This window comes from Pezoporus wallicus, unplaced genomic scaffold (genome assembly GCF_028554395.1).
Source record: "Pezoporus wallicus isolate ANWC-B61680 ecotype Strahan unplaced genomic scaffold, APGP_CSIRO_Pwel_v1 contig_6999, whole genome shotgun sequence".
Lineage (NCBI taxonomy): Eukaryota > Metazoa > Chordata > Aves > Psittaciformes > Psittacidae > Pezoporus > Pezoporus wallicus.
This window is the reverse complement of record NW_026640180.1, coordinates 1-115233: the sequence shown is the minus strand read 5'-3', so window position 1 is coordinate 115233 and position 115233 is coordinate 1. Positions and strand designations below refer to the sequence as shown.

Here is a 115233-nt window from a genome sequence, read left to right as displayed (position 1 = left end):
TTGGTTTTATTAAGAAATATCACTAATACTAATAATAGTTTACCCTCTGCTCTTCTTCATCTTGCCTTCTACATGGCCTCTGGGCACCTGGCTGCCTTGTTTGCATAGGAACTGGTACATCTTATATGAAGTTTCAACCTTAGGAAAATATTTGTGGTTAAGGTACAAATCTCTGTTGGGAGAAAGGGGGGGGGGGGGTGGGAAGGGAAGAAGCCAATGAGCTCCCAAGTACTTGTTTTCTGATTTTAATGCCATCCACAGAAAAAGACACTGCAAGAGCGATGTGCAAGCGAAACGCCAGCCAGCACTGGAACCAACCCAGCCAGTATTTGAGCAAACCACACAGAGATGTTTGCAAGGGCTCAGGGGAAGAGAAGAGGTCCCTAAAGCAAGTCCTGCACCCAGAGTTCTCATCTCCCTTACACTGTGCCTCTGGCAGTTGGCAGGGTTTGTGTACTCAGCGTGCAATGTGTCACGTATCAAGTAATTCACCTGCATTTGCATGGATTGTGCTTGTTTAGCATAAAAAGAACTACTCTGTAGTATAAAATTACAGTAATAATAGCTGTGGCGTAATAGCATTTACCTAACCAGTGTTACAAACAGCTTTGAGAACAACTTAAAGTGTAGAGGAAAAAATACTTCCTTTGTTTGTTTTTTGGTTTTGTTTATTTCATCATCTGGAGACATTTATAAAATAGTCAACAAACAGAGGCTGGTTTCCTCTGTTTGTTTCTAATTGAGTAATCAAGGATGGGAAGGTACACACAAAAAAAAAGCATGGAGGGGAAAGTAGATGAGGGAGCAAGGATTCTCTTGCTTAAACCAATTTTTAAACTGCTTACATTTCGGCTTCAAGGAGAACTTTCAAGGCTGCTCCTTCATAAATGGATAGATTTTTAAATGAAGACACCAAAATGAAGCTATTCTGTGTCCCTGCATGCTGCTGTGCACAGCTCCCTTTGGAGGCTTCTATCACTGAGGAATTTCTTCATTTTGGAGGCCTCTATCACTGAAGATTTCTTCGTTTCATCACACCACGAGTCTTCCTCACCTAGAGCCAGTCAGGTGGCATCAGGCTGGAGTCCACATCTCCCCACTGGCTAAGGGTTGCCCTAGGCAGGCCCATGGTGAGGCTGGACTGTCTCCAGAAGGACGTGTATCTCACAATTTCCTTGGTGGGTTAGGTCATCCAGAGGCCAGGTCTCAATATATCCCAAGACACCAAAATCTGCAGGTCATCCTGATTTCCAAAGCACCTCTCTTCACCCCTCAACCAGTTGAACAGCAGTCCAGTGTCAAGAACCACATGAGCAAGCATGTGGTGAGCTCTTCTGAATGTTGTGATAATTCAAGTTACTACTCACCAGAGTTATCTCCACAAAGGAAGAGAGGGTGGCAGCTTCCACCTGCCCTGTGACTCTTCTTCTGGTAGGTGTTTTCCTCCAGAGTCCTTCACCAGGTGCCATTGGTAGCCCTCTGCTCCCATGGGCCATAGCACAGACCTTCTAACAGGGCTGTGCAGAGGTAGCAATGCTTTATGCCTTGTCAGTCCTGCTTGCTGTCAGAGCTTTTCACCACGGTCACCCCAGCTCCATCCTGGTCACATCAGCTGCTCTGTCAGGCTCTTGCACTTCTCTACAGGTGATGATCAGATCAGATAAGCGGTCTAAAAAAACATTCCTGCAGCATGTTCAATATACTTTGAAATAAAAGCAGGGCCTATTTGAGGGCAAATTAAAAATAGCCTTGAAAGTCACACTGGGCTTTAATCTCCCATGTGATGTTGCATCATACCTGATGAGAAGGAAATTCCTCCACGCTCTAAATAAACCTATTATCACTTAATCTCTAGTGGATTGAAATACAAACAGAATACATCTTCTGTGAACTTGCACAGCACAGAAGATCACTCTGGATTTCTAAGCCCCCAGAGAGGCTTAGAAGAACATAAAAAAGGAAACCAGGAGCAGGCTGGTGAAGCTAAGCTGCCATTACAGAACGCTGTGATGTTATGGCATCAGCCAAGTGTTGGATGGAGATCCAGCAGCTCAATGGGGACAACAAGCTGGGCCTCTGCCAGTTCCTTCTTCCCACAGAAATACTCCTGCAGCAGGTTGGTGCCTTTCCTAGAGGATGCAAACATCCCTGTGGTGTCTTGTCTACCACAGGCTGGCAAGGGGGACAAGGGGTAGCTCTGCATGGGCCACAACCCCTCACTTGCCTTGGCTGGCAGCTGGCATCTTTCAAAGCACTAGCTCTCTTCTCTATCATCACCACCGCCATGCCACCTGCTTTCCCAGTGCTTGACGTGAGTGCTTCACTACACTGTAACCTAAAAGGAAGCTTTCTTTTTCTTAATATGTAACAATGCCCTTTTAATTGAGCTGGAAACACTATCCTAACAGTCACTTCCAAAAAAGGTTTATATCGTCTACTGGCATTTCAAAGAGGCAGCCTCCGTGGTCCAAGAGCATCTGCATGTGATACCCAACACAAAGTCACGACAGAAGAGGAGATAGAAAACAGATACACTGTCATGCATAAGCAGCTGATAACTAAAGAACACAACTACAGGTGTGGAAATTCAGACAATCATCATTTAATTCACACAGTAAAAGTCTTCATATATATATGTCCACCAAAATATTTAACACACCAAAGGCAAGAGAAGACTACTGAAAAATTATTGCCACCGTTCTCTGAATATATATTTACACAAATAAAAATACACAGAAAAATACACCTCCCCTCCTCCCTTTGCATCCTGCCTGACATTGTCAGTCACCGAATCTTAGAATGGCTAGGGTTGGAAAGGACCTTAAGACCATCTAGTTCCAACCCCCTGCCAGTGCTATGCATTGTTTTAACAAGGAGCTTTCAGCAGCCCTACAAGCCTTATGTCCACAGGGTTCTGTAGACAAAGCTGTTCTGCAAGCCTAAAATTTTAATTAACAAACATCTCCTTAGAAGATACAAAGAAACATGACAAATATCACAGTGCTATCACACTAAATAACAAGTCCATTAATGCTTTACAAATACAGCTTTTGAAAAAGTCTAGGAACGATAAATCCTCATCCTAAGAACTTCTTCCAAACAAGCCAAAGGCCATATCCAGGTGCTGCTCCTTCAATTCAGAGTTTACAGGAACACCTCTCCCAGCATTATTTGCTCCCCAAGAGAATCCTTCACTAATACAGATTAAAACTTTAGCCTAGCTTCCTCTTGCAATGACAACTGTTTAGCAGGTACTGGCTGTATGTTTGGTAGTGTATAAACCACAGAATCCCTGCTGCTCTAAATTTACCAATGAAAGAAAACCTGCACAGTGCAAACAGGATGCATGTATATGTAAATATATGTGGTTATCAGCTTGGTTCCTGGAAGCATGTTAACTAGGATTCTTCTTTCCTAACTCTATAATCTAATAATCAAGTATCTGGTCTAAGCTCATTTTTATAATCAATACAAAATCACAGTGAACACATGCACTCAAGTGCAGTAAAAATAAGACAGGGTAGAAACCACTAAATTGGGATTATTAAGAGAAAAATATGACAAGTGATACTGTCCTGGGTTCAGCAGTAGCAGTCATTTTTTTCTCCTTCTTAGTAGCTGGTGCAGTGCTGTGTTTTGGACTTTCGGCCTGGGAACAGCGCGGATAACACCATTGGTTTTAGTGACAGAAGGGGGGGAGTGAGCGAGCGGGCTGCATGGGTCTGAGTTACTGACTGCACTTAAACCATGACAGTAACAAAGATTTGTTTTCTTATTTTTGCTTTAAAGCACTCCTGACCAAGAGTTAGGACACACCAAAACTTTCATTATGTTCTATGGCATAGAGCAACTTCTTCTTGAGTATTCTTTTATTGCTGTATCTGGGGAGGAACAAAATGTGCTGGCAGGTATTGGCACCAAGATGGAGCTCATCTGGATTTTCTACTTGAGGATCTACAATACCAAAGTTAAAATGTTCCAGTCCATATGCAGGGATTCGATCAGATCCTGACAAAAATACTGAAGGGGAAAAACAAAAACAAGTTAGCAAATTAAAAACAGAACAGAACAACCCCCAGCAAGATAATGTTATCATAGGATGAAAATCATAAGGCAAAATTAGTGTTTAAATATGGCTATTTCCATAAGCTAATTATCTGCTTTGCTGAATTTGTACCTCTTGCTAACAATAATTACAAACCCTCTTCTACTTACATAGATTTTGTGCATGAGAAACGCCATGCTAGGCTTGACCTTCTACATTTAAAAAGGATGAGCTAGCTTCTGCAATCCTTTGAGAAAGCTAAACTGCTTACGTCAACACAGGCTGCTCACACAAGCTGAGGCCTCTGACCAACAGCTGATAACCATGAAAGTAAGGGATAAAGGAATTGCAAGGTTCAAAGTGGTCAGACGCACTCAGGCAAGCCTCAGGGGTTGTGAGGAGGGTCAGAGCTGCACCTGTGCAATTCTTTTCGTCACTTCTTTGTGGCTTTCGCTAGGAAATGTGGCAGGGGGTGGGGAAAATGTCAAAAAGCCATAGTCTTCATGTGTGAGCATCTAAAATGTGTATCGTGGGGGGGAGAAAAAGGCTAGGAAAAAAAGTTTAAAATGCCTGATATATTACCAAGAAACATTTTCTTTTTTTCTTCTGGGAGTTTGTGAAACACATTCCAAAAATTCCTGATGGTTTTATCTAAACTTTTATACCATCCGTACATCACGCTCTGTCAAAGAGATAAAAATAAAACAAGCCCATTAATCCTGACTATTTCATTTTTATTTAAAGCAACAACAGTTTAACCAATAAATTTTATAACTCTGTTTGCACATGAGCTCAAGTCCTCTTAAGCTCTGGAATCTCCTTGTTCATTTGTTTTTCAAAGATTCATATGACAATCCTTGAGCTTCAGCTTGATTTTTAGTCTCCTTTATTCTTGTACCTGATTTAGATTAAAACCAGACTCAAAATGACGACAAAAATCAAATACAGAGAAAGTCCCTTGCGCTTCTGTTTTTGTGTTCATGGCCTATGCGCTCAATGAAAGAGCAGGTCAGAAGGAGTTTATGCCCAGCAGATATAGCACAAGTATACCGTGCTTGTATCCAGTACCTTTTCCAGCAGATGCCAGTCACATTTTTTTACGTCCCTGAAGAACAGTCTGGAGCTCCGCAGGGAGAAACACCTTCCACTTTCTACCTGGGCAGCCTCTTAAAAACCCTCGCATGAAGTCCTCAAATGGTTTCCGTATTGATTCATTTAACATATAATTCACATACAAGTCAACAAATACTTTCCTGCAAAGATATTTTGAATCAAACAAGCAATGCAATAGGTGAGGCTTTAAAAGGAGAGTTACAGAGAACTTTATTCCTTATTCCTTTATTCTGTATGACCTGCTCTACTGAAAAGACAGTCTTTACTGACAGCAGCCATCACTGCCAATTACTTATTCACTGAATAAGCTGGGAGGATCATCACAAATAAAAGAGATTGCTGGCCACCATGGATTCATTTTGATCATACTCTTTGTACTTCATGTGAACACTCCAGTGAAATCCTATCAGACACTTCACTATTGCGATGCAATCTAGCAGATCTAATTGGTGTAAATTCAGCAAAACTCCCAGTAAATGGCCAAGAATTACCCTGAAATCAAAATAGATATTTGCACATATGCTAATCAGTACAGTTTCACTCTTCTCTCTGTGATTGGGATTTGTTTAGTGACTCTGCATATGTAAAATCAACTCAGTGTAAACACTATACTTCAAGCTTCATAACAGACCTTTCATGCATCCCTCAGACAGGTCCTCAGATCATGTGCACAACCCAGGCCACAGAATTTTTCTCTGTCCCCTGTGCTGAGGCTCATACTGACACAATACCTTATTGATAAATTGCTCCTTTTCTGTTATACAAGACACTTTCCATATACATAACTAAGCAAGAAACATTTTGCTCATTAAAAAAAAAAACAGAGGTGTATTTAGCTGGATTTCCCAGACAAGCTATCTGTATTTCCCTGAAAAAAATGCAGTTCAGTAGTATTTTATACATTTGATAGGAATTTCCCTGATAAGGACAGGCACCTTTATCAATACAGATGCCAGGATGTCCAAGGATCCCCTTCTTATCCAGTCTGCTTGCACAAACTACCAATGTCTTGCACATATGCAGTCTGTATAGTAAGAACCAAAAGCATACAACCTACTGGACCAAGATCAACGGCACAATGCTGACATTCAGTATTTTCTAAGAGTACATGGGGGTGGGTATAGATATGGTATTTTACACACTCATAACAAGACAACAGGATAAAGAAAAGAAAAATAAAACCAACCTGTTATCCCTAGTGACAGGGATGTTGGCACCATTTTTTTTAAGTTCAACAACACCCATGGAACCTCCTTCTTCCATTATCTACACAAATAAATGAAAACGTTAGATGCTATATCTATATATGACAGACACATATGTGCTATATCTATCATTCTTTCTTTCTGCAGGGCCTGACAGAGCACCCTTGCTAGTTGGAGTTTACAGACAAGCTGTGTCATTTGCAGAGGATGCTGTCATGCCCAAGTACCTGCATGGTATGTCTGAATGGCACAATAATGTCTTACCGTGAAGTTCATGTCCAGGCTTTCAAGGACATGATCACATTCTTCATGCAAAATTCCTTGAAGACTCCTTTCAAAAAACAAAGGGGAAAAAAGAGAAGAAACGTGACCATTCAATGCACTTTAAAATTCCATTTGAAACCATCCTTTGACAAGTAGTATTTAAATGTAGACACATACAGAACACCTATACTCACATAGAACCTTCATATATGGCCCTAAACTGATCTGTACTCATGTCCCGCTACTGCCGGGAGGCTAAGGGCAAATGCCTTCACTGCAAAGGATGCCAGGCAAGTCTGTCCTCATGCCCTGTGAAGATAACTTTACACAAAGTTCAGTGGGAAGCGGGCTTGGAGCACAGCCTTGCTATTCCAGATATCACCTGAGGAACTGAGTACCAGCGGGATGATCTGGGAGAACTGTTCTGGGCTGCATCACCTTTCAAAGTACTACAGGCCACTCAATGTTTCAGTTCACTGATGTCATTTTTTCACCTCAACACAGTCACTGGCTCATGGGATGGGGTCCTCATCTTGTCAGCTGCTGACAGCACTTCTTTGGGAAGCTAGACTTCAAGGGCTAGAAGCTTTGTGCTTATGGCAGCAGCACCTCTCCCTGCTGTATCTGGCTGAGATCTCCTTTTTCAGCACATGGCAACCCTGCATGCAGGTCCTCAGATTTGGCACAACTGCAGCATACAGTAATACTGTTCTTGTGCAGAGTGACATTGTGGGAAATTATAACTAGCACACCAGAGAAAAATCCAACATTAGCAATGGGGTGCTTAGTTCTTCCAAGTTGAAACTACAGCTCCAAGCGGTTTGAACTATATATTCACGTGGAGCAGAAATCAGACCCCCCCCCCAAGCATGGCTTTTTATTTTGGCAACGACAGCCTCTGTCTGAGAGCAACATCCATGCCCAGGACAGGGACCACCTTGGAAACCTGTGGCTACGTCAAATGTAGATGCCACGGGCATCCTGACTACGGCCCTGGGCATCTCCGTGCACACATCCAACCCAGGAGACCCGCCTGGGCTGCAGCTCCCAGCAAGCGCTGGGACCGTCCCGGCCCGTACCGGACCACATCTGGCAGCAGCTCCTCCAGGTCCTCCAGGGTGGGCGTCAGGCCCAGCAGCTTTTTGTAGAGAGCCCGGGGGAAGGCGAAGGGCGCTATGCACCCGTTATGCAGGGCCATCCCGCACAGCGTCCCGATCCGGAAGAACACGTCCTCACAGCCCGACGCCTGCTTAAACACAAGCACACAACGAAAGCCGTGACTGTACCCTCCCGGGAACAGGCTCCCCGCACCCCCCAGGCCGGCCCCTCACCTGGCTGGGGAACCACATGAGCCCAGAGGCGACGCGGCGGAAAGCCGCAGGGACGGGCTGGCAGAGAGTCCTGACGGCCACGCTGAAGAGCTCCTGGGGCGGCCCGCCTTCGTCCACACCCTCCTCGTCGAGGAACGACACCTGCGAGCGCCGAGACACCCATCGCGCTGGGGACAGCTGCACGCCGGTACGCGGAACCCCTGTGCGCGCACCCAGCGCAGCCGGGCCGGCTGCCGGCGCACCGGAAGCGGCGCGGCGCGGGGAGCGGCCATGCTGCGCTGCCGAGGGCGCGGCGCCGCTGTGGTGCTGCGGTGGGTGGCAGCGGGTGGCCGCGCTGCGAGCGGCGGGCACGGGCAGCAACAGGATCCGGGGAAGGGCCAGGGCTCAGGGCGGCCTCAGCCGCAGCCGCTGGAGCCGTCGCTGTTGAGCTTCCTGGTGTGCCCGCTCTCCAAGCGGCCGCTGAGGTGAGGGGAAGGGAAGGGAAAAGGAATGGGAAAGGGAAAAGGAAAGAAAATGGGAAAGGGTAAAGGGAAGAGAAAGCCCCGTCGCGCTCTCGGTGCCCGCCCCTGGCCTACTGCTGCCCCAAGTCGAGTGAGAGGGGCTGCCAAAGGGTAAACCCAGGTTACTCACTCCAGTTGTTCTCTTGTTTCCCCCTGACTTGCCCGGCCAGGTACGAAGAAGCTACCAACGAGCTCATTAACGAGGAACTAGGCATTGCATACCCCATCATCGATGGCATCCCCAACATGATCCCAGAGGCTGCCAGGATGATTCAGAAGAAGCCCCCAGCTGAGGGCTTGAAGCAGGCCTGAGGACCCTCCAGCCACCGACCGCAGTGAAGTAGTGCTGATGGCCGGAGGAGGCATGCTCCCCTCCCTACCCACGCTGACCGTGCTTGTGCCCCTGCTGTCCCTAGCAGGCTTGTTTTACTCAGCCAGCGTAGATGAGACCTTCCCACAGGGCTGCACCAGCACAAACAGCCTATGTTTCTACAGTCTTCTCCTTCCTATTACGATACCAGTTTATGTGTTCTTCCACCTGTGGACCTGGATGGGGATTAAGCTTTTTAGGCACAACTAGTGAAATGCATTTGCTAACTCCTGGGCTTCTGTAAAGTGACATTGTTTAGTTAATCTCATCTGGTATTGCAGTTGGTTTGAGAGAGTCTCCTTTTGGGACTAGTGACTGTCATAATTTTCCTGGTACTCTCTGGAACTATTAAGACCTCTGCAGCAGCGTAGTATTTAATTACTGCTAAGGCAGATAAAGAGTAACAAGAAGCACTAATTACTTCTAGTGTGTCCCGTGAAGTGTTGTGCATTTGTGGTGGCACTGATGAAAATCTTCTATGTAGTGATGTTTTTTGCAAGGAAGAAGTGTATCCTGACTGAAATAACTTAAATAATAAACAGTGATAACGAGCAGAAGTATGAATATTCTCTCTCTAAATTAAAAGCGTTGGTTTGGTTTTGAACTGATGCATGTATTGAAATGCGTATGTCATTCTCAGAAGAGCATAAAATAAATTGCGCTGATGTTTAATAACAAGACTATCAAGATTAACAAGTTATCTCTTGGTAGGATACTAATAATGCAGTCAAATTGGTAAGGACACTTCTGGCCAAATAATGCTGTGATGCACAGCATGAAAGGCAGTGCCCACAAGAGGTCTATTCAAAGGCTGACTCCAGCTAAGTGCAGCACTTTGTTGGGGCACCTTGTGCTATTGGTGGAGAGAAACTCTGGGTCTAGAGGGCAGCACAGGCCACAAGCCTTATTGCCTCTGTAAATAAATGCCTCCTACAGCTGATACAATGATGAAGGGGGAAGGAAAAGTAGCTGTAGGAGCCATTGTGAATCTTAAGCGTACAGGAAGGAAAAGCTATAATAGTTCTGGTTGGCAAGAAGGCTCACCTGGAAAGAGCCAGAAGTGGGTAACAGGGCAGTGAGGTTAGCAGTTTCTGCTGCAGAGGTGTGCCAGACTGATTGCCCTTGTGCTAGTGACTGACATACGGCCTCTGGGCTGAGCTTTCCCCTGGGGCAGGTGCTCTCTTCCCACCCCAGGGCTAGCATCGCGATGCCTGCAGAAAATACAGCTGCCAGAACCTTTGGGTTTGCATGGAAATCACAAACTAAAGCTACACGGAGAACAGCAGCTTTTCATCTCTCTTGGCTGGCACTCTCCTTCCTTTCTCTTGGGATAGCATCTCCATGAGAGAAATGGTTTCTGTGGTTGTCTCGTTTGCTGGCCTCTAAGGTTGACTCCCAAGCTGCCAGGCTTTTCACATACAGCAATCTGGCCTTTAAAGTAATAGTAACAGTCTTTACCAGTTGCCAGTTTCATGAGCAATCCTATTACCTCAAAGCAACCTCATGGTAAATAGCACTGCCACTTGCATTTAACCTACACCAACAACACTTGATGGCTACGTGGAATAAGTATGTATGATACTGTCCTCCAGCCTTACTCTATGTCCCCCGTGGAACATGTTTCTATAATAATGTGATGAGTAGTTTTGTTGTATGCTCAGCAAATACTGAAATCCTTCTACCAATACTTCAGTAACACTGAAAACCAAAGAACACTGCAGCAATATATTTAGAGCTATCAAACCATACAATTTGGTCTCTTACCCCTAAGATCTTCCTGAATTGCTCGGTTGGTGCATTATTTAAATGGGTCCATATGTCTTGCAGAAGGTATTGTCTTCTGACTGGAAAACCCCACTTTTCATTGCCATTTTCTATTATGTGTTTCTGAAGATTGAAGTAACAGTCTGTTAGCAGTGTGTCAATGTGTGTATTTCTTCTAAATTATAAAAAAAAATGCCAATACTTACCTCTCTAAAGATGCTGGACAGAGCGTTGCGTTCTGTAAAATGAATATCAATCTTGTCTTGCATGTCAAAAACGCACGGATATTCAGTCAGCTTCCATAGGGCCATCTAAAATGAAAAGGAAGAAAGGATATGTTGATCTTCTCTTGCAAAATCAGAGTTTGGGGTACATGTGCAGATTGAACTGCCAGCCTGTAATCTGGCTAACTCCTGTATCTGAAACATGCCCTTGTTGTGTACGCAAAAACTACACCAACAGAGGCACACTTTCTGAAAGCAGCTGCTAAGTGCTTCTGTGAGTGGGAAACCCTGACAGGGGAACAACTAAACTGTCTGTGCAGGCAGACGTTTGTGTTACAGTGTCCCAAGAATGAAACAGAGTGATTCAAATAGCATCTTCCATAATTCAGCTAAACCAAAATAGGCAGGAAAAGGTGTCCTGGCTACGCATGTTATGGTGCATTGTTAAAAACAGTTGGGTTTATTATCTGTAATACCAAAGGTAGAAAGTGGTATATACAAAATAATCTAATTCAAAGTGTTACACCTCCAGTGTGATAAGGCAGTGACTTCAAGTAATGTCCTGGGGCTTTTTATTTTATACTGTTTCTCAAAACTCCTCCTCTCTTCTGGTTAATTGGTATAAAGCTGGTAATTAGCATATGAAAGCTTATGAAAGAATGAGGCACTGTGCCCTGCAAATTTCAGCCAAGTTGCCAGAAAAGTGCATTTTTTGCCTACGGAAGTCCCTTCTATCCATGTTTCCATTTCTTGCTGCTTCCTGTGATATAGCAACTAATTTAAATAAAACGGAAAATAGTGGTTTGTGCTGCTGGCAAGATTTTATACTTACTTTTTTCGTATTAAAGGACCAATACACTGTGATAATGGGTTTCACCTGAGGCACATAGAAGTTGTTTTCTTGTACTCTGAAGCCAGTTCTGGAGTTCACCTGCATTGACACACACAATAGGAAAAGGGGCGTCAGCAGATTGAGTGATGTGTCTGTGTGGCAGGACAGGGCTGAGGAGTTACAGGGCTTTTTCTGCGAACAGAGCTCTGAGACCCTGCACAGAAGTGGAAGGACAGAAGTGCTACAAGAAGCATAGTGCTCAACGGTGAGTCGTCTCAGAAACCCATGTATAAACTAGCAGAAAAGCAATTTTCATTTACAATTAAGATCCTTTAACAGGGCTTTATCAGAAAGGTATGTTTCACTCTGTGCATCTTTCATGTTGCAGGACAATCTGAAGTACCCTATTCATGTTCAGACTTGTTGCCTGGCAAAGACACAATTTGGTGGTGGACAGTGAACATGTAAAGTTCCAAATGATGCAACCATTTACAGAAAAGTAGGCCTGCAGCACTTTGGTGGTCATCATCTGTATAAATACAGATTCAAGAGTCTAAATTTTGAGGCCCAAATCTGCATTCCCAGCCAAAAGGATATTCAATTCTGAACAAAATCTAATCACTCTCTCTGATTCACACTAATCACCATGTGCCAGTATTTAAAGCATGGCTACAAAGAAGATGGAGACTCCCTTTTTACAGGGAGTCTTATGGAGAAAACAAGGGGTAACGGGCACAAGTTACTGCTGGGGAGATTACGATTGGACACGAGGAAAATTTTCACAATGAGAACAATCAACCACTGGAATAATCTCCCCAGTGAAGTGGTGGATTCCCCAACACTGGGCACTTTTAAGATTAAGCTGGACAGGATGCTGGGACAGCTGGTCCAACCTTTCTTGGAAAAGCATGACCTAGACTAGGTGATCCTTGAGGTCCCTTCCAACCTGGTACTCTATGATTCTATGAAGCGCATGCCTGAGCTCTTGACTTTCCTAAACTTTGAACACCGCAGCAGGAGAAAGGTTGTTTGTCAATAAGAATACAGTTGCTGCCCCCTTTCTTCCCATTGTTCAAATGCAGCTAAAAATTATCTAATTCTGCTGTCCCAGAAAATCTCTTAAGTAACAGGCTTTTAAAGCATCACACAGTGTTGATGTGGCAGCCACGATGTGCCAAGCAGGTGGGTTGCCATTTAAATGCTGTGAGCAGTTACTGGGGTGAGGGATCTCAGCAGCAGAGAGGAGAATGGGCATGCTACGTAATGGATACCGCATCCATAGCTCTGTACACACCAATGCATGCACTTCTCACACCATAGAAAGCACACACACACACACACACACCACTTGAGCATACTTCAAGCTCTTAATTTCTGCAGAGGGTCAGCCAGGCACAACTCAAGAGCACAATTCCTTCAAAGCTATGCTGCTGTAGAGCCAGAGATTCCAGAAGCAATGTCAAATGACAAGGCCCCATCTTCCCTTGTAAGAAGGAAACCCAGAAAAAGCAACAAGTAAAAAGGATTAAAATATTCTGACTTGCTCTGATACCCATCTAATCAGGATCCAAAGACTTTCTTACCTGGTAAAGAATCTGCAGTATTTGCAGAGTCACTGTTTCATGTGGGTGCAGAGTGAAGGGGTCTCTTTGGACATGCATGAGTTCTATCATAAACCAACATAGATTTTTCTGGGAAACCCTCTGATATAGAATGACCAGCTCCTTTAAGAACGATGTTTCTAGATTTGACCACAGGCATTCTGTAAAGAAAACAGCTAGTGAAGTATCTGTAACAGGTAAACACAAATAATTGCAATTTCTGGATGAAGCTGCATTTTCTCTGTTTATCAAATGACGTAAACCAAAAAAAAGTGCTGAATTTTGCACTACAAAAATTAGCAAACCTCAGACTGAGGGCTTTGGGTTTTTTTCATGTGTCTTGTTGCATGTTTCTGTTTCTACCAAGAGCACTTCTTTCAGACTGAACTCTGGAACAAATTAGCGATACTAACTCTTGCTGCTCACCCAGAGATGACCAGACATTCAAGTCGTTCAGCCCTATCATCATAAAATCCTACCAAGAGTTTGCAGGTCCTTTGACTGGAGCTTTGTGATGGCTTGTGCTAGAAGATTGAGAGAACGGTAAGAGCTGTCATCCTCTCCCTGCAGAAGGAAAAGCAAGATCAAGTAGACTCTGAAATTCTCAGGTGGGATGGGAGAGGAAGACAATGATGGCAGTAACTTCTCAATCTCCTTTTTCACCTTCAGAGGAAAAAACCAACAACAAAAGAGAGAAAGGTTAAAAATGCGATTATGTTTTGCCAAATCATTTATGAATTAGTTTGGCATGGAATTCCCAAGTTTCATGCACAAATCCAGAGCTCTGCATAGTGAGAATCCTTATCCCAAATCCTTACCTCCTGGAAGATGTTTGGCTTCTGGCTGATCTTCTCATAAAAACGTTGCACTTGTGACATGTCTACACCCGAGACTTCTTTGGAAGTTTTGAAATGTTTGTCTCTATCACAAAGGAAAAAAGAGAACACCAAATGATGTGAGAAGCTGTTTTTTGTTGCTGACTGAATAGTGAAGCATCCTACCATCAGAAAATACTTGGACACTTCAGTCCCAAATCCAGTGGGTGTGGTTTAATCTGTTCTAAGAAGATATTCTTGCTCTGGTGTGACCTGATTAATAACCTGTCTTGTGTGGCTGCGGACTATTAATGGTAGGCTTCCTGTATTTCACCCCCAAATGACTTGCACTTGAATGACAGAAAGAGCTATTATGGATCCTTTGGGAGCTGTAAAATTGCCTAAAGGTATTATCATCATCTTGAAAACTGTCAGTATAGGGTAATCTGCTGGAATGTTAGCTTCTGTAGCAAATTTCAATAGGATTGGGGGAATTAACCCCTTAATTTTAGCTTTGGCATTGAAAAAATAAAAACTTGCTTCTTGCAAATTCAGATACAACTGATCTTCTCTACATACAAGCCCTAAAATAACACTTTCTGGTTAGTTTACATGCAGACAATATGTTCTGTTACATCTAAGTAAGTGCACACTACCTTTTCTCCAGGAAGCTTCCATTAATGCAAGCCTCAGATGAAAAGATCACGCTGATATTCCTGAGAGTGGAAAAGAAACCAAAGTTAGTCCTTTCAACTTCAGGCTTTTGATTACGAAAGAACAAGAAACGTGTGTACGAGTGTCTGCACCTGAGCACACAGAACTTTTCCTAGCTCAGCTTTTCTTAGACAGCATTGCAGAAGACATTAGTTAGTGATCTTCGGCAAGCCACCTCTGCTGTTCTGGGCCTTGTAAGGGAACCTGCTCAAGGCCTCCCCGCCAGCCTGTGTTGCATGCTGGCAGGTGTTATGATGGAGGTTTCTTTTCCTGACATTGGGACATTACCTGGTTTTGTTTGTTATACACAATAAAAGGCACTGCAGCATGGGAGGAACCCCTCCATAAAGGGGATCTTTGTAGCAGACTGGGGGAAAATCTGTCAGGGTATGCATTTGCTGGGTTTCCAGCATCTGAAGAGATGTTAGACTTACTCACTACCTGTATTCCTAGTTCTGTTCTTATTAAAGCAGCTGTTTTATCAAGTGATCGCTGTCAGGCCCTTCCACTGAGATCTGGAATGAACCCTCTCTCTCGCCTTCTCAACAACCACTTTCTGTATGATCCAAACCACACTAAGAGTGGTCAGAGAAACAGTTTAGATCCAAAGAGCCAAGATTTTTAAATGCTCAACATCAGCAGCTGTAGCCAGACTTGTCCAAACAAAATAACCTCCCATGTGAGATCTGAAAGAAAGATTACGTAATTACGATTCTCAGCCATAAGTGTAAGGCTTCCCACAAGCGTACATACTTAGTGCTTTTGAAAATGGGTAACTAAAGAAGGGATCGCTAATTTTAAAAGCTGTCACACACAAAACATTCCATTTAGGGTACTCTGGGTTACAATTTTTGCACAAGGCCTTGGTCTGGAGACGCAGTCTTTCACTGATTTAACTTGTCAGTTCTTCATGAACTTCACCATTCCCTGCAAGAGGAGGACAGGCTTCTGAAGCCAGGCAGTAAGCCCTCTCTGTTCCAGCAGAGGGGGTATTGAAGGGCTGTTGCTTATCAACATCTGTTTTTCCTGTGTAAAACCTAGATAAGAAGTGCTGGTACAAGATCTTGTCTCAGGTAAATTCTTGAACAACAGTTCCTACAACAGTTTCCAAAGAATAGTAATTTTTAGAGAAAAACACATCTTACGGAAAAAAAAAACAAAACAAAACCAAACCAACACCAGGCTTCTGACTTACTGTTTTATACTCTCCCAGTGTTGCGAACTGGAATTAGAAATCCATTCATCCACTTCTTTATCCTTCAGAGTGGCAATTCCATCCAAATGGGCATTCTGTGGGAAATGCATGGAAATATTGACAAGATTACAGGTCTAGCAGATGGGATTCTTTTTTTAAAGCCCATCATTACAAGAAGATTTCAGCCTAAGTTTGAACAAATGAATGGTCATCCAGCATGATCAAGATACATTCAACACAGAATATAATATATAACATATAGCATATAATAACAGACAATGTACAATAAATATATAACAGATATTATATAATATAGAATGTCTATAACAGATATATAATTGCAATACAAGTTAGTTTCTGGGTAAGCATGGAAAGACTGCATGAGATGTATATATGAACTTGGAGTGCTAAAAGCAGGATGGAAAATCCAAATGTTTCCAGCAGTAATGTGAACAATGGTAAAGTTAGAAACCATGATCAAATATGCCTATACCTGGTCCTCCTTGTAAAGGACAATAATTCGGTTTCCTCCTGCAGTAACTTCAATCATCTTTTGTGATGTGCTGTTTTCTGTGAAAGAATAAAATAGATTTTCAAAGGAACTTTTGAAGAGAGAGTCATTATCATCAGAGAGTTTGGTGCACTGAAACTAGATTGTACACATCTGTAATCATCATTACCCTGGCAGGATTTTCCAGTATTCACTGGTATCTTGATGGGAAGTGGTATCAATTGGTTACGCTCTATCTCATCTTCCAGCTGCCCTTCACCAGAACCAAACGAATAGACTTTGTCCAAGGAGGGGACATAGACCAGGGTGTGTTCTCTGTTCAGAAAAAGAAAAACGGTCATCATGATCAAATACCACTGGGCTAGTCAGAACAAAGTGTTCTGCTACTCGGAGTGGATAGCTGAGGCTTGTCTTTCAAAGTCCTAACATCCAGGTATAGGATCCCTTTAACTAAAGTCTTAGGACACTTCCATACATAAACACTCAGCAATACAGAAACATATGGACTCAAATTTCCTATGCTATCTGCTAATGTTTGTGATTTACCCTGGTTTCAGATACAAAAATAAAGTGCTATGCATTGCTAGCTTCATACCCTCCTGTTTTTAATAGTGCAGCTTCTATGAAGCTGAGCCTGATACAAAGCCCAGGGAAGTTCTCAGAAAACTTTTTCTGGCCTAATTCCAGAAAGCCAGAATGGAATCAGATAATTATCACCACTCTTCGGTTCTTTCTAAGGACCCCCAGTTTGTCAAAGTGGATGGGAATTCAATGACTTTCCCAATGTCGGCTTTTGACAGTCTTTTGCCTTTTGGAGCCCAGTACACCCTTTGTTTCTTAAAAAAGAAAAAGACCAAGAGCTTCTAGTGGCTTTTGCAGCTCTCTCCCTTTGCTTGGCATGGGCTGAGGGTTCTGCTTTCCCTGGGGTGATGGCAGGAGGGTGGCTTACTCTTGAAAAATGGACAGAATTCTGACAGTGCTGACCTACCGGGACACAGGGATTTGAATATCCTGGTGGCTCCCTCCCTACTTCCCTTCAGTGATTCCTCTAAGAGCTTGACCTTAGAAGTCACGTTATTGGTACTTTCCTACCTTCCACAGGCAACCTGCGAAACTCTTGCTCCCCACAGCTCGGCCACCACACGAGGCGTGAGTTCATTACGAGTGGAGTTATGACCAAGCTGGCCAGCCCCTCCTGCTCCAAATGTGCACACCAACCCCTCCTTGAAGATGACAAAACAACCAACACAAGATGAAGAAACAACAGGATCACTACATTATTAAAGGCATTCAAATGGTCACCACCAAGAGTATAAACAAGTGAGACGTAGTATGCTATATGGTAGAGTTCACTTTGCATCAAGCCTAATCATACACTGCAACGTCCAAATCATTTAGCTCCCGAGAAAGGCAATTTACCTTCCTCCTATTGCTGGAGAAATTTACACATATGAGTAAACCCTAGTGAATTAGCTACTTTACACATGTTCTGAAGTCCCTAGTATGCTATAAAAAAGAAAGTATTCTCAAAAAGTACTGAGGTTGAACTGCACCTCTTTGCCCCAGGGTTCCCATTCACCCTATTTGCATGCAGGTGAGGGAAATCTGAGAAAAGGCCAGTTTTCCCAATAGCTTAGTAAGCATCCCCTGGGGATTGTCTTCAGGCTCAGATGGAAGCAGGTCTGAGTGCCTGCTATCTAATTGCTAAATGCCATTGCTATCCTAATTCCTAAATGCCATCCTAATTTCCCCGTGCTGACTTTTAGCAGTCTATCTTTTCTTGCAGGGTGAGGTCTCAGATGCTGACTTTAGACTCACCTTGGAGAGGGCTGCAGTATGATCTGCCCCACATGAGATAAATATAGCCTTCCAGTGCTCTAATGCTCTGACATATGATGGGCAGTCTCTATCTGGAAAGAAGACAGCACTGATAAAGTGAAAGAGTACTGGGGGGATCTCAGGACAAAGAAAGATTTAGAAGATGTGTGTGTGTGTGTGTGTGTGCGTTAGTGCTCTTCAGTGGTCTCTTACAGCAATTCATGTATTTACCACTTGGTTTTGGGTTGTTTTCTGCCCTCCAGTGTAACACACTTGTTCTCATAATGTTCTGCCTTTTCCATAGTATCTTCATTTACACTTGATGTGAAACAAAATGCAGCATTTTCACATCTGCTTGCCAAAAGATTCTTGGCTTCGAAGTATCTGACCCTCAAGGGTGTGGACTCATTCAGCTCCCTCTGACTTCAAGTTCTGTCTGGGTAGGGCAACTCTGCTCTTGCCTTCTAGGTTTGCAGACAGCCGGTGATTTTTACTCTTCTCTCACCAGGTATTTACAGAGAATTAAAGAAGGAAAAGAGGGATAAAAGTAATTTATTTCATGCAGGACTACCTGGAGAGGGAATGTGAGTGGAAAGAGACCTGAGCATGGTTTTAAGAGCCCACGCTATCCAGCTGGCCACATAAAATGATTGAATTGGAAGTTTCCGTGTAGAAACATAGCTCCTAAATCCCTTGTCCCTGGTTGCCTTTCCTAGTCAGGAAATATAGAACTAATCCAGATATACTTTCTTCAAAAGACTTTGCTGTTCATGCTTCTCCAAAGAGGCCTGACAGCCCTGAGGAGCCCCTCACTAAACAGGAAAACACCTTCTGACTGCTGTCTTTCCTTACCTTGTGTGTCTCCGAGTCCAAGCTGCCCAAAATCATTCTTCCCCCAGGAGTACACAGCTCCTGAGAGTGACACGGCAGCGCTGTGAGCTCCTCCAGCAGCAATCTGAGCGAGCGGGATGCCCTTTAGTCTTTCCACCAGCTGTGGCTGAGGGGTGAGTGTGGCTTGGCTCCCCACTCCAAGCTGTCCATGGGTGTTCTGGCCCCACGTGAAGAGCTCTCCTCCTTCACACACACAACAAAAAGAAACCAGCTCAGCCTCACCTGCTTCCCTTTAGTCTTTGCACCTTGGGAGTGGGAGTGTGAAAATCTGTGCTGTTTCTAGGGACTTAGCTCTGAGGTGAGACCGTCATCTGTAGCCAAATCTCCGTGTTGCTTCTGCTGCCCCCCTTTGGGGCAGTCCATGTTGCCCATGTGACTCAGCACAGCAAGAATAAAGGCCAGATGTTACCACCTCTAAACCATACTTGCAAGAAGTTCCCAACCATAGAGGGGCTCCAACTTAAGAATGAACAGGTCTGGTGACAGCAGAGTGGGATGGCCACATCTGCTCTCCACAGCACACCTCTGCAGAGCGGTAGTGCTTGGGAACTGGAGAGAGACAGAACCGCATTTCCTCAGGTGCTGGCAGGAAAGAGCAGCACTGGCAGCCAGTGCATCTTGTGTCCCCTGTCCACTGCTCATTACCCTGTAGTGATGTCACCAACTACTGGAGTAGCTTAAACACTCCCTTTTGAGAGCAAGTCTGCCATAGTGTGACTCCCATTTGGAAGAAGTGTGCTTGAAAGATGCTACCTCTGGTTAGAGCCATGGCATACTGGTCCCCACATGCTATTTGAACAACATCATGGTTTCCTAGTTCTTTCACCAGCCTATAAAAAAAGGAAAAAACAAAACCACAAACAAAATAGATAGATGCTGTGCCATGAGATGAAAGAAGATTCTTTGCTCACCAAGCCCGAGTACATTTAGCATGAATTACATTGAAAAATAGAGATCACCTGTAAGCTGATTCACTCTGCTCTTATGCTATCCTCCTCCAGCAAGGCTAACTGATTTGATTGTGGTTTGTACCATGGGAAGCTGGAAGAGAACAGGCCTCAGCCCTGGGCAAGCTAGCAGAAAATCCCACAGCAAGCTGCCACGCCTGTTTTAGATGACGGTTACCCACACAGCTTAATCAGAAGGTGGTAAGGTTCGGGTGTGCTTGGGTCCTTCACCCACAGTTTTCCAAGCCATGTGTAGTCTGCAAGCCATCTGCATTAATCTGGTATGTGCTACTGATCCCTACTACATGAGATAAACATATCTCATAAGCATCTCAAGCAGCTCAAATCCTTGTATTATCCTCAGAATCAGCGCACTTCTTGCTGGGTTAAAAAGGAAGATAGAGTCTGGGGTAATAGGAATGTAATGTGTTCTTGTTCCCTCTCTACAACAGGTCTCAGCCTCTTGGATGTTACCTCTAAGAGTAGCAAAGCACATTTTCTGACTGTTACCATCCCTACCTCCACCCTCTGAAAGCTTCTTACCTTGTCTTAGAGCAGTCAGCTGAAGTTGCAGCCCAGTGTTCAGAGAGCTCCCCATCAGCGGAGAGAACAAGCCTATGTGTTGCATCATGGTTTGAGCATTGCACCCTCTCCTTCCTCTGCATCTGCATGTGCTCTGCACAACAAATACAGACAGGCATGATGGTCATGCTAAGACAGCAGGCACCTCAACCATCTTGCCCCCCTCCCCAGGGTCTCTGTGTGCTACTGCTCTCACCATGAGCTTCTGCTCCTCAGGAAAAAGTGAGACTTATTTTCTCAGACCTCCTGGGGCTTCAGTGTCCTACCCACTGCTTGGTTTCATGCCAGAGGGCTCTCCTGGCTATCACTAAAAGACATTTATCCCTCTCTTAGGCTGCAGTGCCACCAGCTCCCAGGATGATCAGCGGAATGCTAACAGAAGCACACACTGTTACTTTTTCACAGCTGATGAGCGTCCTGGGGAAATAAAGCACTTACTGAGGTATCTGACTGACCCAAGTTTGTCACAGCCTTGGGATGGGATGCCTTAAGGTCAAGAGGTTTTACAAGACACTGGAGAAGCAATGATGGAAAATTCACACATTGACCATTTACAGCAGAAAGAAGTCCCTTCTTGTCTACAGCTGGGGGGCTGCAGGTGCTTTCCTGAACTTGAGGCCCCAGATCTGTTTAGTCAGTCATATGTAGCCTTATGGCAGCACAAGTTTCTGAGACCCAGGATGCCCAAGCATGAAAGGTGGTCACATCAGAGCCTCCTCCCCTGAATATAGCTCACACCTCTGGAGAGAGTTCACCCTTCTCACACCTCCCCAGCTTAATCCCAACATGCAACCAGCCAGGGAAATCCACGCCCTTTCCCCAGCACGATCTCCTTCTCCCCAGCCTCCCGTCTGCAGCTCCCTGGGACAACTTCAGACACTTCCCGACGGGGGACATCCAACCGCTCCCACCGCCTCCCCACCGCTCCCGCCGCCCGGTACCTCCCGTGCTTGGCAGGGAGCAGCTCCCCTGGCCCCGCCGCCCGCCCTGCCGCCGCCGCCGCCGCCGTCCCGCCGCCATCCCCGCTCGCTCAGCAGCGCCGGGGCCGCGCCGGTACAAAGCCGGAACGCCCCGCCCCGGCGGGGAAACGGGAACCGAAACTTGTCGGGTGCGCGGCGGCGGGAGGAGGAGCGCGGTCCCGCATCTCCGGCATCTCGAAGTCTGGAGCTGGGAAACTCCGACCGCGCTCCGATGAGCTCCCGCCCCTCTGCTGACTGGAGATGGGGGGAAAGGGGGAACCCGAAAGCAGGCAGATGGGTGCCGGTGTGTTCCATGCGGAAAAGGCACCCGTTTGGCTTCACTATTCACCCGCCTGTGTCCCTCTTCATAGCTTTCTGTAAGCTCAGGAACCCACCACACTGCTCCCAGCACTGCTGCCTCGGCTGGGTGAAGGCAAGAGCAGATGAAATGCCTGGATTAGAAATATATCGCTGAGAACACTGGGGCTGTTCACCCTGGAGAAGAGAAGGGTGTGTGGAGACCTCATAGCAGCCTTCCAGTATCTGAAAGGCGTCGACAAGGATGCTGGAGAGGGACTCTTCATTAGGGACTGTAGTGACAGGACAAGGGGTAATGGGTTGAAACTTCAACAGGGGAAGTTTAGATAGGATATAATGAAGAAATTGTTTACTGTAAGGGTGGTGAGGCACTGGAATGGGTTGCCCAGGGAAGTTGTGAATGCTCCATCCCTGGCAGCGTTCAAGGCCAGGTTGGACAGAGCCTTGGGTGACATGGTTTAGTGTGAGGTGTCCCTGCCCATGGCAGGGGGGTTGGAACTTGATGATCTTAAGGTCCTTTCCAACCCTAACTATTCTATGATTCTGTGATTCTATAATATCAGCATCTAAAATCCATCTGCTTGCATTCTCACACAATCTCTCTTATTGTCTGCTAAATCCTCCCCTGCCTTCAAAGGCCCTGGAACCTCCCTCCTAACCCCAGGAGAGACCACCCAGCTCTGCCTCCCCCCGTCTTTTCTCACTGAAATGCTGCATGAAAAGATCATCTTGATGGTGAACTAAGGGATACCCATGTGAATGATGACATGGATCAAAATGTAAAAGCATGTTCATTGTATTCCTAATAGCTTCCACTGATGAATTAAATTCAGTCCACCTCAGAAAATTTTATGCTGCTGAATACTAAGCATTGATTTTGGTGGAGCACTCAAATCCCAAGAAGCACAACATGAATCTACAGATTTATACTGGCATAATAAAACCACACACACAGGCGCCCCTGGGGTGATGTGTAGGAGCCACAGAGGCAAAGCAAGATGAACCTGGAGCATACAGTAATTGATTAAATATCCCCAGGAAGGAGCAACCCAGCCTTGTCTTGCCCAGGCGCCTCTCAACACACGCTACAGGGACCTCCTCTGCTTCCACAGCTCATAGGAAGTTCTGGAGATGAAGAAACGCCGAGCTAGAGTTAGGAAGAGACACTAGGGGTCCTTCTGCACCAAAGTTAAGAACCAACACCTCCTTGGGAGGAAAAACTGCTCCAAGCAGAGGAAAGGGCACTCGCCTCCTTCTTTGGCACAGAAATTGAGATTCAAAGGGAAGAAAGGAAACGCGTTGGTGTCTTTTCCTTCAGAGCTACATTTTTCTTCCTGCCAAGCACACTGCTGACAGCAACTTTATGTCAGAAAGGCTTGCTCTGGTAAGCTACTAGAGGTTCCTTAAATACCCTGTGGTTCTTGACCCAGGAGGTACCAGGACTTCCAACAGCCCAACCAATAGGAATCTGGGGGCCCATGAAGGAGATACCTGGCAACCAGACAGAGGAAATAGGTGAACTGTGCAAAGTGTTGTTTGTAGCTAGAGCTGGGTTTGGCAGATGTGTCTGTCCCTGCTTCAGTCATTTCACCCCTTTTTATCACTTCTGTAGTGACTTAGCGAGACAAAAACCAAACCAACAACCCCCCATGTGTCAAATGTCTAGAGCATGGCATAGTACTTGCTCATGAGGGCAGCCCTTCTCCTAGGAGAAAAGCATGGAACACTTCCAGGGTGAGGGGAATGAAACCAAGGATTTATGCAGGTGCTGTGATGCCCCAGGAAGAATGTCCCATGGTGGGCAGAGGGAGATGAGAAAGCATGCAGCAGAAGCCCATTCCCAGTAGTGGCAGCTGAACAGGCATGAGTGGATCCATCCCTGCAGAGCAGATTTCGGTTCATGGAGAGCTCGCAGCCTCTCCCAGCCAGAGACATGGTGACTCAGGGGCCACTCAGTAGGACTTGGATGCTGGCAACCCATACCAGGCAGTGCTGCATCCCCGTTTCACGGTGAAGGACACTGACTACCTCCATCCTTCTCTGCCCCAGAGTGCCAAAGCAGTGCATGCTGAGCCTTGCCTTGGCCTGGACTGCCCCACTCGAGGCGAAGCTCGCACACACTCGAGGTGAAGCCCTGCAGGCACAGCCAGGCCAGAGAGGGGGAACGAGTGCAAGGGCAGAAAAGAGCACTCTGTGTCACCCCACCACGCAAGGGATCTGCCAGCCCCACGATGCTTTGGGTGTTGTTGCACTTTCAAGTCACCGTCCTGACAGGCTGAAGCATCATCGTCCAGCACTGCCTAAAGAATGTTCTCAGTTTCTGCCCGTGTCAACGTCTCCCTGTTCCTCGGGGAACCCTCGGGGCAGGTGCCACAAGCCAAGGCGAAGGCAGGCAGCGGGCAACAACGCTGTCCCGACTACCTACAAGGAAACCTGACAGACCGACGGCAGCGAGCTGAGCAGGGCCGGCGGCAAGCACAGGTGGAAGGACCGGCGTGATGCCGGGGCTGAGGGACAGCTGGGGCACCACACGAACGGGAGGGGGCAAGAAGTCTGCGGTGCGGGGAGGCCCCCCCGCCATGGCGGGGGCCGTCACCACGGCCGGGGCCGGGCCGGGGAGGGGTTTCCCCTCCGCGGTTTGCGCGCCTGCGGGGGCTGTCGGCGCCGTGCCGTGTCGCCATGTCGCCCTCCGCGCTGCTGCCGCTGCTGCCGCTGCTGCTGCTGGCGGTGCCGGCCCCCGCGGCTGCGGCGGCGGGGGGCTGCGGGCCGTGCGAGGCGGCGCAGTGCCCGGCGCTGCCGCCGCGGGGCTGCCCGCTGGGCCGGGTGCGGGACGCCTGCGGCTGCTGCTGGCAGTGCGGGCGCGGCGAGGGCGAGGCGTGCGGCGGCGGAGGCGCTGCGGGGGGACGCTGCGCCCTCGGCCTCGAGTGCGTGAAGAGCCGCCAGCGCCGCAAAGCCAAGGGCGGCCCGGCGCAGGGACCCCTCTTCTCCTCCGCCGGCGGCCCGCCCGGCGTGTGCCTCTGCAAGAGCCGCTACCCGGTGTGCGGCAGCGACGGGCTCACCTACAGCAGCGGGTGCCAGCTCCGCGCCGCCAGCCTGCGCGCCCAGAGCCGCGGCGAGCCTGCCATCAGCCAGCGCAGCAAGGGAGCCTGCGAACAAGGTGCGGGCGGCCGTGGGGAAGGGAGCGGGGAGGGAGGAACTCCGTGCTGACGGACTTGACGGTGGAAAAGCCGGTCCCGAGTTCTCCTCGCGCTGTTCTGTCCCGTCGGGGTGCTTATCTACAAAGTCACGGTGATTTCAGAACCACCTTAAATGGACTTGAGAGTCCCGAGTGCTGAAGCGCTGCTGGCTAAACTTGGAGTGAGGCTTTAGACCAGCCCCAGAGGTGCAGAGAAACTTTGCCACTCTCTCTTGGCTTCCAGATGTGCTGTAACTACACTGCCTTCTTTTGCGTACTTTGCCTGCAGCTTGCGATTTCGGATGCTGTGACCTGGGACAAAAGGGTTGAGCCATCCAGGAGACTGTTTGCAGTCTTCCTGAGAAAAGGGAATGATTAAATGGATGGGGAAGCCACTTAAATGCAAAGCCAACATTCGCTAGCTTGCTTTTGGTTCAAAATGAACGCAAGCAGTGACTTCCCTGTAAGCTGCACGTGGCCGTTTGCCCTTGCAGCATTTCCAACAGGAGCTCGATTCTTGCCAAGCTTTTGCTAAGGGATGGTGCTCGAGAATGAAATTGTTCTGCTACAGAGACTTTACTAGAAATCCTGCCTTCTGAGAGTGCCTTTTGCTGGGAGGGAAGAAGGGAAGGAGGATGGGACATAAAACACTAGCTACTTACCAGACGTCTCAAGGACATTATTATTGCAGCGCCAATGCTGTTTTGGTGGAGGAATGTTTCCATAAACATAGTATGTGTAGGGTCACAGCCTCCTCCTTCTCTGTCTTCCATAACTGAGGCTAAATATGTATTGAAAAAAATGTTTCTGAGACTCCCAAGGAAAGTATGAAAGGCTGGGGAAAGATTGGGCTGTGCGCTTTGATTGCAAGTCTGATGAGGAGGGGCTGAGGGTGTTTAGTCTGAAGAAGACAAGGCTCAGGGGGGACCTTATCGCTCTCTACAGCTATCTGAAAGGAGGTTGTAGTGAGGTGGGAGTCAGTCTCGTCTCCCAAGAAACAAGTGATAGGTAAGAGGTCAAGTTGTGCCAGGGAAATTTAGGAAAAATTTCTTCACAGAGAGGGTGCTCAGGCATTGGAACAGGCTGCACAGGGGAGTGGTGGAGTCACTGTCCCTGGAAGTGTTCACAGACTATGCAGATGAGACACTCAGTGACATGGTTTAGTGGTGGTCTTGGCAGTCCTGGGGTAATGGTTGGACCTGATGATCTTAAAGGTCTTTTCCAGCCCAGTTGATTTTGTGATTCTATTATTCTATGATGTTACCCATTAAATGCCTTGTGTGGGTTTTCACAAACCTTGTACAAAACATTAGTCTTATATATTAGTCAGGAACATTGTGGTACAGTGTTAACGCCTGGAGGCAAGGAGCTTCAGCTCTCAGGCTAGTGTGGGATGAAACCAGAGCAGCCTCTCTCCAGACCTCTGGCTAGCATTTGGAAGGAGTCTTTCCTGCTCAGTTGCCCCAGGAGCTGTTCACAGCAGCCCTAAATACGTGTGCTGCTTGGGTAGCAGGGTGGCATCTTGCTGGTTTTGATGTGGTGTCCCTGCCAGCCAGCCGAAGTAAGCAGGTATGTTTTGAGGGATGCCTGAGGTCACACTTCAGACATGTAGTTGAGAAGAGGGCTGTGTTCTCACTTGTCTCACCCAAAGCCACCTGAGAGTTTGTGGCAAAAGAGTTTTATTGATGCTCATATTGAAAGCTACTGCCCCAGCCCTTGGGTGCACTTGACTGTGTCCACTCCAGGCTATGTGCTGGCTTGGCCTGGTGGGGCCTTGCCCCAGGCTGTGGAGACAGAGTTTGATGTGGTCAATGCAAACACAAGCTGCCAGGCAGGATGATAGGAGACCACCAACCCACCAGCCTCAAACAGCTCCCCCGAGACTTTCTCCATCCTCTGGTCATCACAGCAGCAGCTGCTCTGAAGGGGGTCACAGTGCGGGACAGCCACTCCCTGCACAAACTGTGTCCCTTCCTTGGAGAAGGTCCTTTTGGGGTGCAGATGTGCAGCATACGCCTTTGCAGGCTGTTGCTTGTTGTTTAAGAACCTTGCTGAGCATGTGGTGCCAAGCCACTGGCGGAAAGTCCCCTTGTCTGTCAGTCAGCTCTTCTTTTGGGTCCTGTTGCTGGGACTGCTCTGACCCAGCATCTCCGGGAAGGGAGCTGCAGGGACGTCAGCAGCAGTGTCGGAACTGGCTCAGCTTCCCTTGGCTGAGTGAACCTTCCTGGTGCCATGGACCTTCTGGTGATACGCATCGCTCCATGGCTTGCAGTTGAGGCAGGGACTCAGCCCACACACATGTAGACATCTGGAAGTGTTTGTGTAGCCCTCAGGGCCTCCTGGCAGTGAGGACTGTTGGGTGGGGAGGGGAGGGACGTTGTAATCTCCACATGCATTTTGAAACAAGGGCTGGAGAGAACACCCATCGTCGCATCAGCCCCGCAGGGGAGAACCTCCTTCAGTATCTCTCCAGGTAGGAGACAGCACTCTTCTTGTTTTATAAAAGAACCTAGATGCTGTGGGAGTCAAAGAGTGGAAGTTCTGGCTTTTGCTATTTCCAACCACAATTGGATGTGGTCTTGAGGCACTGTTTAGAGTGGGATCCGGCACAGGAAGACCACAAACAGACACGATCATTTGTGTGACAGCTTTTATGCAGAAAGAAGTCCTTGGGGGACAGGGGACTGGGACTTCTTGCTCATGGCAGATGGGCTCTGGAGTGTCTGCACACACTTGCTGGACTATCCTTTTGGGTCCAAGGGCAAGCAGCCTCTCAAGTCTGAGAAGAGAATCAGAAAAACCATGTTTGCAGCAGTGGATCCTAACTGTGTTCTTGTGTTTTTCAAGTGGAGCTGGAGAGGGAAGGCTTGTTTTGCGCATCCTATTTGAAAGCTGGTCCTCAGGAAAGGAAATGCAGAGCTCTGTCTGTCTGTTGGCCTTTGCTGTCGTCAGCAGGAAGGGCGGCAGCTGGAGATGGGGTATCCAGCGGAAGAAGGGAACACATCTGGGAACAGCTTACTGATAGATGCTCCTCCTCACCCACCCTAGTGCAGTGGTAAGCTGGGGGTGGCAGGGCAGGAGGCAAGACACAGACAGATGCAAATGGGGCAGACACTTGCCAGTTTATCCCTTTCTTGATTCCTGTCACTGTCTGCTCAAACCTCACCTCCCAGGCAAGGTGGGCACGAGGCTTAACCGCAGGCACCTCTTCTTCTGCCCTGAAATACATGCTTGAGACAGGGGTTGGCCAGAAGCAATTAAAGGATTTGAGCTCCTATTACTTGGTTAATTGAGGATGCGTTTCATACCCTCTCTCTTGCCTTGTCGCCTTCTCTGTCCCTTATGTACCAGGTATTCAGAGGGTCTGAAGGAGGTATACCTGTTGGGAGGGACAGTCCTGCTGATCTGTCATGGGCAACACAGTATAGGCATCAGTAAAGACACCTGGAAACAAAGCACTCGGTGGCATAATGCTTCAGATGCAAGCTACTCCTTAAGACATGCATCTTTGCACTGTAGATGTACTTCAAATGGAATAAAAGTTTATTAAAATCGTATCTGACAAAGCTGACCAAATGCACGTCCAGTTGAGCTTTACATATTCATCACTGCCTATTGCAGGGTTTTCTGTGCGATGCTCAGCAGTTTTTGCTTGCTAAAAGATACTGCTCACTGTCTGGGAAAAACTTGGATGCTTCATTGTTGTTAAACAGCAGAAGGAAGGAGCCAGTTCTTGGCCCTACATAATTCGCCTTGACCTTGTCCTTGGGAGTCTTTTTCTGCTGCCTGTTTCCCAGACCTCTCAGATCTGATGCCTGTGTTCTTTGTACAAAAATAGTGAAGCCATGCAGAAAAGGTATTTCCTTTGCAGCCAAAACTTCCTGCTGGAGGGCCAAGAAAGACACAGTTGAGAAGAGCTTGAGAGGACTGAAATAACCCTTGCTATACCTGCACTTGCAGGTGCAGGGATCCAGGCAGTCCTTCCTGGAGTGGGGATCATTTGGAACAGCCGGAAAAAGGCTCCTTGATTCCTGACTCCTTGAGGCTGTCTGCCTGCTGTTGGTGCTGTGTGAGCAGTGTCAGCTACCTGTGTTTGCACGGGAAGCAGGCAGTGATGCTGTGGTGCTCCCTCCTGGCTGGGCTTGTGCTGTGCCCTCAAACTTCCATTCACAGCTGGCTCTGGATTGGATCCCTGCCAGGGAGCCACTGCCTGCATCCCATCTCTACCCCAGCAGCCTCTTTGTAGCTAATCTGAAGCCAGGCAGGAGATGGAGCTGTGAAGTTTTCCAGCTGCTTTCCAGCATTCTTTAAATGGATTGGCCCTTTGCTCTCTGCCTACAAATATGCATAGCTGTGCTTGGGTCTGCTGCCAGCTCTCGCAGGTGGGGCAGGCCAGTATGCATAGCAGAGGCTTGATGGTGGGGCAGGTACAGTCAGTGATGCCACCCATCTGTGCACAGATGTTCAGAAAAGCCTCTTAGTGAGTTAATGGCTTCACTGAGATTAATTTATCAGTGCACACACTGAGGCTGTTTATGGACAGCTAGGACCTGGGCCAGGAGGACCGTGGTACCCACTGGCATACAAAACCAGCTGGCATAAAGAATTACAGTTGCATGGCTTAGCTCAAGCCAGGCGGAAAAACAACCTCCAAGCACCAACCCTCATCAAAAACCTAGCAGGAATTTTGGCATGATGATCTCTCTGAGCTGAAAAATACCAAGCACGGACTTGTTGCCTAACCAGCACAAGAAAGGAGAAATAAATACCTTCAAGTCTCTCTTATCATTAGCTATCAGCAAATACCTGCTTCAAGGAACATGTAATGACTGCTGGAAATGCTGCTTTGTATTGTTGCCTCATTACAGCCTGAAGGCCTTATGGTTTGAAGGCCCTGATACTTGTTCTAGCAGAGTTGGGATGTCCAGGTTATCATGCTGTTGTCAGTCAAGCCTTTGTCTATATTTGTCCTGGGTTCAACAGCAGCAGTCCTTTTTCTCCTCCTTAGTACCTGGTGCAGTACTGTGTTTTTTGACTTTCAGCCTGGGAACAGCGCTGATAACACCAATAGTTTTATTTGTTGCTCAGTAATGTTTAGTCCGATCAAGGACTTTTTTCAGTCTCATGCTCTGCCAGCAAAGAGGGGCATGGGAAGCAGGGAGGAAGCAGAGACAGGACCCCTGACCCAAACTAGCCAAAGAGGTATTCCATACCACAGCACGTCATGCCCATTATATAAACTGTGGGCAGTTACCTGGAAGGGCTAGATCACTGCTCAGTCAGGCTGGGTATTGGTTGGCGGGTACTGAGCAGTTGTATTCTCTCCCCTTGTTATTTCCCTTATCATTATTATTATTGGTGGCAGCAGTAGTGGTTTGTGTTATACCTTAGTTACTGAACTGTTTTTATCTCAACCCGTGGGAGTTACATTCTTTCCATTCTCCTCCCCATTGTTGGGAGCAGAAGGAAGGAAGAAGAGGGGAAGTGAGCGAGCGGCTGCGTGGTTCTGAGTTACCAGCTGGGCTTAAACCACGACAGTTCTTTTTGGCACCCAACATGGGGCTCAAACTCACAATGCTGAGATTAAGAGTCTGAGCTAGCCTCCCGTGTTCTTGTGCTCTCAGTTCTCTCCTGGTGGGAGGTGCCCGGTTTCTTGGCTCTCCACAGGGCTTAAAAACGGGCTGATTGACTTAGGATGGTGGTTGCCAGCTTCTTGTGGAGACTGACAGCCCCAGGGGCAAGTACACCACCCAAGTTCCTGCCACTTTGCCCCACCAGTGATTTTGCTTTCCTGGTGCCTCAGTGTCCCATAAAGCTACGTCTGTGCTGCAAAGGAAGGGGTGTCAAGTTCCCACAGGACAATTTTAAGGCAAGAAGCATAAATCACATCTGTTGTCTCATTCCATCCAAATTCAACTGTTGAGGCTTTGTCAGAAATATCTTACTTTGAGGGTGGTTTGTTTGGGTTTTTTTAATCCACTGCCAGAATAAAGCAGAAACAGGGGTTTAGAGGAAAACCTTCTGGGGGATGGCAGACTGCTGTTATCACTGACATTGGTTCATCTTCTCCTGATACAACTGCCTTAAATGCGAATGCTCCCAACTCTTTTAGATACCGGAGAGCATAGTTCATATCTGATTGCATTTTGCAAGAAACTTTTCTGGACTGTGCTTTTTAGTTAGCAAGTGGCTAAGGTTGTGTCAGTTCTTTCATCCCATTCTTCCTTTCCTGGATTTTAAGGATATCCACATTTTATGAGTGCTTTCTTCTTTGTTGGGGAAAGAGAGATTTAGACAAGTTTTTGCTAAATCATCTGTGGCTGTAAGTGAACTGAATTCCCTAATTCTCCTGGGAAGCTGTTTTGGGTTTCTGGGTCATCTGGGAGTGGGGGTTTTGCAGCAGTGCCCTGCTATCCACTTCTTCCCACTGCAAAGCATTGCATTTGCAGGTGGATCTTGCCAGCATTTTTGTGCTGCATCAAGGGAGTTCATGGCAGAACGGAGCTGCACTGATACATGGTGGGGTTGCACCTTTTGCTGTGTACCACAGGGTCCTTTCAGATGGAGGGTGGAGTGGGGTTTCAGTGTGCTCCCTGCTTTCCCAGCACACAGTGCACTGGAATGTTGAGACAGAGGTTATAGGGCTGAAGCTCTAAGCTGGTATGTTTAAAAGTTCATCTGTAACTTTGGGATTTTCCACTGTTGTAGGAAAGCCACAAATTCTTCCTTTGAAGGCATTTAGTTATTTGAAACGGTTTTGGTTCATTGGAGCTTGAGTTTTTATGGTTACTGTGCTAAAATCTCATTAGAGAGGCTGTTTAATATATTACCCAGCAGCTCAGGGCCTCTGGGAGAGCACCAGTATGCCAGAGACTATGCAAGCCCCTCCACTGCCCAAGAAGATCCCATATTTCACCTGTGTCTTCATCCTCAATCATCATAGCATATCCAAAGTCACTAGGAAGGAATGATTACAGATCAGCAAATTCCTCCCCATGTTTGATCTTTCTGTGGCTGGAAAGGCATGTTGTATTCACAAAAATCCTTTGTTGGGCTGATTTTATTCAGGTTCATACTAAATAGGAGATTACCACATAACATGTCTAATCAGGTTGGAATTTTGAAAGCCCTCTTTGCTTTTCCATGCATAAACGCTGCCATACCTTGTTTCTGTGTCTCCCACCGCAAGCTTTTCACATTCTTTCTGGGCTTTAGCTCGTGGTCATCCTTGTGCCATAATGGCAGGGGGGGGTAGTGAAACTGAGCCAAGGGCACACAAAGAAAAGAGGGAAGATAGCGGCTCTGGATGTTGCAGAGCTTCCTTCAGTAGCTAACTCCATAGTGTTAAGATCCTACACCTGGGTTAGAGCAATCCCAGGCACAGCTACAGGTTGGGCAGAAAAGAGATTCACAATAGCCCTCAACATAAAAGGACATGGAACTGTTGGAACAAGTCCAGAGAAGGGCCACGAGGATGATCAGGGGACTGGAGCACCTCCTGTATGAAAACAGGGTGAGAAAGTTGGGGCTGTTCAGCCTGGAGAAGAGAAGGCTGTGTGGAGACCTCATAGCAGCCTTCCAGTATCTGAAGGGGGGCTATAGGGATGCTGGGGAGGGACTCTTCATTAGGGACTGTAGTGATAGGACAAGGGGTAACGGATTTAAACTTGAACAGGGGAAGTTTAGATTGGAAATAAGGAAGAAGTTCTTTACTGTGAGGGTGGTGAGGCACTGGAATGGGTTGCCCAGGGAAGCTGTGAATGCTCCATCCCTGGCAGTGTTCAAGACCAGGTTGGACAGAGCCTTGGGTGACATGGTTTAGTGTGAGGCATCCCTGCCCATGGCAGGGGGGTTGGAACTTGATGATCTTAAGGTCCTTTCCAGCCCTAACTGTTCTATGATTCTATGACTCTATGCTGCTTACAGAAGGTTTCCCTGTATCCATATAAAGTAATTTTGAAGGAAAAATACTTTCCCAGCAACTTCGGAGACTGGGGTGGGTCTATTTTCAGACTTGCAAGAGCTTGTGAGGGTGAACAGTGTCTGCCTTTGACTTCGATTTGCTGTTTTGCAGGGAGTGTTCCCAAGGGCTCAGCAATGCAGTACTTAGGAGGGCTGGCTGGGAACCAAACTGTTGCCCGTGCAAGCTTCAGCATGTGGTACACAGCTTTGTATGTTCATGGTCAGGACTTCCCATGCCAGAGCATACCCCACGGTGCTTAATATTTAGCTTATTTTTGCCTTTAATGACGTACCTGTAGCCCCCTTGATTTTATCACCAAAGTTACTGCTCTGCTTGCTGGGGTGTGATTAATCTGTGTGTGTGTGGACACCAAAGTAAGATCAGTGAGGACCAGCTAACCCTGAGCTGTGATAGAACATCCAGGTACCAGTGAGGGTGGGCTGGGAGATGCCATATCTCTGTCTGCTGTGGATGAGCAGAGAGGAGGTGCCCGGTGAAGGAGGGGTGTTGGGAACAGATGCCAAATGATAGCCTCATCCAGGAAGTCACAGGCTTTGCCATGTAACCACATAACAGCAATGGGAAGTCCTTTGCAGCTGCTGCTTTTGACATAATGCAGGATGTCAGCTCCCTGTGATCTGCAGAAGCAGCACAGCCTGTGCTTTTCAGGCTCATTTCACCTCTCCTGGGGTGAATAAGCTTGTTGGCTCTGTAAATAAAACCCCTTCCCAGGCCAGGGACAGCTATTTGTCTTACAAACAATGGGCAGAGCAGGGAGGAAATGCTTGAAGTGCCTGCAGACAGCAGCTGATCTCCATCCGCAGTCTGCAACTGTCCTCTTGGCCAAGGAGCTCCTGAGCGCTAGAGTAAGTGCTGGCAGGGACCATCCTGTACATCCACAGATCCTGTACATACACAGTGCTCCTGGCTCAGGAGGGGCCCAGAGACCACGCAGCTGCATTGGTGGTGGTGACCATTATCATTAGCAGGTGCAACCCATGAGTCCCCATCCTGAAGGAAGCACACAGAGAAAGATTCCCCTTTGTGGGCAGTGCAGCAAATAGAGCAGCAAGGCCTCTAAGATGCAGGATGTAGGATGAGGGCCAGTTGGCTCCTTGCTGGCAGGAATCACGTCATCTGCTCTGCACAGGGTGGGCTTGGTTCCAGTCCTGCTGAATGCATGGTGGCCTTGCTTCCTTCACAAAGACCCTGGGAGCAAGAGGGGTGACTTGCAGGAGGGAATGTCCTCACATCCTCTGAAGTCCCTGCAAGGCTCAGACATCCCCTGCTGCTCCTCCTGTGGCAGGTTGCCATATCCTTTGTCCATCTCTGGCTGCTTCAGGGGGCTGTGGGAGAGAGCGTGAGTGGGACCAACACAGACAGCACTCAGGTGCCATGTACCTGGGTGTCAGCTCACTGTGGTGGAGGTCCAGCTGCTGCTGTGGCCTGTCGTGATTTGACTTTATATCTGCTGACTTCTTGGCCTTTCTCATTTGTTTTTAGTGGAGGAAGAAGCCCAGCTCTAGAGTTTTGGCTGTCTGGATTCAAGTCAAATATCTCAAGAGACAACACTGACTCTTCCCATGACACTGCTGCATCTCCTGGGATGTGCATTCTTTCCTGACCTCAGGGCTGTGCCGGATAGAGGCAGAGGCATGTGAATGCTCCCAGTTCATTTTGCAGCCAAAGGCAGAGTCTCACATTCCTGCTGGTTAGATGAGGATGTACTTCCTGGGGGAATGGGTTTAAACTTGAACAGGGGAAGTTTAAATTGGATATAAGGAAGAAGTTCTTTACTATAAGGGTGGTGAGGCACTGGAATGGGTTGCCCAGGGAAGTTGTGAATGCTTCATCCCTGGCAGTGTTCAAGGCCAGGTTGGACAGAGCCTTGGATGACATGGTTTAGTGTGAGGTGTCCCTGCCCATGCAGAGGGGTTGGAACTTGATGATCTTAAGGTCCTTTCCAACCCTAACTATTCTATGATTCTATGATTCCTGAGATTGAGCTCTGGGCTGCCTCACCTATGTCCAGGCTCTGGCTGTGCTGTGGCTGCTGCGCAGAGCCAGCTATGAAGCTGTGCAGGCAATTCCCCATGCTAGCAGAGATACACAGCTTCTCCTCGACCAGGAGGTGGGCAGAAATTCCCTCTGTCTTTTTCTCTGCCAGCAGTTGCTGTAGGAAAATCCTGCTGTGATCTGCTCCTGGCAGTATGAGTGAATATCCATGGGCAGGGGGAGTCCGAGCCCTTGACACAGGGGGAAACTCAGTGGCAGTGAAGGCTGAGACGCAGCAGGTAGTAGATTTAGTGGTGTGTTGAATGCTGCCAGTTATCAACCAGGGAAGAATTGAGCCAGATCCCAGGAGAGCATAACGGTGCCTTAAAATCCATCTGGCTTTTTAAGTAAGAATCAGGATCTCTCAGTTTCTGTGGTGGAACATGGCGGTCATATGGGGTCTGCTGCATTTCTCCTGCCACATGGAGAACCCCAGCAACTGGTCATAAAGAGGACAGTGTCGTACGGGGCCAAATGTAGCCCTGTCTCTCAGGGACAGGCCTCAAGCTTTGCTCCAGGAAGAGCACCTTGCATGTGGAGGGTTCTGCATGGCTGGAGCAGAGGGCAGCAGCAACACCAGGCTATGCTGGGTGCACATCTGCTGGCAGCCCTTGCAGAGCACAGTGTGAGCTAAGCTGCCTGGGGACATTGGGTCTCAGGAGCTGCCCTGTTGTCCCTATTGCTCTTGAGACACCAGAGAAAGAACAGGAAACAGCTGTGCTGGGGAGCAGAGTGTGTGACCTCAGGTGGCCCCATCGTGTCCTGGGGATGGCACCACACAGCCCTGCTACTGCGCAGGGGCCAGGCACATGCTCAGGTCCCTGTGTTAGCCCCATGTTCACCCCATTGTGCTACGCTATGGTTGTACTCAGGGGAACAGCCCCCAGCAAGGTGTTTCTGAGAGTGCAGAGCTGGACATGGTCTGGAGGTACGGATCTGCTCTGGGCCACCTGGAGCCAGAATAATTTCAGTACCCTTCCACAGAGGAAAGGGTGCTGTGTCTCTAGCACATCCCTCTCTTGGCTAGTATGCAGAAATCAATGCCTGCAGCAGCACAGCCAGCAACAGGTTAGGCGATGGAATGAAACCCTTCCTAAAAACTGTTCTCAGCTGAGACACTTCTCTGGGATCACACCAGTTGCTCACGAGTGGGGAGCCACCTCGGCATCCCTTGGAATAAGACAGAGGGATGGCTGATACCCTCTGGCTGGTGATCTGGCTGTGTGGATCTGTGCCTAGATCCCAAGACAAAAAGCTGCCAGCTCTCTACTGGAAGGTGTTGGTGCAGTGGGATGCACCTGAAACCTGCTCCCTGCTGCCTGCAAGAAGGCTGCAGGGCAGAGTAAACACGTGGGGCTGAGATCAGTGCATGTTCAGGACCCCAGAAGGAGCATCAGGACCCCAGTCTGCTCCTTTTTTACAAGGCTGGGAATGAGCCATGATCTCTGAGCCAGCATATCCAGGGGCTTCAGTTGGGCTGGCTCTGGAGTACTTGTAGGAAATGCATTCTCCTCATGGAGCCTAAAGGGAGCTTCAGCTTCTGGTTACTCCCTGCATCTTCGGATCAAAACGGAAAAGCTGCTGTGTTCTTCAAGCTATCAATAAGTGGAAATAAACACTATGTGCTCCTTTGGTCTGCACTTCTTATTGTGGGGAATTAATAGCTGCATTTTGCAAAACAGCCCCACTGAAGAGGGGTTGAACAGAAAAGGCCATTCTTCCCTTCCTGGTATATGTCTCCAGCATTTCCCAGCCTGAGGGGTAAACATCTCCAAACAGATCTGCAAAACAGCTCTGTTCCCATCTGATTTTGGAAGCAACTCACTGTTTAACCAGGGGTTGGAGCTCTCTGGGGAGAAATGGAGCTTTGCATTCACCTGGTCCCTTCCCAGCTCCCTCCAGTCAGCCTCCTTCGGCTGAACACTGCACCCAGGTAGAACAGGAGCAGCACAATGCAGAATTCTGCTAGCCAGCTGCCATAGGCTTTGCTACTGATTGAAATCAGACTGGAAAAAAGGATGCTGCAAAGCTGGCCAGGTGACCCAAAAGAGTGAGTAGGACCCATCCAGCTTCCCCAAAACCCATCAGAAGTGATTGCCCCCACTTAAAAGGCTACCAAGGAGACATGCTTGTTGTCACATGGTGCTTAAAAGCATTTCTCCCTTTTTGCAGGACCCTCCATAGTGACCCCTCCTAAGGACATCTGGAATGTGACAGGAGCACAGATCTACCTGAGCTGTGAGGTTATTGGCATTCCAACCCCTGTCCTCATCTGGAACAAGGTAAGGGCCCTGCTTGGAGCAATTAGAGCATTGCAAACCTGAGGCAGCTGAAACTGCCTGGTAAGCATAAAGGCCGTAGCAGATTCCTCCTTGGAAACACTCATCTTTGATGAGTTCTCCCACATGTGCAGTTCTGTCCACCCCCAAACATCTGGCTTTGCTTAACCTTTAGTCACTGCTTTCTCTAAACTCTCTCTGATCCCGAGGCAGAGCAGGACTTCTGCTTGTCTTGGTAGCGCCTGTTATTCTGAGCATGCCAGGAATGTTCCTTGACCTGCCATCACCCTGCTGACGGCAGCGACTCCGGGGTGTCTGGACACAGGTCGCCCACATCAGGAGCAGGAACCACATGGGGCAGTCCTCTCCTTTAGCTGGCTGTATGCTGGTTTTGGCAGTGTTGGTAATGTCTGGCTTAGGGCAGGGCCAGCACTAGGCAAAGAGGGTCCCAAACATAAGGCTAAGAGACACTGCATAGCCCTGTAGCCTCTTCAAATGCCACAGGTTTGTCGACACGTGGGCTGGGTCTTTAAGATGAAGCAATACTACTTTGAGAATATGGCCCAAATATTACTCTGTTCTGAAACAGCAGGCTTTATTCATAGTGCTCCCAAAGCAGACTCTTGCACGAGCATACAGTGTAGGCATGTTGTCTCAAGCAGGATTTTCTGCTTATATACAAGCAGATGCCTTGTTTACACTGACTCTCAGTGCTGATCTGCTTTTTGTGCCTCTTCCTCATGGCTGAGACTGCTTGACCTGGTGATAACAAGGGCCGAGCACCACTTATCCCACGCTCTGCTCTGGGCTCAGATACAGAGCACTGGGGAATGACTGCACTGCTGCTCTCACGGATGCTGTGCCCACCACGAAGGACTGCCTGGTTTGCTGCAGCAGAAGCCTGCAGGGCTGTTGCTGGCCTGTTGGGAAGAGGATAGATGCTCTCCCTGCATCCCTATCATCTAACTCTCATGTGGGGAGAGCCCATTCTAGGAGCAACATGCAGACACTCAGTTCTCTGCTATTGCCACTCTAAAAAGCCTGATCATCAGGAGTCTCTCCAAACAAGGATCGCAGTCAGCTCCAGCTGTCCCTACAGTCCCAAGCCAGAAGGTAGCTGCTCCAGTCTGCTGCAGGAATCCAAATCCTCCTTGTTCAGCACAGATATCATTCGATGGGTTAAACACTGCCTTAGGAACATGCACCCAAGTTCCATGAGACCAAGTTTGTGCAGGGCATGTCTGCACACCCCAGAAGGCTGTGCTGCTTTACTTGTTCCTATTGAGGCAAAAGGAATGCGGACTCAGTGTAGACACTGAAGCATTGGGGTAGTGAGGCTGCAGTACACAGAAGGTGAAATGCTGGCACTAGAAAAAACTGGCACCTGCCACTTGTGTGTGGTACTGCACAAAACACATTCATTCATGAAAAAGTAGTGCTGATCTTTCCTGTATGCAGGTGTGGTCCTAACAGTTCTAATATAAATTAGCCCCAAAACTCTTCACCCTCTCTGCTCTTCTGTTTAGATAATTCGGGGTCAGTATGGTGTCCAGAGAATGGAGCTTCTGCCTGGAGACCGGGAGAACTTGGCTATCCAGACCCGAGGGGGCCCCGAGAAACATGAAGTGACTGGCTGGGTGCTTGTAAGTACTTTATGTGTGCACAGAGAAGCACAAACAGCACAAGTGCAGGTTGCAAACAGCCCATGCACAGAGAACAGCACAGAAGTCACATGGCAACAGGCAGGACATCTAAAGGAAGATAACGTGTGTCTCACCATTGCAGTTTTTCACCTCTGTCACACACAGCAGAAGCATGTATTCTATGATTGGAGAAGGCTAGGCTTAAGTAAAGGATCTCCTTTCCATATGTCATTCCTTTTCTGCTGCCATCATGGGAAGGAGACCCTCACCATGTCTAGGGAGGAACTGGTACAGATGCCTGAGAGTAGCACAGCTCAGAAGCTGTCAGCTCTCACTCAACAGACCTGGGCTACAGGAGTACCTGCAGGCTAATCGGCACTTGCCACACATCAGGGGGAGCTGCTGTGCATCCCAGTAAGGGAACTGCAAGTATGATGGCTCCCAGAGCAGGGCAGCACAGGTTAGGGTGGTGGTTCCCACACCATTTGCAAAAGCAGAGGTAGAAACAAGGGAAAGGAGGTGGGAGCCACCGAAATCTGAACCAGGTTGTTTAGAGCAGGCAGAAGCAAGCATGTTGTCAGTGTGGTCCCTCAGGGTTAACTCTGCTTCACACAGCAGATACCTTAAAACAGAAGCACCTTTACCTGTGCACAGGATGCTTACTGGGGAGATGTTTCTTTCTCTAGATATCTCCTCTGAGTAAAGAGGATGCTGGAGAATACGAGTGTCATGCATCAAATGCCAAAGGAGAGGCAACAGCTTCTGCAAAAATCCACGTTGTGGAAACTCTGCATGAAATAGCTCTGACCAAAGGTAGGTAATATGGTTGGACACTCTTCAGCTCTTTCCTCTCAGAGTTTACTCAGTTATTTGGTACAGAAGGACCACCTCTGTTCAGAACATTCCCCGCAAATGTCAGCTGCCAGAGCTCTCAAGGGATTTGTTCAGTAATCCCCAAGTGCTGCAAAGTACTGGATATTAAGATACCAAATTAAACCCACTTTTGTTTTTTGGGGGGGGGAGGAGGGGGGGTTTAGAAAGCAACTTTCAGTGGTTTTCCAGCCCTAAGTTTGTATTGTCCTGCCCATCTCTCCTGGGAGGAGTATTGTCACAACCAGTCCCAAGGGAGAGGGGAACTTAAAACACTTAAATTCCTGCCAAGTCCCTGCACCTTCTTATTCTTTATCATCCTGGAAACATTCCAGTCCCTGCCATTCTCTCTGCATGCTGGAGTGTCACACCAGGGAGGGGACAGATAGGCCACAGCAGGCCTTTAGGCAAGACCTGAAGCTTTTACATTCCAGCCCTCAGCCACATTTCAAACCCAGGTCCTCTTTGCCAGGTTGCATGCAAAGCTGATGGCAAGCCAACCACCCTTATTACAGCTGCACAGAGGATGGCTTAGTACCACAGCCACACGTGCTTCAGAATAAATCCTGAGCTGGCATAGTAACTGTAACCATGCCACAGGCACTGGGAACAAAGCATCCAGCTACGGAACACTGCTGCCTAAATCCACTTCTGGACATAGTCCTTAGTTTTAATCCCAGTAGCTTTGTCCAAACTATATAGTCTTGACTTTCTATATCCTTATATCCCTGAATAGATGAAAGACTTCCCTTAGGAGAACATTAACAGCACCTGGCATTGAAATAAAAACATAAAATGAATCACAAGATTACATAAGCACAGGAACTTGCTAAAAGGTTTTTAGCTAGTCTGCAATCCCTTTTCAAACATCTTATTTATAGATGTGAATGAAATTGGGTTTTACTGAGTTGCACCATGAGGAGCACACTTATACCCCAGAACAGATGATGTTCACTTCCCCTCTCACAGCAACAATACTGCGAGGTTGTACTACTGCATGTATTGCCTCATGGTTTATTTCTTACATGCACACTGTGTTACAGCTGTTTCTTTTCAGCTGTAGAAAAGCTCTCAAGCAAGCATGCCGTAGCTAAGCAATAAGCTGGCAGTAAGCAATTAAAGGAAACTGATAATGTTAATGGAACAAACTGTCAGACTCCAAAGCGACACACTGTGCAGTTAGGGAGTCTGTGTCCAATGTCCAGGTGATCTCAGCTCAGAAAAATGCCATCTCTTACCATCCCCCTGCTGCTGTGGTCCTGCAGTAGGGAGGGAGGAAGAGAGAAAAGGAGGGAGGGAGGCGGGCAGGAAGACACGCTGCTACTGCCCAAGTTGTGCTATCACCCTTGGAACAGTGCAGAGCATAACATGTTTTTGTTTTTCCACAGATGATGGTGCAGAGCTGTGATGTGAGGACTTTCACTTATGCACAGTTTTAAGTTAGTATGATGGAAAACTGTACCCTCTGGCTTTTTCTAGCTCACTAATCATCCCCTTGACCCCCTTGCTCTTTGATAACCAATTTGCTTGCACACTTCTTTCACAAATACACAAATAAAGGAGATTCACAACCCTGATTACAAATTTTAATTCTATTTACAGGAAATAAACATATGTTTGAAGAGCACATAGCAGACGAGTAAAGCTGTAGTTTAAATGCAACCTACACAAAGTGAAACAAAACCTGAGCACTTCAGTCTCATCATTAAAAAAAAAACAACAAAACCCAAACATTTTTAAAGGCTAAACACTCATCATACGAGGTGCAATACTCATAGACATCAGTTCTTGGAAGAGGAGTTTGCAGGCATAGGGCATCCGAACCAAAGATATCTGAAAGAGATTTTAAAAGGCTTGTGATAAGCACTCCTAAAACATCAACTTCCACCACCCTCTACACAAATAACTTCTTGGGGTTTTGCCTCTAAAGTGCCCCTGAAGTTATGCATTAAAGCATTTAACAGGAATTGCTCACAGACAGTAACAAAGCAAGAGGAAAGCTGAGACTACCTATAGAGGCTACACAGAAGCTATCCGGATCACACTTTTAATGTGAAAACCTGCAGCCGAGGGATATGATCCTAAACAACAGCTATTTAACAAGGGAAAATGTGCAAAGTGTGCCTGAAGTGCAGTAAATGTAGTGACGATTTCCAGCACACATCTCTTCAGTAACCTCAAGGCCATTTTAGAATTGCAACAGTCAGTCCCCAGCACAAGAACAAGCCTATTTAAGGCAACTATTTTTATCTCTGCTACTTTCCCTCGACATAGTTCTGTTACCAAGCACACACTACAGAGCTTTTTCTCTATTAACAACAAAAAAAGTGCAACACAAAAGGCCTCCCATAGGGACTGAGCTCTGCAAGCATAAATATCTTCATGGGGACTGTCAAGGGCGATGGCTCTGAATTCCTGATTCTGAGGTTCACTCCCAAAAATAAGCTCTCAAGTGTCTAATTTTAAAGTCTCAGAAAACTCCGCACTGCAAAACACTTGAACAGCATTTCCTGCCAAGTGGCACGCCAACATTGTAAAATTAATAACAAGACATTCAAATTAACTAGGATGCTATAAACACTTAAACCAGTTACGAAACTAAAATAGCAATTGTTCTGGTGCTTCTTTAAATATTTACTTCCCTATGCTCCTGTTCACCCGAGCAGTGTTTCCTCTCGCCCGCAAAGAGAAACAGTGGCTGATGAAAACCACGCCTACCTGAGTTTTATTGCGGCATCCCCGGCATTCGTAGGTGTGAGTCCTTGTGTTTGCAATCGCCATGATGCCGCAGAGATTGCAGACATGGACTTGGTATGGGTCTGAAGCTTCAAACAATCGCTCTCTCAAGAACTGGGCTGCTCCATGAGCTATCTGGCAATCTCGTTCCATTTCTCCAAAACGAAGGCCACCATCCCTGAAAAGAGGAGAAAAACAAAACAACTTCTGAGTTCACTGGCAAAATACACCACTTCTTGCTGGTGAACAAGTAACTTATCAGAAAAACCACAGCAGTATCACAAGGTAGAAGCTGTGCAGTAATTTAACACCTCAGAACAGCGTTAGAGAGAACGTGAACACAGTAATTCATAACTGCTGCAGAGCAGCAGAGCATTTCTAAAGCAGATGTCAGACAGCTGACAGCCACAGCACAACCACATAGCAAAATGAGGTAAACATCATTCCCTTCTTATCTGTGGTAGGTTTAACCTTGGCTAGCTGCCACATGCCCATCAAATAGCTCTCTCACTCCCCCATGTCAACAGGACAAAGAGCAAAAATAAGATGGGAAAAGCACATGTGTCGAGATAAAAAACAGGGAGATCGCTTACTAATTGCCATCACAGGCAAAACAGACTCAGCATGGAAATTTATTTATTGCCCATTAGAAATGGAGCAGGATAGTGAGAAACAAAAGACAAAACTAAAAACATCATCACTCCTACCTCCTTCCCAAGCTCAACTTTACCCTTCATTTCCAACTCTCTCCTCCCCTCAGTTATGGGGGAATTACAGTACGTAACAGTTCCTCTCCACCACTCCTAATTCCTCACATTCTTTCCCTGCTCTAGCACAGGGTCCCTTCCCAATGGGATGGTCCTTCTAGAACTATTCCAGCACAGGCTCTTCCCATGGGGCCCACAGTCCTTCAGGAAGAGATCACAGCTCCTGCCAGGAGCCTGCTCCAGCATGGGCTTTCCACAGGCTGCAGCATGGATAGCTGCCCCATGGGCTGCTGTCAGACAACATGCTTCACCAAGGTCAGCATGGCAATCACCTCCAGTGGCTGGAGCTCCTCCTCCTCTGACACGGGTGTCTGCAGGACTGTTCCTTTCACATTTTCTCACTCCCTCCTCACAGCTACTGCCCAGCGGGTTTTACCCTTTCTTAAAGGTTGCTGATGGGTTCAGCTTTGGCTAGAGTGGGTCTGTTTGATCCAGCTGTAAGCAGTTATGCCTAGCGCAGGGCAACAGCTGGTCCTTTCTCAGAGAGGCCACCTCAGCAGTACCCCTTGCTAACCAAAACCTTGATACTGCACTCAACACATCAGCTGAACACATAAAAATGGATGGCTAATTGGGGTGAGCTAATTCAGTTCTAGCTGCAAAGTTGAGGTAGTTAATTTTTTAGGGGTAAAAACTTTGAAGAAAAAGAAAACACTGTATAGAAACTAATAAACATCCTTACCGAGATCTACCCTCCATGGGCTGTCTGTTAAGTATCTGGATAGGCCCTCTGGCACGAGAATGGATTTTGTCATCTACCATGTGCTTCAACCGCTGATAGTACGTAGGACCAATGAAGATCTGTGATGTGATTTTTCGACCAGTGAAGCCATTGTAGAGAACCTGAAGTAATCAATGCAATTACTGAATCACAAGCCCTCCTATCCACCAAGTGTATATTAAAAACATCACAGTGAAATGATACTTTGATTATACCTCATTTCCTCTTAGATGATAGCCATAATCTGATAAAAGATTGGAAATCTTCTGCACGTTGACAGCATCATTAAAAGGTGTCGCATCACCAATCTCTCCTTTGTTTGCAGACACCTATGGAGGTTTGCAAAAGCCTGTCAGATTTCTGAATTTCTTTCAGACAACAGTAAGCTTTTTCAAACAGTTTTTAAAGAACTTGAGGTACCATGCCCATGATAGTGCCCTATCTTGCCTTGTTTATTAACTGCACAATTTATAGCAAGATTTTAACAAAAACAAAGTATCAGCAATTTTGCTACTCCTTTTCCTAGGTCACAGGAAATGTATGGAATAAAAGCAGCATTTTTATAATATATTATTTTTATAATATATTTTTCTAATAAAAGGATCTTCAAAGATGGGAGAGCACACTGTAATCTGACTTGCTGAACAAAATTTACCGGACTGTAGGACTTCTCCAAGAAACCTGCTTTTGCTATTGTAACTGGAAAGCAATCCTTATTTTCTAGTGGATTAACACCTACCTACCAGGGAGTAGTATCTTAAAAAAATACCCCTGAAGTTAAAAGAAAAATCATATTGCTCAGACATACAGCATAAAAGATTCTTCTTACCTTCCCCTGGAGACACTCAATCAAGTGACCAATGGTCATACGAGAAGGGATGGCATGGGGGTTGATAATTATATCAGGGGTGATGCCTTCACAGGTGAAGGGCATATCCTAGAACAGGGAAACAGACAGTCAGTACATCCCAGAATATCAGCTTTAAGAAAAGCAGTTGCATGGCTTCAAATAAAATCTTTTAAAGCATTTCAAAGGTACTAAGTACGACATAAGAAGCAGCTGTGTCTCCTTCTAAACATATTTTAGTTAACTTTAAGTCAATATACTGCACATGAGTAGATATTCTACAGGCAACTCGTTTAAGGCAGTTCCAATGCTAAGATCATCAGAAATAAAAAGTTAAAAAGTGGGGAAAAAAAAATCACTACCTCTTGCCTGTACTGGATACCACAGGTTCCTTTCTGACCATGTCTGCTGGCAAATTTATCTCCAATTTGTGGGATTCTCACAGAGCGTACCTGTAAGCCACAGGAAAACATTCAGTAGGTAACTTAAATATGGAACAAAACTGGTTAGAAGTAGTAAGCACACATGCCAGTGCTCACCCTGATCTTGCAGAACTTGTATCCTTCCTGGTTAAGGGTTACCATGACCTGATCTACAATGCCAGTCTCACTAGTTCGCAGGAAAGTGCTGCAGTCCCTCTTTGTGAAACGTCTGTTGGTGCTTTCCAGTTCATCTTCATTCTCTGGCAGTGTCACTGTTTTGCCAATGATGACATCGTCCCCAGACACACGTACCCCAGGTGCTATCAAACCATCATCATCAAGTTTGTCATAGATTGCATGTCTCATACCTTGAGGGAAAAAGGAAAAATAAAAGTAGGCTCCCAAACTGTTCAGCATACTGGACTTGACAATCAGCACAAATTGAACAAGCTTGCTTGCAACTTCAGACTACTGAGAAAATGTTGCATGGAAGTATGTTCAGACATCTCAACTGATGTATCTTGCTATTAATACAAATATTTCTCACACTTTATATGTCCTAAAATAAAGACTGAACCAGCTCAGTGACACTGCCCACAAAAATCTGATTTAAAAACTCAGTCTTCAAACACTCCTGTATCTCACCTTGGCAAGTTTCGCGTGTAGGCTTCTCAAAAACTTCCTCTTGGTCATACCCTTTTTTAGACTCCTGCTCTTTGTAGGAGCGATAGAACACAGATCTGAAACAAAGTCATAAAGCCTTTGCATCATTCTTTCTCATCTCAATTTCACTATAAACACAATTTTATCACATATTAGGCCTCCTGCTACTAATGAAAACCAAATTAAATCACACAACCTTTCCTCTAAAGCCTTGTTAATCAGTGACCATCACTGAGGAGGGAAAAACAAAACCAAAAACATCCCACCACACGAACAAAAACCAGTTTCAGATGGCATTTTGATGGCCACTTTTCAGATACTGCCAAAGTACCTATAAATAACATGCTAATTTTTGATGAACTACAGACTTTCGGATCTGCTTGATATCTCATAAGTAGATTATGCACATTTTCATCATGTCATTCTCATACTCTTTTCTCCTTATACCTCCCATTTTGCAAGCACTTTCAGGCTTCTACTACTACCCTGTAGTGCCACACTCAGTACAGCTGAGCTGCAGTGGAAAACTTTCAATTTATATAGGCTTCTTTCTGGGGCTTTTGTTTGCTGCCTCAGCTGCCAGCACACCAAAGCCATGGCCTTTCAGATAAACATTATCCACATTTCACTGCTCCTGTGCACACAGAAGGTTCTATAAGAGCTTCATGTAAGCTGTAATAAGTCTTAATAGTCCCATACTTATTCTGCACTAGAAGGCAGTAGATCCAGGACCCCAAGCATACACTTCTTAGTCTCAACTTGGACAAAAGAAAATGAACAAAACTAGAAACCCACTGATGAGCCATATAGCTAAGTACAGCCATCTAAAATCTGTAATGCACAAAGTCACATCAGTTGCCAGCTGACCCAACAGCAGTTTCTACTAAGGAGAGGAACATGCCAATCCTTACTGGTAGCAAATGTCATACTACTAAAGATTATTACAAAGCTGCAATATTACCATTAAGGAGAGTTTATAACTGACAAGAGTTAAATGAAAATGTATTTGGACTCTTTGCTATTACATTTTTTTTTTCATTTAACCATTATACAAAGAACAGTAATTGTAGTAAAGACCGAAATGGAAAAGTTGGCAAGCCAGAGTGGGAAGTCAGGTTACACATAGGATGAGCCATTGCTCATTGTTTTGCTGAGATACATACTCTAAGATACCATTTTCACTGTGCTGCTCCCTCCACCTCCATTGAAAATAAATTAAATTGCTAAAGAATTTACAAAGTTTTACCTGAAAAAGCCTCTGTCAACAGCAGAACGGTTCATAATGACAGAGTCTTCCTGGTTATAGCCTGTGTATGAGGCAATGGCTACAATCGAGTTGATACCTATAATATGCAGAACAAATACTTTGAAAGGTTGCCCACATACCAGACAGGCATTACTGAATTACAATTTTGAATCACAATTCAAAATAGGCTGTATTCTCTACAGTGAAGCTGTTCTCTTTCAAAGATAAAATCTCCACATCCCCCACACACAACACCATACCAGCAAATACAACTTTGGGTACAATAGAGTCAAGAGTGACCCCTTGTGAAAAACACAGCAAATACCAATGCAGAAAATGCATTTTTACAGTGAGATTTTAACAGACTTTACAGATAAAGTAGTTTCACCTGAAACACTAGCAATGTATTTAGGTGTCCAGCTACAAGTTAATGTTTAATCTATAATTAACTTTTAAATGACATATAGGTGCTAAATACTCAGGTATCCTACACGCAACATCTGTGACTTAGTTTAAACAAAGCAGTAGCATTTTTGGTTTATAACATTAACTGGCAACATACCTGCTGGTAACTCTCTAAATCGCAAGTACTCCATGGAGCGTGTTGTTACAAGGGGCTTCTGAGGATAGTACAACACATGTGCCAGTGTATCCATACGAACATGAAAGTTTGTAATGTAAACTCCCATAGCTTGTTTACCCATGGCAGACTGGTAGGTGTTCCTGGGAGACTAGACAGACAATGGAAGACCATTATTATGTACATAAAACTCTTCACACATACACATGTGGGTTTTCCATCAACTTCAAAAACGGGATGTCAAAAGTGACGCACTAACCTGGTTGTGATCAGGGAAAGGGATAATAGATGCACATACTCCCAGGATCATAGATGGGTGAATCTCACAGTGCGTGTACGTTGAACAATATGCCACACCTTTCTCTTGCAAATCATCTGGGGTCATTGCCAGCATCACAGTCTCTTCTTCCAGTGTGTCAATGTACTCTACTACACCGCTGGCCACGAGATCCTGCCAACTGAACAAACAATGCCCGAAATACTCAGCTAACACATCAAATGTGTCTCTTCAGCAGTAACAAGATGAAGGACTTTCCTGGCTTATTACTTCTACCACTGCCTGAATGCGATTTAAAACCAAAAAAAAAAAAAAATTAAAAAAAAAAATTAAAAAAAAAAAAAAATCAAGCTACCAGGCAGAGAAAGCATCTTTGTACTGTACAGACTTTTAAACATTTCCCTCTCCAATCTGAAGGGACCTGCAGCTTCCAAGATGAAAAAATCAGACATTCAACCAAGTTTCAGGAATATCTCACCTGTAGTTGTTATACTCGCGTTCCTTCAGTTGGTCAATATGCCTTTTCTTCAACAGCAGTTTTTGTTTTTCCACAATTAAAAGAGGTCGACAAATTCTGCCTGCATCAGTGTAGATGCGGATTTCTCGCTCACGAATATCTCTAATCATTGAGACCTGCACAAGACAGCAGCACCCCATGAGTACGAAATCTCAGCCCAGAATCAGAAATATGGAACACAAAACAGGATAACAAAGTTCCCTAAAGCAAAGAAGCATTTCAGAAGACTATTTTAAACTGGATCCTCTTGAAATAAAGCAAACCAAAACCAACCACAACCAAACAACAAACCACACACAACATCAAACAAACAAGAAAACTCCCAAAAGCACCAAACCCCAAACAAACCAAAACAACCAGAAAACCCGAACAACCAATGTGAAGTCTGTTCATAAAGAGACTTGCAAATAATGCTACTTGGAGCTTGCAAAGTAGTATCAAGGCATTATCCTCCCTCATGACAAAAGAAACCCAAGCTCGAGACATAAAATTTGTACCTCTGACACAATGATGTCCATCTGACGACGGAGCTTCCTTAGGGTATTCATGAGCTGCTCAGGATCTTTGTGTATTCCTACCCAGCAGCCATTAACAAAGATCTTGGTAGCACTATAAAGAGGAAAAAAAAAGTATTAAAAAACACAAATAATAAGGAGAAAAATGAAAAAAATAAATAAAAATACAAATAAGAGAAAGCAAAACAAATTAAAAATACCAATAATGCAGAAAAAATTAACTACAAAAAAAGCGCCCTCCCATTTCTCCCCCCAGAAAAACCCAAAGCCCTTGAAATGCTGTGCAGGATAAAAAGCTTAAGTCTGTTTAACAGTTTCATTTGCACATACTCAGCTATTGCTGCTGGAGATATTTCTTCCAGGTTTTCCATACTCCACTCTTCCAAGAATTCCAAAATTGGCGACGGCTGAGACCCCACAGAAATGTAAGCCATCAGGGCTAAGTTCTTCACAAGTCCTACTGCATGACCCTAATAGAAACACATAGTTGACTTGCATTTCCAAATCAAGAGATTGCCCTAAGAAGATGCAAGAACTTAAAATTCAAGTCCTTATGGACGTGGACACAACACATGCTATTTATTAATTACTACCATTCAAAGACAGAGTTAGCTATAAAGCTAAATACGCATGTAAGCACTTTAAAATACAAATGCTAGGGTGGCTATAAAATGACTAGCAAAGAGATAGGCTTGAGTACTGACATAAATACTAGCTTCATTACCTCTGGGGTCTCAGCAGGGCAAACCATTCCCCACAGTGTGTTGTGCAACTGCCTGGGCTTTGCTAGTTTGCCATCTCGACCAATTGGAGAATTCAGGCGTCTCAGGTGAGAAAGTGTAGATGCAAAAGTCAGGCGGTTTAACACCTGTGTGGAGTAAGGAATTAATTCAGTCAAAGTTGCTTAAAAGTGTTGTTGACAGGCATCATGATACAGTAGTGCAAAGGATCACTGCCCTCTAGAAATGATGCACCTGAACTAAAATAGTTCTGATTTTGGTTGACTACAGTTTTTAGCTCACCTCCGCTAACCTCAGACTAAGTTCAACCTTAAAATCTTAAGCAACCGGTGTTGTAATGGCAGAAGTTTTCAGAGCAGGCATATACCATGGCAAGGCCCAGCATAAACTGTTACCCAAGCAGAGAACTGGGTTTTGTAGTATAGCTTACTCAGACCAGGTAACTAGAATGAATGATACTAGCAATAAACATACTTTAAAAGCTGCATTTTCACCAGGAGGGCTTACCAATACAATGACACAAAGATCTTTACATACTTAGTTTGAAAAAACTAAGGCATCTTAGTTAACAGGAGCAAATCAGTATTTACGTTCTTTTCAGAGTCTGCTCAAGGCTCCTCAAAAAGGTTTATTTTTACAGCCTGAAACATGAGAGCTTATTTAAAAAGCCCCCCACACAAATACATCAACATCACACCACCTAGGGACAGCTACAATCTTTGCTCCTTTCCTAACTTTGCTTTCCATAAATTACGATCTCACAAGGGCTCCAGACCACAAAACATGCTGGCATTTAAAAACTGTCACCTCTTTCCCTTTTCTGCCTTTATGAGAAACAGGCTCAGTTAAACACTGTTCTGGACTAATACAGTCAATGCTCCTTATCACTGAACCGTGGAATACACAACTGTCGTATTACATAGTGCCACTCAAATTTCTTTAAGCACCTGTGAAGCACTAGAAGTAATTTAAAAAAAGAAATCCATCCTCCCTAAAGATTCCTTGGGACTAGGACTTGACCAGACACACAAGCATATGCTCTAACACGAAAAGTCGTTATAAGAGATACACCAACAGTTTAGCAGTCCATGCAAAAGCTAAAACAAAACCCAAATGATTAAAACCAAACCCCAACACCAGACTCAACTATTTGGATTTTTATATGTTTCAGCTATGAAAATTTCCTTTTAAAAATGGTTCTGTTTAACATACAACATGCATAGCTGCCAAGCAGTATTAAACTCTTCCATGATATGGTTAAAACCATGTGTAAACCTGACAAGTGCTACAATGCTTTATTCAGCTGTTGCACCTGAGATACTCCTGCTCTGGCCTGATGAGCTTTCTTCTGGTCACCCCAGTTTCCAGTTGCCAGTGAATACTTCAAACCATCTGAAATAATTCTTGTTTTAATTGCCAGCTCCAAGTTGAAATCTTTCCCTCTGTCAATGAACTTTTGGGCATATATTCTCACTTCCTTTAGCAAATTCTTGAACATTCTGTAGAAGATGCCAAGAAACATGATTAAACAATACTATAGCAATTCAGCCTACTCAGCAGTTATGTGAGAAAAAATGTCACTGGCCTCCTGAAAGAAGCAAGTAACTTGTAACTAGAGGAGGAGGGAAAAAAAAAAAGCCCAAAATACATTAACCTGTTTGTGAACATGCACAAAATATGCTTCAAAAGAAGTTGATGCTAGCCACCTACTATTAGAGTAAACCTATCCACTTCCTGGTAAAGTTACCAGATACAGGCTGTGCTGTCCAAGACTGGCTGTTAGACACAACAGAGTAGTCTGATCTTTTAGAAATATAGTGTTGGCAATGCCCCTACCGTTAATTATCCCCAAAGAAAACACAGATACTATAGTTACCCTCTGAACAGAAAAGCTAACAGTGGTCCAGCAAGATCCAGTCTTTTGTTGCCATAATGATCTCTGTCATCAAGCTCTCTTCTTCCCAGTGCTGCCAGCAACAATCTATGAACCATATACCTAAGCAAATAAAACAGTTTATGTTTTAAACTGACTGCAGACATTCACAACAGAGATTACATGCTTTCACAGACAAAACAGTAAACCATTTCCTAGAGGCTGTCCATTGTAGATCTTCAGGATACAGCTATCACAGAATCATAGACAGAATAGTTAGGGTTGGAAAGGACCTTAAGATTATCTAGTTCCAACCCCCCTGCCGTAGGCAGGGACACCTTACACTAAATCGTATCACCCAAGGCCTCGTCCAACCTGGCCTTGAACACTGCCAGGGATGGAGCATTCACAACATCCCTGGGCAACCCATTCCAGTGCCTCACCACCCTAACATGAAAGAATTTCCTTCTTATATCCAGTCTAAACTTCCCCTGTTTAAGTTTTAACCCACTACCCCTTGTCCTATCACTACAGTCTCTAATGAAGAGTCCCCTAACACAGTCCTCTTCAGCATGTATGCCCTTAGAGGTGAATGACCCACCGAAAGCTTGGGTAACAATGGAGAGAAGTTAATATTTACATCATGATGGTAATGTATCTTTTGCTACATGTCTGTCCTATAATACGGGCTACGTTTAAGCTGGTAGAATCAGGTGAGAAATGCTAAGTCTCCTGATGCTATAGTTCATCTGAATACTGGTAAGCAGTGATCAAGAGGACATGCTAATAGTTTTAAAGAGTGAGTTTACACTACAAACAGCTACCTACATATTAGTTAACAACCTCTACATGCTGTCCATACAACGTGATGTCAAAGAGAGTCATTCATCACTATCATCACATCTAACTTAATATCCAGAACGTGTTGGAGCCTTGTTTCCTTCTTTTATTTATTTGTTTTGCATTTTCTCAGTTTCAAAACTAAACCAGTGCCCTAAAGTTTATCACTGACTATCCAGAAGACTGAAGTTAAAACCAAACTTGCAGTACATTCTTCCAGCATATACATATTTGTGAATAAAATCTGTACTCAGGGTCTATTTGTAGATGTGAGATGGAAAATACTGACATACCCTAGAAAATAGGCCTTTTTGGTTTCACAGAAGTCACTGACACCAACATGCGGGAGCATTTCCTTCTGCAAAACTTCTTTAGCATACTTGATTCTCTTCTCTTTGGTGACACCTGGCTTTGCACCTCTTGATCCAATGAAGTTTAGAGCAACATTTTGCTCCTGAATGACAAAAGCTTCATCCAAAGAAGGTTTGACCTAAATGCACAAAATACAGCAAAATCCTGTAGCATCCAGTGCCTGTTGGGGTTGAAGTAAACTACACAGCAGCTTGCTGATTACTCTTTCCAGGAACTGCTAATTACTGATCCAGTTCTTTCTGGCCTTACTATAGTAGCTCTTTCAAGAGCAAGAGAAAACAGTAATGGAGGCACATTGGAAGCACATAAAAAATAGTTTAGACTTTGGAAAATAGTTCTCATTCAAGTACGTTCTAGGCCTGTTGCTGTTTCATGTATAATTCAATGGTAGCAGGTATAAATCAAAGTCAACTGCAGCCGGGTAAGACTCTACCATTCCAAGTACACATTAACACTTGAAATTTCCGTTGCACTCCATTCATGTAACATACTCATTTGGATAGGTTTAGGCAGAGAACTTTTGACCTTGCTATTAGACAACCTACTAAAACAATGAAGTGATAAATAACAGTTGCAAAATGAACAACACTTAGAACAATGATAAGCCACACCTCCACATCACCAAATATCAAGCTAGGAAATAACACATTACCATTTCCATCATTTCTGGATCTTCAAAATCATATATGATGTGCTCCAAGATGTCCCTGTCAGACACAAAGCCTAGTGCACGAAAGACAATTATGATGGGGACTTCTTGTTTGATATATGGCAAAGTTGCTACAATGCGCTGACCAATTGCACTCTTCTTTGCACCCTGAGAAGATGGGAAAAAATCCATACATTATTCTTAAAAGATCTTGCATTTAAATAGAAATGTGTCTCTGGCTTAAGCTCAGCTTTTCTAATCCACTGTGTAAGACTCTCCATTTTTGCAATTATTCAAGTAGCTGCTCCCCACTCCCACGAAGACACAAATACTATGGACTGCGGATGAACTAGAGTGCCCCAGCCACCAGGAGCAAGAGCATTGTAAGGCTTCTATTAAAGTTACTCTTGAAACATGCCTGGGAATTCCCAAACATCAGTGCAATGGTAAATGAGTACTGACACCTTCTGCTTTTGAAGTTATGAACAGCACTAATTTCCCTTCACAGATGGCACAGTTAGATGTTAAATATGAACATATGATCTGCTAAAAGATACCTAAACACTAGCTGGACCATAAGCAAAGCTAGGGCACCTGCTCTTATTTTTGTCCTTTGTCAAAAAACAGGATGTTTGTTTTCTTGCCCGTTTTCTAAAATCTCATTCACAGTAATTCTAAAATTATTTTTTAGCCTTGCCCTAAAACTTGACACAAACTGAATCTTCATTACAGTCCTCAAATTATTTGTCCCTGAGACAGGCATAATAACGTTCCATCCCTGGCAGTGTTCAAGGCCAGGCTGGACAAAGCCTTGGGTGGCATGGTTTAGTGTGAGGTGTCCCTGCCCATGGCAGGGGGTTGGAACTACATGATCTTAAGGTCCTTTCCAACCCTAACTATTCTATGATTCTAATCTAAGACAAACAGAATCCATTTTAATTTAACCTCCTTTACAACTTAGCATCAGAAGAAATTTCTTTTCAAAATCCCAAAAGTAAATGATATCATGAGACAGGACAGTAACAAAACTCCTAAAACAATCTTAAACCACGATAATTGTGCCCCAGAGCAAGGGTTATTACTGCTTTGGCATACCTGCCCACCTCTGGCCAGCATGCTAACCCAGATAGTACTTGTTGGTCGAGATGAATTTTCCAGACAAGATCTACACTCTCCTGTGTAGGCATATTTTGAATCTTTCTTTGCAAACACATACACTGTGTTTGTAGCCATTTTCTCTTGAGCAATCAGAACCTGTGTTAGAAACAAGAACACTAGTAAATAACTGACAAAAGGGGATGCTGAAAGTAACAAGTACAGTATGTTTCTACTATTCCTTCAGGTCTCTTAAATTTAAGAGCATTGTACATTTTTAAAATAAAGTATTAAGTAAAAAATACACCCAGTTAAGTTAAAATAACCAAAACAAAAGTCCCTTACCTTTTCTGATCCATTAATGATAAAGTATCCACCAGGATCAAGAGGGCATTCATTCAGTTCACAAAGATCACGGTCCGTTAAGCCATTCAACAAACAGTACGTTGAACGTAACATAATAGGAATTTTTCCTATGAAAGTTTTCTGATGCTGTGTCTGTAACTGATCCTCCCCTTCTTTAATAACTGTTTTAGTTATATCCACATACAAGGGGGCTGAATACCTACAGAATAAAAACACCATAATATTACCTGCCAGTTATTACTCGAGGTTGTACAGAAATATAATGAATGCAATTATTCAAGCACTCACTGGCTAAGAAATCATCAATCATTGCCTGGATTTAACAACTGGACATCAATATTTAAATAAAGCATAATTATTATGTTTTCAAGGCACCGGTAAATTGAAAAAGACAATTAATAATGTAGAACCAGTCCTTCCTTGTGTTTATCTACTACAAAATTCATTCTTACGTAAGGTTTCTCAGCCTGGCCTCATTAGGCATCATAGGTGAGGGTGCTCCATCTCTTTCCCAATGTGTAGGCTTAGAGAGGTAGATTTGTTCAAACTTCAGCAGATACCGGGGCTGGAAAACAAGAAGATATTTACCTGTAATGGAAGAAACATCCATTCCTGTTGTTCAAGAGTGGCCATGGCCCTAGAGCTTAATACCCAATGCTGCCCCATGCCCTCAGCATAAGGTATGGAAACAATCCCTCTTAAGATGACTAGATCAAAAAATGCACTCAAAAGTTTTCCATAATTTCTAAACACCTCATTAATTAATAAAAATAAAAGACAAAACCCACCACCACCACCACCAAAAAAAAACCCTACAGGAAACTGAGAAGTCAAAATCATTGGCAAGAGAAGAATAAACCCAAGTCTGTCTTCTTCCTATGAAATAGCTAAGAAATAAATCTTCCAAGTCAGTAAATACATTAACAGAATATGCCCTACATACACTTACTGAGATACTGTTTATGTAACTTTAGATAAAACTGCAAGTTTCATGATTCAAAAAGGTCAACCTGTTTCAACATATACAGTGAAAGAGATGACATATCAAACAAGGTGCGAATTGTTTTAAAGCTTTGTTCCCATGCATAAAATACCAAATTTAATAGCTTTGGTTTAATTCCACAGAAATCCTTTCACATGTTACAGTGAAACCACAGACATGAAAGGACAGACACCTTTGAGCAATAGAACAATTCTCCAGATCTTTATTTTGCTCAAAGAGCCACTTGCCTCTCACAATCCTACCTCAATGAGATTGAGAGCATTCAGTCACTTAAATCAAAAGCCTTGCATTTAAAATAAAGGGGTAAAAGTTTTAAAACAACACTCTTATCAAAGTGCATCTGTGTATCTGGTAGGAGCTAGAACTTAAAGCAAGCAGCCACAAAACAGTAGCTTTGTTCATGTGTGGTCTCAATCCTGGTGAACAAGGGTGTAAAGGCCTTGCATGCCTCCTTGCATGCAAAAGGACCTAGAGATGAGCCACTCCCAAAGCATTCCTTCACAGACCAAAATCCAGGGCAGTAGAGAAACATAAGCGAACCATCAGACCTGCATGTATACAAGTAAGGCTTTTTGCCTTACTTTTTCTTCAAGTTGCTATTTCCTACCATGTCCTTTTGCAGAACAGAAGTTAATACAAAGAACTACAGTGCTGCCACCCCAACTAAGTATCTGCCTAGAAGCCAACTGGGACACCTACTACTAAACCAAAACTTGAATTCTGTGCAGGCATTTTACCATATCTCAGCCATAAAGACTCTGCTGCAGCACACCACAAAAGCAACACTTGCTCTGGCAGTGCAAGTTCCAGTGCAGAGGAAAAAGAGTCGATGAGTTGTTTTAGCCTTTTTAAAAATATATTTTTAGAAAATATATTTTAAATAAATATAAATATATTATATTCATTTATATTATATATAATTATATAAAATATATTATATAAAAATATAAAACATATTTATATTTTAAATAATATAAAATATCTTTTCTAAAATATATTTTTAGAAAGGCTAGTACATTTTTCTGAAATATATTTTTGAAATCCCAATATATGACCAGAGATGTGTCAGGGGAGGTTGGATGTTAGGAAAAATTTCTTCACCGAAATGGAGGTCAGGTATTGGAGCAGGCTTCCCAGGGAAGCAGTGAATTGCCACCCCTGGAAGTGTTCAAAAAACTGTGTAGATGAGGCTCTGAGTGTCATGGCTTAGTGGCGGACTTGGCAGTGCTGGGGTAAACATTGGATTTGATGATCTTAAAGGTCTCTTCCAACCTAGTTGATTCTATGATTCTGAAACAGGTTCCACTTACCGGTTCTTCCACTTCTCCTGTGGCATGCTGGGCTTCAGCTTGTAAATCAATTGGTGGAGCATCTTCAACAATTCTCTGCACAGACATCTGAATAAACTCATCAAAAGAATCCAGCTGTTGCCTGACTAAACCCTTTTCATCAAAATAGGAGCTAAAGAAGAAAAAGTGCATGAATGGACAAGATAATTTAATTCACTTACTTCATACATCAACAAACAAAACCTCCAAAAGCCATGAAATACAGTGCATACATACACTCACTTGCAGTGAGCACATACATTCACTTTTCCCAAGCTATGAGTTTTAGACACAGATGCTGAAAAACGTTTAACAATTCTCTCACTGCTTGAGGACAGACACAACAAAGTGTCAGACTTGCTGCCACCTCTTGGCTAAGCCATGACAGTACACACACTCTACCTTGCATTTGAAGAGAAACATGACAAACCTCACTAAAAGTGGTTTCAGGTAAAGTTTTCAACAATGTATGTAAATTCTTTTGCCCTTACTAATTTTCCAAGTTGCTGTAAACTGAGTGCATGCCCCTAAGACAAGATAACAGATTTCTTATCTTGGAACCCCTCTCTTCCAGCCACATGAGATTCCCAGCTTCACTCCTCCAGATTTGCCTTAGCCTTTTTGTCATCTAGCTTCAACACAGCACAACCCAACTGCAAAAAATCAAAGCTTAACTTTGCAACCCCACATCTTAACTTTTGGTAGGATGATCTAAACATGTCTGCTGCATTAGCTCTGCCAGCAAGCTCCTCTACCTCACATTCCTGAAGCCAGCCAGGGAACCCACACTACCCCAGCTTCTGCCCATCACTGCCAGGATCTGTATTAAAAACTGCTAATAATTAGCTCCTACCAATAACTTCAGGCTTCCCCAAGAAGAGCAACACACTCTTGGCTATTATGCCATTACCACAGTGAATCCTGACAACAGCCTGGTATTGCGCACAGGAAAGGAGAAACAAAATAGACAACTTGTAACACAGAACAGCTGAGGCTGAAAGAGACCTCTGGAGATCATCTTGTCCTGTAACCGAATTCAAGAAATGTCAGCCAGAGCTGACTGTCCATGACCTTGTCCAGAAAACTTATGAATACCACCAAGGACGCAGACAGAGACCCCACGGCCCCTCTTGGCAACCCATGCCAGTGCTTGGTCACCTTCACAGTAAATAAAGTGATTCGTCATATGGAGTGAGGTGCAGCGTCAGCTGAAGAACTTGCCTTAGTTACCTCCCACCTGACTGAAAGCAAAGGTAGCATTCCACACTAGACTGCAAAAGAAAGGATCTCCTTCTGCCTCCAAAGTTTCTCACCTCTGCTCTCCATCCAGACTGCTTATGGGATCATCCCCACAGACCTACTGGTTTGCTTGCTACTGCTCTTCTAAGACACCCATCATATACATTTCATAAATGATACAATTAGCAAAAGAAACACTTTTCACTCTGTTCCACACAGCATGCCACTCCTTAACAGTCACAAGAAGCTGCACGTCCTGGATATTCATGTCTCGCTAGGAAAACATTGACATGGTGAAACAGCCAAGTACTGATTTCCTAACACCAGCATCAGCTCTGAGAATAGTGGGCAAAATAATACACTTCATATGGAATCGAGATCACTTCTTCATTCAAAAACAGTGCACCCCACTGCATGTCAGCAGGACCTCCGAATCCCTAAGGTCAACCCTGTTGTAAGCTGTTCTGCTCAAAGCCCTTCTCCCTGTGTGCTTTATCTCTGGGACAAACACATAAATGTATTGGCTTTCACAAATCATAGGTGTGGTTATGTGGATATAACTGTACCAGTTTACAAAAACAGAAACAAAGCTCGCTAAAGACACAAGATTAGACAATAAGTTAAAAAGGGCCAGAACTCTTGAGCAAAACAGAGTCACACAGCAAAAGAATTTGTAAAGGTAAAAGGGGGGGGGGGGGGAGCTTGATATAAGAAAAGCTAGTGCCTGAAAAACATAAGTACTTTTTAGCTTAACTTCGGTTGTAGAAAGAGAACAGTGTTTATGTTGTGAGTCTGTGGAATGTAGTGGTAGTGGCTGCACTAAACAGGAGTTAATCGTTTCACACTAGTCTTCTAAAGTATCTTTAGTTTTAAAGAACAATGTTTGTGTTGTAAGTCTGTGGTGAGATAACAGGATTTAGTGGCCCCACTAAACATGCATGAGTTATTTCACACCATCCTTCTACTTATCAGTTAGTTTAGAGACAGAGCCTCCCAAACATCTGCTAGACTGGGATACTCCTTGTCTGCCTATCCTGCAGTAAATTTTGTAGGAAAGTCACACTTTTAAATCTTTGCTAGTTATCAGAAGAATTACAGATATGGCTGGTTTCAGCTAGTTGCGTGATTAATGGGATGTCCAACTGTGCTAACGGTGAAGAGTACACTGTGAGGAAGACTGCTTACTTCATCTTGAAGACCCCTACTCACAAGAGGAAGACTGCTTACTTCATCCTCAAGACCCCTGCCCACAATCACCGCAGAGCGGTGCACAGACGCCAAGAGGAGGAGACTTATAAGTTCCGGGAGTTAATTATAATATTCTCTGCCATATGCAGGAATTATAAATATGTATGTAACTAATGTAAAAGCAAAAGTATATAAACCTATAACAAATGCTAATCACTCGCACCTCTGGCTATGGTCATGCGCCCAGCGCTGTTGCTTTTGCTTTACTGACTTTGTCCCTCAGTAAAACCTTGTTATCTTGTTTAGAGGAAAGAGTTTGTATTTCACATCTCTGAACGTTCTAAAACACAGTTTCACACAGCCAGTCCTGCAGCTTCCACAGTATGTTGCCAGTGAACTGGATGTCACCTGTAAGACCAAGAGCACCTGTACTGAAGCGCTAAGAACAGTGAGTTTCAGCAACTCACCTAATAACAATCCAGCAGGCTTCTTGCCACAAGTCGGGGGTGATTTCATCATCGTCTTCATCATATTGCATATCTGCGGGGAAGCACGACATTTAAAACAGACCCCACTCTCCCGGGCTCTCCCCATCTCTGCTCACACAAGGCTGGCACACGAGGACGCCCCGGCAGGGCCTCTGACCACCCGAGGGCCGCAGGAGCCTCCGGAAGACCCCACTGGGCCCGGAGCGACCCTACCCCACCGCCGCCTCCCGCGGGCCCTGCGGCCCCCGCACGCCCCTCGCCGGGCTGCAAAGGGGAGAAGGCCCGGCGGGGAACGGCCTGCACCTGCAGCACACTCACCCTCGTCCGCGTCGTACATGGTGACGGCGGGAAGGGCCGCGGGCGGCAGCTATGGGAAAGCGAGAGACGGAAGGCGCGGCGGGGCTCAGCACCGCAGGCCCAGCCAGCGACAGCGGCGGGAAGTCAGTGGCGCGGCGCTGACACGTCACGTCGCGTCACGTTGGCATCCCAGGAGGCAGCGAGGAAACCGGCCGCGCATGCGCAGCCGGTAAACGTGCTGCTTCCGTCGCTCCTGCTCCGAGGGGTGGTTTTCGCTATGCTCCGCTTGGCCCCGGTGCTCCTGGGTCGCCTGGCCCGCACCCAGCCCTGGGCGCCGGTGCTGCGCCGCGGGGGCACAGCGAGCGGCGAAGAGGAGCTGTTTGTGTTCCCCGAGTACGAGCCGGAGCCGAGTGAGGCAGCGCCCGCAACGGCAGTGGCAACAGCGGCTGCGGCAACGGCAGCAACAGAAGCGGCAGTTCCCCTTCCCCGTCGGGAGCGAAAGCTGGACAGGGAGCGGCGGAAGCGGGGCTCGGGGGTGGTGGAGGCGGGGCGGCCCGATTCGTCGGTGCCGCTGAGCGGCCTGAGCTGCTCAGGCTGCGGGGCAGAGCTGCACTGCCGCGACAGCGCGGCGCCGGGCTTCATGCCGGCGGAGAAGTTCCGGAGCCTGTCGGAGGGCCCGGACGGCGCGGCAGGGTTGCGCGGAGCCGTGTGCCAGCGGTGCTGGATGCTGGCCCACTACGGCCGGGCCTTGCGGCTGGAGCTGCCGGCCGAGCAGCACCGGCTGGTGGTAAGCGCTGCCCTGCGCCGCCCCCTTCGCCACGGCCGCGGCCCGCTCCTCCTCTATCTTCTCGACGTGCTGGAGCTGCCCGACCCGGTGCTGTCCCAGCTGCCGGCGCTGCTGGGCCCCGACGTCCCTGCCGCCGGGCTGCTGGTGGTGGGTAACAAGGTAGATCTGCTGCCCGCCGACTCCCCCGGGCACCTGGGGCGGCTGCGGCAGCGGGTGGCGGAGGCCTGCGCCCAGGCCGGCCTGCGGGGAGCCCCACTGGTGGACATCCGCCTGGTGAGCGCCAAGACGGGCTTTGGCATGGAGGGGCTGATCAGCCGGCTGCAGCGCTCCTGGAAGTGCGCCGGCGATGTGTACCTGCTGGGCGCCACCAACTCCGGCAAGTCGACGCTCTTCAACACCCTGTTGCGCTCCGACTACTGCAAGTCTCGTGCTCCCGATATCATCGACAGGGCCACCGTTTCCTCCTGGCCAGGTCAGGGCTGATGCTGTCCCTGTTGCAGTGGGGGTCTGGTGCTTACCTCGGGGCTGCCCTCCTTGTCACAGAACCTGTCACCCTGGAGCATTGCCACTGTGGGCAGTGAGCTGCAGTGCTGTAATGTGCTTTGGCTTGTTGTCTTCCTCAGGGTACCGAGGGTGCTCGGTATGCACGGAGGGTGCTCTGCATCATGTAGCTCTAAGGGGGCTGGCAAGCTACAGCCAGCCTGTGTGCTCCCTTGCCAGTGGGGACAGCACCCGATCTTTTTCTTGCCATCCCCCTATCAACCAGGGGTACACGCTGGTCTAGAGAGACGGGGAGGTGGACTGATGAGCACCTGTACACAAAACCAAGCTGCCTGGAGGTGGAACGTGCCTGGGGTATACTAAAACAGTATTGGCGCTATTTGGCTTTGAGACCCTTTTCATCAAAGTAATGAAAGCACATATCAAGCAGATGGATGGCTTGTTTCTGCTGCCTTGGCTGCAGAAGCTGATACTATGGGAGCAACTGGCATTCCACCTCCAACTTTGTGTTACTGGATTTCACCCAAAAGTTGGAGAACTAATTTTGATGGTTTTTTTTTTGTTGTTGCTCTTTTTCAGAGTTTAAATGTGCCTCATGGTCAAAGGCCCAAATGTGCCTTCCGTTTTTTTCCAGGAACAACGCTGAATCTGTTGAAATTTCCAATTATTAATCCTACGTGTGACAGGATATTCCGAAGGCAGGAGAGGCTGAAAGAGGAGGCAGCAAAAACAGAAGATCAGCTAAGCAGTGAAGAAAAGAAGCTCCTAAATAACCTTAAAAAGCAAGGTTACTTAGTGGGTGAGTATTGTCTGAATAAAGGTATTGCCCCTCTGTCTCAATGAAAATAGTTAATTACACAGAGGACTTGTTAACTCTTTAACCTCCTGTAGAATCCGGTTGGTTTTGTCAAGTACTTTCTCCCCACTCTGAACCCATTCCCATTTAATTACAGAATCACAGAATGGTTTGAGTTGGCAGGGGCCTCAAAGATCATCTAGTTCCAGCCCCGCTGCCATTGACAGGTACATCTTCCACTGGCCCAGGTTGCTCTAAGGTCATCCAGCTTAGCTTTGGACACTGCCACGGATGGGGCGTACACATTATTATGTATTTATTTTTCAGAAATAAGACCTATATTTGGTACAGGAGTTGCAGGAAGTACTGCTATGTAGTAGCAATTAAAAATTTTCCAAACTTGCATTCAAGTTATTTTTATCAGTTTTTGTTCTCTGAGTAATTGAGTGCTGGATCACCAGCTCCTCCGTAAGAGGAATCGTTAGTATTTCTTTTGAGTACTTATTTTTCAGCTATTGTTTCAGTAGCATTGCAGAGGTTTCCTCAGTTCAGCACACCTACCATCAGCATGTGCTAAGCTGCTGAGCTATTTTGGCTGTGGGTCACAGTGGTTGTACATCATTTTAGTATGTATCCAAAAGCGGGGGTTGCCAGAAGATAGCCCTGATTTTTCAAATAATGCTGTGTTTGACAGTCTGAGGCACACTAAAAAGAAGGCAGCCTGCTTTACTCTAAAATAATGGAGAGCTTGTGACCTGCTAAGGTCTGGGGCTTGAGAAATGCAAAGCAAGAATTATAGAAGGGATTTCCTTCGAGCACACAAGTTTATAGCCACACAAGTCTTTATTACCTTCATATTACTGATGTGCATCCCTTTTAAGCAAGGGAAGGGACAGATGTCCTGTTGAAAGAAAGGCAAGTTAATAAATTAATTACAAGGAACCTTTCATTTTAATCCAGGAAGAGTTGGAAGAACGTTTGAACGGCAGAAGTCTAGTGTGATTGACTTTGACCCTGACATGCTCTCCTACAGCATAGATGAAGATCCCAAACCTGCTTCTAAGAAGCGTGAGCAAAGGGAGGAGTTCACATACAATGAAGTGAAGGATGCTCGCTGGTGTTACGACACTCCAGGGATTGTAAAGGAAAATTGTGTATGTACTCTGCAGTGCCGTGTTTTGGAATGACAGGGTTTGGGAAGACTGTTCTGCCTTCATTGTGTGTGTGGGAGAGTTTTTCTGCTGCAGTCCTGGGGTTAGGATTCTTTTGGTTTGAACAATTGTATTAAAATATGGTTTGTATTTACTTGGGGAGGGTTCACTGTGTTAGTGCCATTGCATTTCTGAGTTGTGCATACTGTGATCTTTCCAAAGGGACTGTATGACTGTATCATCAAACTTTCTTAACTTCTGAATGACAGGAAGTAAGCAATAGTGCTGTAAGCAGGTTTATACCTGCATCACCTGATGAAGTCTGCACTTCTTTAGCTCTGCCAGCCTACTTGAAAAGGTGGAACTTAGGAGAAAAAACTGTTGTGTGACTGAACCAGATCGTTGAGAAAGCATTGTCCTGAAGCTACCAGGATCTGCAGTGTTCCTGTTAGTAGCTCCAATGCATCAGGCCTACCCCTGTGCTCTGAAGTCAGTGCTGATATAATGCACACATCCAAAAAAGCCTTGTTCTGATTTTTGTTTGCTGTGATATATATGCAGAGCTGCAGGTCATCTTTTTGAGAAGAAGTACAAGAAGACAGAAAAGCTCTTAAGAGAATGAAGTGCAGGAACTCTGCTGAGACTGCACAGCTCATACAGATGCTGCTTTCATGAACACTAGAAAACTGCTGGTTGTCTGGTAGATGTATTTGCCAGATCATAACCCACTTTACTATGGAAATTTGCTCTAGGTAGTGTAAAGGCAATCATCAGATTAGAGATCTGGTTTGGTAGCTGGAGATGGGATATGTTCTTCTCCTCTGGAGTTGAATAAATATGAGGAAAAAAAGGGGCTTTCTTGAATCCAGAAATACTTGCTGCCATTTCTGATTTTGATTATCCTTGCTGTGCTTTTTGAAGAGCTACATGCCATGTTTCAGATCAGTTTTTGTTCCTGCAGTCAGTGTTTGATCTAAGTAGAAGACAAGCAGATTGCCAGGATCTGCCACATAGACGGGCAGTTATGAGCAGGCTTGGGGTTTTAATACTATTTTGGAAGAAGAAGGAAGGAAAGTGGCTGTTGGCATATGGTGGAATTATAATTTGTCCATAATCCTTGGAGCTTTGAGGGTTTTTTAGCTGCTTCCTCATGACTCCTTCCAAAGCCAGATTTCTGGGAAACCTACAAAAGGATTACTGATGACTCAGATTTTGGTATAAGCATTGTCAAACACATGAGAAAGCCTGCACCAAGTAGGGCAAAGTGTCCTTGTCTCATAGAAGTTGGTGTTGAAGTCTGTTGGCTTTGAAGCTAAAGGTTATCTGCTTCTGAACTCAGGAAATGCATTAGGGGATCTGGCTGCACCTTGTGCAGTGTTTTAATGGTGAATTGGTTAATCCTCAATACTGGGTTGTTGCAAACTTGTATTTGCATGACTGTGGCATTGGAGGAGGGGCCCAGCTGAAAGCATTTCTGCTCTTAGTTCCTGTGTTCAGGAAAGAGACATCATCAATGTGGAGGCAAGTTATTTCCCTCAAGGCACTGCTTCCTGGGCTTGCACATTGTTTCATAGCTGTGTTTGAACAGTGCTTCTGTAGAAAGTGATCAGACCACTGTGGCTAGAGCACTGCTAGTTAAGTCACTGGCTTTTAAGCAGACTTTGGGATGGATCCTTTAACTGAAACAAGTTTGCACCTAAACAGATGAGCCAGTTAAGCCAGGAGAAGGAAAGGAAGGGGCAGGAGAGGACGACAGGGAGCATGAGCATTTGGGAGCCCTCATAGAGAGGAGAGCTTGCTTCACTGTGCTTAGAGTAGGGATCCATGCTGTGTGACAGGCTCTCATACTGCAGTTTTCATTGTTTCACAGTGTGATCCGGCACTTTTCTCTCAGTGCAATATTTGAGGCTAGCTTTGCTGCTAGTATTGATTCAGCACTTTGCATCACTACCTAAGTGAAGTAATTCAAATATCATAGCCAAAGGTGGTCTCCAGCTCTCCACGCGGCTCCACTCATGCCATAAAAGCATAGTAAATCCTGGGTGAGCTTGTTCCAGCGAGACCCAGGATTCCCAAACCTGTGATCAACAGGCTTCTGGCAGCTGTTATAATTCATTGTGGACCCTTGCATTGCCATGAAGATTGGTGACATGCCTGCCTCCTCCTCTTTCCTAGTTAATGTGTGAACCAGAACTGAACTGTTCTGTTAAATGTTCTTCACACTGCTCTACCTGATCTTTTTCCCTTCTCAATATAACATCAGTATTAATTTCCTTATGCCCATTGGAACATGTGGAATGAGTTACAGTGGTACGATTTATTTTGCAGGTTTTAAATCTCCTGACAGATAAAGAAGTAAAGCTGGTTTTGCCCACAAGCGCCATTGTTCCGCGGACCTTCATTCTCAAGCCAGGAATGGCCTTGTTTTTAGCAGCCTTGGGACGTATAGACTACTTAGAGGTAAGCGAAGAAAGGATTTTGTGAGCTGCTGCTTCATCACTTATTACAGTAACAGAGGATAAAAGGTTTTCTAGGTAGCCTTCCCAGACCCTTTTTTTGCTGCTTTTGAGATTAGAAATCAGTTAGAAAAGAAATCTGTTAGAAAAGCACCATGTAAATTCAGAAAATCAAAGAATAGTTTAGGTTGGAAGGGTCCTTCAAAGGTCATCTGTTCCAGCCCCCTTGCAATAAGCAGGGACATCTTCAACTAGATCAGGCTGCTGGGAACCACATCTAGCCTGTCTTTGAATATCTCCAGGGATGGAGCATCCACTGCCACACTAGGCAACCTGTGCCAGTGTTTTACCACCTTCACTGTAAAGAATTTCTTCCTCATGTCCAGCCTGAATCTCCCCTTTTAGTTTAAAATTATTACCCATCATCCTATCCCAACAGGCACTGCTGAAGTCTCTCCACATCTTTCTTATAGGCCCCTTTCAAATATTGAAAGGCTGCAATAAGGTCTCCCCAGAGTCTTTTCTTCTCCAGGCTGAACAAGCCCAACTCTTTCAGCCTTTCCTCATAGGAGGGGTGCTCCAGCCCTCTGGTCGTGTTTTGTGGCCTCCTCTGGACCATCTCAAGCAGGTCCATGTCTTTCCTGTGCTGAGGACTCCAGAGCTGGACGCATTACTGCAGGTGGGGTCTCACCAGAGCAGAGTAGAGGGGCACAGAATCAACAGTGTACCAGTATGGCAGAGGAGCTCCATCGTAGTTGAGAATCCAGAGCAGCATCTTGAGAAACAGCTTGGCAATACAGAGAAGTAATGCCTCAAGAAAAGTGTGAGGATGGCAACCCAGCAGAAAGGAACTCTCTTTATTCATACTGTCTTGGGCAGAGCTCTCAGAAAAGAACCTTCTAGGTATGTTGGTTGGGCTCTGTCAGGGATTCAAGAAACACCTGGGTTTGTGTACCTTGACAAAGTAGGACAGCAATGCAGGTGACATTTTGCTGGCAGTAAATACCGTCTGCAATATCAGGCAGCCCCAGGGCTGCCACAGGGCATTGTTTGTCATGATGGATGACTTTGGAGAACCTAGCTGGTGTTGTCATGGTAAAGAAGTGTCACACCATCTCCTGACGAGAGGATCAGGCTTGGAGACACGTCCAGTGCAGCAGGGCTGGCAGGTAGGCTTCATGCTATAAGCCTGTTTTCTATGTAACAGTGCTCCTAGCAAGCTGAGCTATGCACATTTAGGGCCCGAGAGGTCTTTCATATCTGTCTCAGTCCACTGTAGTATCAGTCTCGTGTGTCTACATCCTCCAGAGAAGGAAGATGCTTGTGCTCAGGTCATGACAGAGGAACCCCAGCATCAGATCAGATTAGATCTCAAGAATTTTTGCACTTGGGTTTCCTTATTTCAGGCTGCTAGCAGTGTTTGTAGAGGTTGGTCCCCTTTCTAACCTTGTTTTCTCTGCATGCAGAAGTTATGAGAGTGCCTGCAGAAATTGCCTCACGTTCAATTTTTGCATAGCTTGAGAGCAGCTTGGAACTTCAATGGGAGTTGCCTGTTAGAAATGTAAAGTGGTGGGAGAAGAGGCACTACACAGAATTTGTCCCTCAGCTCTCATGCTGAATAACCACACTGAACTTGTTCTTGGGAATTAAGAGCAAAGATCTCTTGGATGGTGAGCTAAGCAGATGTGTGGCAGGGGATCTGATACTGGGCGTGCTTTGAGGCAGGGTGATGAAGCTGTGGTTACTTCTCTCCTAGGAGCTCAGCTCCCCTCTTTATATAAACTTTCTTCTCTGCAGTGACAGAGGCAAAAACCCAGGCCAAGGAGGGGGCATCAGTCATACAGGTTGTCAACATGCAGGAGTGAGCAATTCAGGGCTGCTTTTCTGTTACCATAAGTAACATTCTCTTCTTGTTTCTTAGGGAGAAAAGTCTGCCTGGTTTTCTGTCGTGGCTTCTAACCTGTTGCCAGTCCACGTTACTTCCCTGAGTAATGCAGATGCCATCTACAAGAAGCATGCTGGCCACGAGTTACTAAAGGTAAGAGGAGGTGCTGTGGTGAGCTCTTGGTTGCAGATAGGCAGGCTGTCCCACCTGGTGCAGCGCCCTGCCTGGAGCACAGCTGATAAGGAAAAGCAGCCTGTGTCAAGAGTTTGGGCTTCAGCAGTGCGTAAGTGAAGATCTGCAGTGTGGAGCCGTCCTGCACAGACTGCATGGCTGCAGCTTATTTAGGAGACAACACCCAAGATGATACATTTTCAGCAGAGCTCTTGTTTCTAGCATTCAGGCTGTTAAGTTTTGCAGTGCTCTGCTCTCTGATGCTTGCCTTTTCTTGAGCAGCCTTAAAGTACAGGCAGCTACAGGGACATTTTCCATGGCAAACTTCAGGCTGGGGTTTCAGAACAGATTGCAGTTGGAAAATGTACCTTTCTTACTCTTTCACCACTGGATCCTCTGCACATGCTTTCATTTTTGATGGTGTGGCTTTTTCCTTGGTATATGCCACATACTGTGTAGCATTTGCAGATTGATGGAGAATGGGGTGAGCTGTCCTTGTGGGGTGAGCTCCAACCCTGTGCACATTGAGAACAAGTGCTGTCACTCACGTCAAGGCTGAGTCCTGCAGTGGGCACTCCACCTTTGTACCTCTGGGCTCCCACTGGGTTGCTGAGGGTGTGATCTTGATTCTGTTCTTGGCAAACCTGAAATAACACTTGTAGGGTATTCAAGCCAGTTGTTACTTGGCTGACAGTGGTCTGTTATCTTTATTCCCACCTGTGTCTTGCTTACCAGTTTAAGGCAGGAGTGCTGGAGTGCCTCTTGACTGTTAAATCTTTTCTCTGTGTTTTGATCTTAGGTTCCTATGGGTGGGGAAGAGCGAATGAAAGAGTTCCCTCCCCTTATCCCCGAGGACATTACACTGAAAGGAATTGGTACGACTGAGGCAGTCGCAGATATCAAACTTTCTTCTGCAGGTAATTTAGTATTTCTTCATTAGTTCACTTTGCAGGGTCTGCATCCTAGAAACGTGGATGGGAAGAGGCCTGTGAAGGGATGAAGCAGTACTTCCTGCTCAGAGCAGGACTTTCACCAACACAAAATCAGGGCAGCTATGACTGTCCAGCTGAAGCTTGGTAGCCTCGGGGAAGGAGATTGACAGCCATGCTTGTACAGGATGACCACATTGGAATGCTTTATGTCTGGCTGCCATACACGTTCCACAGCATCAGGAATGGCTGTGACACTTCTGGCTGTCCAGGTGAGAGGGAAAGGACCATGGATTGGAAAGCGTCACTATTGTGGTGGTGGTAGTTCCCACCACAGAAAAGAGCTGTGTCTGGGGAGAGTAAGATGTGGCTTTGAGTGCTGCCTTCTATAGGGAAAGGGCTGGTATAACCTTTGAGCCTGGTTTCTCAAAGTCACACCTGGGTAGCTCAGGGTCTTGGACATCATGGGAGGCAGCGAGTTTGTGTCAGAACCGTCATTCTGATCCTAGAACTTTTCTCACTGACTGAGTGTTCTTCTTGGCTGTGCAGGTTGGGTTGCAGTGACAGCTCACCCGGAAGAGAAACTGTTGCTCCGAGCCTATACTCCCCAGGGTACCACGTTGGTGGTGCGGGAGCCTCCCCTTCTGCCATACATCAGCACCATCAGAGGGTCACGGATCCCACGCACTGCTGCTTATAGGACCAAAAAACCTCCCTCCCTGGTGGAAAACCTGAAAACCACAGGGAGAAGATAGCATTGCTCATCATCTGAGCAAGGTAGAAGACAGAACATCCTCTGGAGAACCTTGTTGCTTGTTGATATTCAGGACTCCTTTTTAAAGGCAGATAGGCATGGTTTTGGAAGCAGGCCTGGAGGGATCTCCACAAGTCCACACTTGATTCATCTGCTGAACTGCAGCCATTTTGCATCAGTTAAGTGGCTGGTACCTTGCTGTGAGAGGTGAAACAGCTGCTCCTTGGGAACTGCCTTTCCGAAGTGGAAAGGGGTGGAGAGAGTGGGGAGGAGCAGGGAATGCTGTAGTGTGGGTATGACCCGCCTAGTGGCTGATAGTAATTTGACAACATCAACCAAAAATCAGGTCCTTCCACATCTGGGGCAAGTGCAGCACCCTGCTTTTGGACACTGGAAAGATGAATTAATTAAAAGCAGGTCTGATCATATGCCTGAAGAGGAAACTTTTGCAACTCACTGCTTCACTTGGTTTCTGTAGCTTGTGTAAAGGTTTCTGAAACTGAGGGTGTAGAATAAAACTTTTCAAGGACACTTTCTCCCTTGTATCCTTTTCAAATTTCTGACAAAGCACTCTTATGTGGGCATAAGCATCCTGCTAACAACAGCCCCAGTAGGAAGGCTGATGTTAGAGGAGAGCATATCATGCCAGGGCTGAGAGCCAAAGAGAGGTCAGGCTGCTGCAGCTCCATGCTGTCAGGTCCAGCCACTAAAGGCTGAAGTGCTTTCCCAGGAGGCACGGAGCACACATACCACATACATATACACTGCTGGCCACACACATCATAGACACAGCCCTTAATGCAAACACAGCATCACGAGCCTGTATGCACAAGTGATGTGCACACAGCTGCTGGGCTAAACATTCAAGTGACACTGCTTTCCCAGTTGCTAGTATCTGAAGATGTGAGCCCCTGAGGCCTCAGTTCCACTCCACTTTGTGGTACACAGTCTTGCTACAGCCACACAGCTGGCCAGGACACCTGGTTGTGCTGCTTTGTACTCCCCCAGAACAAACTGAATGCTCTGACACCCTGAGCTGGCCCTTAAAGACCCCCACACCCCTGTTCTCCCAGGCCATTTCATCATTTCTCCAGCTTCACTAGCTGTGGTTAGATGCATGGTTTCACTCCAGTTGCTGCCCTGAAACCTCAGGGTCAGACCCGTTTCATTAGTGATCCCAAGACTGAAATTAAGATGCAAACGAGATCAAGTACCATAATCGATCAGTTGGTTTATTACAAAAAGACAATATAACAAAATAAATTATTGTAAAAAAAAAAATAACAGCAATAAGATTGGAAAAAAAAAGAGAAATGAAGCAAGAATTCGGTGTGCAGAGAGAGTCACCATCATGGATCCAGTAGTGTCCTGGGGGGACATAAGTCCTCAGGGAGGTGGTGGGAGTCATCCAAGGTTCGTAGTCAGTATTAGAGCAGTGTCCCCAAGAGTCTGTAGTAGTTGGTGTCCTCATGGAGGTGTCCTTCATGGTGATTACCTTTTACTCCTTACATTATTATGAGCTGGGGGTAGTACCTCTGTTCTTAATGTCAGGTACTACACGTTCCTGGTGGACCAGTTTCTCTGGCCTTGCAGCCAGCTCTGCAACTGCACTTGTTTGCAGCAATTCTTGGGATAATGGGCAGAAATTCTTCACACCAGTCCTCAAGATAAGGGGCTCCTCCCACCCATCTCTCAGGCAATTGACAGTGGAGTCCCATTTCAGTTCCTCATACCCTTCTCTCGGCAGTGGAGCTGGGGCCTTACCTCAACTCCTCCCACCCATCCCTGAGACAGTAGTTAGTGGAATCCCATCTCAGCTTCTCATACTAGTCTGTGAGACAATGGAGGGTGGAGTTTGATTTCAGTTCAGTCTCACACACCCTCTCATCCCCATATGCACACATGGACAGGGAATACAGAGCCCTCACTCAGGAAGGTTAAATTTAGTAAGGATACGGGACAAAATGTGCTGATAAGATACAGGGCATGGCCAGACAAGTGTACCAACTAGCTGACTATTTACACAGAAGTAGCCCTCTTTATCCCCTTACCCTCTATTTTGTACACTTGTTCCCCAAAACACCTAAATCCTCCCTTTTCTCCTCCTGAAAAAAGTCCTGTGCAATCTCAAACTACTCTTCCCCTGCATTCCATGGCGTGTCCCACGTCCTCAGACAGCAATTCTCTTTAGCCCAAAAGGTGATGTGGAGAGCTTCATGATACACAGGCTCACAGCATGGCGGAGGTTGAAGGATCCTCTTGAGGTCCTCTGGTCCAGTGCCCTGCTCAAGCAGGGCCACCTTGAGCAGCCTGCCCAGTACTGTGTCTAGATGGATTTTACTATCTCGGAGGATGGAGACAAGCTCCCTGTTAGCCTGTGCCCCTGCTCTCACCCTCACAGTAAAAGAGTGTTTCAGTTTGTGCCCATTGCCTCAGGCCCTATCATACAATCATAGAATGGTTTGGGTTGGAAAGGACCTTAATATCAGCTAGTTCCAACCCCCCTGCAGGGACACCTCACACTTTCAAGACCCTGGCTCCATCCTCTTTACACCCTCCTTTTGGGTGTTCATGATGACATTTCCTCAAAGACAAAGACTTGTGGTGATGGGTTTTGCTCCTGGACAAGAGCTGCTAAGGGCTCTGAAAGGGGCTCATTCATTCTTCACAAGTCCTTCAGTTCCTGGCTTCCCTTGTGCCCCTGTGCAGGTCTAGGCTTGTGCAAATGAGCCTTTGACGGGCTGATGACAGTGATGATGGTCGTGAGAGGGTGTTATTTGGGCTCCCCCTCCCACCTCCATGTCTGTGTGCTCCTTTGGGCCTGGGCTGCTTTATCACAGAATCCCAGAATCCCAAACTGGTTTGGTTTGGAAGGGACCTTAAACGTTATCCACTTCCAACCCCCTCTGCCATGGGCAGGGACACCTTCCACTAGACCAGGCTGTTCAAAGCCCCGTTCAACCAGGCCCTGAAAGCTTCTAGGGATGGGGCAGCAGCAGCTTCTCTGGGCAGCCTGTGCCAGTGCTTCACCAACCTCACAGGGAAGAACTTTTTCCTAATACCTAATCTAAATCTCCCCTCTTTCAGTTTAAAGCCATTCCCCCTTGTCCTGTTACTCCATGCCCTTGTAAAAAGCCCCTCTCCAGATCTCTTGTTGGCTCCCTTTAGGTACTGGAAGGCTGCTATAAGGTGTCCCCAGAGCCTTCTCTTCTCCCAACAACCCCAACTCTCTTAGCCTGTCTTCATGGAAGAGGCTCCAGCCCCTGCATCATCTGCATGGCTGCCTCTGGGCTTGTTTGAGCAGGTCTATGTTTCAGTTTGGATGATGTTTAAAAATGCCTCTTCCGGCCTGCACTGCAGCTATGTTTAGACATTTCCACAGGGCCAGCATGCAGAAACCCGTCACCAGCCCCATCTTGCTGCCTAAAATGTCCCTTCCAGACAGAGCTAACCAAAGACTGCCTGTTTCACTCATGCTGTCACACAGATACATAAAGTTTTGTGCTTTGAGGAGAACCTGTCTCATGCCAGTAACAGGATTTAACAGGGAGGTAGATAAAAGCATGAAGGAGAAGCTTGCACTTCCTCTTTAGCTGGGGTTATGTGGAGCAGTCATAGAATCATAGAATAGTTAGGGTTGGAAAGGACCTTAACGTCATCTAGTTCCAACCCCCCTGTCCTAGGAAAGCAGGCCTGGAAAAAGCTAAACCGGGAGGCAGGAAAAGGGTCTGGCTGTGGTCTGTTCAAACCAGCTTGACAAATCCAAACCAGGCGTTCCCTGTAACATTCCTCTGCTGCTGTATGTCTGGAAACACACAACATGAAAGGCAAACAGCTCTGCGTGCAGAAAGACATGCCTGTGTTACAGCGGTGGTCCTCAGCCCAGGGGCTGGGCGTGAGGAACTGCAGCCAAGGCAAGTGTTTGGTGAAGCAGGTCCCGTGGTCTAGGGGCAGCCTTTCTACAAACACAGCTGGGCTGCACGTGGGCTGATGGAGGTGGACAAAAAGGACAAAAAGGGGGATGTGCATGCATGCCTTCCATGCCCGGTGTCCTTCTGGGTCCAGCCCAGAGGCGCAAGCGGTGCGCTGGGGCAGTGCGGGGCTTGGTGCTAGGCTGGGATTGTAGGGCCTTTGCAAAGGCTGTGCTGTGCCATGAGAGCCCCAGCTGGGGATGAAAATGTGTGCCCTGACAGATGCTAAACATCAGCATGCAGAACGTTGTAATGTGGAAGCAGTTAGTTCCTGAATGAAAGCACAGACGTGCCTTTTATGAGCTCCCAGGCCTGAATTACACCGGAGCTGAAGAGCTGCTCGGAAATGCTTCTCAAAGGGAGGGTTCGTGTCTGGTTTATGCCAGACAGCCTGAAAGGTAACACAGTTTTTACCATGCCTGTGGACAGCAGCCAATTTAATCTCAGCACAGCAGCCAAAAGCAAAGGTGGTTTGAGTCTGTGCAGAACTGAGGCATAAGGAGAGGGCTAGAGAGGATCAGCCCTGGGAAGGCCTGCTCTTTGTGGGTGTCTCAGTGTACACTAGCAGGGTGCAGTTACTTATGGCTGCTCCAGCAGTGTGTTCAGCAGAACCATCCGCACAAAAACACAGCTTATGGCTTTGGATGCAGTAGTTAAAATCCAGGCAAAGACATACAGAGGGGCAGATTTTGGTGTATTCAGCTAAGGCTGGCTGGAGTTGCCTTTGAGCCTGTGCGTTGCAGCACCCAGGGGTGTTGGTGTACCTGGATGGGGTATTCCTTGATGTCCTGGCAGAGCCCAGTGCTGGGTTGGAGTGGGGCAGTGTGGTGTGGGGACTGCATCTCCCTGCAACCCTGAGCAGGGACGTGCCGTTTGGCACACACCCTGTGTGGTGCCAGCTCACAGAGAAGCTTCCTTTTCCTGCCCAGTGGCTATTCCCTGTCAGAGCTGCTCACGGCAGGGACTCCCAGCCCAGGAACATGGCCACTGCTTTTCATGGCAAGAGCAGAACAAGTCCCATGCTGCTACCTTTAACGCTCCGAAAACAGACTCTAATGTGCAAAGAGGCGCATAGGGCAGGGAATCTAATGAACTGAAAGGTTCAAACATTTGCTTCCCACTGATTTTCCTGTGATTCGCAGCTTGCAATTGCTGTATACTCCCTTCATCAACAACTGCCCTCAGTGATCTTGTAGCTAAACTGCTGGGGTTGCCCAACATGACTTGATGGCGGGTCCATGCCCTGGCAGCACATTGCACCATCCTGGTGGTTCCTCCGGTGGCCGAGGAGGGCTGTGCCTCTGCAGGCCAGCCAGTAGCATCCTGCAGCACCAGGGGAAATTATTGACCAGCTGCTGTCGAGAATGAGCAGGTGGTAATTTCCCGTGTCACACATTGGGTGCCATGGTGTGGCTGTGGCTGCATCTGGGAATTATTCTGTGCCTCAGGTCCCTGGTCCAGCCTCACCAGGCAGCACTGAGTCAAGAAGAAAAAGGGGAAAAAGGGAAAAAAGCCCTCAAACCATCAGGGTTAGTCTGGCCGGCTCTGAGCGGGACCAGGGCTTAGTGCCTTTTGGAAGGACTGAAGCAGCATATGAACCCTTTATTAAAACCAGGACCCTCGGCACAGCAGTGGGAAAGGGGCTCAGCCTGCAGGGCTCAGGGATGCTGAACAGGGTGCAAACAGCCAGGCCAGATCACAGGGTTGGCAAACATGTGCTGTGCTGCCCATGCGTTAGCTGAGGAGCGTGGAGTGCATGTCCGCAGTGCTGCAGCTGTGTATATGCTACAAGCATGTGCTCTTGAGATCTCCAGGAGGCCCTGGGCAGTTTCACCTCCTGAGTCCCTGGTTAAGGCACACTCAGGAGGTGGTCCTGCAGCTTTGTGATCACCCAGGGCACTGCCAGTGTCCCTGTCCCTGTCATCCCCACCAAGGGACCAGTCGCCATCTTCCCACTCTCCTTCTACTTGTGATGGAAACAAACGCAGGCACGAACCTCACCAGACCCCTCTCCTTCTCTCCTGTTCTCAGATGGCAGCAGTCTGAGTGCTCTGACCCATACAGGGCTGAAGGAGACCAAGAATGGCTCCTCCGTTCAGCCCATAGGCAAGGGACAGGTTGTGCCATCTGGCTTGAGCCCAAGGGTGTCAGAGCACTGTCATGACATTGCATTGCTAAAGGTCTGGTGCTTCCAGCAAAGGAGGGAGATGTGGGGAGCTCAGTTTACCAAGCTTAAAAATACAACCTGGCCAAGGGAAGGGTTTCACCCTTCTAGAATTACCTTTTCCTATGTGTAGGTTATACTGTGCACGTACAAGGTAAAGCCGCTTGTGTCAGCATGGCTAAACTTTAAAAACAAACAAAAAAACAACCACCAAACCAAACCCAGGCACCTACCCACCATTTTGGCTCCTTCAGAGCATGAGCAAAGCCTGAACAAGACAGCTGAATTAAGACGTAAGTCTTAATTTATGACATGAGCGCTGTTCCCATGGAAGCCAGCAGGAAGCTAAGCTATCTTCCAATTGAGCTAACTTACCTTTGGGGCATATTGGTGTGCGGGCAGAAATTCACACTGGCCTGCAGGGTACCACTGGACCATGTGCCTGTGCTCGGCTACCCAGTTCCGTAAAGAAACAACTTGGCATATAGTACCTCCTAAGCATGTTTTCAGCCCAGCAGGTTTTATCATGGTTTTCTATCAGGAAAAACTAGCAGTTTTTCTGCCAAGGTGCAAGGATCTAGTCAGAGATAAGCGTGACCTGACTGCAGGCTTGAAGGAAAAAATGGTTTCTTAGGTTGCCAGCTGACTTGTGTGTGCTCTCATTTCAGGTGCCTTGTCCCCAGAATGGCTTCCCAGGGGTGGGGGGCAGCAGTAGCTGGGGTGCAAAGGGCAGGGCCTCCTCCATCCATCCAGTTTGAAATCATTAACTCACAGCAAAGAGCATTCAGACCCTGCCATTTGTATGCCATGCTTTCAGAGTATGTCCCTTGCAGTCTGTGGGCAGGCTTGTGTACCACTCCTGTTCCTTGCCCTACACCTTGGCTGTACCATGAACGGCATACACGCCGTCTACAAGACTTCAAGGGGAGCAACCCCAAACCTGCCCATACCCAGGTGATGACAGCCCTGCCACCCTGCATAGCACCAAGGCTATGGCCCATGGTAGCGGTGCACCCTGCTCTTTGCTGCTTGACTAACTGCATGGCTCAGAAACCCAAATTCCCATTGACAGACAACGATGACTTTGCGGAGGGTGCACTGCTTATGAGAAAACATTTAATCAAAGAGAAAAGCTGTTTCTGGAGCCATTACCCCTGTCTGCAGTCAAGTGCACATGACACCTCTGTACTGGCTCCCCCAGATCATGCTGGCTTGAGGTCTGGCAGAGCTCCATCAATGATGCTTGCACTGCTCCTGCCTTTAGTTACAAATGGCTTTCACAGACATTAATAAGTGGGAGACAGAAGCTGAAAGTTCCTTAATAAAGTTTATTTAATCATAACTATGCTTAGGAAAATACACTTGGGTTAATATAATGCAATTTAGTTTATACTACATTTTGAACAAAAAAGACTTCTTATACATGTTTTAAGTAAAAACAGGATGTATGATCTGGCTTGTTTTACATCTATTACAAATGTAGAAAAGACTGTCATGCACTACAGTAGAGAGAGCATGAAAAAAATTACCTTTGGTTTAATTCAGAGTATACAAGTATTGCACTGTAAAAGCATCAAACATGGTGCAACTAAACATCATAAACATGTTTCCATGCCAGCTTACAAAAGTTAGCTAGTGTAATTTTAGAGAGGAAAAACATATGTACACGTAAAACAATTCATAAAACAATTCCATTAGCTATTTGGATTCTGTTAATATTGCATGCACACCACATATCTACACAACTGACATTCAAGAAAACTCTTGAACTTGATCCAATACCTTTCAACTACATCAAATCTGTTGAGATCAATTAAATCTGTTGAAATCCATTAGATCTGTTTAAAATCAATTAAATCTGTTGAAATCAATGACATTACCAGATCTTAACTGGCCTGTCAGTTGTTAAACACTTCTTTAAATAACTGAAGTTCCAGCCTAAATCATCAAAATCCAGAAATAGCTATTACAATACCAGGATTATGAATGCCTAGCTATCCACTCCTAGACCATTTCTCAGGGCAGTTACTCTGAATGCACAGATTCATACAGCAAAAGCCCAAACCACCACACTGCTCCACCAAGGGCTGGCAGTGTAGGGGTACATCAGTGTGCTCATCTTTCCAATCACATAATGGAGGTTGAACACTCGTACAGATATTATTGCCAAGAAACATGAAAATGGCAAAACCAACACAAAATAATTTAAGAAAATTGGAAAAGTAAAAAAAAAAAAAAAAGGCATTGTTCAAAGGGAGATACAGCATTGTAAGGACACCATATGTAGTGGGTTACCTGAGCTGCACCCACCCCCCCCCCCCAAATACTCAATATTAGCAATGTCTAATATTTTAAGTACACAATACGCGTTACATCCTTGCCGCTTTACCATAACATACTCCCAAACCTTGGTCATAACCAAGCAGAGAACTTCCAACCCAGTTCTGCACCAACATTAGGTTTTCACGACATTGTTGATAGGTCTCACATAGAAAGAATCAACTTCTTCTTAATATGTTAATAAGTTATTTTCAGTTTCTAATCTTGTGGCAAGAAACAGGAGCCAACTGTTGTCTTCCAAGAGTTCTTGTCACATGAAGCATTGAAACCATGACCACTTCACAGAAATGTGCAGCTGAGTGTCTCACAGAACAACATGTTTGTTTTTATCTCATAGAGAGAGATTTAAAGTCAGTCAACACCATTATTTCCACTGAAGAAGAAAACAGAAAAATGATCAGGCCAGTCCACAAGTTTATGTGAACATAGCTAAAGTCCTTGAAGTCTCTCACCAGATGGCAAAGGCTCTTCGCAAGGATACGAAAGGAGCTATAAAGCCTCTACACAGGACTGGAATTCTCAGCATCTGCTCACATCGCTCACAAATGGTGGCAACATTTATATATAAATGAAACACTATTATGAAGGAAAAAAACATACATCTAAGACTATTACAACTGGTTGCTTAGGAAAACAATTCAACTAGGCTTACTTTCTTAATGTTTAACATAAATAGAGTTGCAACTTGATCTTCAGTTGACAATGATTGTCACAGCCAAGGTAAGGATTGAACACTATCTAAGCAAACAAAAACTCACTATACATTATACAATTTATTTCTGCCACAAGGGATATCCTCCCGCTCAAATCTTTGGCCTCCTATTACCAATCTCCCACAAGCAGAAGCAATGTAGCATTGTTGCTCTCTATTCATTCAAGGCAGTGGGCTTGTGTGGAGGGGAGGATACTGTGGGACATGCAGAGAACAGGGTTTATTCCAGAGCTTACACTGAGAGTATTTGCCATAAAGTGCTCTGACAAATACTGTCTGAGCTCCTCAAACCCACTCTCCAAGTAACACCTGCCTCCAAGTTTGCTTTTTTGGACCTGACCACCAGAGAAGCTGACCCCAACCACTCCCACTGGAAAGGTGGCTAATGACAGCGGGAAGAGCGCACGGATGTGACCGGAGGGTTTTGCTTTTCCCCCTGCTGGGACAGATTTTGTTTACATTTTGCCACTGGCTGGCTACAAGCAGCAAGCATGCTATCTCTGTTGTATTGGTCTGTGCCAGAAATGATGTCTGTTTAGAATTAAAAACTCCTGGTATGACATGTAGCCCTGAGATGATGATCTGATCACTTAACATATTTCTCTCTGCATGGAAGCAGAATGAGTTTATTAAATGCAACCTGAATGAATAAGGAGCAGGAATTCTGACAGTTTTTAATGCCAGGTTTGCTGCTTACCAGTTGATATATCTTTATTTGGGTTTTTTTGTGTGTGTGAGATGTTAGATTTTGATGAACCACAGATATTCACTGCTACTGTTCTATTTTTTTTTTTAGGCTCATGAAGTTTGACTGCTATCCATCACAGAAATGAAAGGGTGGGGGGTAGGAGGGTAAGAAATAATAATCATTTGGACTTACACATCTGGACCATTTCCACCATGAGTATTTTCCTGTTTGGTAATCCCAAATTATAAATTAGAATTTATTACTCTGTATGTGCATCCGAAATAACAGAAGTGGCACTTTCATGATAAATCCTATTAAGTAGTGTTTTGAAATTGCATTGGTACCATTTTGCTCAGGAACTATACAGTTTTAAAGGCAGTCAAAAATATATAGCCAAGCAGTTCAAAATTGCAGCAACTTCATGTACAATGAGTAACACCCCAGGGAAGCAAGAAACATCTGTAGTAAAGAGCATCACAGAAAACTGTCCCATGGTAAGCAACAAATCTGAATGTTTTCAAATAATAATAATAATAATAAAAAAACCTTTCACAAACAAAACCAAACATGCATATATAAAGTGTACATGTACTGCACAAGCGCTATTCCTAAAGGATTAAACTGCATAGGTAAAAATCAAAAACAATGTGCAATATTTTAAGCCCTTAAAGCACAATAAAAAAAATAATCAGAAATTAAAAGTAACAGACTTGCTCCCCCACAACAAAGCCAATTCTGTATCATAGCCATTGAGATATTGATCAAGACAGAGGTTCTTCAATCAGAAGTTGGAAGAACTACTCACAAATTTTGGCTCACCATTCATGCTTAGGGGATCTGAAATGTATGTTCACAATTAGAATTATCTTCAACAGTTATGTTCATCACTAGCCAACCTTGATTTCTTTTACAAAGTGCTCTTTATGTAATAGAAGCTATCTTCCTGGTAGAAAAAAAATCAAGTATTTTAACACTTTGAACATCAAGACACGTCAAGAAGAACTAAAAAAAAAAGGTGGAGGGAAGAGGGGAGAGAGAGGAGTTGGCTGCTAGAACAAAAAGCAACTAATGCCAATGGCTCTATAAGCATCCAACTTGTTTATTGTTAGCTACAGTCTTGTTCCTAAAACTCAATTTATGGAAGAACTGCAGAAGCTAATAGACTAGAAGCTTACACTGACTTTACAGGACACAGCCTCATATACCCTACCTGCTTTCTCTAATGGAAAGATCCAATAGTTACTGAGTTCACCATTACACAGAAAGTTGTCCAAAATATTTTCAACTTAAAAAAAACCCCAAACTAAACCAATAAGCAAACCAATGCAGACAACTAAGGCAAACTGTGCTTACAAAAAAAAATCTACAATATCTGTACATAAGCTGTATAAGATCTTACAAGAGAAGACTCCCTCAAACCACAGCTGTTTCTACTCCTGCCCTTTTGTTGCCTTCTCAAGATAATACACATTGACTAAGTGGCGATTGAGGTGCTTGCTGTATTCACCTTCCTTTTTAAATGACCGGTCACAAAAAATGCATACATAGTTCTCCCTGGCCACGGTGGTGTCAGCAGCTCCTTTTGATGCCTTTGGACTTGTTTCCTCTTGTACAGAGCGAGTTCCATTTAACCCCGAGTCATCACTTCTTTCTGATATGTTGTCACTTATGTCGCTGCCTTCGTGGCTGTGGATGCCCTCGTCCTCATCCATTTCCTGAGATTCATTCAATTCTGTGTTATCCCGAGATGGTAAGGCCAGAGCTACTTTAGGGTTTTGTGTACATCCTTCTGGGGGCACAGGTACTGGCACAGCATCTCCTGTTGGCTCTGTTGCTGGCAAGCATGTTTTGGTCAGGTCCAGCAGGTCCGAGTTATTCACAGTTTCTGCCACGAAGGTTTCCTCTGGCTCCTTCTCAGGTGCCAGATCTGCTACCACATCCATGAGCACATCCAAGCTTTTTTCAGAAGACACTGCATGGGGAGATTCCTCAGAGCAAGTGTCTTCCCCTCTGTCTGCCTTCCTCTCCTCCTCTTTTTCACCAACAGTGTCCTTACTCTCTCCTGCTGCATCAGGCATTTCTTGGTCCTTTACCTCAGCTTCTGTGTTTGCATCCTGAGCTGGCAGGCAAAGCTGCCTTGGGTCTTGTATACAGCCTCCTTTGGCGTCGGTGCTCTCCCCCTTGACAGCATGACCACTGTCGTTTAATGCTGCTGCATCAGTAGGATCTTGCTCCATCTGGTTGCTGCCCTCAGTGTCAGGCTTCATGCACTCATCTTCCTTGGCGATATTATACTTATCTGGCATCTCCCCTTCCTCAATCTTCTGCTGATCAAGTTTACTGTTTTTCTTACTGTGCTTATTTTTCAGAGCTTTCTTTTTCCTGTTTTTCTTGAGGCAAGAATTTTGCTTTTTAGACTCCTCCTCTGGTACAGCATCACTTGTTTGAACTTCCAGGCACTCTCTAGGTTTAGCTTCCACTTTCCTTTTCTTTTTTGCTACTGTTGAGGTATCATTTGCCTGCTCTTGCTTTGAGGAGGTTAGTTCAGCCTCTGCCTTTCTTTTGATCTTCTTTGTTTTACATGTTTTCTCAGTATTTTTCTCAATTTTAATATCCACTTCTTTGTTCTCTGAAGCCGATTTCCGACTTCTGGTTGTCACCTGGCCTGCAGAAACACCGCTTGTTGCCTTCTTTTCCTTGGCCAAATTATCTTTTTTCTCCACTTTCACAATTTTCTCCATTTTCTTTGCAGCTGAATCCCCTCTCATTTGTTCTTTCTCCACTTTGTCACTAACGCTCTCAGAAAAATCAACTTCACTCTTTTTAGTCCGTAGCTTCACCTTTGAAACATCCATGGTGATGTCAGAACAATCCGGATGCCTGGATTTGATGTGATACTGCAGGTTACACTTTTTAGATGCTGCGTAATCACAAACAGGACAGAGGAACTGGCGTGGGTTGACGTGGAGCTCAACGTGCTTTTTGAAATTGCTGCGGTCAGCTGTTTTGTAGTCACAGTGTGGGCAAGTCAGAGGCTTCGGCCCATTGTGAACCTGCCTTGCATGACGAGTTACTTCATGCTGGTTTGAGGCCACATAGCTGCACTGATCACATTTGAATGGCTTCTCACCTAAGGAAGAAAGGGCGGAAGGGAATGATGGTGATTATTAAGTATGGGGGTGGTGGGATAATCACCTCCCACTAATACAGATACAGAAATATGGAACTCAAAAAGGGAAAGAAAAAAAATTATCCATGCGCCTTTAAAAATTAAGTGAACATAAAAAATCCACAAGTCACAAACACATTCACAAGACACCAAGAACATAATACAAAAAAAAAAAAAAAAAAGAGAGAAGGGGTGAGGGCTGGGAGGAAGGGGATCCAAAGCCAAACAAGCAGTAACAACATCACAGGTTCTGGCTATGCATACATACCGGCAGAGATCTCTCTACAGTAATATTAGCAAATGGAATCCATACCCAACTGGTCCATTGAATGCATTGTAGAAAAATGGAAATGTAACATTTGATGAATAGCAGTTTCACACAAACGTTTCAAAAAAGTGTAACTTTACACAGATTTAGCATACTTCACGTTTGCATTAAGAAGGAAATGAGGGGAAAGAAGTTAGCAAAAAACAAAGTATGTGAAAGGGGCATGCTGCTCAGATGATCTTTACCTCGGGTAATTCAGTTCACTGTTATGGTGTCTCAAACACATGACACACTGACTGCAGCCTACTCTTGGCAAGCCAACCAGATACAGTCAAAGTCATCATGTTACTACCGAAATCTGCATTTATAGTTGTGCAATGACTCTTGCAGAAGTGTTCTGTAATGTTCTCCTTAGTACATGATGCTGCAGAAGTGGCTTTCAATTTACACATCAAAGCAAACAGGAAAAACACTTGTAGCGCAACAACTCAAGAGCAGAAATACTTCGAGAACATCTGTGCCTGTGCACATTCAGCTGAGGAATTTGGGATGCTCCTGGACGTTGACCAGCATCTCAAAGCTGACCTGCAGAACTAATGTGCGCCACTTCCCAAGTATGTTGGAAATTCACTTCAGCCACTTCTGCTCAAGGTACAACAGTGCTCCTCCCACCCCTGCAAGCTGCTGCCCCGACACTGCCTGTACTCATGCTGCTTCATTCTCACAAACTATAAAAGGCTGTACTTCCTCCCTGGCAGCAACGAGGGGGGTCACTTCTTTAACAGCCTAGATCATTTCATGTCTGCCTGCAGCATCCCTATATTATCTAACGAAGGGTTACCTTGATTGCCTATCATCTTTTCTTTCCTTCCTTCCCCCAGTTCCTGGTGGCATTTTCCACAAGTTTAAGCTTGATGAGCTTTACTGCTCATCCTTCTTGCAAGCACGGACCTTTATCACCTACACTTCAAGGAACAGTTCCATATTGCACAGAGTGAGGACAAGAACAGCCTCTCTCTTACATACACATGAACAAGCTGTTCTAACCGCACAGAGTGCTCAGAGGTAGCTGCAATGGGGGTACTCAAAGAGTTTGTGTCCATCACCTCTATAAATCCAGGGATGTCATGGCACAAGCAGAAAGGACATGTACCAAGATGGCCAAGAATACAGCTGTGAATTAAGCTCTAAACCCACTGTTGTTCACTGTCTGATGTGTGAAGAAAGCTCCAGCACCAGTCTGCCTTAAAAGGCCAGCCTGTGAACTGCAGGAGTCCAGAAATTGCCACAGAAAAGGTTCAGCCGTGTGGGCAATGCAGCAAGACATGCAACAGAAGTTATGAGAGCTATTAATAAAACAACCCGAATAGGAAGAGTCCCATGTGCACTCCCACTCCTGTCAGAACAGGTCACACCCTCCTTCCTAGACCTTTTGAGTCAGGGGCCAGATTCCACTCCTCATCCTTTTTGGATCTGAGACTTCCTTGCACAAACAAAGGGAGAGTAAACTGTTCATGAAACAGTTTCCAGACTGAGTCTTGACCAAACCATTTGCAAATCTTCATTCAGCCCAGAGTTCAGCCAGAAATTATTTTTGTTTCTGGAAGCAGAATACTTAATTCACTAAATTCTCAAACCAAATTACTGGCATGTCATTTTAAAGCTGGCTATTTTTTAATGGATCCAAACCTTCCCCATCCACTACAGTTATAATTGCCTACCTTCTGGTTTCAATTTAAAGCATCATCTGTTGAAATGTAAACAATTACTGTTCAGAAGACTCTCATTACTGTTGCTAGGATTAGGAATTCACCCAGGTCTGGTCTATTCAGATATTAGCAAACCAAAAGCACAGGCTGAGAAATACCTGACCTCTTCTACGGGAGTCACAAATCACAACTGTGCTTGTGTCTGGCACACCTCTGCTGTTACAACTCACAAAAAAGCAAATAATTCATTCAAAAGGGATTTGCAAGAAAGCAAAAGCAGATGTTTGTAACACCACAGCTTACGACCAGTAACGGGAAATAAAGACTAGTAAAAGTTGCTAATTTGACTTTTAGCGCCACAAGACCGAGTCACATGTGAACAGCCTCCAAGTTTGCCTTTTTCTCTTCACTGTCTCCTTGCCATAAGCAGACACTATTTTACATCTTTCTGTAATGCTAAGCAAAAGCTAAGAATTCCCTGAGAATCCACGGGTGAGGTGAAATCAAAAACATTACAGGAGGGTCTCAGCTGCTCAAAGTTTTCCCAGCTTCATTGATTTGAACTGACCTACATCAGCAGATGCAAGACAAGAATCTGTTCTTATATCACCACTATGTTATACTTGCTACTGGATCACCAGGACTATGAAACTCAGAATTCACCTTGGGAAGTAAAAGTGAAAGAAGAAGATGTATTCCCATTATTACTTTTATTAATGGCACTTAGCATTTCCTTAGCAGGTAAAGACCTTCCCTGTTAAAACAGAAGCTGAAGCTCAGGCCATACTAGATGAGATACATCTCACACAGAACTGGACAGCCTTCCCTAGGTGGCCCTGCTTGAGCAGGGGGGCTGAACCAGGTAAGCTCCAGAGGTCCCTTCCAGCATCAACTGTGCTGTAATTCTGTGAACCACCCCTTCCTTCCCGAGTCATGCTGCTGCTGCCCCTTACCAACCTGAGTGGGTGCGCATGTGCCTGGTTAAATGGGTCTTCTGAGAGCTGGAATAAGGACACATAGCACACTGATAGGGTCGCTCTCCTGCAAAAACAAACAACATTAGTTACTGAAACACAGCTGATTCCCAAACTTGGTTACCAAGCCATACACATAAGGCTGTCACAGATCCCCAGGTTGTATTTGAGGGCACACTACTTCTCAGCAAAGTGACACAGTGAGAAACATTTGCCCAAGCAGGGCCAGTGCAACATGTCATGAATGAGAGTAGTGACAGGGTAGAATATGAGAAAAGTACATCCTCATGTCCATCTGTGGTCAGATGGTAACCTCAGGCACAGCCACCTTTAGGAAGTCCTAAGCCACCAGAACTGACGTTCCTACAGTATTTTCTCCCAGCAGTGAGAAGATGCACAAAAGATACAGACCCTTTAAGAAATCAGGTATGTTCTTGCTTCATGTAACACCTTACCTGAAACCTCCGTGTTTATTTTGGATTAAGATGGTGAGCAACCATTCAGCATGGACCTGCATTTGTCAGAACAAAAGCGCAAACAGAGACTGGGTCTGTACTGCCAAAGTTTCATTGGCAGAGTGAAATTAGCTTGGAGCATGGAAAAGCATGATGCCCTGCTCAGTGGAACTATGCTGCTAGAAAAAGCTCAAGTGTAGCAGCAACATTTATTTTGAATACTCAAATCCCTCTGCCTGCAGAGTCATTGTTTCTGGGGAACTAATGGAAACGAACCTGTCATAAATTAGGTCTCCACAAAGGACAGTTGGCTTGTGTAACTATCAGCACAATGATACTTGAAAATCCTTTTCAAGTGAAGACAAGCCCCAAATACAGGCAGACAGTTTTAGAATTAACATCTGCTAGGCAGGTCCAGGTAAGTACCAGGAGTGTTTGCTCCAAACTGCTTGCACAGCCGAGACATCCAGGCACACGTCTCCACTACAAGTTGTAAAACACTCAGGTGGATACCCCCACTAGAAGAAGAGAGTGAAGTTGGGATGGGAAAAGTAAGTTTCTTGTTTGTAATATTTATTCAAGTCATAGTCAGAATTACACCACAGCATTTTGCTACATCAGTTGGAACATGCAGCCAATGTGCTCTCCAAATCACTGAGACCTGGACGTCAATAAAAACCCTGCATACAGACTACTTGCTCTCACTTTCAGAGGCACAGTTCTATGTGGCAGCACAGACCTTCATCTGCCAGTATGTGATGTGAGGCTCCACGGCAGGCCTTTGCCAAAATAGCAGCAGAAGCAGTCTTTGTAATGCAAACTAATCCCACATTTCTTCCTCCCAGCAAACATTTAGACTATCATTCTTGATTAGATCAGCAGTTTAAAGGTAAATTCACCCTAACAACCATAACCTCTTTCCCTTTCCAGTTAAAACAAGACAGGAGATTGGTGCAATACAGTAAGATTAAGTCATGTACCAAGGGAGGGGTAGTCCTTTTGTTACAAAGGTTTTGGTTTTAGATGACTCCTTAAGATCTGAAAATATGTGGCCAAAGGTCCTGGAATATTCAGTCATGTCTTCAACCCATTACCCCAAATTTCCTACCTCTAAAGTTACCTACAAGGTTAGGAATGTGGAAAAGGCTTTCTTTCAGGTATGTTATATAGGGCACGGCAACAAAACACACTAGATTTAAAGTATGAAGAATACAACTAATTTAAAATGAGAATTTATGAGAGTTAAATGCATGACATTATAAGCTCTATTTTAAAAAATTCTATTCCCCAAAGGATGTTTATTGCAATTTTACAAGCTCACTAAACGCAAAGCCACCAAAAAAAAACCCTCTCCGCAACACACTTAAAAGACCCAGCCTAGCAAAAGCTGAAGCAGGCACTTAAATGTGCAAATGAACAGGCAGACTGACATCAGTAAACAAGTTTAAGATCATCTCTTTGTAAAGCTTTTCTTGTAATGCCATCAAAAGTTCTGCCTGCTAGAAACCACTTTTATCAAACTTCCAACACAGTGGTAAGCAAGAAAGATCCCCTATGGCAACCAAATTAATAATAATAAAAACCAGACAGTTCAAAGCTAGGCACTGAACACTATGACCGCCTGAAGTAGAATCACAGAATCAACGAAGTTGGAAAAGACCTTTAAGATCATCAAGTCCAACCATTACCCTAGAAGTCTTATTGACGTAGCCCTGCAGTAGGTTTTCAACTAAGTTTTCTAGAAACTGCTCCTAACAAGTGGAAAAAAACAAACCAAACCAAAAACCCAAAACTGAGAACAATGCTGCAGTGTCTTGCACATAATACAGTTCCAGCATCAGCAGTGTGGATAGTTGATGGGCTAAATCAAGTAAAAACTTGGTCTAACATGTCTGAAGAGCATGAACATGCCCAGGTAGATCTATGCCTGACACAAAGGATCCTTTCTGCGAAGGGACAGCCCGGAACATCTCCAGCTACCTCCTCCTGGGCAGCAGACAGGTCCTTCCAGAGGCAGACCTTCCAGCTGACAAGCTGATGACCATCTGCAGAGTCCTTAAACCATCCCTCTGCCCAGGTCCCACACACTTGTCAGCAGTCTGCAAAACAAGCACTGCCACAAGCTGCAAGGCATCCTCCAATAGAGGATGAGTTCATGGACATCAGCTTTCCAACATGGATAACCTCTACCTGCCCTTCTGTGGTGCACAAACATGAAGAGGATGGGTACTACTCCCACCAGACAAGGTACTAGCCGGCGTGCAGCCCCCTTCCCTGTTCCTGGTCATGTGCTCTGGCATCAGTATGCGTCTAGTAAGTTGACTCAGTTCACTAACCAGCAGGAACCAACCTGGGGAATAGGAAAGGAATATTTTACTGCCATTTTAGTGAGCTGAATCAACCCAGGATACAGGGAGAAAACTGAGACTGCCTTTCTCCAGCAGCAGCAGAGCATTTGATCCTGTGAAACTGCACTCTGTAGAGTCAGTGCTTTAGGAAACTGGATGGCCCACTGAATCCAATTATTTGCAAGGAGGCATTTTCCCACACAGAAAAAGTCAGGTGAAGTACATAAAAGGGGAGAGTAAGAAAATCATCTACAACCATCTACTCCAAAATTATTTAACCTATTAGTAATCAGCAAACCAAAGAAACAATCAACTTTATTCTTAACATTCTGAACCCATAAAATAGAAAGTAAATGAAATACGGATGTATCCCACTCATCTTTCTTCCACCAAGCATTCTTCTTAAATTTACTATGACCCAAAGATATTTTAGTACCATTCAGACAGTTGTTATGAAGCTCAGTACTGTTATGTTAACAGTCTGCAAATACTTTTGACTATAAAATAGGTGTGGGTATTTTTCCAAGTTTTGATTTTTTTCGGGTTGTTGGGGGATTTTTGTGCATTGGGGTTTTGTGTTCTTTTAAGGCAATCAATTACACATTAATACTAGCACAAACTTTTAGCCTGGTGTATAAATACATCTTCCAGTAGCTTATGCATTGTTTCAGTACTACTCCTTTAGCTTTAGAACTCTCCCACACAAAATCAATGTTACTGGAAACAAGGCACATTCCCAGACAGTCTGCTAACATATCTGAAAGCTCTTTATCACACAAGAACTGGCTGAAAGGTCTTAACTTTTTAGTTAAGAGCTAGGAAAAAAAAAAACAATTGCCAGGGTGGACTAAGAAAAAAAAAGTTGAAATCATAATCACACATTTCAGCTTAATTAAAATAATGAAAAGACATGGCAAACCACAGAACCACAAAACTCGATTGCACAACTATTTGTAAAGAAGAAAAGAGGAACTGGACTCATCCCACATAATTTAACATGCCTCCCCCCTCTTTTATATTAATACAGTTCACTGGTAAATTGGTCAAATGCAGTGAAAACAGAGCGCTTCCTCAGCAAACACGCTTTCATGGCTAGTTCCTGTGAAACTCAACAAGAGCTTTCAGAGATCAGAGAGAGAATCTAATGTCATGTACAAACACAAGCAGAGATGAATTCAAAGTCGAGACAAATATAAAACAGACAGGCACCACAGCATAGACTCGCGCTTGGCCGTGAGTTCCCCCCATGATTTAGTTTTCTCGTATTATTTTGTCATTTTTACCTGGTCTTTTTCCTTTTATCTCCCACAACACACACAAAGAAAACAAACTGGAGGATAAACCACACCATTTTCCTAACACCTCTCACAATCACCTTTGTTTTCTTGTTTAGGAAAACAATATTTACACAGGAGTTATTTTTAAACTCTGAATACCAGTACATAGCTGTTGTTAAGCCTATGTCCTAATGCATTACAAAGAAGATGCTAAAGCATGCTGACGAACACAAACTTCTACACACTTGAGCTCAAGCCCAGCCCCGAGGCCAGCCCTCCCCTTCCAGACAGCTGCAGACAACTGAACTGAAGCCTCCAAACCATTCATGTCACTGCTGTGACAAAACATGACTTCAAAGGAGAAATTCCCCAGTGTTTTGAGCAGCCTACAATAAAGGGGAACCGAGTCAGGTCAGCGGGCTAGAAGATGGTTAGCAAGTCTGCTCTTTCTTCACAAAGCCTTGGAGATGCGAAAATAGCTTCTGAGAAGCTGCAAGTTAAGTCTGAACTGCCCTCCCGCTTCCACCAAAGGGATCAGGAGGCAAAGCAACCATACCTCACTGCCCGAAGAGATGAGCTGGCTATCACGTCCCCCCCTAGAATGGGGTCTCAAGTTTGGGCATGCATCAGCACTCCCTAGGCAAGAGGCTGGAGAAGCTCTCTGATACAAGGCAGGGTATTCCTAAACCACCTGCAGCCCCAGTTCACAGCATGGCAGCAACAGTGAAGATCCTCCAGTTCCACTTGGTATAAACCAGAACATAACTGTTGTTCCTTGAGATTACAAACAGAGGTTAGGAGAAGAAAGGAAATCAGGCCAAGGCCTCCCTCCAAAGCTTCCTATAGGCAAACAGAAGTATATGTCTACTCCTGTACATTAAGGGGAATTAATTCACTGGGAACACTACTCAACTCTTACTCTAATTTTGTAGATGCTGGAGGGCTCTTTTGTGTTTATCACCTCTTTCTTCTCTGTAATTACAGCTTAGTCAAATTTCAGCTCAGTCTAAAGGCACCATTTTAAAAACTACCAGTGTGATTTAGACACCTTTTGTCACCCTGCCTGTTTTGTTTTCACAGTACATCACCCTTTCATGCTGTGGATCCTGACGGTCATCACAACCACTCTGTTGTGGTGCCCTCTTCAAAAACAATGTCTTGAAATTGCTGCACATTGCTTCACCTCCTCTTGGGCCTCTGACATACAGCTTTTTTCAGTCCTCTAGGACTGCAGACCACAGCTCAAACCAAATCCACACTTCCATGAGGCTACAACCTGGTAGCACCAAGAGAGCAGAGCTTTGTGGGGCGGGAATGAACTTTGCAAACACAAGACTCTGGGCTTGCTTCATTCATTAGGATACTCTTAACCACGCTTAAATGAAAAAAAAACCGAAGGACTTACCTGTGTGAGTTCGGATATGTTGAATATAATTGTTCTTCCTGTCTGAAAAATAGGAGCACTGTGAACAGGTATACACTTTCCTGGGAAAATGGTTTCTTAGGTGCTTCTTCCAGTGATATTCACTGACGGTAGTGTAAGTGCATATGGTACACTTGTAGACTCTCTCATTTTCCCCTGCTTTATTGTGATGTTTCAAGTGAGCCAGATAGTGATCGTATCTGTTAGTGTTATAGCCACAACGATCACAACGGATTGGACCCTTAGAGAAATCCACCTCTTCTGCAGTGCAAGAATCAGACTCCTTCACCTGCGCTTGCTTTTCTGCATTTTCTTCCACAAAGAATTTCTTGGCACTGTGAACCCTGATATGATGCACAAACTCCTCTTCAGACTCTGCCTCATACTGGCAAGGCTTACAACGGAAGGGCTTGCTCTTCAAGCTCTTACACTTGTCCTCTGTGCTTTCTGGAGTATCTGGTGCTTCCAATGAGGCGTCTTTATCCACACTGAGAGTCTTAAGAGGGGGGCAAGCAGCTGGACCTTGGGTTTCCTCAGTAGAAACTCCAAGGGAGCTTACTTCCATATTTTCAGGTGCCTCACGGTCACTCTCTGCAGCCTGGGTGTCTTCCATACCCTCTCCATCGCTGTCTGAGAAGTTGCTGTCCCCCACTGTTGTCAGTTCTGCCATTTGTCTCTCTTCTCCAACCAGGTAGTCACAGCAGTTGCCATTGACTTCTCCAGTCAAGGCCACGTTTGCCAACATAATAAGTTGAGGAGCTGCCAGTTCAGCTTTAGAGAGGTCGTGTAAGTCATACATGTCATTGGACAATGCCATACCAATATTCGCGCTGCTAGGAAAGAGGCTGTTCCCACTAGACTGTCCCAGCACTTGGGTTGCCATGGCAGTGGTTCTGTTGGAAGAGAAAAGGCTCACGGGTCAGCACCGAGCTACGGAAAAGCCTCCTCTGTTTTGTGCTGCCCAAGCACCCCTCCAGGCAACACGGGAACATTAAAGCACTTCGCTGACGCCCTGGGGAGGCAGAACCCCGGCGCGACGGGGGCCGGGGATCCCGTTCCTCTCCCGAAAGGGCTGTCCGCTTCCTCCCTCGCTGCGCTGTGGGGCAGTGACCGCGGGGTGCCACCCCCCATGTCCCAGAGCGCCGTGGAGGAACCCCTTCCCCCGGGGGCGGCCGGGCCGCGGCAGCTCCCGCGAGGCCCGCCATGTCAGACACGGGGGGTGGCGCAGGCGCCCGCGGGTGGGTGCCGAGGCCCCGCCGCGGGCCCCCGCCCTGCCACGGCCTGCGAGAGGGACCCCGCCGGTCACAGGGCCGTCAACAAAGGGGGACGGCCCGGCGCACATCCGCCGGGTGAGGCTGCCGGGGGATCCGTGCCGGGCCGTGCCCCCGCCGCCGCCGCCCTCCCTCCCTGCCAGGCATGCGGCCATTTTCTGCCTGCCTACACAAAGCGGCCCTCCCCGCGCCGCCCCCGGCCCGCCGCCGCCGACGGGGGGAACCTGGCCCGGCACGGCCGCCCCACCGCTCCCCCTGCCGCCGGCCCGCGGCGACTCTCGGTTTCCTCCTCCCCTCCGCAGAGGGCAGCGCAGGGCAGCGGCCCCGGCGGGGGAAGCAGCTCGGTACCGGCAAGGTCACAGCGACCGCGCCCACCCGGTACCCGGCGGCGCGAGGGCGAGCGGAGCCGCGGGCCTCCGCCAGGGCCCGCGGCCTCTGCCGGCGCCCGGCCCGCCCGGCGGTGGCATCGCCTTCCGGCGGCGGCGACGAGGCCCGGCGAGCGCCCCCGCGGCCGGCGCGGCGCAGGCGGCTGCCGCGGCTCCTTAGCCGTGGTGCTGATCCCCCCCCAAACTCCCGACGCGGCCCGGCCACCACCGCCCGCCCGGCGGCCGCAGATCAGCCCTGGACAGCGCCTCTCGCCCGGCCCAGCCCGGCCCGGCCCGGCCCGGCTCCCCCCGACCTCCGGGGCCCCCCGGCCGGGCCCGACCGCACTCACCGGCGGCGCGGGGCCGCCCGGCCGCGCGGCGGCTGCTGCGGGGCGCGGGGCGGGGCGCGCGGGGAGGCGCTGGTGTCGGCGGCGGCAGCGGCGCGGCGGGAGGCTCCGCGCATTCCAGCACACAGCGCGCAGCGGCGGCACCGCCCCGCACCGGCCCGCCCCGCCCCCGGCAGCGGCCTGCGGGGGGCGCCGGGCCTGGCGCCGGTGAGGGAGGGGCCGGCGGGTGACCCGAGACTGGGGTGGGGGAGAACGGGCTGCGGGACCGGCGTAGGAACGAGGGGTCTCGGCGGTGCCGTTCGTGGCCGCCAACCTGGTACCTGCAGGCAGGGGTTCGAGCGGCCCGGTGCCGGTGCCGTCGTGTCCTTTATTCCGTCCAGGGAGGGTGAAGCTCCGCCGGCAGCTCCGCGGCGCTACCTGCAGCCTCACCTTCACCGTCCTCGGGCCACCAAATGTTACCTGAATGGCTCTTAACGTGCCTCTAGTAGCTGTAGGACCCACCTCTCCTCATTCCAGGACAGGGAAGAGCCCCCCGCCCAGCCTGCTGCCCTGCGATGGGGAGCACAACAGCAGTGACCAGCCCCAGACAGGTCAGAGAGAAATCCCAGCCCTAAATGAGGATCCAAACCTTGTGTGTGGTTTCTTCATCCTTCGGGTACCGGGACCTTTGACACTAATGTCTGAAAAGGCATCTCGGGTCTAAGGCTCCTCAAGCTGGGCTGATTCGTAAATCCCAAACCTTGAAGCAGGAGCCAGGGGCTTAGTGAGTTAGCACCTCTGTGAGGCTGCAGGAAACCCTCTCCATGCTTCGAAGCTCCAGCCAGCTTCAGGAGCAGCTTTGCTGCCCAGCCAAGCAGCGGGTGCAGAGATGGGGCAACCACCTGAACTGGCAAAGCGGGAACTCGTCCCAAACCAGAGGAAGCAAATGGGGTTCTTCCTCAGTACAAAAAACCGTGGAGAAGTCAGACTACATCAGGAATTGTTGAAGGGGTGTAAAGATGTTTTGCCAGCTGTTTTGATGGAGCATGTGATGAGCATCCCTGGTCTTCTCCTGTTTAGTCTGTGTCCCAACAGGGATTTCAGCTCAGATGAGCCGAGATGGTGCTGACACTCCTGGGCTGCATCTCAACTTGTGGAACATTTTGAAGATTCTCCCCCAGACGGCTGAGGGATTTCATATGTCCTCTTCCTCCCTTGGTTTTGTCCTGCCCACTGTTGGTGGAGGCCGTGATTGCACCAATCCCTCAGAGGCTGCTTTAAAGCAAGGTAGAGGAGCCCATCTTTGAAGCAACCACACAGCGTTTAATGTAACTGAGTAGTGCAGGTGTTGGGGCCGGCAGTGAGTAGTGGAGCTCAGGCTGCAGAGAGCCACCTGCTATCACCTCCAGAAGTGCTTCTATCTGTGTTTGTTGCAATCTGAGCCCATATCATTACTTAAACCTATGTTCAGACAAACAACAAGATTTTGGATCTTACCCCAGAGTGTGAGGACACTGTGGATAGTGAGTCGTAACCTCCTGTCCTGCACAGCAGAGGTCCAGGGTGGGCACAGGGCACACGGTGTCACCCTTATGCTGGCGACTGGTACCAATCGACACATGCTGTTATCCTTCAGCTCCAAACACCACCACGGCTTGGGCCAAGTCAGCTCTTCCCATCTCTGTGTTCAGGGTCTGTTGAAGACCAGTGGTGGTTTGGGTTTTATGATGGAGTTGTTTGGTTTTTTTCAGGAAAGTATAAAAGTAGACTCTTGGCATTTGACTCAGTGCTTTTTTTAACCGTCATGTGGCACTTGCGGCTTTCAGAAAGCTTCTGATTAAAACTTAGCACATCAGTAACCCAACTTTCAATAACGCTTCATCTTCTAAAGAGTTTTGATATTTCCCTCCTCTTCTGAACAGTTTTGAAACGCTTATTATTTCTTTTCCCCCAAAGACTCATTCATTAGCAGTTAGGAAATGCCATCCGCACTTGAAGATCTTCCCAACTCACCCTGCTTCTACTGAGGTATTTCTGCCTCCCAAGGGCAAGCTTCTTTCTCCAGCCTCCATATATGCCTGCCTGTCATTTTTGTAATCTGGGAGATTAACTGTAATACAAGTATATTATCTTATTGATTTGTACATATATATATATATATGGGTCCATATATATATATGAATTTATTTGAAAGAGGTTGCCCTAAAACTTTAACCTGAGGTCCCTCCCCAAAACATTATGCTCTTGCAGCCTCCATGTGTCTTTCCTCCCATTTCACTGCCCTCAGGATAAATTCCCTTAGATTGGAGTGGGATGCTTGGGCCGCAGCAGTGCTCTGCTATTAGCACAGGCTGCAGCTCTTAGCTGCTCTTCAGATGGAGAAACATGAGCCCACAGGAGGACAGACTTACATCAAAGCTTTGCCTTTCCCAATACAAATGTGACTGGCTCAGACTGCTTGGCTCTGAAAATCCAACCCACTTCTAGTCCAGCTTCTGTGAGTAGTTTTGATGTCGCCGTTGCTTGCCCCTCTTCCTGAAGAATTTGCCTTGTTCGCAGGCAGCTCTTTGCTCAATGCTCTCCTTATGTCAGCCCAACACAAAAGATGCAATGCCTTCCCCCAGTGAAAAGCTCCTTTCAGCGCTAAGTTGAACATTGCCCCTAAGTCAAGTCTGAGCCATTCACAAGCCCCCTTAACTCCAGTGGCTGTGCCATCAGATTTATAGGCTAAAACTCAAGTTACACCACTCCTTAGCTGCGCCAGCAGGAAAGTGCTGTTAGCTCTCCAGTGCTGTCCAAAAAATCCCACATGTGCACCCCAAGAAATCTTTGTGGCACACGGAAGTGGCTACAGCAATTATTTTGTGGTCGGGATGCTTTCGAGCAGCTTGAATGTAGATAATTCTGCAGTGAATACGTACCCTGGAAGAAACGATCCACATCAAAGCCTGTAATGTCTGCAGAAAAATGCAATAGTAAATAAAAACTTCTGCCAAAACAAGAAACTTGACGTTAAGGGTAAGATGGATTGTTTCCATTCTGGATCAGCTGGGGAGCAGGGAGTTGAAACTGGCCTTGTAATAGAAAGCATACTGCAGTATTAACATCCATCTGCTAGAAAAATAAAAGCGCTGCATTTAGAACTGTTAAAACATTTTAGAAGACTCGAGGTTCCTCAGGGAACTTTGGTCCTTTCCTTTGGGTATAATTTCACAATTGCATTTGACATAAGTTCCCTTTTAGATTCATATTCTGGAAGCATATTTTGTTTTCCTGGTGTGGTTTTGTGAGTGACCATATTGCTTAGGCTTCTCTGAAAGCTCCACTATTAATGTTATCTTAATAGCATTTTAATGTTTATCACTTCAACAGAGATCTCTTTTGCCTTTCAGAAACCAGTCTGACCAGATTTCTCAACTTTGTACTCCACAAGTATGCCAATTTGCTGTAACTGTCTATGTTAATGTTGTAAAAATGTGTTTATGGTTCCAGTGTTCTAAACAACTTAAATAGTAATTGTTTCACTGGCAGGAAAATAGACCCTACAAGCACTTGCTTTAAAAATACAATGTGGGCTCTACTGAGCCTCTCAAAAGCTGTTCAGAGCATCACATGGTATGCATACTTTGCAGCACTGCGCTCTGAGAGGACTCTCTTTGGGTGCGAGTGGAGAGAAAGCACTGCTGCCTGGCTTAGAAAAGGTCCCCATGTGTTTTGTTTTGTGTCATGTGCTACTTGCAACACGTCTCGTGTTTGAAGGTCAGAATGAGCCAAAATTTCAAGCCCTATGCAGCATCACTTGCATTTCAGAAATTCTGGCTTTAATCTGTTTGAGAAAGTTTGTTTTGTGGCTTTTAGAGTAGGCAGGTCTCATGATGTCAGGAATCTAATAATTGCAGAATGGTTGGGACTGGCAGGGTCCTTACAGATCATCCAGTTCCAACCCCCTGCCATGCGCAGGGACACCTCTCACTAGACCAGGTTGCTCAAAGTCCCATCCAGCCTGGCCTTGAACACTGCCAGGGATGTGCCCTGTAAAATTCTCTGGCTATTCCACTGTGGTCCCTTTTCCCTCCTTCCTGCATGAAGGTTTCTGCATCTGAGTGGTGAACAGGATCGGTAAAACAACACATCCTAAAACTACTCCAGACAGCTCCTCTGGTCAGCAGTGCTGGCTTATCCCACCTTGCAGGGTCAGTGAATTGCCACGTTAGCAGTTCTACCTAGAAATGGATGTAATGCATGGTCAGTCTGTGGGAACTGATTTACAGATGATTCTCCAGACTTAGCTACCTGTTCTTAGCTCTTTCAGAAAAGCACACACAATAGATTGCATTTGTCATGGTTTTTGCTGCTTTCTTGGATAGCAGTTGATACTGTGAAGGGGCAACTTTGGCAAAGCCATAGTTTCGTACAGGACCAAATATCACATGGAAAGAAAGCAAAAACTTTTCAGATAAGCACTTACTGAAAGTCATTTTTCTACTCACAGGGCATTTCTCTACAAGCAATCAGGCTTAATATTGCTACCAGTTTTTACATAGCCTTTCAAAATGTCTTTTGGCTCCTAACAAATGCCTGTTACCAACTGCTATGGCTGTGATTTTACCAACTGGTAAATCCAGCGTTCAGGCTGCCACTGACAGACAAAGCACAAACCTGGCACTGACACACCCTGTCGAGTCCCATTCATTTCAAGATACTCTGAACAGTTAAACCTGTGCCATCTGCTTTACACAGCTCCCATTTACGTGATTGGGTTTCCAAATTATTTCAGGCCATAGGAGGGAGATTCGGTAGGTACTGAGTGCTGTGGGAAACCTGCTCTTGAGTTTGCAGCTGGAAGGCATGCAGTCGGGTGTCAGGGCCAGGCACATAGCACCTAATCCTCTGCGGCAATTCCTGGCTTCTGAACCAGACAAAGTTGCCCGAGTAACTGTCTGGAAGGGAGGGTAGTGTTGTACTTGGAGTTGCAATGCCACAGCCTAAACAGGGGTGCAGCTGGAACACCTGAAACTGTTTTTAAAAACCTTTCTTTTTTTTTTGTCATAGGGTGGGGAACAAGGCTCCCGGTGTTTGACAACAATTTTCTGGATGAGCAATTGTTTCTTAAGCAACAGCCCGCTGCTCTTTTGCCACTGGCTAATTGACAGCACGGGGGATTATGTGTGGAGGAGAGAGGATGTAATGAGCAATTACTGGGTAAGAAGAAGAATAAGGCAGGAGGAAGGCCCTCTTTAGAAAGAACATGCCCTTGTGCGGTGGGGGCTCAGCTGTTCTAACCGCAGTCCTGTCCTTTGGTTTCCCCTTCATTCCCAGCAAGTGAAACTCCACGCTGCACATCTGCTCTCAATAACTCTTCTGCTGGGAAGAGTCTGATTTGCTCCCTTTGAGTTCAAAAATTCCACCTAACTTTCCTAAACACCTCTGGGCTTAACCCACAATCCTCTCACTCCTGGTTCTCACCGGGCTTCCTGTGCCCACTGGCTTGGAAGTGTCATTCAGCCAACCCCATCTGGGATGCTCACTCCGTCTTTAATTGAGCACACAGGACAGCCACTGCCTGTTCTTCCACCTGCTGCAAGCACAAGCTCACTTTCTGACAATGAGGCAACATTTAACTCTAATTCACTGGACGAGCTGCACCTTTCCAGCACCAGGGACGAAAAGGTTCAGAGGCTGGACCGTTGTGAGAAGAGGAGGATACCCTAAATTGTGTGGTAAGATTGTGGTACCTCCAGTGCTAGATGTGGTGTTGTAGTAAAAGCATCTTTGCCGCTTGTTTTTTTCTAGAGTAGGCAAGGATGCATTTCATTGTGTCAAGCCACTGTCCACTCCAGCCCAGCTCTCCCACCTTTCGTGTTTGAACCACTGCAACTACACTGGGGTGAGAAAGTTGAAAACATAGCTTAGATAAACTTAAAAATGGTGTGTCCTTTCCACTTTGCCTGCAGTAATTGTTCAGTCAACAGAAACATCGTTTCACCAGCCTGAAATAATCCCTAGGAATCAGTGAAGTGTATAAGCATTTCGCAGGCACAGTCTGTGCTTCCCTGGGGTGTTACACACTTTCCCCTTCACAAGACTGCAGCAGTTTCAGAAGAGGTTTCACTGGTGCAGCCACACCAGTACAATACTGGCTAATGTCCAGGTTTAAGCAAGGCCTAAGGTTTCCTTTAAACAGGGAGAATTTGGTGCTCTGGGCAGAGGAATTTACTTTTCTATTGTCCTTTCCTTTTCCTGAATGGGAAGCCAGAAAAAGAAACCCTACACCAAACCCCAAGCTGATAGCTCTAGGTAACAGCTGCCACTTGCTTCACCAATTCACCTACATGGGTAGTTCAGTCCCAAACTCCAGTTACCAGTGTCTCCCTTTTCACTCTTTTCTTTGAGTATCTCTGCAGCTCCTCTTGGACTAACAAAACCCTGCTCACAAGGTAAGAAAGAAACAGGAAAATCCGCATCCCACCCACCCCTCCCTGGTTAATCCCTGCCTTCAGCCTTTTGTCTGGGGACCCAGCAGGACCCAGGTTGTGTCTTACTGTGCCCAGTAAGAGGTTTCCTCTCCCAGCTGGTGCTGGGGCCCTGAAGCACCGCTGCAGGATAGGAAAAGCATGCCAGTCCTGGCAAGTCTCCCCTTGCCAGCCAGCCAGCCTTCTTGGAGACCTGTATGGTTAGGAGGAGAGGAAGAGAACAGCAGGGATGGCCTGACCCTGCACTGGAATGTATATGGTGTCCTTATAAGCCATGTGCAGAGTGGGGCATGCAGCTACTTTAGCACACCAGAACATCCTCCAATATGTTGACTGGCATCACCAGAGCATCCTGCATCATTTTTCAAAGGTCTCTGTTGGTGACTGCTCCTTGCCCTTGTTTCATTTGTCATTCCAGGGCTGGAACATTCCTGTAGCTCAGCTGTCTTCATGGGCCTCTCCTGACATGCTGTCCAAAGGTCATCAAATACAATCTTCCCTCACCCACAGCCTCTTGGCTTGGAGGTCTGCCAAGCTGAAGCTAAGTGGTAGCACTCATTGCTCCATGAGGCCTCTCAGGTGCTTGAGCAAACAAAGACTGGAGCAGAACAGATGCCTCAGTAGCACGTTCAGAAGTACTCACAGGTTCCTGCCTGGGACCTGCTGTTCTGCCCTGCTCTTCTCAGGCTGAATGCTGTTAGAGGTGGTTTGCAGTGTAATTCTCTCAGCTGTTGCAGAAAGTTCTGTTTCTGTCAACTCTGCAATGTAAAATTCAGTTATCTGTCCAAACCCTAATTTCCCTTATGCAGCTGCATCAGCTGAGCTAAAGGGAATGTATCAGTACCTTGGGTAAAACTGGATTACTTGATTTCAGCGTGGTCTTCCTCTCATCACTTATGTTTGCACTATTTCAGCTCTATACACGTTCACCGAGTTACAGCCCAATCCCCAGCTCCTTGTTAAAAAGGAAATAAATCTTTCCACCTGCTATGGAGGAGAGCACGTAGAATTAACCACGCAGGCTTGCCAAGGGATAATCACACTGCACTGTGACCCGGGGGCCTGGCTGGTTTTCTCATAGTCAGGATGAGGATGCAAGATTTGCCTACATAAGGAAAAGAGCACTTCAGTGCTGACAGTAGCTATCAGCAGCAGATGACAATGTTGTGCTGAACAGGATCCTCGACTTGAAAGCCAAGAGAGGAACAACTTTCTGAGCTATTTCAGCCTACTTGGAGCTTGATTTTTACCTCAATTTCAGACATCACAAGCATCAGTTTGTTTCTGTCTATGCTGCAACCTGATTCGGAGAAAACTCCAGGAACAAACTCGCCAACAGAGTTTCAAGTTGACAAGCAGCTATTCTTTATTGCGGAGCCGGGAGACGCGGAGGATAGCTCCTCCTAACTTGTGTCCCCGAATCGCCATACAGGTCATCCTTATATGGTCACTGGGCATATTACATCATTTTCCAGGAAGTTTCCCCGCATGCATACAAAAATGTGATGGTGGTCTTTAAGGGTCGTTTTTCTCAACAATGTTCATAACTAGCTTAATTAACATTACAGACGTAGCAATCACCCTGTCCTTCTACTTACCAGTTAGTTTAACTGCTCTCATCCTGGACATCTGCTAGTCCGGGATACTCCCTAGTAGATGCTTACACCAGCTTAATGGGTTTATTAACACCCCAAACATAGCAATCATCCTGTCCTTTTACTTATCAGTTAGTTTATCTGTGCCCACCCTGGACATCTGCAAATCCCAGATACTCCCCATCCCCAGGTCCTGTTTTTCTACTCTGCTTTTCTCACACCTTTTGTGCTAAGGTCCTGAGGACCTGAAACTGTCAACTACCTCCAAGCACCGCAGTTATTTTCCATTACAAAGCCATCAAACTTAACATTACTTAGAACTGATTACATTTTGTATTTTTGTGCCTCCTTGTCTCAAACCACAGGTATTTCTGTACTGATATAACCTCACTTGTTACCGCTAACGATTATTTGCAAGCTGTGTATCAAACTGCACTGAGCACCAAACAGGTCTGACTTTATGAAACACTGAACCCGTTACAGTTTTAAGTCTCACACTCTTGTTGGAGTAGTGCGGAAAGCACTGGTGGTACTATTCAAATCCACAGCAAGAAAGTACTCCTCCTCCTCCTAGAAAAAGAATGTTGATAAAATACTCCCAGCATGAAGGTCAGCTCTGCAAAGCTGTTCTACCTTAACATTTCATCTACATTCATTATGCCTTTCTTTTTCCTTTTCTCCTCAGCCATAACTCTCTCCACCTGTTAAAGAAGATGCACTTACAGCTGCTAAATGGCAGGAAAATTACCACAGGAGTTGACTGGGAGATGAGTAAGTCCCATTACTCATCAGCAGCAAAAGGTATTTTGGATTGCCGGTAATTCCAGTGCTGACATAACCCTCACACTGACTACCAGGGCACAGGGAGCCATGATCTAACAGCTATGACCTCAAGGCCAAGCCTCAGAGGAGCCTGTACAATGACATCCAAATAACAGCCATAGAGCAAAGGCTGCAAAGGAGTCTCAGCCTAGGAAAAGTCAAGGCAAATCCAGAAAGTGAGCAGAAATTCCCTGCGTGGTAACCTAAGAGAATCTGGTCTTTCACCAGATGGTGATTATCTCCACCAAACTCCACACTGGATAGTTTGAAGACTGAATTGGGCTATGGCTCAGATGGTCCTCAGAGCAAAAGGTGCCAATACACATCACTGATAATTGTCCTTAGGACTTGCTTAGGGATGCAGGATGAAACTTTCAAGCCCAGTAAAATAAACCTGATACAACTGCTATTAGAGCTGCCTTGTGTTTATTGCTGTTGTATGAGAAAAGCAAACAGACAGGACATAGCAGGGCCAAGGCTCTTCCTGCAAGCCTGGCTTTGGCTAGTACAGGTGTAAACTTGTACCCTTCATCAAGCTGCTTGCTCCTCTCTCCAGTTCTGGCCTTCTCAGCTCATTCCAAGACACATTACCGTGGGAAACAATCATGGATGCAGGGCCAAGTCCCCTTTCTTGTGCATCGTGGCATTTTCAGAAGTATCTGATAACTTCAAACATACATCTAACTAAACGACTTGCAATGGCATGCCTGTGGGGAGGCTGAGCTAGCACGTCTTAGCCACCTTCCTGGTTATACAGACCTTAGTAACTTCTAAGGTAGGTTGGAGAGGATGTTTTCAGGTCTTCCCCATGCTGGCAGCTCACTAGTCCTCCAGCTGCTCCAGCCACCAGCTGCCCATACAGTACCCTTGACAAAATGCTTCTCTGACAGAAAGCTGAAAAGTTCCTTTCACAGACACACTGCCCACAAGGGTCAGTTCACAGCCTAGCAGTTTGCTCCTTTGACTTCATCTCAATCTACACCAGCTATTTCCAGCTCAATGTACTTTTTGCAAGTGCTTGTCACTTCCTTAGCAAAGAAACACTGACACTCAGAACAGAGGCAACTGTAAGAATGAAGACAGTGGGAGATGAATACAGACTACATAAAGGGAGCCTGCTGATTATTTTCATTAGCACCGACAAAACACAGCTGCATAGAAACAATGTCAGAAAGTGAAGACTACTGTCAGCTGCAGAGGAAGGGTGCAGCAAAATATGCTGAGGGATTCAGAGCCTCTCCCATGCAGCACTTAACCCTCAACTGCCTCAGTGTATGGAAGGAGAACAAGGGACCTGATGATACATTTCATTTCACGCAACATGGGACAGCAGCATTGTCTTCAGGCACAGACTGCACCTCTGAGGCTGGGTCTTTTTTATTTTACTTGTGATTTTTGCTCATGTACTTCAGTTTGAAGGCAGCTGAGCAATCACTAGTTGACAGGTACTCTGAAATGCTAACACTAATCTGCTATTACTAAGGAGGGAAAAATACATTAACAACCTGTGAACAAATACTGTATTTTCAGCTTTTAGATAGCTGTGTAGGCAGGCATTGCTTGTTACTTTCTGCCAGCAATTTCTCTGTGCAACAACTCCTAGTGCTGGAAGTCATGTTATCTGGTTTAACTCCCCTTTTGGAACTCAGTGATGTAAAGTGAGGATCACAGAAGATTTGTATGTAAAAAGCAAGCCTAACACAACATACCATCTCTCCTTGCAGAAGAGTCTAACACACACTTTGCACCCAGCAAAAGGAACAAGTTGCACAGGCATGGAAGTCTGCAGAACTAGCCAAGATCTGACCTGGGAGTTGAGTCACAAGATAGTGGCACAGAGAAAGCTTATCTCTGTGCATCTTTTTTTCTTTCATCACATGCTTCAGGGGAAGTCAGCTGTAAAACCAGGAGTTTTGTTCTTGTAATGAGCTTTAGCTTTGTGTGAGGATGCAAGCTATGTCAGAGTAGGAATAGTCCCAGGTGCCAAGTAGAGCTGCAATTATCCTGCAACAGCATTTAACAGTTTAAGCATTTACATATGCCTTGCAACTATGGAGTTCCTGTGAAGATGCTGCCAAAACCCTTTCCAGGAGCAGAAGGAAGACTAAAGCCTTCCAGTCCAGATGTTCAGGGATTGAGGTCTCCCACAAGTTCTTTTGATTCAGGAGCCTTGACATCCTTAATAAAGCAAACTCTTCTATCAGAATTGTTTAACCCTACTTTACTACAGCCGGAGGCTGAACTGCCTCTACCTATATAGGACATGTCTCTGTTCAGTAGCGACACACAGTACGCAGCAGATCCATCAGCTGCTATCTCTGGGTAGAGTTCTGCTATATCCACAACTGGAACAGCAGCAGGGATAACTTTTGAAAGGTTCAGATAATCATCTTGCAAAACCAGGAACATGCCAACATCACAGAGCTCTTCTGCAGATGTGAAACCCTCATTTACAAGGAATCCTTTGTTTCCTTGCCTGGTTCAGTATTTTGTTACTGAAAATCCAATCAATTAAATAACACTATTCCTGGTATTGGTTTATTTTGTCGAAACAATATACAGCTTACCAGCTCTGTGTCAGGGGGTAAAGGATTACACCATCCAAGAAGTGAGATGTAGCTAACCCTGACAACCAAACTGCCATCTCTGAAGACCTCAAGACAGTGCTTTAAAGACAAAAATACTCCTTGTTCACTTAACTGCTTTATCAAAGGGAAGGGCAAAAGTATCCTACAAACACAATCAGAAACAACAGTAATTTATTTATCAGGTTTATGCATCAAATCACATTTCATGCAGCAGCTATAAATACAAATGAAAACATTGTTTAAAACACTTTGTAACACACCATAACTTCAGAGCAAACTTCAGCTTCAAACTACCCAGTTAGCAGAAATCCAGTTTCATTGTTAGGTAATTAGTTGGCAAAGAGTATTGACTGTGACAAGTTTCAACCTGAATACACTCAGACATAAGACCTTCACATTTAAAATACATTATTTTGCTATATTTGGTCAAAAAGAAAAATTTATCATATAACCTCATAAAAAGTTAAACTTTCTAACAGGCCTCCTATGTTGACAGAGCAGGCTGTTAATGAAGGTATTTTTGCCCAATCCACAAGCAGCTCTGCTCTGCGAAGCAAACCACTGTTTTATCCTCAAGTTATCAATTTTATTATGATCTCCACGTTTTCAGTGCAAGCTCTACACTTTGTCACAGCTTCTGATGACTTCTTAAAGATTTTCTTTTCTTTTGCTGCTGTTGTTGCTTAAACCAAACACTGAACTCAAGCATTAGCATTTGAGCCAACCATTTCTGTTCTCATTAACAGACATAGTTGCTTTTTTGATGAGTAATGCTGAAGCCACTTTCCTAGACTACCCATACCTGCTGAATCTCCTCACGGATATGCAGTTTGTATCAGCAGAACAGTGCTCTGCTTCTGCTGCAGCAGCTTACATCACATCCCAGACACAGTATTTTCCCAAGGATGGGGTATGCTTTAGGCTGCTGCCAGTGTAGAAAAGCTGTGCGCGCGCACACACACACGCACACACTTCTAAGCTGTGTTAGGACTGCCTCCGGAGAAGACCTAGTGGTCAAGCAGCCCATTTTTCACTCTTCTCTCCCCTCCCAGCCCTGAGAAATTTCTCTGTTTCTTTTCAGCACTGCCTCTCCAGGGCACTGTCAATCACACGAGAACCATATGATGCTTCTCAGAGCCCCAAACCATCATCACAGAACAAAGCAAGGCCCCTCTGCTTCCCACTCTTTGACAGCCCTTTGTTTTAAAAGGTACATTTGGGAAAGTTTACAACCCATTAGACATTCAATTTCCTTTCTCTGCTTAGTCTCAAGGCCTGCTATGTGTTCTCAAGATACTGCTAGCTTTGGATTAGGAATGCTCCTTCCCTCCTGCCATCGGCACCTTTGGTTTACAGTGTCCAGGACAGACTGTTCACATTAGAAGTTTTTCAAAGCATTGCTAACACCCACTGTAAAAAGAAAAGTCTGGAGCCTCAATGTGGGCAAAGTGGCTGTAGCCCCCGAGTTTAAATTACCTTAGTCTTCCAGAAAAAGGTCCAATTTAAAGAAGGACCATCTTGTCCCATTTCATGTTTAATTTTTCTTCATAATTCAATCACAAAACCCTCCAGGTCTGCAGAGCCACTTGGGTGAACCCTACAACATGGAGCATCATCAAATCCGAAATTTTGGCTCCAACAGTCACGCAGCACAGATACAAACATTAATGTTAGTTTCTGTCTCTATATATATATATTTGCTTTTGTCCACTAAGGTAAACACTCATCTGAGTAACTGACTTGTATGTATAGTAATGCTCACAATTTGACAAACAAGAGTAGTTTCAGAGAGCACCTCAGATATCAGGTGCATCACACATTAGGCTTTCAGATGCTGGACCACTAAGAAAGAGAAAAAAACCTCAGAAATTCTGGATTAAATGAAATTAAGCCCAGAACATGAGTAAGCTGCTTGCCTTTCTGGATCTGGCAAGGCTACCAGTGCCACAATCCCTCATGCACTGTACACCTGGAATACCCTAAACATTTCGATGGGGAAGTAAGGAATTCTTAGAACTCTAGTCCTTCACACCTTTCTTCATATCCACTTCTGAAGCCTACTACTAATAAAAAGTACTAGTACACAGGGAGATTAGTTCAATCACTCAGTTGTAATAACGTCAAGGACCTCATCTTCGTTTTGTGCCCCCAAACCCTGCAAAGACAAGAAAATAACAACTGTCAGCTCTACCATAGCCTTTCCACAGAGCTCTGTAGCTCTGAAAAGGATAAAGGTGGCAAGTGAGATGAGTTCAACATAATCACATAAAGTACAAAAGCAAGCACCTGTGGGCTGAACAGCCTGAGAAATATTCCATTCTTGCAGTTTAAACAACCTGCTTTCCACAAAGAACATGCTTATACATTTGCTAGAGAAGGGCATGGGTAGTGCATGCCAAAGGGGAAAGCTTTAAACTAATGCACCTTGCAGGCAAAGACAAGCTTGACATTGGTGATACCATAGCTGCTGTAGGCCGGTGGGGAGCTTCATGCCCCACAGCGCTGCCCTAGTTGAACACGAAACAGAAATAAGGGACACCATTACATGCCCACCTGTACCAACTGGTAAAATAAAACACAGGATGCTTGCTGAACCTCAGCTAACACCAGTGTATTTATGATAGGTTCAAGTCTCTCTAGCTTCATGAGATTAAGGAGTCTTTTGCCTTACCAGAAGCAGTTCTTCTTCCTGAACTACCTTGTGTGGCATTGCTTGGCTGCCCATTCATTGGAGGCGCAGCTGTGTGATCTGTCCACATATTGTAGTATGGGGAATGTGGCCGTGCTCTGATGAGAAACAGAGGAGAAAGAAGGTTTCGTTAGTGACATTATGAAAAATTAAGTAGTTACCTTTCCAAACAAGGGGACTGCATCTGAGGGAAAACTGTAAGCAGGCAGTTGTTTCAAAGCTGGAAACCTCCCCATTTAATGCATTCACATGTTGAGAACAAGAATATCCAGTGTTGTTTAAATACACTTAAATACAGCTACATCCCAGCCACATTAAGGCAAAAAAGAAAACATCCCTCTGTTTTGCTCTTTTAACTACTTTGAAAATGTTGTATCATTAAGACTATCATTGTGACCTTTGACTCACTGAATCAAATTACTTGCTTCTGTGGATACGGAATTTCCTGCCATTGAAGTTTACAAATCTCTCTCACACATGCTGACCAACATTTTCAGGCACACCATTTCAAATGACTGAGAAAAGTTAAAAAATAAATGAAGTATTTTAAATTAAAAGAAGCCCAAGTTAGAAAGCTTGTTCATATGCCAGGACTTAAAATATTCACTTCAGCCCCTAATCTTCAACAGTAAGAGGAAGCTACTGAAATGAGGCCTGCGTGTGGAAATCAAGGAACCAGCCTGTATGTAGATAATACATAAATACAACGCTTAAACACAAGGGACATATTTAAGACTTAAGAAATATCAAGTCAAGAAAACCTTTGGGACATAGTAACTTTTCTCATTCTTAGCACAGTTAACATAATAAGATCATAGAATCATACAATCTTTTTGGTTGAAAAAGACCTCCAAGATCATTAATCCAAGATACAACCTTTTAACCTCTAAAGCTCTGGAGTGATTTTATAGACAATTTCTACTGTCGATGGCATCATCATCTCAGTTCCATCTTACCTGACTCTATGAGATCAAGACTGCACATTAGGCACTTTAGAAATTCTCTTACTTCCCAAGTTTTTACTTCCTTAATAAACAGGCAATCCTGATAATGCTTCTGTCGTTACCAAAACCCCCCAAACTTTACAGTGGAGACAGATGCTTTAACACAAGTTTTCAATATAGAAAAAATGTATGTGGCTATATTTAATCTATTACTGCATTCCTACAGGATTAGATTTGATACACATGCAGTTATTTGATAAACAGAGGAACATTGTTGAGCTCTAAAGATTCCCTGCAGGAGCACATATTTTCTCTAGTGAAGCCTAAAATGGCAGCAATTGCTCCCTTTAAACTGTTTATCTAAAAAGGATGTGTTTTAAATGTTTAAAAGTGTTTAGCAAACATGACCAGCAGATGTTTACTCCAGCACTGAAGCTGCTTTTGAATACTGTTGCACATGACCTACAAGTTCTTTGGAAAACCACACCTCTTGGATTTCCACACATAGGACATTAGGAGCCTGTAGATTAAAAGGCTGTTAAATTTGACCCTACTGAGTATTGCAGAAGAGCAGTTGCCATCCAGACTGACTTTAGAAGAGATGACACTGATACAAGAAACCCATCTGCAGGTGGTTTTATGCTAAATATTATTATTTAAGGCAGCCTGAGGATGGATTGTTTAAATGCTCATTTTAAATCTGCAGGCCATTGTGCCAGGTCAGAATAACCAGCTAAAGCGGAACAAAATACCTCAGTCTTCCCTATTCCTCTTATCAAGAAACATGCTTAAAATGTCTTTGCTGCTGGAGCTATAGATTGCCTCTCAAAATTGTTCTGCCAGTAGGATTTTATGGCTTGAACAATACAGGCCTGAAAGCTTAGCAACAATGCAAATCCAGTATATAGCATAGCCAGTAAAAGCGTAAACACATAAAATCTGGTAGCATGCATATTTTACCTGTGACTGCCAGCCAAGTAGCCTAGCAAGCCTCCCGCTCCTAATCCAGTCCAAAATCCTGGTCCTGAATTGGTTCCATGATAGGAATGGGCCCCAAAGCTGTTATCATCTTAAATGAAAATGAGAAACAGATCAGCTAGTGGCACCTAATCCTCAGGCCAGCTGTTGCAACAACATTCTCCCCTGCTGAAAATAATGGAAAATGAGACAATAAACTTGCTCTAATTTCAGTAGATTCTTGATGATGCTTAAATTCAAAAGCCCCACAGTTTGGAAAGCAGGAAAAACCCCAAAGAAACAAATACTAATGTAAGGAACTTTATGTTAAAAAATAGCTTCCACTCAATCTCACAGCCCTGATGTTTGCAAAACATGGCAAAGAGTCCCTGCCTGCAGATTTATAAACAGACAAGTTAGATTAAAAACAGAAAGAAAATGAAGAAAGAATAATCTACTCAAGGTCACAGAGCAGGTCAGCAGCAGAGACAGGAACAGAAATCAAGTAGTTAAGACCAAACAGTGAACTAAGCACTAAGACACACAGCTTCTAATCTCACTCAGAACAGCTGCACATTTTGAGTGGCTCAGTCTAATGGCTAACATTACTTTGTATTGTTTCTGGTACTCCTAGTCTGGTATTTGTTATCAAAAGACACCCTAACTGCAGTCACACTGCAAAGTTCTCATTATGCATGAGTCACCAATCTTGACAAACACTGAAATGAAACTGCAAGCTATCAAGTGGGTTATGGGGGAAGGAGAGTCACAGATATTTTACATATGACCTGCATAACATGAGGTTCTGACTCAGAACGGAATGCCTTCTTCCAGTCAGAAATTAAAAGAAAAAGCACAAACCCAAAGTAGAATAATTTTCTGGTCTAGAGAAAAACACAGGTGCAAGAATAAGCTCAACCACAATTTTAACACATAAGGAAGTGTAAAAGGCAAGGACTGAAGGTGACATCAGGATCTTCCTGAAGAATGCCCACCTAAGTAAGTGAAACAGATTTTGTATGTTGAAGTTATATGAGGCCTTGTTTATCTTTAAAATGGTGTGGATTGTTTGAAATTATGAAAGATAAAAAAAAAAAAAAATCATTTTAAGTATACACTGGATATGATGCTGACTTTCAATTTGAATACATTGGGAGAAAGAAACTCAATGGGATGATGTAACCATTAAACTAAGATGATTTGGAATAACAACAGCAAAAAAAGAACTTAATTTACTGTAAAACATTATTAAGCAGGAAGATGAACTAACTCATTTGTTCAAAAGCACCGTGGCTGAATGTTGACTCAGAAAACAGTCATTTCTTGTTGAAATATCTACAGTAAACATCAAGGATCATGTCAAACCACTAACAGAGAAAAAGTAGAACTTAAGATAGGCTAGCTAAACAAGTTTCACAGAACTCATCCTGAATGTTAAGGGGATTTTAAATTAAGCAAATTAAACATCAACAGCAATAAGTGAACCACATGGCTTTTCATTACCATCTGGATTTTCAAAGACTATTACACTCCTGGAACACATGGACATACGCACTCAAGAGATGTGCTTCTGCTCCACTGCCAAAAATCTAAGACAGACACTGGATTAATGAAGTAGCACAACACATAATGTTTTTAAGCTGGCCCCACGTTCAATAGGTTTTCCTCCTCATTCTGTTTGAAATCCAAGGAAAAATCATTGACAGTAGTTATTAAAAATGCTGTAAATTAAGCCTCATATGGCTCCCAATCTGCACTTTAAGTGTCTCAATTTTCAATAATCATCAAGAAAATGTACTTTCAAGGTCCTACACTTGCTAGATTTCAGACTCCTGCAATGAAAAATGCACTGGTGCAATTAACTGACAAGAAACAGGACAGGAAAAAAGAAAAGTAACTCCTTGTTCTGTTCTGCCTGTGCCCAGTATGACAGCATCCTATCTTATGACCAGAGCTTTCAGAAACAACCAATTAGCAAAGTCACTAGTAATACAGAGGCAGAATCCCTTTAATTTTCTGCTACAGGTACATCTGAAAGTGCTGCACAGGAGTATTCAAAAGAGTTATACTGGCACCCTCTGTTGGCCAAATGGCTTGAGCCAACCTAGAGGAAAGCATTGACAAGCATAACTACACCAAAAGCTTATGCTTTAGTAAACTTAGTCCTTGCTACTTATTTAACTGATAGAATCCCTTCTCCATCTCACAAAATAAACCAAACCAAACAACTTGTCAGAACATAATCTGAGTTCCAATGGTGTGAGCATCTCACATGTTCACAGGGTTAGACAAGTTGGTCATACACCAGATGAATCATGTTTATTGCCCTTGGACACTATGACCTTCTAAGGCAGACAATTTATTAAGTGACAAAAGTAATCCATTTTCTGGGAAAAGAAAACGTGTATCTTTTCCTTACAGTAGTCTTGTCACTGCACATGGAATTTCCAGCTTCAGACAAAAGGTACCACATGAGCTTCACACAGTGTTTTATGCTCTGGGAGCCAAATCTTTCAATCACTAGGACTACACTGAAGCACCTGTTATACAGGACCAGTATATGACACTTAATTCCATCAGTTGCTTTGTGGGGTTAGCAGCCCAATGGCTGAAAGACCCTTCTGAAAAGCTTCCAAGTGCTTCTTTGGCATGAGTTTGTTTCTGCCTGTGTGAGACCATTCTCTCTTTCAGATGTTTTATGAAAATTATTGTCACAATCCTTCTGTTTCTCAGAGCAGAAAAGAACACTTGCAGAGCACTGGGAGATGGATTTTCAAAGGACAGCTTGCCCTGAAAGCCTGTGGTAAACCAAGTTCTTATTTTCACTTTTGAATGAAGAAGAGAATGCACTGCTGGCTGCAGGCTGGGCAGCCAATGCACAGAGGCAACTGCCGATGCACTGTCCATCCCACTGCCATGTCCCATGCCAATGCACGGCCCATGTTTAAGTCCATCTCACCTGCACTTACTGCAAATAAAACAGGACCCTCCTAGTTACTATTTTGAGAGCTGTAAACGTCTTATAGCCCTACCTGTGAAGCTGGATTTAAAACCAGGAGGAGGAGGTGCCGGATGACTCTGCCAGGAAGGCGTAGTGAATCCATCACCATCACCAGAACTTTGCTCAGGCTGCTCATTGCTAAGGAAGAACTTGTATACTCCAAAAGCAAGAGCCAGGAGAACAACTACAAGAATTGCTCCACCACCTGAATCAGAAGAATCCTTCCTTGACTCATAATAGCTAAAGCTTCCAGGGTTCTTCACTTTCCTTTCACCTTCCTCAGTCAGCTCTAGCCTGAACAGCAAACTACAGGAGCCCTTTAAGATGTAAGGATCATCCGGGTAATCATAGCCTTCACAGCTCACTTCGATCCGTCCAAACCGGTGGGTATTTTTCAGGTCTGCTTTGCACTGCCACTGAAAACAATAAACACAAAGTAAAACCTCCTGCTCCAGGGACAAAAAAACCTGTCTGCTCCCCCAGATATGCTCCAAAATAAAGCTGCATTTGCTAACAAACCATCTAAAAGGCCACAGGGTAAAAAATTTCTGAGCATTCTTATTTTGAAAAGGACAGGGAATTTGAAGTTAACCAAGACTGTCTTTTAAAATCCTGGAAGTTAAAAAAATATCCAATCTTTCAAAATACAGAACAGTTACAACTCTGGAAGATCCACTGAACAGGTTTTTCAAGTATCCCTTCTTCAGGCACAGGAATACTTCTAAAAATAACTTGTAGCCCGTGCAACAGTTACTTGATAAATGCCTGTCCCATGTGAACTGGATGGCAGCTGCAAAAACACAGTATGGAAGCATGAAATCCAGTGGACCTGATGACATTTGTGTCCACACAGAAATCAAAAGAAGTGGGAGAGGCATCATTAGGCATTCACATGCAACACTTTAACAATCAGACTACAATTATGCAGTTGAATATATGCCAGTTCCTCTGTCTCATATTTCCTTGACATAGCTGAACTTAACTATCACCTCCAACTGCAAGTAACACATTTTTTTGGGAGACACCCCCCCCCCCCCCAAAAAAAAAGAAAGTAGTTTCTAAATTAATAAATCAGGACACCAGTACCAACTGCTAATTCAAGTCTGACCATACTTTTGCAATACTGTGTCAGTTTTAATTATCTTCAGCCTTGATTCCTGGTTAATCTATTGGCAGAAGCCTAGCCTGTAGCTAACAGAAATACCTGACTATTTACTGACTAGTACTGACAAACTAACATGCAAGAGGAAGTCATGCATGTAAGTCTGAAATTTAGCTTTTAAAATGTACAGCTGAAGTGATGCAAATATTTATAGCCCCTTCTACTCTAATAAAAATTGGAAAACCATGCAGCAAAATCAAAGCAAGAGCATCCTCTGGGGTTCACAAGACTTCGATTTTCTAACCTCAAACATTTTAATTAAAACTAATGAAGGTTTGCTACACAGCACTTTTACATTAGAGACTTTGGGAATATTTCAAAGCTATACCCACAGCACGAAAAACCCAAATCCAAAAAGTATTTAGATTAAGTTTTAGTTGTTAAAGGTCCTCTAGCAAGAGGCAAATTGAACTGATTCTGTTACACCGTTACTTCAGAAGTTGCCAAGTCTGGGGGAAAAGGATTTCATTAAACGTTTAACCAGTTTTAGACAGTTACCTGTACATCATAACCATCCCAACCCTTGTTGTAACACTGAACAACCTCCGGGATCTGGGAGCATCCAGCAGTGCCTCCTGTGCATTGCAACTGAGGGACTGCAGCTGTCCGCCGGGCTGTCGTGTACTGCCCTCTGTGGAGAGTGAGCGCCTGCACTTCCCGCAGCAGAACTCTCCCTGAAACAGGTGGCACAAAGGTCAACATTTGTCCAGAGGGCACAAGGGCCTCCTTTCAGAACAAGGCTGACGATACAAAGGACACAACAGCGTGCTTCTTTAAGAGACGAAGCCTTCAGAAGCACCAAAGGCGCAGAGGGGAACACAGCAAAGTTCTCCGTCCCTTGGGAAGAGATCTGGGATATTCCTCCCAGAATGTACAACCACCGCGGATCGCAAAGGGGGATTATTATGCGCCACAAGACAATTTAAAGCGAGACAAAATCAAGAAGCCCTCCTGGTACAGGCCCAGAGCTTCCCCCTCCCCGTGCCAGGCCGCCGCTAACCGGCAGCACCCGCCCCAGCGCCATAGCGACGGGAGACACGCAAGAAGCAACTAAGGGCCTCACAGAGACGCAGCCAGCCCCACGGCTCTCACCGTGCTGGCCCCAGCGCCATAGCGACGGGAGACACGCAAGAAGCAACTAAGGGCCTCACAGAGACACAGCCAGCCCCACGGCTCTCACCGTGCTGGCCCCAGCTCCACGCGGGGCCCGCGGCAACGCAGAGGAGGAGCAAGAAGAGCACAGAGAGAGACCGAGCCTCAGGCACAAGCCGCCCCACAGCCGCCATAACAGCTCTAAGGTGAGTCAACCCTCTCCTCCGCGGACGGCACCTCTCATTGGCTAATGCTACAGGAAGGGGC

General features: G+C 45.6%; 8 protein-coding genes across 9 annotated transcripts; 4 read left to right on the top strand and 4 right to left on the bottom strand.

Moving 5' to 3' along the window:
* Positions 1-3760: 3760 nt before the first annotated feature.
* LOC130603896 (probable E3 ubiquitin-protein ligase HERC4) lies at positions 3761-20865 on the bottom strand. The gene is given in 23 exon segments (XM_057418016.1): positions 3761-4020; positions 4628-4727; positions 5114-5134; positions 5136-5298; positions 6345-6424; positions 6628-6694; positions 7707-7873; positions 7959-8099; positions 10593-10715; positions 10799-10903; positions 11649-11747; positions 13232-13410; positions 13729-13912; positions 14068-14170; positions 14721-14780; positions 15974-16068; positions 16467-16543; positions 16654-16799; positions 17577-17707; positions 18303-18394; positions 19155-19376; positions 19947-20023; positions 20684-20865. Coding segments are annotated over 23 exon segments (2814 nt in total). The 5' UTR covers positions 20851-20865; the 3' UTR covers positions 3761-3805.
* Positions 8214-8770, top strand: PYURF (PIGY upstream open reading frame). The gene is made up of 2 exons (XM_057418017.1): positions 8214-8422; positions 8629-8770. Exons 1-2 carry the CDS (start codon positions 8229-8231, stop codon positions 8768-8770), a joined length of 336 nt encoding a protein of 111 aa, XP_057274000.1. The 5' UTR covers positions 8214-8228.
* Positions 8808-9385, top strand: PIGY (phosphatidylinositol glycan anchor biosynthesis class Y). Its single transcript, XM_057418018.1, has one exon. The coding sequence runs from the start codon at positions 8808-8810 to the stop codon at positions 9036-9038; it is 231 nt and encodes a 76-aa protein (XP_057274001.1). The 3' UTR covers positions 9039-9385.
* A 3798-nt stretch (positions 20866-24663) lies between the features above and the next one.
* IGFBP7 (insulin like growth factor binding protein 7) lies at positions 24664-41555 on the top strand. Its single transcript, XM_057417919.1, has 5 exons — positions 24664-25156; positions 37365-37474; positions 38998-39114; positions 39801-39927; positions 41373-41555. Exons 1-5 carry the CDS (start codon positions 24679-24681, stop codon positions 41390-41392), a joined length of 852 nt encoding a protein of 283 aa, XP_057273902.1. The 5' UTR covers positions 24664-24678; the 3' UTR covers positions 41393-41555.
* Positions 41556-41557: 2 nt separating this feature from the next.
* POLR2B (RNA polymerase II subunit B) lies at positions 41558-60883 on the bottom strand. Its single transcript, XM_057417917.1, has 25 exons — positions 60775-60883; positions 60436-60508; positions 57524-57674; positions 55663-55775; positions 55190-55409; positions 54845-55003; positions 53753-53917; positions 53022-53218; positions 51892-52011; positions 51328-51514; positions 50000-50143; positions 49606-49745; positions 49258-49369; positions 48722-48876; positions 48226-48424; positions 47949-48117; positions 47387-47483; positions 46123-46217; positions 45595-45845; positions 45418-45507; positions 45038-45145; positions 44424-44537; positions 44170-44330; positions 42703-42898; positions 41558-41817 (listed from the first exon to the last, which is right to left on the bottom strand). Exons 1-25 carry the CDS (start codon positions 60791-60793, stop codon positions 41728-41730), a joined length of 3525 nt encoding a protein of 1174 aa, XP_057273900.1. The 5' UTR covers positions 60794-60883; the 3' UTR covers positions 41558-41727.
* Positions 60884-61029: 146 nt separating this feature from the next.
* On the top strand, positions 61030-70714 carry NOA1 (nitric oxide associated 1). Its single transcript, XM_057418020.1, has 7 exons — positions 61030-62012; positions 62676-62840; positions 63798-63991; positions 66317-66448; positions 68366-68482; positions 69300-69417; positions 69979-70714. Exons 1-7 carry the CDS (start codon positions 61031-61033, stop codon positions 70182-70184), a joined length of 1914 nt encoding a protein of 637 aa, XP_057274003.1. The 5' UTR covers position 61030; the 3' UTR covers positions 70185-70714.
* Positions 70715-80459: 9745 nt separating this feature from the next.
* On the bottom strand, positions 80460-93766 carry REST (RE1 silencing transcription factor). Of its 2 annotated transcripts, none has more exons than XM_057417957.1 (4): positions 93668-93766; positions 91664-92574; positions 86162-86245; positions 80460-83188 (listed from the first exon to the last, which is right to left on the bottom strand). In XM_057417957.1, exons 2-4 carry the CDS (start codon positions 92562-92564, stop codon positions 81489-81491), a joined length of 2685 nt encoding a protein of 894 aa, XP_057273940.1. In that variant the 5' UTR covers positions 92565-92574; positions 93668-93766; the 3' UTR covers positions 80460-81488. The 2 variants fall into 2 exon arrangements, with proteins under 2 accessions (XP_057273940.1, XP_057273941.1); XM_057417958.1 differs by lacking the exon at positions 93668-93766 and adding an exon at positions 93301-93318.
* A 13145-nt stretch (positions 93767-106911) lies between these two features.
* SARAF (store-operated calcium entry associated regulatory factor) lies at positions 106912-115160 on the bottom strand. The gene is made up of 6 exons (XM_057418023.1): positions 115055-115160; positions 114373-114548; positions 112744-113128; positions 109715-109823; positions 107793-107908; positions 106912-107276 (listed from the first exon to the last, which is right to left on the bottom strand). The coding sequence occupies exons 1-6, from the start codon at positions 115158-115160 to the stop codon at positions 107251-107253; spliced, it is 918 nt and encodes a 305-aa protein (XP_057274006.1). The 3' UTR covers positions 106912-107250.
* Positions 115161-115233: the final 73 nt, after the last annotated feature.

What these genes read in the sequence shown, in the direction of transcription:
- IGFBP7 (XM_057417919.1), top strand. Translation starts at nt 24,679, where the DNA reads ATGTCGCCCTCCGCGCTGCTGCCGCTGCTGCCGCTGCTGCTGCTGGCG. An exon ending in CAAGGGAGCCTGCGAACAAG is followed by an intron (nt 25,157 to 37,364) that starts GTGCGGGCGGCC and finishes CCCTTTTTGCAG; the next exon opens with GACCCTCCATAGTGACCCCT. An exon ending in AAGTGACTGGCTGGGTGCTT is followed by an intron (nt 39,115 to 39,800) that starts GTAAGTACTTTA and finishes TTCTTTCTCTAG; the next exon opens with ATATCTCCTCTGAGTAAAGA.
- POLR2B (XM_057417917.1), bottom strand. An exon ending in ATCCAGAAATGATGGAAATG is followed by an intron (nt 53,219 to 53,752) that starts GTAATGTGTTAT and finishes TTGTGCATTTAG; the next exon opens with GTCAAACCTTCTTTGGATGA. An exon ending in ATTTAGAGAGTTACCAGCAG is followed by an intron (nt 47,484 to 47,948) that starts GTATGTTGCCAG and finishes TGCATATTATAG; the next exon opens with GTATCAACTCGATTGTAGCC.
- REST (XM_057417957.1), bottom strand. Translation starts at nt 92,564, where the DNA reads ATGGCAACCCAAGTGCTGGGACAGTCTAGTGGGAACAGCCTCTTTCCT. An exon ending in ACATATCCGAACTCACACAG is followed by an intron (nt 86,246 to 91,663) that starts GTAAGTCCTTCG and finishes TTGTTTTTGCAG; the next exon opens with GAGAGCGACCCTATCAGTGT. An exon ending in GCACATGCGCACCCACTCAG is followed by an intron (nt 83,189 to 86,161) that starts GTTGGTAAGGGG and finishes TTTCTTCCTTAG; the next exon opens with GTGAGAAGCCATTCAAATGT.
- PYURF (XM_057418017.1), top strand. Translation starts at nt 8,229, where the DNA reads ATGCTGCGCTGCCGAGGGCGCGGCGCCGCTGTGGTGCTGCGGTGGGTG. An exon ending in CTCTCCAAGCGGCCGCTGAG is followed by an intron (nt 8,423 to 8,628) that starts GTGAGGGGAAGG and finishes TTGCCCGGCCAG; the next exon opens with GTACGAAGAAGCTACCAACG.
- PIGY (XM_057418018.1), top strand. Translation starts at nt 8,808, where the DNA reads ATGGCCGGAGGAGGCATGCTCCCCTCCCTACCCACGCTGACCGTGCTT.
- SARAF (XM_057418023.1), bottom strand. Translation starts at nt 115,160, where the DNA reads ATGGCGGCTGTGGGGCGGCTTGTGCCTGAGGCTCGGTCTCTCTCTGTG. An exon ending in TACTTGGCTGGCAGTCACAG is followed by an intron (nt 107,909 to 109,714) that starts GTAAAATATGCA and finishes GTTTCTCATCAG; the next exon opens with AGCACGGCCACATTCCCCAT. An exon ending in AGGAAGAAGAACTGCTTCTG is followed by an intron (nt 107,277 to 107,792) that starts GTAAGGCAAAAG and finishes TTGTCTTTGCAG; the next exon opens with GGTTTGGGGGCACAAAACGA.
- NOA1 (XM_057418020.1), top strand. Translation starts at nt 61,031, where the DNA reads ATGCTCCGCTTGGCCCCGGTGCTCCTGGGTCGCCTGGCCCGCACCCAG. An exon ending in GACGTATAGACTACTTAGAG is followed by an intron (nt 66,449 to 68,365) that starts GTAAGCGAAGAA and finishes CTTGTTTCTTAG; the next exon opens with GGAGAAAAGTCTGCCTGGTT. An exon ending in CTGGCCACGAGTTACTAAAG is followed by an intron (nt 68,483 to 69,299) that starts GTAAGAGGAGGT and finishes TTTTGATCTTAG; the next exon opens with GTTCCTATGGGTGGGGAAGA.